Raw genomic sequence first — 144,179 nt, forward strand, 5'->3', positions numbered from 1 at the left:
ACTGCAGGTCAAAATTCATTAAAGTTATGGCATTCTTTTAAAGCTAATATTGATTTCTAGTATTACTATATTTTGTTTTCATAAAATAATATATCAGATGTGAAAAAAATAAGTAAATAAAAATAGCCCACTCATAGTATCATGTCATGTGTCATCACTAGAGAATTAAGTACCTGTAATTCCTAATGAAAAATAAATAATAAAATATTTATTAAATTATTTTTCATTAATGATAAATAAAAAAAAATAATATAGATATTCAGTGATGTAAGGTGTCAACATTTTGATTGAATTGCTTTACTTATCCAATGGTATTTTTTTAGATAATAATTTATTGTAGCTACCATTATTCTGGTACACTAAATATGCTACTAAAAAATCAGTTCTGAAAAAAAAATTACTTTTTTGTAATTGAGCAAATTGTTATATTACTAATTTAGCAGTCGTCACATTCTTGGATAGAAATTTTTGTTATTTTTGCATACAGTACAATTTAAATAATGTATAAAAAAATTGAAATTTATTATGTTTTAGTAATTATATGTATTAGTTGGTCTTGTTGTATTAGAACAAGCAATAAGAGAGTAAGTAGGTTTAAACCCAGAATGTAAACAACTGTAATGTCCCTTAACGTAACTGAAGTACAAGTAACCAAGTGTGCAGTCAATTGATAAGGGGCTGTTCCAACAAGGGTTACTAAAACACATTAGACCTGACTATATAATGTGAAGTCCACCTCACTATAGAATATAATGACCATACTAATGTTACATGTTCTGCAGTCAACATGTTAAATTTAATTAATAATTTTAGTTTAGTTAAATTTCAGTATTAAATAGTTAATATAACATTATGAATTTTATGCTTTTTGTGTTTAATACACCTTAAATCTATTGCACTGCAGTATTATAACACTTTGAATAGCAAATCAGAATCTTATTTTTAGTGATATATATATATATATATATAAACAGAATTGCATCCTTCTTAAATGAGTAATGGAAAATAATATTTATAATCATATCTCTTAAATTAGTTGCTTTTTTCTTTATTACAGAGTCATGATTTATTTGAGTGTTAATGAAAACTTTGTGACTATTACATTATCACACATTAATTTTCTTGCTGTGTAGTAATTGAAGTATAGGTTATGAACACTGAAAGCAAAATTTTTACAGTATACCTCAACTGTAAAAGTACAGTATGGTATATTTTGGCCAGTCCAAGAGCTGGAGATCAGTAACTCATGGTGGAAACAATGTCCCACATGAGTGAATGTAGGAACACAACCAGTTAAAATTGTATGTGTATTTAATAAACTATGCTAAACATAAAAATAAATAATATAAAAATATCTTCCAAATAAGTACATTATGATGTGTAAAACAAAAGATATTTTAAATAAAGGCAGTACGGTACAGTGGAGATTCACCAATCTCCGTGGAAAAGTATAACATCTCTGCTTTTCATCTAGAAATCTCCGCATTAAAATCCTTATTAAGCTTGCTATTTTTACACGAAAAAATTCAATTCTTAGCTTAAAAAAATAGTACATATAGCTGTAACTAGATACCATGTTTTGCACGCATGAAGTTACTGGAAAGAAAATTAGTAAAATAGAGGCAGAGCAGCTAAATTAAAATTTTCTCAAAATGAAATAAATATTTGCTAATGATAAAAACAATTTAATATTAATTTTTTTCTTGTAAAGCAATAATGTTGTTTTGTGGGAGCAAAATTTTGTATGTGTTATCAAGATGTTTTATAGCAGTTGATTATGCTGAAAGAACAAACAGTCTCAAAAAAAGATTATAGCTAAACATAATAAATATGGCCATCATTATTGGACTGACTGGTAACTTCACAACATGTCATTAAAAAAGTAAAACTTCTAATTACTAGCTACTGTGAGAAACTGTGAATAACAGTTATATTGTGTATTGAAAACTGGATATAAACTATCATACGAAATATAGAATTAGAACTTTTTAAATCAAAAATGTATGTTACTTTTTAAAAGTGTTCATCAAAAGGATATGTGGGTAGGAAGATATATGACAAGATAATAATGGTCATTGCTACACTTGTGATAATGATATTTCTGGCTTAAAACTCATCTGCTTTTATGTGTTATTGGGAATAGAGTCAGTAAAATGATAACTGATTACAAAATTGATAATAAAAAATCACAAAATTTTATGCTTATTTTACCCACAAATGTCAAATGGTGCCACACAGTATGATTTTGAGCAATAGTTTTGTTTAATCCAATAATTTTCAAACTGTTAATCTTTTAGCTTTCAAATTTATTATACTGTTGTACAGTAAACTCTTTTAGATGCTAAAATCTCTTCCACATGTTGGTGAACAATCAGATCTTAAACAATTTTGTCTTTCTGTTTTTATTGTACAATTTTGTAAATGGCATTAACCATTACAATCACAAGTCATTCCTGCTACATTTGTTGATCCTTTTTTTTAGTGTTTGTTGAAATTTTTGTTTTGTTTTTTTAACAAATAGTTTTAAATAAAGAACTTTGATAAATTGACTTTAACATTTAGAAGAAGATTGCAAAGATTTATTTTATAATTGTAGATTTTTATTCTTTAACAGGGAGTATTTGTAATAATAATGAGATATATGAATTATCTTATCATGGGTTGAACAAACTAAAATAAACTAAATTTTTCAAACATGGCACCATTGGTATTCAAAATTATTTATATAAAAAATGAATGCCTTATATAAAATTATTTGTCCTCTGTCATTTGAATCAATATGCTTATAATTTCTTCATTCACCTCTTTAATTTGATACTCTTCCATTGATAATAGCTGAAGTCCCATTTATAGTTGAACTTCCCAGACATCCTTGAGAGACTTCTTGAAATTCTGGAATACTTAGCTGTGTGCAAGATCATGATGAGTTTCCTTGGAAAGGTTACTGTGGTTGTTTTTGTTTGCCTTCCACGAGGATTCTCTGTCAGGGTCTACTCCCTTAGTCAAAAGGTCCAGTTTTAAGCCACTGGATACTCTCCTCCTCACTCCAAGACAATGTAGGCATTTATTCGCAATGTAATTCCATTTTATTCGCAGTTGCAAGTGAGGTGCCAGTGGTCTGCTGATCTTGATGTAGTCTATAGTTGTTGAATGGTATTTACTAAAATTCCCCGTTCAGTTTGAGTCACCCCACCGTCATATATCCACCAACTGAAGTAACAAGATAGTCAATAAAAGATAATAATGTTGGTATTTATAATACATTAAATAATTACAATATGATTTTCATCTGTTGTTTGTAAAGATATATTATCAATTACAACAGTATAATTTTTTGATGTGAGGATACTTGTGAAATGTTGAACATATTTATTATTTATTATTCTTCAAGAAATTTAAATGAATGGAAGCGTTATCTCTTATTTAAGTAAAGTCACTCAAATTATGTAGAACAGAACCAACAAAATTTAAATCCCTATCAGAATTGCCAGTTTCTACAATTCTTTGCCTTTTCCTTCAATCCATTACAATAGGTTTGGGTTCATAATTAGGGTCGTTATCAATGTCATAATTTATTTCAAAATCACTAGATCTTAAATCAATGTTTTCATCCATAACGCTATTCACAAATTCATCAAATCCATTCTTAATAATGCTAGTCACGTAAAAATTTTCAAACAATTTCCTTTTCTCTTCCTAGTAGGTTAAATAAAATTTGCATATTTTTTTATTCTGTCAAATATTTACCTTAGTTATATTTTAATATGATTGATTTTTCTTATAATCTGAACCTTAATAAAAGAGTGGTATGTTTCATACAGAAGGTCATTAGCATTGTTCATGCACTGAAGAATTTCCTCATAAATTTATTTCAAACTTTTTTATGCTGTGAATTAGTCATCTATAAAAAAAAGTATAGGATTTTTAATCTTAAATTAGTGAGATGTGATTAGAATTCACACATTTCAGTATGTGCCTTTGTTTTCATAGTATTGACTTTACAACAACATATATTTAATATATTAATTATACAAATTATAAATTATACATTATTATAAATGTATATATATATATTATATATATAATAAAATAAAGTGTTCTAGTAATGGATATCCATTATCATGGCTAAAAATAATTTATTTATTCTCTCCCATTTTTGTTATTTTTAAAGGTGACTTAACTACTTTAAGTTGATTTAACTACATTACAGATTCTGTTTAAACCATTTACAATATTTCTGTACTGTACAGACAAAAAATCAAAACAATAGATTTTTTGAACAATTATATAGAGTAAAAAGATTAATTTCTATGATTGTTAAATTTTATTCTTAGCTACTAATAAATTCCAACAGGATGCAGCCAAACTGTGATCAACATCATTTAACTTAGATAATTTAGAGAAATTGGTTTATTGAACCACTCTTCAGATAAAAGAAACTGGTCTTTTCACACCCTTCAATTTTCAGGAATTATTCCCTGAAATATTACAGGTAAGGCATACACAGCTGTTTTTGGTGAAGTTTACTATTTAATCCAGGACCTATAATTTTTTTATGGATCATGTTTAAATGTAGCAGTCTAGGTTCCATGGTAAAAGCAATTACTGAATAAAAATCAAATAAATTCGTCATCTGTTTTATGATTATTCAATCTAAAGTAACATTTTAGAAAAAAATATAATTTGAAGAAATTTAATTATATGTTTGATATTTTTATATAATTATTTTATTGCTGGCTTTTTTTTTAATGTTTGGATTTTCATGATCTGGAATCACTGAACGTTAGTTAACCGTACTGAAAAAATTCAGATCCAAGACTTTTGATTAAGCATTCAATAACACTATTGCCCGATTCACCAAAGTGATCATGTATAAAAATAATGTCAAGGAATTAACAATTTTATTTTGTTAGTCATATGATCATAAAAATACCTTGCAAACAAAATTTTTCATATTATATGTGCAACAACATGCTTTTTGCATGTACATGCAACCACACTTACTTAAATATATTTAAATTATTTTAAATATACTTGTGTTACAAATGTTTTATTGTTATCAGTACACATTATTTACAATTATAATTAAAATGTATTATTCCATAAAATAATAAAGATAGATATGTTTTCTATAATAATACATATACGTAGGTAAAATAAGCTCATATATAAACATACATGTATGCATTCATATAATATAATTATATTAGCTACATACTCATATTTATTATTTTTATAATTTATCATATAATATCTTATTTATTAATATTAGTTTGTAATAATTAGATTAAATTTACGATTATATATAATAAAGATTGCATTTTTTAATTTGTTTAATAAGTTTAGCATTTTGAGGTACTTAAAATATATACATACCATTGAGTGTACTGTTTGAAATGAAAATAATAAATTTAAATTAAATATTAAATTATTATTATTGTGTTACATTGTTGCTTTTGTAAATGTTTTGTAAAGATGTCTATTGATAAATTTATGATATTTATTAATTAGATTAATAGAAAATTATATTGTGTAAATATCATTACATTATCTTCCTATTATTATTATTATCTTTGATAATTTAATAACAATTTTTTAAATACCCAAAATATTTAATTATATTATTACTATTATGGTTATTATTAACATTATTATTACTACAACTACTATTAAGATAAATTTGGTAGGCTTATATTAGCTGTGACCAAAGATATATTAAATAAATTATTATACTATTATACATTTATGTTTTCTATTTATTTTCATCAGTTCTTTAATATCTGTTGAAAAAATATTTATAGCAGCAAATTAATTCACGATCTATCCATTAAATCCTTTATTGTACTGGGTTATAATACTGAAATCAGAATTGTAGGACTTGGGCACGTCATTAAAAGTTAAGAAATAAGTTTACACATCTCACACACACCGTCGCAGGAAAAACAAAAATTTATCCTTAAATTTAACATTAATGTTTTAAAAAATACCTATATAAGTTCCCTCCCATCTACAAAGATTATATTTGTGTTGACACAGCAGTTACACAGCCAAAATAAGTAATTCCTAGATTTTAATCCAAAAAACTTAATTCGTCATTTCTTTGCTAATTATTATCAGAATCTAATTATCTAAGTTGAGAAAACAGGTATTGAAATTGAAATAATTAAGCATAATTTATTTTATTGTTGCTAGATTTGATTGAAATATCGTGAATTATTTTTATTTGGAAGTCACTGTTTCTAGAGTTTATGGATTATATTTAAATAGAGCAACCTAGGCTTCATGAGAAAAGGGATTACTGAATAAAAATCAAATAAATTTTTCATCTTCTCTACTATGATTGTTCAATCTAAAGTTTTATTTTATAAAATAATATAATTTGAGGAAATTTAATTATATGTTAAAATAAAATTATTTTATTTATTTTTTACCTTTCTAAAAACCCTTATTGATCAGTGTTTTGTGAGTATTGATACATTCAATTTCACTAAGCAATATTTTTAATCTTTATTACTACAACCTGGAATATGGTTCTCGTTCCCATATTTTAATTGGGAAAACGTACTGTTTGTATATTGTCAGTGCATTAGCTGTATAACAATGTATAATTGAAATAAGTATATGCTCTTTAATATATCAGTTTAAAATATAATGGCGACTATCTTAACTGAGCTTCTATCACCTAAGTCTCTTCTTACTGAGTTGCTGATACCAATCTTTTAAGGTCTACTCTGGTCTAAAACCAGATGGAAGGGTACCAGTCAATAGAAGGAGGTACAAATTGAATCAATGCTTACAAAACATGTATTCTATTGAGCTGTAGTGTTGGGAAGGATAAGGAATGTGACCAGTTCCTGCTTGTGAGAAATATTTGTATGATGTAATATATGTTGTGCTTTTTAAAATGTCTAAATCTATATAGAGAATAAGAAGTATTCTTCAAGATATATCATCTTACTCTCCTGCATATTATGTGCAAATGTATTCGCAAAAAAGTAGCATCAGCAATCTTATACACTATTCCTCTCACTGAAATGCATTGTCTAGTCAATATTTCTCCTACTGCCACAGAGGTAGCAGGTTAGATATTGACAGGAGAGATATTATCAGGAGAGAGGCAAAGGTGAGAGAGATTCTGTAATCTTTCTCACTCCCTTTTTCTCCTTCCCTAGCACACATACACACATAAAGAAGCCTGTACTATGCTTCTAAGAGCACATCTTTTTCTAGAATTTCTGTTGTATCACTGTTATCACTTGATATGATGTTTTGTTGTTTACTAAAATTTATCTTCCTTTTGTACCTTTTCTTCATGTAGCCTCATGTCCTCTTCCTACAGCAATATTTTACAATGATGAAACTTCTCATGGAAAGTCAATCTTTTCCCTACCCATCCTCTAACAATTCTGACACAGTTGGAACTGTTTTTCTGATTGTAAAATTCAGTAGCAGTATTACAGAATAATCATAATACAACAGAATGACTAAAATGATTAGAGAGAAATATCAAACTGCCATATTTATGCAATTTTTCTTGGCACTGGCTGTTAATAAAGACCCCACTCCCTGTTTTTAATATCTTCTTCCTTTATATTGTTCTATCAGTTTATGAACCTTTGTTTTAGGATTGTTCAAATTTTCATTGATAACCTTCTTTATTACACATTATTCAGACTCGGTGCATCTTATAGAAAAAATTTATTTAAGAAGGACTTTAAAATTTAAAGGTCTTTCTACCAGTTCACACTCGGCTCCTGTCGGCTCCACTCAACTCCATACAGTTTACACAGCTTCTTTTGGTTGCACTTGGCTCCTGATGATTCAGCAGCTCCGTACACACTATGTAAGCCGGCTCCAAACTACAGTCAGGCAGTCTTCTTCCAGCCTTCTTCTATCAATCTTCTTGGACTCAACATACAAAATATATATTCTTTAACAAGGTATCACTTATTGAATCATTAAAAGCATTTATAAGCACTTATACATAATCTTGTATTATTCATTCAAATATTAAAGAATTATATCTAATTATGAAGTGATTTCCATATCTATGTATTTAATACGTCTATATTTATTTATTTTTTGAACCAACAGTAAATACATAGAGTAATTACCCTAACCACAGTACTACACCAAGGTGGATATTATCTCGACACACATAATGTTTTCTGTGCTACAATTTGCTAGGCTTCATTGTGAATTATCTTCTCTTGCATTCCAAACTCATTTTATAACTGGAGAAATGCAATGAATAACAAATACTCTCTAAAATACAAGAGTCTCCAATTTATATAGAATTCTTAAATGTGAACAGGTAAAATTATAAGTTGAAACACTTCAAGGTATAATTCACTAATTAAGTACCAATGGAAAAAATATAAAATTATGGTGTTTCTACACCACATATCTTTCTAGATGTTTAAATAAAGTAGCATCATTTAGTCTTTTTGTATTATAACTTAAGGACTTGATTCACTCCAGCAGACATTGTTATCATGATTTATTCAATTATTCAATTTGAAATTAGTTTTTCAGCCCAGAAAATGCATTTGGAAAATCTTGATCAGTCTCATCATGCATTACAAATCATTCTGAAAATTCTAAATATCTATCAAAGTTATCTTCTGTAAGACTCTGTACCATGTATATGAATCTTAAACTTTCATTTAAATCATCAATGAGATTTTTCGTTCAAGAAAGTTTTCTGTAGAAAGAAACAAGGATATGAAAGCATTGGCCTAAATAAAAAATTTTTGATGAAAAACGTTTTTTCAACTCCTTGATCAATTTAGTAGATATAAAATAATTTTCTACGTTCATTTTTTTTTACAATCTGTAATCTTTATGATATTTGAAACTGAATGTATTTAAAAGCATTAAAGAAATTTTTCTAACAAAAACTCAAACTTTATTCGTATTTTTATAATTTTTCTCCAAAAAGTGAAATTTAATCTCTAATGTTGATAACATTTTTTTACATTCCCATAGACTACAAAAATGTCAGTTTAATTAATTTGTAATTTGCTATTGGGTCAAAATATGTTTTTTACAGTTCAACAATAAATTTAAAAAACATAGGAAGCAGCAAGAGGTTCATTCATGTATATTATTATTAAGTATAAATTTAGTTTTATTAATGTTGGAACCTATGTAATAAGTTATAATAACAGATGATATACATTTAAATGAAACAGAATATTGTTATAAAAATTAACTTCTGGGCACATCTTTGATTACCAATTATTAAATGTAGATAGTAACTAAAACCACTTTTACTGCAAATTCAACTCTATAAAGTAACATCAACTCAGAAGAAACAAAGGACGCAAAGAGAATTCATGAAGTCAATAATCTGCTATTTTCTTTAACCAAAATTGATGACGCAAATAAAAATGATGACAAGAAAATAGAAGTGTGGTTCAAAAGTGTGCCAAAAGTATATCTAAGTGACAGTTAATAAACCACCAAAATATATGTTGTATATATTGTATAAAATGCAAACACTTTTCCATGGAACAAGCTTTACATAATGAAAATAATACAGTTATTAAAATTGTACTGTCTATAACTGGCTTCAGTAGAAGCAAATTTGCAGGTAAAGAGAAAATGGTATCAAAAGACTGAAACAAAAGTGATCTTTAGTCATCTTCACTTACATTAATTTTGAACAATAAATCATATCCGTGTGTAAATAATATAAATGATGTTAGTGTTATTAAAAAAGTGTAACATTAAAATTTTTTTGAAAATATTTCTGGTTTTCCTTTTTCACTAGTAAATTTTACAAAGAGCATTGCTTCATTAGATAAATATAATGCATTTATATGATTGATTAAAAACATGTTATAATGTGTATGAAGAATGGTACTCAATCTTTCTTCAATCAAAAATTAACTGTTTTATGACTGAAGAATGTCAGTCTTCTTCTATAGATAAAACATTTCTTTTAATCATTCAAATATAACATTCATCTGATGAAACAGTGCACACTGTAAAACCTATAAAATAAAACAAAAATCATTTTAAAAAACAATGTTATATAAATTGACAATTTGTTTAAATTCTGCTGCTATGGTGCATTTTAATAAATTGCATATTTAGAAGCAGCAAGTGCTGTTAATAAAAGTTATTTCGATTTTATTAGATATGCATTTGTCTGTATTATAATAGAGACTGCGATAGAGTTCCATCCTTTTCACATGTAATTTCATTTGAACAATGCTCACTAATTACAATTTTAATTATTTAAACATCATGATATCTAATCTCTAAATGATTTGTAAAATCTTATCTTATCTCTTACATCCATGCTCACACAATTAACCCAATTTTGTTTTAATAATGGCCAAAATTAATATTTTTCTATTATCATTGACAACCATTCACTCAAATAGTAACAGAATAATTAAAAAATAGGAATGACAGCTTTATTTAAGGGGTACATTGCATTGCCCCAAAAAACAAAACTTAAAACCAAAGCATTGTTTTTACATCCTGAATAATTCTTCAGTTTTACATTTGATCGTCTGGACTCCGTATTAAAGGAATACAGAATTTATTGTCCAAGCAAATTTCTCACACCATTCTTTGTATTTCAAATCAAATTTGTATTGTAAATTGCTCTATCACTGTTTCACAATAATGTTAAATGGGACTACTTTTTATGTACAATTAACAGTGACTACTATGCACCTTCTAAAAGCACTCAAATGACTTTGAAGAAAAAACAGTTTATGTCAAAAACTCATACACTAACAAGGTTTGGATCAGGTTAAGGTACTACTGCTCCAACCAAATACATTTTTAATTCCTTTTTTCCTTCTTTTTTTAATACACATGAGATAAAATATTTATAAGTAATTATGTAAGATTAAGCTTGAAATGTAATGTAAAACAAGAGATAAACATTAAAAATTAAAAAAACACAACTGCAAAAAAAACATTGGTCTTTAGTATAGGGTAATTAAAGTGTGTGCAGCTGACAATTGGTTCAGCCGTTGAGCTGCTATGGTGGAACAAACACAGATACACCCTAAGTAGATTACACTCCTTTTTGGGTAGTTATGTAAAATCATTAGTAAGACAACAGTTTCACGCATATGAGATACAAGATTTCTGAATCATTTTTTTTGTTTAAAAATCTGAATTGTTCAAAATGAAGTGTTGAGATACAAGTTATTAAAAAACGACTCATTCATCTGATAAATCATTTAAATTTATATGTGTAAATATATATATATATATATTTATATACATATTTATATAGCCTTTGACACTTCCAGTAATGTAAGGATTCCAATGTGGAATCATAGATGTAAATCGGTTTAGCCGTTGAGCTGCTACAGTGGAACAAACATATATATATATATATATATATATATATATATATACATTCACCCTAAATACATTACAGTACTTTCTGGAATGTCATGTAACAATAACTAACTTCAAGTCTTAGGAATGTTGACAGAAAGAATTAAATTCAGGTCGTCACAAATTTATCACAAATCTGACTGAGTAACCAAATAAAGATGATTACCATTTTTTGCATAACAAATTTTGAATATGTTAACAATTTTGCTCATAAAGAGAGAAGTCTGAATACTTTTTTCAGTTTGCCATCAAAAAATTATATTTTATATATTTGTTCACTTAAACATGAGTTTATATGTTTTTTTGTAAGTAGTGGCAGCCTGTAGCTATAATTAGTGGGAATGCTGCTCTACAAAATTTTTTTCTGGGTCTTTTCAAGGACCTGATTAAAGTTTTCTGTAAAATAAAAGAACCAAAAAAAAAAATGAATTAAATAGAAAGCTGGAAGCAGGATAATAATCTAATTCTACACTTTATCACTTCAAAAATATAGTACATGGTTTTAAGCACAAATCGGTTTAACTGAATAAATAATAAAATGTCAATACAGATAGTATTTTTTATTATTATTTGATAATATCTTAATAAAATATCCACTTAAAAACACTATAGTCCAGTAGTGCTTAATTTAAATTTCTATGTACACAGAAACAAATACATAATTAGTTTTTACTAATTACCTTCTCTTTCGCCCTTCAAGCATGTTTTTGGACAGATTTGGCAATCAAAGAGCCCTTGCTTTCAGGATTTACCATTCAGAGGTTGATATATACAAATGTAAATGAAGTGTACGAGGTGCGACAATAAAGTAATGAGACTGATTTTTCTTTGCAAGATGTGGCAACCCTGCAGCTTGTGTAGGAACACCATCTTTGACCTTGGTCTATAAGCTGCTTCTAGTCCAAGCATATCGCTCCGTGCGACTTTTTTCTCTTTCCAAGAGTCAAAATGGCGGTCAAAGGACACCATTTTAAAACAACACAAGATGTTCAAAAAGCTGTAACGAGAGACACAAACACGAGTTCAGTTATTACAGCACAACTTACGACTGAGCAGTTGCATCAATGTGCCGCTTGGACTAGAAGTAGCTTATAGACCAAGGTCAAAGATGGTGTGCCTATGCAAGCTGCAGGGTTGCCACATCTTGCAAAGAAAAATCAGTCTCATTACTTTATTATCGCACCTCGTAGTCTTGTATAGTCTCAGTTTGACCATTCCTGAGATGTGTGGTAAATTGAAATCCAACCACCGAAAAACACTGGTATCCACAATCTAGTATCGAGATCCGTATAAAAGTAACTGCCTTTACTAGGACTTGAACGCTAGAACTCTCAACTTCCAAATCAGCTGGTTTGGGAAGACGTGTTCACCACCAGACCAACCTGGTAGGTTTGCAAGTTACCTTAAATTGAACAGTGTTACAAGTAAATACCAAAGTATCATACATCTAAAAAAAAAATCAGTCATAAAATCACTGGGAATTTTAAGTATATGTGCTATGTAAAGGGTAAGTTGAAAATGAGATTATTAGAATTACCATCACAGGCACATGTAAAAATTCATGGGCTATGTTTGTGTATAGAGAGTTAAGTTTAATTCCATTCTGGAGTTGAGTTTCATTCATGAAACTGTGGTATATCTGAAAACTTTGTTTGTGTCAGTGTAAAAGACGATATATCCTAATCATGGATATCACTCTCTATCCTACAAAGTAAAAATAAATAATTGAGGGTATAAGTTGTTAAGCCACAAGATAAGTGGCTTAACCCTCTATACGCTCTTGTTTTGATAACTTAGCTCTTTGTACACTGTTTACATTTCTTAAATTTTATGAAATTGGGAATATTTGTTTTGTTACCTTGTTATCACAAAAACTCGTTAAATGGAGAGAATTCATAAATGATAAAATCTCAATTTATTAAATCACTATGCAAGGTTTTTTTTTTTTAATTTAGTATTTTCATGTTACTGATTTGACTATTTTAACTTATTTGATTTCTGAAGTAATTTTCATATTAGAGTTTATGTCCAAATCTGTTTATTCTATTAAGGGTCTTATCTTTATAAATAAACAAATAAATTAAGTACTGTTTTCTTTTTTTTTTGCGAATATTAACTATGGTTTCATTTAGACCAGAGCAAATTTTGGATACAGTAAAGAAGAAAAAATATGTTTTAGAATCTGATGATACTGCAAACTTAAATAAGTTTAAAATCTAACCAATAAGGTTTTGTGTATCCTTACAGTATTTATAGTAAAATAATCCTAATCATAAAAACATTGTACACAAAAAGAGTTCGTTACAGTCCTAATATCACAACCTAACTTTCTGAAGTGACCAAATTTGCTTTTGGTAGAAAATTAACTTAACCAACTATGGTTATCCATTATAAAGAATAAATGAGTTTAGTGCTTCTCCCTTCCATTTTTAACAATTCCTTCTAGTTTAAATATAAAGATTACAAAGAAAAAAATTGTTAAAATATCAACTTGGATACCAGTACCGGTCTCATAATAGCCATATACTAACAAAGTATCTAATTATAAAAAGATACTCTGCGTCTTCAAATACACTTGTAATAAATGTTTCAATGGTGTATTAAAATTAACAATAGGTTTGAAATTATTATTATATTCTTGTATTAAAACCATAGGAAAATACTGAAATATAATATATTTTTTATTTGACGTGCTGTTTTAAGTAATGAGTAATATAGGTTGAGAATAGTTTATTTAACTTAAGTTTTGTTTATAAACCCAAGTACTGGCTTTAGTCTAGCTGGTTAAACGAAACAATAGGTTATATATAATTACTAATAAATCACAATATTTCAAATTTAATAATATAAAAAATTTGTAAAAATGTCGAGTTATATTGTGACTGGGTTTTTATAGGTTCAACTCCACCACCATTTGTTCAACTAGATTTCATGGATATTCTGAATTCTGATGAATCTGACAAAGATGCTAATTATTGTTATGATGAAGATCTGCTAGTGAATTTGCTGTCATCAGAAAAAGATAACCTGCATCCAAAAAAGCAGAAAAAAGGTAAGAAAGATAAGAAAATAGTAGCTTATGAAAGAACCATATGTGAATTTACTGATCAAAATAAAATGTCTGAAGAAGGAAACCTAGACCTAACAGAGCAAATACATCCAGACCAAACAGTTCCTATAATTGAAGAAGAAACATAAATGAAGGCGTTGACCAACCAAATCATGATGAAATGAAAAACAAAGAAATTCTAACCAGAGGGGAACTATAAGAAAAAGAGGTTACAAGGAGAAATTAGGAAAGCTCAGAGAGAAAGAAAAAACTGAGAAACAAGGTACAAGAGTATAAAACAAAAAAGGGTACAATTGTAAGATCAAGGAAGTCTGAAGTTCTTGGACAATGTAGGTACAAGAGCTCAGAGAAAATACACAATGATATACTTGAAAAGCTATTTGAGAAATACTGGGCAATGGGTGATTATAGTATGATTGTTCATACATTGCAATTATTAAAATTAGATGACTCGAAAAGAGTCATCTAATTTAGTTGAAAATGTCACACTAAAAACAGAATCTACTTGTTTAATAATACAGTTGAATGAGAGGGATAAGTTTTCAAAAACTTGTATACCAGAAGAAGATGTATACAAAAGCAAGATGAAGATGATTTGTATACAAAAGCAAGGGAATACTAAAATTCCAGCATACAAAAGCCATTATTCGTGAAGGGATTGTGGAAAAATATTTGTTTCTCCTCATTTAACAATAACAGTGTTTTGTAGCATTACAATACTCACCACTTTTAGAAGAAATAAATCAAAGTTTTTGGTTCCTGGTCACATTCACATGGAGTGTGACCCTTTGCATGGACTGACTGAAAAGAATAAAAAGGTGGAAACATCCACCATGCATATGACTGGGCTCAACTGAATCAACACAGTGGCAAAAAAAGATCTTTTTATAGTCAAAAAAATAATCCAAGAAAATTTCTTTGACTTTGCAATGTTGCTGAAAGGTGAACTTCAGCAATGCAAAGAAGATATCATAGGAAATTCTTTCAGTTGGAGAGAAGTTTATTGGCTTCAGTTCAAAAAAGAAGAGCCTGGATTGATTTACTTCAAGACATTTCTTGATCCTTATCAGTCATTCCAATGTATAAATTTTAAAAGAAGAGGAATGGAAAATATTAGTAATAAGACACCAAAAGTTACATTACACAGAACCAAATCTTATGTCAGAAAAGAGGAAAGATGATTTACTTGATCTTCTCCCATTTATCTCGCCTGTTTTCCACTCGTTCTACAAAGACCTAAGGACTTCTTAATAAGCAATAGATATTTACCCAGGCAATTCAATCTTAATAGAGGATGAAGATTCAGACAAAATGAATGCAGAAAGGAAAAAGCAAAAAATTAAAAAGGGAAAGAAAGAATGAAAATTGGTAAAGAAGAAGCAGAGAGCAACAGCAAGCCAGAATCAAAAAGAAACAAAAAAGAAAGTCACTAATAAAAAATTGGAATAAATTGTTATAATATTTTTTTCATAAAAAATTTGAATTTTATGATTATTTTTAGCATTAATATTCCTAAATTTTTTTAATTAAAGAAATACCAATAAATTTTGGTTTAATTATTTCACCTTAAATACAAATTCATGCTTGTAAAAGGTGTGTTACATCCAATCAAATTTTTTCCAGTTATTTTTTATACTTAAAATTATTGAGTTTAAAAATGTTAAAAACTTTTTTCATGAACTTTGATCTGTAAGTAATAATATACAAATTATTTTGATGTAATAAAACATGTATGTAAAACATAAATAATTTTGATAACATTAAGAAACTGATATAGTCAATGCAAATCTACTTTTCTTTTTACTTTTTTTTAAATCTACTTTTCTCAAAAGTATTATTTTGGACTAAACGTCTTTTACACATCAAGCACAGATATATGATATAAATGTGCAAGAATACTGCTATGACGGAACCTTGAGAGAGCCAGCATTTATAAAACAGAAATCTGATTGATAACAGAGAAGATAAATTAGAAAATGAGGTAGTATATCAATTAGAGAAATCTAAGTTGAATGATTGGTATACACAAACATTATGTTGAATGGTTGGTATACATTTATACAGATCCATTAGCATATTATTTATCTGCATGGTTGTAATCAAAATATTAAAAAATCAACAGCACAATGAGTTAGTGCACTTATTGCTGAAATCTAAATCAAACTGAATGAATGTCTGGGAAAACTGTTTTCTCTAATATTGGAAGAAGCTTTTGTACTAACAGTTTTTAAAAAAATATTAGAACAGACTTAGCTAATTGGTCTATTCGAGAGTTCCAGCGTTCAAGTCCTAGTAAAGCCAGATATTTTTACACGGATTTGAATACTAGATCGTGGATACCGGTGTTCTTTGGTGGTTGGGTTTCAATTAACCACACATCTCAGGAATGGTCGAACTGAGAATGTACAAGACTACACTTCATTTACACTCATTACATATCATCCTCATTCATCCTCTGAAGAATTATCTTAACGTTAGTTACCGGAGGCTAAACAGGAAAAGAGAGAGAGAGAGAGAGAGAGAGAGAGCTAATTGGTCTATAGGAAGATAGGCTTTTAAGAAGTTTTCTTGGTTTAAAAATCATACAGATTTTCATTGAAAAGGATATTTCATACTCTCTTTGGAAACACATTTCAATAGATTTAAAATTCATCTCAAAGAAAATACATTGTTATGAATTTTTTGTGATCTTTAATTTGCATGGTATTTTGCTACTTCTACCACTTACGTGTATCTTCAAACTGTTTTGGGTACTATAGTACAATATATTTCACTCGCCAACATGCTTCTACCCACCGAATGCCTAGCCCTTTGATGGGCAAGTAATGGAGGCTATAAAATACTCAGACGGTGCAACAAACATTTTTTCCAAATTTGGTATGTTTTTCAGTATTTTCTATTTTATTACAATAAAGTACTACCACAAAACCAAAAATTGACAACTTTTTAAATTTACTTTTTTGTTGTTTATGATAAATATATAAAGGATTAAACATTTTAATTAGGAAACATATATATGAAAATAATAATAGAAACAGAAAGCTTATTAATAAAAATTAATCAGAAAATAAATAAAAATGACATTTTTGTAATTAGAACATATACGAGAAAACTATATTCAATTCAGAATATATTTTTCCATGTCTCTTCACTTACAATGAAAGTCATTGAAACATGTTTTTTTCATTCTAAGGCATGATGGCATTCTAATGCCATCATGGCATTTCCATTCTATCAGAAACATCACATTTCCATTGTGAATGAACAGGTTGTTTTTTCGTGCTGCAAACCGTACGTCGTCGTGGAAGATCTAAATGTTTTGTCTGATGGCTGCTGGATTCTAATCATAAATTGATGTCAACATGTGGCTTCCTTATAGCAAGAGATATTCCTGGTGTATTGTCAACAGAAGAACTTTACTTGTTTTTTTGCAGTCACTATACCAGGTGCAAGGAAATGAGAATAAATTTCACGCTTGAAATCTTTGTTTGAATACTGTTTCATATTAAGTTCTTTGTGAATAATGAAAGCATTCAAGAGGGCAGCAATTAATTAAATGAAAAAAAAGTCTCATCACTGTTTTTTAGTTTTTCTATTCACTTTATAATCATTTTTCAATCTATCAAATCTGTCCACAAAAGTCATACTAATATTGTAGTCGCCTACAGTTTGTGGAACAGAAAAGGTTTTCTTAGATCCATCTTTTAGTATTCATCAAGGTTCTTATCTATGTCCCCTTTGGGGAAGCCTCCCAGGCCTCTTGTCATTCTCAAAGAAGCAAATGTCTTGCTTCCTTCCGTCACATCCCTTCATAAATCCTCTTCCTATAAACTGCTTGTAGATAGATATATTTGGGGGATACCCGCAATAACTCCTGCAGCCTCAGATGAAGTGGATCAGTATCCTGCGATGATCTTCAGAGTAGATCGCCTATGGAGTGACTCCAACTTCTTCACATTCCTCCTTTGGCTGAAAACCAGGCGGGTACAGCGTACAATAGAACTGCTGTGGCTGCAGCCATCAGTAACTTGTGTTTGAAGGCCCGAGGACCTCGTGTCGTCTCCATCAGTCTTCCTAAGTTGTTTATCACATGATCCGCCTTCCCACATACCTCATCCAGATGCTTCGAGAATAGGCCCGATTGAGAAACCACACCTCCTAAATACTTCACATAAGGAAACTCCTCAACTCTCATGTCCTCCACAATCTCAGAAAGTTACCGAATCCACCGACGTCCTGCAATCGTCAGGACAGTTTTCCTAGGAAATTTCAGGAAGTTTTCCTAGGGGCTAAGTCTAGACCCCACTGCCGAAGCCAATCACCAATTCGTCAGACTGCCAAATTCGCCACTGTCTCTACTTTAGTATTCATATCCCCAGCCACTAATATAACCAAATCATCGGCGTAAGCCATCAAAGAAACATCTGTTGGAAAAACTAGCTGCAACACTCCAATGCAATTTCCCAGAGTAGCGGGCTTAAAACAGAGCCCTGTGATATGCCTTTCTTCATGTAACACAGCATGTCACCTTCTTCTGCGTGAGCCACCAGGGCCCGATTGCGTAGAAAGTCATACAATATTCCTCGAAGACAGCGCAAGAGGTCCCGATTACATAATTTTTCATCTACCACCTTCCAAAGGATGCTCCCGAAGATGTTCCATATATCAAAGAGAACCAGGTGGGGGATCTTCTTTGTCCTCCAGGTTCCAGATCGTCTTTCTGCTATCCAATTTGTCAATCTCTGGAGGGCATCTACAGTTGATTTCTGAGGAATAAAGCTGTATTGTAACATGAAGAGCCCCCCCCCCCCCTAACGTTACCTGCAATTCTCTCCACATGTGATCTGCCAGCATATGTTCAAATATCTTTGCCAACGATGGTAAGAGGCTTTAAATTTGACCTGGCCTCATCAACTGCTACTTGCTGATGAGGTTTGTAGCAATTCGCGAACGAATTTAAAAGAAGATTTATGACAGTTCATAACTTAAACAGTTTGTCATAATCAGGATGATTAGGACCTCACCACATTGAATTATTATTTGCATGTAGATGAATAAGCAGTAACCTGAAACATTTTACAGGCATTTGCTTAGATACATAATTATCATGTAAATCGTCATCTGTAGACCACTAACTAGGCTTTCTGGTTAGTGACGTACATAAGTTTAAATATATGAATTTTCTCATTTTGTCACTAGTTGTTTGTTTAAAAGACTGTCCTAACTTTTTTGTGTAGCATACAAGTTTGTTTGAAAAACAATATGATTTATAAAGTCTTCATCAACAAATTTGGAAAACAATTGGAAATGGAGTTGGACTTTCAATTCATTTTATATGATCAGTAATACTAAGCAGCAGTTCATTAAGTACCTTAATTTTAATAAATAAATTCAAGTGTCTTTTGCAGGGTAGTAAGGACATTTTTTCCAAACTCCTGAGACAGATAACATTTCAAGAGTAAAATGATCTAGTAAGGGAATACAATATCATAAATTATGCTCACTTCTACTTATTCAAAAATATTTTCACAAGATTTGAAAAATGTTGAATGAATAACCACATAGCCAACTTATCATCTTAATAGAATCACCTAGGCTCCATTTGGCTATCGTACATCATTAGTAGAAATATGATATTTTAATGCACATCTTGTTGATTCTGTAAAGAGACAACTGTGTATAGTACAGCTGCAAGGCATAATGATTGTACAAAATCAGATTTAATTGTCTTCTTTGGCCCTACAACTTATCATTAGATTTCTGAAAGATTGTTTTATTTCCCCATTGTCTCAACATTTGCAGAATTTTGCAAAGCCCTTCTTGGTCATTCACGATCCAAACACAAGATGGTATTAATGAGATAAATAATTTATGAAGAAATCTCACTAGATAATTTTAAAGTAGTAGATAAAAGGAGCAAATTAAATTGATATTTTGAATGTACAAATGAAACCTTAACTTCTACTGATCTTCTAATATTGTAAATATATTTTTTCATTTATATAATTTTATTGCTTATTTTTGAACATGTTGTTACTTTCCCATTTTTTTCTTTATCATTTCAAGGAGGTCTAGCTTTATATGAAACTATCAGGGGAAAGAAAGTTACATTTTGAAAATAGCGGTAGTCGTTTTGTTACAGCTGCTAACATATTTTAAACCTTGTTCGCTGGTTTTCCACTATGAATTTTCTAATAATTAAAAGTTACAATTATACTTAATTTATATTAAATAATTTTAGGTATTGCTTAACTTTTTGATTGTTACTAACTCATAATTTATATAAAATTGTATAACTTCTCTAAAGATATTCGAAAGTTATTCTACAAATGAAAGGAAATATATTTTCCGGATTTTGATATTCAAAAAGTTATTTACATGTAATTTTTTGGCGATCATTATTGTACTTTTACATCCAGCAGTTCTACATTTATATATGTGTGTACATCTTTTTGTGTTTATACTGTTACCATGTATATATACCCGCTAATTGTAAGGTTAGTCTAAAAGTGGTGTTTGTAGTTGTAATTTTTTAATTTGGTAAGTAATAATCATAGTGTCGTATTGCGTACAGTGATAATTCGGAATGGAATCTGTCAACAGAATGATATGTTTCAAATTATATTTACTTTTTAACATTTTTTAAATTGCGTTTGTATTTAATAACCTAAGATAAAAGGGGGGTAAATTACCTCTACTGGCTTCCATTTAGGTTATTGTTCGGAAAACCAGGTTGATTTAAAATTTTTGTGTTATTCCAGTAATAATATTGAAGATATCTTTAATTTAGTTGCTTTTTGTCATTTCCAAAGATCCTTTAATATAAATTAAATTCAAACTATTTTCTTATTGAAGTTCATGTTTGTTTGTATATGTACAGTTAAGAGGTCTTTATTTATTTTAGAAATTTATTTTCATACATTAAAATATTTACTTACTTTGCCATCTTTACAGTTTCTTGCGATATTTTCTGGTGAAGTTATGCGAACGAGTGTTTCTGTATCATTGTGTAATTTATCTTCTTTGATTGTGCTGTATTTATAGGGTCACAATATCAACCACAATATTGATATTCTAGTTTCAATATAAATATTTTAATTAATATTGATTAATTTATTTTATATTGTGTAGATTGTTTATTTTCTTGTGTTTATGCACTTTTTATTCGTTTAATTTTTGGTTTTTTTCAGGATGATATGACTTTTTGCTTAGTATATCCAAGATTGAAGAGTTAGCATTCATTACTCACTGGAATTTGAATTTATTAAGTTTGTGATATTGTCTAACAGAAGCAGTTCTTGTGACTTAAAGGCATACTAAATATTGATGATGTAAGTCAGTGGTCCCCAACCTTTAACTTGGCTTTAGCTAATTAAGAATTTGAAATTTTTTGGTGAGCCACATATATATTTTGCTTCTAATATTTCAATTTAAAACATATATAAAACATAAAAAAATTGCAATATGTTAAAGAAAATACGTTATTTATTAAGAATTCAAATACCAATTAGGTGTAAGAAAAACATAGTAATGTGAAACCTGAAACTGCATTTTTTCTGCCAGTTTCTTGTACTGTGGTACATATGATGTTACAGCTAAATTCATGCAATTATTAAGATATTCATTTCTTGTTATCCTGGATCTGAACTTTGATTTTAGCAAGTTATTGTTGAAAAACCACTTTTGCAAAGGTAAGTTGATCCAAAGCAGGAGTGTAGCCTTTGAAAAGTTTCATTTAAGAGTGGATATTTTTTCTCATCTAAAAGTATCCAAAAATCTGTTTGTGATATTCTTGTTTCTAATTGTAGTTGTAATGGAAATAATTAATTTTCAATTATTTCCATTTCTAAATTAGTAGCATTTTTATTCATCATATTTGTAATTTGTTGCAGTATTTCAGAAATATTAGTAGTATCAAAAAATGGATTTAAAATGAATGAAGCAATGGGCTGAATTTTACGGAAATCAGGAAATCTAATTTTAAAATCATTTTTAAGCTCAGTGAGAGATTCAGAACACTTATTTGTTTCAATTTTCTTATATTTCTTAAAGTAGTACTCCAAATTTGTAAAGTGACCAAAGTTACATTCTTTTGTATGGGCCATCTACAAATTTAATTTTGATTTAAATGCATTGATACTTTCTGTTAATTCAATAATAGTTCCTTCTTTTGTTTGAAGTTCAAGATTTAATATAATCATTTTATTTGTTATGTCTGTAAGAAAGTCCAAATCGGATAACCAGCTATGATCACTAAGTTCTACTTAATTTTCATTTCTAGATTCTACAAACTGTTTTATTTCTGGAAAAAGCTTTAAAAATTGTTGCAGGACTTTTCCCTTACTAAGCCGTCTAATTTTGGAATGTAACATTAAATTCCATACTCAGCATCAAGTTTGTCAGTCAAGTTTTTTGAATAATCTGCTCTGAAGTGGTCTGGCACAAATAAAATTGTCAATTTCTAGAACAGCTTTCATGACATGTTCATAATGTAGCACTTTTGCACATAATACCTGTTGTATGATGCAGTAGTAGTGAAAAAAATTGGAAACTTAGCATCATTCTTGCAAAATGTGATTATGCCAACAGTAGTACCAACCATGGTAGGTGCGCCATCTGCTGTTATGGATACATTTTTTGAAGCGGAAGATTAATTTCTGTAATATGGTCTTTAATAATCTATTATATGTCCTCCCCACATGTATTTCCTTTTAATGGCATAACTGACAGTATATCTTCTTTTACTAAGCAATTGTTAAAAACCATCCTTATAAAAATATTTATTTGAGTTATATTACAGATATCTATTGATTCACACTGTAAACTTATAAAAACACATTTTTGTAAATCAACTTTTAATTGTGCTCTGATATTCTTAGACATTGCATCTATTCTATGAGTGACTGAATTTCTGGATAATTGAACTTCCTGCATAATTAACATAATTTCATTCTTATTTTTAAATTCTTGAAATAATATCTCTGATGCAGCAAGCATTGATTCTTTAATTATGTTGCCATCCTCAAAAGGTTTTCTGTGCATTACAAGTATGTGTGTTTTAAATGACGCAATCATAGCAGCTTTTATTTTATTCATGGACTTGGTAAACAAAGATTGTTTGGCAAGTAATGCGGTTTTCATTTCTTTTAATTTAGATTTTCTTAAATTACTGTTAGGAGGATATTCAGTACTATATTTTTTATGAACTGTTAAGAAATGTCGTTTTCTATGTTGCATTTTTTAACAACAGTAACTGTTCACAAATCAGACAAATACATTTGTTCTTAAAAAAATAAATAAAAACATATTTCTCTTTCCATTCTTCGTGAAAATTATAACATTATTTCTTTTTCCCTAGTTCCTGTGCTGACATGATTAGGGTAGCTACAAAACAATTGCTTATATATAATAATGACTAATGCTGTGATAAATAGAAACAAATTTTTTTTGTACCTGGATAAAACCACTTGTTACTTCATGCATAACTTCTGATAAATAAACGTTCTGTATATACACATTACAAAATAACTCAACAAACTTATCTTGCTGCCCTCTTGGTAGCTACTGGCCAGCATCAGTGCACAGCCACTATAAACTGAGATAAACAGGCGCATCCTAGAGTGCTTCAGGTGATGCCGTTTCTGTATGAAAATATTCCTGGTCAGTGGTGTAATAATTTAATAAAACCGAAAAACTTTATTAATAATCAACCAAATTGATACCCATATTTAATGTCGTTTTTTCTTTCTATACATAAAATTAAAGAAATGTTTGGGTAACTATTAATGGCCATTAACCATGGTATTGTATTTTATAGAGCATTTGTAATTTTTAGACATTTCAAGTCTGAGTTGATAAAATGAGCCACATCAAAAGTTTCTGCGAGCCACACATAGTTCGCAAACTACGGGTTGGGCACCCGTGAGTAAGTGTATGATACTTTTTATATAGCTGTTATTTAGGTTAAGAAATACACTAGATATATCCATTTGGATATATTCAGGTTTATTACTGTGTAAATTTACTTATGTTATCTGTGTGAATTTCCTTTTATAATTAAAATAATAGGCTGAATTATACAAATTTAGAAGTTTTAAACTGTGGTCAGTAATGAATGTTAAGTCTTAAAGTGAATTGTTTCAGCGATTCATTTTAATACTTTTACTTTAATACTACATGGACTACACAAATACTCATAGGGGAATCAGTTTAAAAACCAAGTTGATTAAATAAATATAAATATAAAAGATGAAAACTGGGGAAAGTCTTGTAGCATACTTGAAATAAGCAGTTATGTAAATAAGTAGTTTTACACATACTGCACAAAAAAATTGCAAAAAATTAATAGTGATAGCTGCATAAGAATTCTTGTTTAAAGTTAGTATATATAATGTATTTCTATCTATTACAGATGAAATGGAATTAGTTAAAAAATAAAAAGAAAAGAAATCAACTGGTTGAACAGTATTACTGTTTAGTAATTATAAGTTATAAAAACGTTGGTGAGGGATTCCTTGATTGGGGCCACTTAAGGAATTATTCATTACCAATTGTTGTTTAAAGAGACTTTTAATTGGCAGTTAGAAACATTTTTTATATATTCTTATTAAAAAATAATCTCATGAAAAGATCTAAACGTAATAAAACTAATTTACTGAATGAAAAATCACACATTTATTAATTAAAATATGTTCATCACAGTTAATCAACTTATATGTTTATTATAATATTAGCCAAATCTCTAACCCAAATTATATAAAATCAATATTACTGTAGCCTTCTCATTTGACAGTAATGTTCAAAGAATGTTGTGTGCCAAAACAAATCAGCATTAATACAAAAAAAAACTAATTTTACAAGATCAAGTGGAATGACTAATAATTTTTACAAAAGCAGGTTGGGAGAAACTTCTTAAAATATCTATAAATTGGAATTCTCTTATAGTAATTAATATGTAATGCAAAATTAGATTATGTCAATTTCTTTAAAGTAAAGTTAATTATACTCATTTCATAGTTAAAATAAGTAAAATGTACTAAGCATCTTATCAAATAACCAGTTAAATTAAACTATTAATTACACTCTATGAAAGTCCTACGTATGCAGAACTTAAATTCTTAACTGAAAGAAAATTATGAACTATTTATTTCTTTAGGAAGAATAAGGAAGTTTATAATGATATGATATTTATTTCCTTTTTGTTTTTATAATTTTTGTTTGCTTACTAGTAACAATGGGTGAGACACCAAAAAGTACAAAAAGAAAAATTGAGGAAAGCCCAACTTTACTGTATGGTACTTCTAGTGAAAGTGAAACTATTGATGTCACTTATGATTTTTTACCAAAATCCAGGTTAAAAGGTATGGTATGATAAATTTGTAGATTTCAATCCCTCTTTAGCATATTTTTAGATTTTTTTTATAATATATGTTTTTAAATTTTACTTTACTGAGGTAGATTATTACAGTCTTTATTAAGAATTAAGTTACGCTAAAACAGTATTATAACTTTTTTCATGGGTTTGGAGAGAAATAATAGTAAAATAGATTATTAATATGAATATAAAAAATTAGGGTTTCATAAAAACAATTTTATTTCTGTCATAATTTTAAAACTCTTCTTTAAAATTAATTTTCATAAAATTATTTCTGTTCTAGAGTAAGGTTAGGTATTTTGACCCCCAATTAGGATGATTCTACTCTTTAAACATCTCGTGAGTTAGTTGCTCTCATTGAAGATATAAAACTTATAAATGAAAATTTGTCAATTATTTTAGAAGTTAACCAAATAATATATTTTTAAGGCAAACATGTTTACTTGCTTATAAATGTTGCAAATGATTATTTTATGTATAGCAGCTGCAGCATTTGGTTTCTTTTAAATTTACCTTGTGAAAATAAAAATTATCCTTTGTGCAAGTTTTGCTTTGAAATTATTGTTAATATCAGATGATATGTAATTAAATAATTTGCCATCGCAGTGACTCATTTTAGTTAGTATTTTATTCCATATAAAAACCTAATAACAGTATTATAAAAAAAAAAAAAAAAAATGTGTAAAAATCAATCTATTTTGATTTCTGAATGTTAATGTAATATTGTGATAAAGGTTGTCCCTTATTAATTATTTTTTTTTTAACTATGCAGAGGATGGAATCAAAATGCATACAGCACTAAGAAATTGCTCACCCAAACTAAATCTAATTTAGTAACCTGTTTGATGAATAAAATGTTGAACTGTTAAAACTACATTTTACTCTAAATAATGACTGATACTGACCAGTCTGAATTTGGAATGACTATTTGTTCTACTTATGCAGTATAATCAAATGGTGACCATTTGGAATAAGTATTTGATGTTTTTATGAACATTATTAGAATAAACATGTGTGTATTAGTGCTATTCAGTGTACAAATGTAAAAACAGCTATTTAGTGTGTGTAAATAAATAAAAACAAAAACATTACATCAGGAGAAGAACAAAAAAAATCACTTTTGAACAAGCCACCCAAAAAGAGCCCAATACACTTCTTCATTGGTGCTTACTTCATTGTTTTCCTGAAAAAATCTTGTTCTTGTTTATAGAGTTGTTACATATAATTTATAATGGTGTCTCCATTTTTCTTAATGTTGGAATTAATTGATGTCCCTATTATATTCGTCTTTTAACATTATATAACTTACTTCTATATTCACTATACATCATTTTTCAATTTTTCTAAGATTTCTACTTTTTTATTCATTTATAAAATAACTTACTTTGTTTTGATGCAAGTATGATGTTAACAAACCCTAATGATATTGACACTTTGTTAATGGTAGTAGAGTTAAATATTTGCATATGGGACTCTTTAAGATCCGTTAATTTATAAAACTTTAAGGTGTAAGATTTAATTATTTATTTTAAGATTTTATTTATTTAAGTTTAAGGTTTAGGATTAAAATATCCAGTGAGTAAAACTGAGATTTCATCTTGACATCATGAAAATTATGTAACCTACCCTGGGTAAAGTTATGACTTTGTTATGGCAAAGAATATAGTAATGATGTTATTTGTTTTGACCTCTTTTATGTGTACAGTAGAATAAAAATAAACATCACAGTTATTGCCTGAACAAATATTATGTCTCCATCAGCTGTTTCAGAAGTTAATTTTATAATTATTTTAACACAGGCCTAAATTTATGTATGTTGTTACTATATGAATTGCAAAAAGTCAGAGAAAAACCCAATTAAAAAATAAAAATTGGTAAAAATACTTCCCTATGGAAGGAAAGCTTAATGTGAATAATATTTTAATCTTTGAAATATTGTGTTAATTTTTTTAAATTGCCTGGCACGGATGTAAGCAGTCTAGTTAGACATCCAAAAAATTGGCATTCAATGTTAATCAGCTTTCCAACGTATCATTAAATTGGATGAAAATGTGATTTACAATTCATATTCATTTCACTTAGTGTGATATTTTTTTGTTTTGGTTTATATATAGTGTTTGAGTTTTGGCAGGGGTTAGTCACTAGTTTGTAAAGGTTACAACAAGGTGCAGCAAGGCATGAATTTGTTCATTGAGGTTTAATTTTGATTCAGTTTTAGGACTGTTTGGTTTGCGTTTGTAAAAGATCTTTGAGGGATATCTAAAGTAAAGACCACTGGGAAATTTCTCTCCTTAAGGTTGGCGAACCTGTGTTGTTTATGGCCACACTAGTAATGTACACACTTCATTGTTGTCTGTAAGTTGTCACATTGTAGTATCTTTGATTACATGTTATTTATTACGTTATAAAATGAATAGGAAAATTGATGTTGCTGCTGGTTGTGTGAAATACGTGGTTTTTAAACTCTCAAAACATTAAGCCAACAGAAATTCATAGGCAGTTGGTTGCTGTGTGTGCTGATACTGTAATGAATGAAAGAAACATCCAAAAATGGTTTAGAAATAGCAAAATTAATGTGCATGGTGAAGAATGTTTGGGGAGGCCCTCGATAATCACTGAGGACTTGTTGAAATGACACGTTTCATCATGATCGTTTTATCATCGTCGATTTCATCATTGCCATGATGATGAAATCAGAATAGATCGTTGCTCAGTGATTTCTTACCTAGCTCTTCTTTTTCTTGATGTTTCAAGAGCTGTTATTGGTTGCATTTTTCATGACCATTTAGGCTTCAAAAAGCTTTGTACAGTTGGGTGCCAAAAAATCCGAATGGTATCTGCTTTGGAATTTCTGTGGTATACACAAAAAGGTTATGAGTTCCTTAATTCAATTGTTACCGGCAATGAAACATGGATTTCATATTACACACCAGGGAGAAAACAACAGTCAATTGAATGGCATCATCCTCAATCACCAACCACACCAACAATGGTCAAACTACAGCTATTTGGATGCAACCTGATAGCCACAGTCTTTTGGGATACGTTGGCATAATGCTGATTGATTCATATCACATGGAACAACTAAAAATGCAGAAGCCTACTGTGAAACTCTATGTAAGCTTTGACATGGGCGGCTGACTGACGGCGTCATCCTGCTGCACAATGATGCACATCTACATGTTGCAGGTCTGACATGTTATTTACTGAGAACATTTGAATGGGAAATTTATGATTACCCACTAAATAGCCTAGACTTAGCTCCTTCTGATTACCATTTGTTTGGGAAACTGAAAGAATTTTTGAGTTGTAAGCAATTCACAAGTGACAATGAATTTAAAAATGCTGTTAATCAGTGGCTAAATGGACTGGCGACAGAAGAATATGACGAGGGTGTATTGAAGCTGGTGTGTCGCTATGATAAATGTCTTAATTCATGTAGCGATCATATAGAGAAGTAATATAAAATATGTAGTTTAAGAGTAATAAAAAATATTTATGAAGTTTTTTTTTTTACAATGAAATGGTCTTTACTTTAGAGATAACCTTTCCTACTTTAGTTGTAATTAGATTTACAATCTTTTGTAAAGTAATACAATCTTAAAGTTAAAATAAATGGTGATTTGAAGTAATATAATCTTGAAATTGAAATATAATGAATTAGGCTTGTAAATTTTTTTTTTGACTTTTGGCAGCTACATATTCATTTAGTTTGTTAGAAAGTTTTTTTCTTAAAAGGTAGTTCATTTTGATCACTTGAGTTCATTATTATATTAAAAATTATTTAAAAAAGTATTTAGTGGCTTTAATGTATACTATATAATTTATTTTTAATTTAAAGAACTTTGTTGTAGCTGGAGAAAACAAGTGTAAAATACCTCTTGGCTTGCGACCTCATAAATTAATCAAGTCTCCAACTATTCATTCTCGGACTTCTCGTAAATCGGCATTAAAGCCTTTAGTTGAATGTGAGGAGAAGGTTGAGGAACTATTTAAAGGCATTTTTAAAGGTATGTTGTCTGTTCTTCAAGCCTATGTATTTTTAATTGAGAAAAAAAATTACGGGTGTTTTTCCCATCTAGAGTTATGTGATGACTTAATGCTTGTTTTGTTACGTGTAGTCTGTGTTGAAAGTATATACAGAAAAATAAGAGACCACTACAGTCAGAACTTGTCATCAGATGTTTAAAAGATCTTATTATTATATTTTTTATATGTTCTATTATAGAACGTAAAGTATTCTTTATTGTATACTGAAACTGCAGTATCAAAATCAGTTGTTGAAAATAAATTTAATATTAGAGATGTAGTTCTAGCCAAAGAATAATTCTGAGGTAGTAGTGTTAACAATTGATCTGCAAAGTGTTATGACCTGTCCAGTTATTATGGCATCAATGATGTACTACAGCCAAAACATGCAAGTCCCCAACTTTACAAAATGTAGACTTATATGAATATGAAAATTGATGTATATTTGTGTAGCATCAAGGTAAGTAGTATATTGAGCATTGAATTCATCCGCATTATTGATTATTTCATGAAGTAATAATAATTTTGAAAGTATTCTTTTGCTATAAGATTGTTGCATCTATAAAATGAGGAACAAAACTTGCCTTAAATGATCTTTCTGTAAGTCATTCTATAATTGAAAATTTTTTTTCTATAGAAAGGATACACAATGATGGAAGCCGAGTACTTTCATGTTTGTAATACTTAAGAACATTTTTTCAGGCTACCAATCAATGGACCATCTGATTACATTGCATGAATGCATATGAGAAGAAGCAAACATGAGTATACATTAAATATAATACATACATTTTTCAAGAAGGGCAAATTCAAACTTTAGATGGATCAGACCTGGAAGAAAAGCAGGTGACGTAACTGTTCGTGACTTATGCGAACTAAAGTACACTCCAGGTGGTGAAGTATTTTTAAAAACCTAACCTTAATCACAAAATATTAAAAGGTTATACTTGAGTTTACCCAAGTAAAAGGACTTCATTAAGTAAGGAAAGGGTCGTCCTTCATTTTATGACAGTCTTAGTTGGGAGTCTAATATGAAACACACATAAAAAGAAAAAAGTTGTATAAGATTATTATTAATTTTAATAATGTTTAATTAATGCATTGGTAACAGTATCCATGCTGAAAGATAGCTCTGATTTTTATATTTTAATTACTTTTTTCTTAATTTTTATTTTTTTCAACATTTTTAACTTGTTTTTTTTTTTGTGTTTCTGCTTTATTTTACACACAAATCTAAAGTAGTTATATGTTTTTGATTTTAATCATAGTATCTTAATATGTACTCTGTGATACCTACTACATGACATTCAGGATTTGAGCAAAACTTCGTGTATGTCAAAAAATATTAATTTATGGATTTAAGAAGTTTATAACAATCAAAAACATACTTAAAAATGTTTCATAAAACCACATTTTAAAACATTTACATTGTATTATATTAGATTAACATTATTTAGTGTTTTTATGCATCTATAAAATTTTGTTTTTAACACAGAGGAGGTTTCCCTTACCAAGTGACAGTTGACCTTCCCTTACAAGTTGACATTCTGCTTAGAAGTATAAATTAATAAAAGAGAATAGGAAGTCAATTTTTACTTTTCCTGGCTATAGCTCTATTGTTGCACGGTAGTAGTTACAGTTACAAAAGGGAAGGTACAGTGTGGCACAAGGAAACAGAAAATTTTGAAGTAACTTACAAACGTAAAAAAAAATGAATTTACAGTTATTATTGTTGAAAACCAAAAGTAAATTACGTACCATTAAGTGTCCAAAGACAAAAATTTTTCTAAAAACAATGTCTTTAAAATGCTAACATTCAAATGTATGCATTCCTGGAAGCGAATACTAAGATTTTGCATGGCAGTTTGAAACACTTCCATGGGAATTGGGTGATTTCTTCTCAAATCCTCAGTTTCAACTCAGCAATTGTCATTGGGTGAGTGGTGTACACTTTTACTTTTGAGGGGCCCCACAAGAAAAAAATCACACATCAACAAATCTGGTGATCTTGGGGCCAATGAATGTCACCAAACCGTGAAATTGTGGTTATCAAAGAGCTGTCGAACAACTGCCATTGATGCTCTGGCAGTACTGGCCACGGCCCCATCTTGATGAAACCAAGGATTATGAAGATCAGGAAAGTTTTGATGTTGTTCTGCCACAAAAATTTTGAGCACATCAACATATCATTCAGACGTTACTCTCGTTGCATTCTCTTTCTTATCCTGAAAGAAATAAGCTATAATTGCACCTCAGTGGATACAGTACACCAAACTGCAACCTTTTGACTTTGTAATGATTGTTCGTGCGATTGACAAGGGTTTTCAGCTGCCCAGTATCTTTTCTTTTCTTTCTTTTTTTTTTTCCAGTTTAGCCTCCGGTAACTACCGTTTAGATAATACTTCAGAGGATGAATGAGGATGATATGTATGAGTGTGAATGAAGTGTAGTCTTGTACATTCTCAGTTCGACCATACCTGAGATGTGTGGTTAATTGAAACCCAACCACCAAAGAACACCGGTATCCACGATCTAGTATTCAAGTCGGTGTAAAAATAGCTGGCTTTACTAGGACTTGAACCCAGTATCTGCAATACCGCTTGTTTACATACTCGCTGATATGGAAATGAACGTCATCTGACATGAAAAGGTTGTCAACAAAATTGGGGTCAATCGTTTCACAGAAACGATCAATCATTTTATCACAGAATTTTTGTCGCACTACATAGTCTAATAGTTTCAGTTCCTTTAATACTTCAATTTTGTAAGGGTGAAACTTCAAATCACTGTGGAGTATTCGGCGGATAGTTGTTCAGTTTATGTTCAATACTGCTGTATGTTTTCTTGCCAGTCATTGTGGGCTTCTTCCAATTGAGGCCCAAACTACTTCAATGTTTTCTGGGGTTCATTGAATTGGTTGACCTCCTGGTGGTTTCTTTTTTAGAGCTGAACCCATCTCTTCAAAATTCTCAACCCATGTCTTGATGGCTTTGCAAGATGAAAGATGATCATGACATCAGAAATCCCATTGAACAGCAGTCACACTGTCACCATTCCTCTAAAATGCTGTCACGGCAAATGCATGTTGTGTACTGACCCAGTAGTCCATGATTACTAAATGGCAGGTAGTTGTGTGTAGAAGGATTCCACCACTTCTATCTACCAGCTCCTCAGGGTTGCCACTACTACTTTCAAAATTTTCTGTTTCCTTGTGCTATCCTGTATATAAATCTATTCAAAACTTTGATTTCAGGTTTTTACAAGTGCTAATGTTTCAAGACCCTTGAGTCCAAAATTTAAAAAAAGAAAACCTTAGAAACTTATAGAAGAAATGTGTGTTGACCTGTATTTGGATTAATATTTCCAGACTGGTTCGATTTGAATTCTTTGAAATTGGCTTAAAAACTTTTTATGTATGGCACATTGGTGGCATTAAATTTGAGAAAAATTAATAAAGGAAGAGAGGTCGTTTTTACCACTTTGACATTTTGTACAGTGTTTGTAGAAAATTGAGCTTTAGTTTGATAAAAGATATTTTAATTTTGAAAATTTTAATTGAGTTGGAATTAGGGTTTTTTTATAGAGGTGGAGGAATCTCATTTTCAGGCGCCTAGGCAGTATTGGGCTCGCTAACAGGTTCCGCAAGATATTATTAGGTGTATATATGTACCTGTGCACTACTGATTAAACCTCCACCCCTCCTGGAAACCGCTTATGCAGCATTACTTCATGAAGGAGGAAACGTCTGCTCACATAATCAGATACTGCAGTCAAGGAACACCAGTACAGTCACACACTCAACATAAAGATACAAAACACAAGTAATACTAAGACACAGCAAAGCACAATTACATCCACATACACAGTTGCCCCTAACAGGCAAACACCAAACGCACACAACAGTCAAACAAATTGTGGTACACATATATGCCACTTACATACAAGCGCGCACACACACACAGCCAACATCATGCACACTCTCAGGTACTTACCACATACTTACACAGAACTTACCAGGATGTTCACAGTCTAAGCTTCAGAAACGGGGAACTTACCTATGGGCCCGTGACAGCATAGTGACCATGACTTTATTGCATCCAGTCAAATTCCACAAGGTGGGAGGGGGCTAGATTATTGATGCCATAAAATCCATTAGACATCTTCCAATTTTTTATATTCACGTTGGCTACTTTATTTTCACATAGCCTTTGAACATCTTTGATTTTAAAAGTTACATTATAACTTGCTACATATCCTTTAAGTTCTGACCAAACCATCTTGATAGGATTTAAATCTGGGAGACTTGAGGTAGTCAGAGAACGTCATGCTTTTTTTTTTTAAAGTTTGTGGAACATGTAGCAGCAAACATTTCCCATTTGCTTTTACCAATTTGTACAACTGTGATTTCAGCATCGAGGAAGAATGAGGAACAGAATGATTTTGCAACTACGTATCATATCTTCTTTTCTTGGAATGGAAATTGGTAATTTTTCTAAAATGGCATCTTGATGGGATGCGTTGTCAGAAATTACGACATAATTATAAGGAAGGTTTGGAATTAATATCTCCTCTGCCCATTTAAAGTAATTTTCTGCTTTATTTTACCTCTGTAATTGTACATTTTAAAGTTGCTTGCCAAGTTAGTAAGGTGTTTGATGTAAAACCCAATTCTCCTCTGGAGTACGCTATAATAAGTCTGCTGCCTTTGAAATAGGAATTTTCAGCCCATCACTTGAATCACCACAACACGACTCATTGTGATATACTATTGGCCTATTTTTGGTTCTAAATTTTTTTACAGGAGTCGGATACTGAATACGGTTAATCCTTAAATAATATTGCTCAGTGAGAACCTTTCTTTTGTTTTTGGTTTTTCTCCAGCTAAAGTCTAATTCTTTTATTATTTTTCTGAAACTTGTCTTTTCTTAAATTTCAATGGCATCTTTAAGCACTAACTTTTTCTTTTTCACTGTCAGTAATAGTTTATAAATTTTGTGAAGTTCATTTATAATCTGTCTCGCCACTACTTATAAAATTCTTCTAATCTTAATGTAGATTTTTCACAGGGTTTGTATTTTATTGACATAGAGAAAGAAGTCTCAGCTGAATTTTTGGCTAATTTTTCTAGCAACCGCTCTTTCTCTTTTCTCACTCTTTGGATTTTGGATCACAATACCCCACAGTAGTTGCTGTTCTTTCTTCACATTTTTTAATGTCAATCAGGTTTTCTAATGTGAATTTTTCTTTTTTGACTTTAGAGATTGACTATCGCCTTATTTCTTAAACTTAAACAGTCTCTATTCTAGAGCTGACGAAACTGAACAAAAAGTCATTAGTTGCAGTTAGTGAATCCATCTGAAAGTCTGTGTCCCCACAGTTTTACCTGTTGGGCAGGAATAATCAGCTTGTAAGCCATCTACTAAGCTTCCTGTTAAGGGAGCCCCCACAACCACCTTCTCTGGGATGTCATCTACAACTTCCCATTCTTCAAAATCTCCCTCTCCATCACCTTGTATACTGAAGGATATGGTTGAGGAACCGCCTAACCCCAGGGTGTCAGAGTTCCTCACCATCAAAAATGCGATAAAGATAAACCAGGGTACATACAACTAATTTTTATATATTTTCCTGAAATTCTGTATCTATAACTATCTTTACTTATGAACATTATTCAGTGGAATGTTAGAGGTCTTTGGTCCCGCATTGAGGATATTAGAGTATTGGCACGTGCACATGAACCACTAATCATGTGCTTCCGAGAAACACATCTTTTACAACAAGATGCAATAACACTCAGAGGCTATTTCTGTGAGAGCTACAACTGCCTAATAGACAGCAGTGGAGTTACTGTTTTCATGCGGAATGAGGTGGCAGCTACAAGAATACCACTAGCTACCCTTATTCCTGCTGTTGCTGTGAAGGTTTCTATCCCCTTCAAATTGGATATCTGTTATTTGTCTCTCACCAAACTCTGACTCCAGTGTCCTAGAAATCTCAATTCTCCTCACACAAATCCCATCGCCATCGTTAATAGTAGACTTCAGTGCCCACAATATTTCCTGGGGCTCATCTTTCTGCTCCTCTTGAGGAAATAGCGAAACAAGACTTGGACATTTGTCTAATGAGTGATAGGTCACACACATTCATGTCCTCATCATCTGGTACATTGTCCAACATCAACCTCCATATGCTCGTTGAGTTTACTCCCTCATCTTAATTGGTCTGTTTGTGATGACTTTTACAGCAGTAGTGATGACAGGCCAACTATTATTGCATTTGATGTTCACCATGAATGGATTGTTGAAAAGGCGGATTGGAATGGTTACTGTAAAGCCTTTCCATCACAGTATGACAGTGGCGTCCTTGATCAGTTTTCCTATTTTACATTCATGATACTTGAGAATGCTAATAGATATATCCCACAAATATCAGAAAATCCTAGATGTCCTTCTGTTCCTTGGTGGAATGATGATTGTCAAAACGCTATTGGCAAATGACGACAAGCAGTGCATAAATTTAACCACAGGCCTACAGTTGAACATCTAAATTTATATTGTAAGGCTAGAGCGGTATGTTGTCGAGTATTCTTAGATGCTAGGAGGAAGTCATGGAGGAAATACATGGACACCGTCTCAGACACTACTCCCACATCTGCTGTGTGGAAAAAAATCTGTGTAATTTGTGGGTCGCCAAAATATTCTATTCTTGGGCGTATTCATTAAGGACAATTCCTTTTATCATCTTCTGCAGTGGCAACTACCTTAGCAAATTCTTTCTGCTTGGTGTCTCTCACTTCATCATATAGTAACAAATTTCAGAGGTACAAAATACAGATGTAAGCGTTATTGTTGAACATTGGTGATTCAGTCAGTGAATTAAATGCTCCATTTGCATTTAGTGAATTGCCATACAGACTTAAAAACTCACATGACACGTCCCCTGGACCTGACAACATTCATCTTGGTATGCTGTCACACCTTCCTCATTCGGCGTTACAACATCTATTGAACGTATATAATGATTTATTCTCTGCACAAGTCTTCCCACCCATCTGGTCAGAAGTTGTTGTACCAGTACTTAAACCTGGTAATGATAATGCAAGCCCCTCAAGCTACTGTGATATCTCCTTGGTAAGCATGTTATGCAAAGTAATGGAGAGAATGGTGAACTGCAGACTTACGTGCTACTTGGAGAGATATGACCTTTTATCTCCAGAACAGTATGGTTTCCGACAAGGACCACTATTGACCACTTAGTGTCATTGAAATAGCTATTCAGAATACTTTCCTACTATGCCAGCACCTTGTTGCTATCTTCTTTGATGTCTGTAAGACGTTTGACATGGTGACGAGGTATCCTAAACACCCTCCAAGAATGGAGAGTCAAGGACAATGTACTTGCTTTTATTAGGGGTTTCTTAAATGGCCGAATTCTCTGTGTTTGTGTTGGGTAGAATCAACTTGGAGATTTGGGTACCTCAAGGAAGTGTATTAAGCTCCATCTTATTTTCTATAATCATTAACAGTATTACTAAATATGTGGAGACACCTGTTTTGTGTTTATTTGTTGATGATTTTGCTATAAATATTGTGTCCTGTTCAACAGCCACAGTGGAAATACTGCTACAGAACATTGTATCTCACCTTGACTCTTGGCCCAAGGTTACTGGCTTTACATTTTCACCTGAGAAAACAAAATGTGTAGTCTTTTCTCGCTTGCGGAACCCCTTTATTCTGCAAGTCTTTCTCGGTGAAGAGCTAATTGGTATCTCTCCTGATGTCAGATTTTTAGGTTAATTCTTTGATAGCTACCTTATGTGGGTCAAACACATAAAGAATTAAAAACAAGATGTTCCAAACTTTCAGATATGCTGCAAGTCCTTAGCAATACCAATTGGGGTATCGATTAGTCATGTATGTTGTGTTTTTACTATTCCATGGTAAGTTTCCATTTGGATTACGGTTGTGTCACCTACTCTTCAGTGTGTAATACTATGCTTAAAATGCTGGATGCTGTACATCATGCTTTCCTTCGGCTTGCTACAGGTGCCTTTAGATCAAGCCCTGTCGTAAACATCTTTATTGACTGAGATGAGCTGTCACTTTGGGATAGGAACCAGGTTTTAACATCGTATTTTACCTGTGTTAAGGGACAGCCAAATCACCCAGCTTTTGATGCAGTCTTTGTAAATCCTTATTTTCAAGATATGATGGATGTCCACATTACACTGCACCTGCAGGTATTCGTTTCAGACATTTACTGCACCTTCTATTTTTCCAATATACGAGGTGTGATCAAGAAATACGGTGAATGAATTTTTATAGCGGCAACTGCCAACGCTACATCCATATGCTGTAATTTGTCCAATAGCGTGATCAACTGAGACAGGCAGGGACAAGTTGTAACACGTTCGAGATTGGCAGTCAGCTGCCAGAGCCGCTAGAGTGAGTTTGTGTTTATTGTGTCTGTCGCGCAACATGGATTTTGAAGATCATGTGTCAATTTGCACAGAGTTGAAGGGTCGTTTTCATGCATATCCGGACTTCATGGCCAAAATTGTAACTAGAGATGAAAGTTGGGTCTATGGCTATGACCCTGAGACCAAAATGCAGAGTTCCCATTGGAAAACCAGTTCATCTACTCGCCGTAAAAAGGCACGTCAGTCAAAATCCAACATCAAGGTCATGCTCATTGTTTTTTTTGATAGTGAGGGCATAGTGCGATCAGAGTTCGTTCCAAGGGGAACAACTGTAAACTCTGAATTTTATAAGGGTGTACTGCAACGTTTGCGAAACGACGTACGAAGAAAGCGATCAGAAAAATGGACCAATGGCTTCCTTCACCACGACAATGCGCCGTGTCACACCTCACTTCTCATTCGCGAGTTTTTGGCCGAAAAAAGTGTTCCTATCTGTCCACATCCGCCATACTCACCGGATTTAGCACCATGCGACTTTTGGCTCTGCCCAAAAATTAAAACTGTGGTTAAAGGAAAACGTTTTGGCACCATTGAGGATAGTACTTTGAAGGAGATTAAATCGAATTCTATGTAACCTTATTACTTTTTTTAATAAAAAATTATTCACCGTACTTTTTGATCACACCTCGTACCTATGTTCATTGTTCATATCCTCCATGTAGAATCAACCTTATAAATTTTATGTGTGACCTATATGTTTGGTCTACCTGGTATTACAAGTGTCTTTACTGCTCAATTGTATGTTATAAATAAGGCTTTGAGGATACTCAAAGCCTTATTTATAGCATATTAACCCTAAGTACCATCATATCCTTACTTGTAGCGACTCTTGTAGTGCTCTCCAAGCTTTACAAGATTTCTATTCCAGACATCCTACACCACCGAAATTTACAATGCAATCGCCAAGTTGAACAATCACAATGCACAAGTGAGTTTCTGTTAGATTCCTAGCCATATGGGGATTCTAGATAATGAATGTGCAGATTCTGCTGCTAAAGATGCATGTAGTCAACCATCCTTCACTACCCATGTTACTGCGTCTGACTTTCTATGTAAAACTCACTCTTCGCACAAAGTGGCAGATGGCAAAATGACTGGATGGCTACATTAGATAACAAACTTCGGTACATTAAAGGTTCTGTGTTGTCATGGGATTTCTTGTACAGAAAAATTTGTCGTGAGGAAGTAGTCTTCTGCCGATTACAGATAGGGCATTGAGAGCTACTCAATCTGATATCAGCAGTAGACACACAGTATGCATATGATGTGACTGCCATGCTTGACTGTATGTCACATCCTTGTGGATTGCATGCGTTAATGGCCTTACATTGCAAATTTGAATTTGCCCAGGAACATTCGTCAAATACTTGGCAATGACAAAGAAGTTTTGGGCTGGGTGTTTTTATTGCTTTGAAGTGTTGGTATCTTAGGTACTTTTTAGTAGTGTTGTTTTATTTTTTTATTTCCTTTTTAATACTGTTATGAATTACATTTAAAACTTATTTTTTCTGTTATCCGTGTTTAATGTTTTAGTTAAGTTTTTTATTTTTTTTTTGCATTTCATATTTTAATTTTTCTTTTAAATTTCTAGTGTATGTTTTGTATTTTGTTTTTATATTTTTGTTTTCTGGGCGATGATAACATAAAAATAGTTTTCACCCCCTCCAAAAAAAAAAATAAACTCGTACATACTATTTATTATTTCCCCAGCCTGTCGTTTTAGTTTTTTGTTTGTTACGGCGGACTTAAGTTTCCTCATAATTATAAAAGACTAAAAATACAGTATAAAATGTGACTACCTTTTCTCAATCAAAAGTCGAATAAAAAGAAATTGAATTTGCACAATTCTTTTACAGGACAACTGGTTGATTGGATTATACTCGACCATTCAATAACGTAGGCTTATTGGTAATTATTTATTTTTACATTGGCCTGGGTGTATTTGAAAATTATGAGCACATAGAGAACAATTACCAATAATGCTTCTTGATATGATTCTAAGAAAGATGATTTCATTTCCTGAGTTATAATACTTGGGTTACTTGTGTTTATTTTTACAATATATAAAATCACGATAGATAATAAACTGTCGTATAATTGTAATGTTAGTTAATTTATCATTTAGTTTTTGTCTGCTGACATAATTATAAATCTTGTTGAGAGTAGGAGCCTACATTTTTATAATATTTAAAAATATACCATAACATTTCTTTTATGTCAAAATACTTAATCATAAAGTATAAATGATACTTTAGCACAATTAACGGAAATGAATTAGCAGAAACTAATAGCAGAATTAGAAAATATTTAGTAGTAATTCACAATACCATCCAGTAACATAAAATTATAAGTTGAATTTACATGAAGGCAATTTGTTTCTGTGCATGAAAACTGATTTAAGTTTGGATAACCAGCACTGTATTAGTCATTGTAGTCCAAGCTCTTCAAGATTCACATTTGAAAACTGAAAACTTCAAATAGAGGTTAAAAGAATTATTAAGAATTGTTCTATTTTCAGGGAGAGAGATGATTTCAGTGAATCTGCAACTACCTAAACTATACTCTAATTAAATTACATAAAGAAAATTGCCGATCTTTGTGGTGAATTGGTAGCGTGTCAGCCTTTCATCCCAGGTTCCCAGGTTTGAATCCTGGTCAGGCATGGTATTTTTCACACTCTACCAAATTCCATTTCCATATCCCATACAAGCTTTAAGCTTATGTGGTGACATTATCAAGCCAAAAAAATCATCCAGTTAGACCAGTAGTTTCATATGTTAACCCTCCTGCTGTTAATTCCTCCTAGACAATTTTGTCTAGGAGGATGATTATTATTATACAATCTCATTGAAAATTTTAACTAAAATTTAGTATTTAAAACTCAGCTGTATTGTTGAAAATATTAAGGATTTATTTTAAGATAGTGCAACCTTACTTTCTTTTGATGTAAAAAATTGTTTTCTTAGAATTCCATCACAAGATGTTATCAGCATTATTAAATAAAAATCTTCAAAATTGATATCAATATTTAAATATTGTTATCGGATTGTAATATTGTTACTGTTGACCCAAAAAACTCATGAAATTACAAGAATTAATCGATCAGCTTAGTCTGATAGCTGCTGAAATTTTTATGAATGATTAGAAAACAAAATTTGTGCTCATTCTTTCTTAAAATATTTCAAATTTTGGCATAGATTTTTGGTTGTTTTACAGGTAGCTTGAGAGAGCTAGGAATATTCTTGACTTTTAGTTGCAAATTAAACAAAAATATCACTTTTACTTTGCAAGTGGAACAAAACAATTCCATTGTATTTTTAGATTTAAATATTTGTAAAATCAATAACAAACTAGATTTTAGTATACATCATAAACACTTTCACTGATACTGTCATTCATAGTATATCATTACATCCATAAGTACATAAATTAACGGCTTTCAACAGTTATATTCATAGATAGAATAAAGAACTTAATGTTGTAAGACAAATAGTTGTAAGTAATGGTTATCAAATAAGTCTAATTGATCAATAATAAATTATACAAAATCAGAATAAAAAATCAAAATCATACATACTTATATAAGTAAACATAACGAGAAAGTTAATAAATATTTCAGTAACAGAAATTTTGATATTGCTTTTGAATCTGATAATTCACTACGTAAATTCATTAATATCAAGTAAAACTCATAAGCATAAAAAATTAGGAGTTTACAATTTTGGGTATGGTTCTTGTGATAAAATTTATATTTGACAGACTGGTAGATCTGAAAAACATGTAATGGACCACATATATTTTTTTTCCAATAAAAAAAGTGATTCTAATCATACTTGTCATTTAATTGATGAAAATCGTGTTTTTCATTATAATTTCAAAGTACTTCATGTTCAGAACAAACATTGGAAAGGCAAAGTCGTTGGAAATAAAAAAAATTAAAAATTGCAATTTACTTTTAAATGATCACTTAGACTTGAATAGTACACCGTTATTAAAATTAAGCATGAAATAAGCTTTGTATCTAAATGTAAATACACAGCCCATTTTCTTAAATAGACCAGTAGTAATTATTAGCTGTTAAATTTGTATATTACTGATGTATGTGGATATTGCCTGTTGCTGCACATTATGTACTTTATCTCTACCAATTTTATGTATTTACTTTGTTTCTTGTTCTAACTTTTAAGCTTTAGTATTCTGTACGTACCATCTGAGGAAGGTACTATGTATTATAACAGTTGTCATTTTTTAAATAAATTAGTAAAAATCAAAAAACATTTTTTTTTTTTAATTTTGTCAGAAAAATATTTCTTTCTTTGCTGAAATATAAAAAATTCTAAACAATATATGAATAAAAACTGAAATAAAGTGTACTGTACGATAAACTTGCGTATTGTGTGAAAGATAGATCACCACAGCTTTCCAAGTGTTCTGGATTAATCATATTTCATAGAAACTGATATAGGATTGTTGTGCAGCTGTTACCTATACTTTGTGTGGCTGTAGATGTTGTCATATTTTAAGAAAATTTTGAACTTCAATGTATTCTGGTGCATATTTGTAGTAAACATTTTTCTGCCTTTTCTTTTACAGAGTCTTCAAAAGAAAACATTGAAATTGAGGATTTGAAAGAAAATAATAAAAATAACAATGAAGTTTGTCTAGAATCATCAGTATTTGATGACTCGTCAAATGATCTCATGTTTGAATTAAGTCAAAGGATTGAAGAAGCTCAAGAAAGTAGTCCTTTAAGTGCTAATAGAGATAAAAGAGAAAGTTTATATAAAAATCAGTTGACTAAAAAATCTATTAGTACTACTAGAGATAAAAACTGTAATAGATTTTTAGCTTCAGCTTCTTCAAATGTTGATCAATCTCCAGGTATTTACATTTAATGTATCGCTTAGATATTAAAAGCTTAGAACTAATTTGGTAAATGCCTAATTATGTTTTTTTTTTCAAGTTATCCTGATCACTTTCTTCAACTTACTGAAATTAGAATTAATTTATCTTGAAAGTTTATATTAGCAAATTTTTAAGTAAAGGTACTCGTTTGAAGTTACTTCTAAAACTTGTATTATTTTTGGCCTGAAAAAATTATGGTAGTAGTTAATGGTTTTCATTTTACGGTATTCTAATAAAAGATTAATTGATGATAAACTTGGAAATATGAGTAATATTTATATAAGGTACAATATACTTTACCAACATAACCTAATGCAACTTAAAATTTTAGGAATTTATTAATTGTTCTAAACGTGTCTCAGCTTGATTTAATAAATATGTTTCATATTTTAGGGAAAATTCAGATGTAATTCTAAAAGTGTATTATTGGAATAATATACTAATAAATAATATTGTTATATTATTGGATTGATAGTTTATTATTGGAATGAAAGTAATACATTTAGTTGCGTTAATGTTACACTATTATTGTTTTTATATTATCAGGTACTTTATTGTTAGGTATTTATAATGTTTAATCTGTTGTAGAATAGATTTTAGAGTGTGTGTATTGCTTTTATTAATTTTTTGTACATGTACAAAAATATTAGTCATCTTCATTCTGGTTTAAATTATTATATGCTAACATTGCTTATATGCAAAGCTTAGATGATGTAGAGCAGTTATGAATTAAATTATTAATCAAGAGTTATATAATTTATTATCCTTATGGTTTGAGTTTAACTATATGTTAGGTATTGAAACTAGAAAAACCTTTCTCTGGAATCTGTATGCTTTAGTTAAAAGTTAATGTGTTTATCAGATGTTTTTAGATTAAGTTAAATACTAACTGATTATCATTTTAACAGAATTAGAGGAAGAAATTAGAAGTTTTGCATGTATTTTGTGTGTGCTTTATTTTCTTGCAAAACAACAGCTTGATATACGAGCTGTGATCAAAAAATACGGTGAATGAATTTTTATAGCGGCAACTGCCGACACTACATCCATATGCTGTAATTTGTCCAATAGCATGATCAACTGAGACAGGCAGGGACAAGTTGTAACACGTTCGAGCTTGCCAGTCAGCTGCCAGAGCCGCTAGAGTGAGGTTTTGTTTATCGTGTCTTGTCGCGCAAGGAAAATTGTGTGTCAATTTGCACGGATTTGAAGGGGGGTCGTCTTCATGCAGATCCGGACTTCATGGCCAAAATTGTAACTGGAGATGAAAGTTGGGTCTATGGCTATGACCTTGAGACCAAAATGCAGAGTTCCCAATGGAAAACCAGTTCATCTCCTTGCCCTAAAAAGGCACGTCAGTCAAAATCCAACATCAAGGTCATGCTCATTGTTTTTTTTGATAGTGAGGGCATAGTGCGATCAGAGTATGTTCCAAGGGGAACAACTGTAAACTCTGAATTTTATAAGGGTGTACTGCAATGTTTGCGAAACGACGTACGAAGAAAGCGACCAGAAAAATGGACCAATGGCTTCCTTCTTCACCACGACAATGCGCCGTCTCACACCTCGCTTCTCATTCGCGAGTTTTTGGCCGAAAAAAGTGTTCCTGTCTGCCCACATCCGCCATACTCACCGGATTTAGCCCCATGAGACTTTTGGCTCTTCCCAAAAATTAAAACTGTGCTTAAAGGAAAACGTTTTGACACCATTGCTGACATTGAGAGAGCCACGACTGAGCAGCTGAAAGCCCTTCCGAAAGACGCCTTCCAGAAATGCCTCCAGTCATGGAGTCAACGTTGGGATAAGAGCATTGCTAGCCAAGGACAGTACTTTGAAGGAGATTAAATCAAATTTTATGTAACATTATTATTTTTTTTTATAAAAAATTATTCACCGTATTTTTTGATCACACCTCGTAGCATGGTTCAAATCTTTGTATATATATTTTTTTATATAGCTTTGTTGATTGGTGAATTTCTGCAATATCTTTAAAACAGTTGGGTCATTCAAACTAAAGCTAATACTTTATCTAGAATTGTTCTGGGGTAGTTTTAGATATTATGTTTTTTTTTTTGTAAATAATTATGTTTATATTGGGTATGATTTTTTTCATCCTTTATTAACAATGTTGATCACTGTTCTAGGGATCAAGGCATAGGGTGGCTAATTTTACCATTTATACTGTTATAATCACCAATGATGTTGAGTTTCTGAATAGCCATATAACTATAAGAATTCTCTTTATACACTGCTGGACGGTGCTTCATAATAATATATTTATTATACCCATATAATATTTTTTTTATATTAAAAATTAACTTATTTGAAAGTCATACAGAAGTTATAGATATTTCTTAAGGGATTTTTTATTTGATTGGTTTCATTTTTATTTTACAAAATGACAATTGTAATTTTAAAATGCACAAAAAGTCGCTAATTCTCTTAAAAACAAATAATAATGTATTATGCCCATTTATGTATTGTTATTAATGTTATTTTCATTACTTTATGACTATAAATAATTTAATTTTTCTTAATAACTTTTAAAGCTACCAAAAAAAAACAAAATTGTAATATTTGTAGAGTAAAAATTATTATTAGGATGTAGTAAAATACACTTATTTTTCCAGATCAAACCAAGCCAGACTAATGTAAAGAAATTATGTAGAAAGTAGCTGCAATTATTTATTTTCAAAAAATCTTAGTTATTGTTAATTTGCAAAGTAAAAATATTTTGACCCAGAGGAAAAAAAATTGTTCACAGCATTTAACATATTAATTATATCCTGGAATTATACCAGTATAAAATTTTTACATTGAACCTAACCATTGCTTATTTAATTAAAAATTTTGTTAAGCTGTTAAATTATAAATATCTTTGGAGTTTTGGAAAATCAAAGTAGTTGTAGTTTGATTTGGGAAACTTAGGTTGAGAGAAATAAATTTCAGAAAAAGACTATTAGTAGTAATAAGAGATATGAAGAATTTTTTTGTTTTTCAGTTTTATACTTATGTTAATTTGGTTTGTCAGTTTTATACTTTTCGAAGGATTGATTTTGTCTACAAGTTTCCTATGTAGTGTTCAAAGTTAATAAGCAATCGTTTTTGTTGGATATTTTTAGAATTTATCGTTGGAAACTTGACTAATTAAGTTTTTTAATGTTACAATTTTTAAAATATTTGTGTTAGCTGCAGAAACAAATCTTATTATATTGTAAAGGATTGATATTATTTAAGACATCACACCATACTGTTACTTTTGAGCTGAGGAGAGGTTTTTGGTGTAGTTCACGAGCGTTCTCCAAAGCCCAGTACCGACAGTTCTGTACATTAACATAGCCATCCAGAGGAAATGGATTACTCATCATTATTCGGGCGTTTACATCTTTTGTAAGAATGGTGTTCATTATGCCACAAAATCCTTTGTGTTGCACAAAATACCTTTCAGTTAGCTGCTGGACGATCATTATATTGTAGAGATGAAATTTGAATCACCACATAAGATGTGATGAAGCGAATGACGTGACATACCCAGCACTACAGCTTGTTGCCTAACGGATTGTTTTGGACTAACAAGAACTTCTCTTCTCACTCTGTCTACGCTTTCCAGAGTTTGGACTGAAAGAGGAAGGCCAGGTGGTTTTTTCTTCATCACAGATCCAGTACTTCTAAACGCCTCTACTCATCGGAGTATGGTGTTTCGATCTGAAACTGCATCTTGACATTTGACATTAAAATTTTGACAGAAAAGATGTTGAACCATGACCACAGAATCATTGTTTCTAAAAACACTGCTCAATAGCAAACACATGATGTTCTACACTCCAACACTCCATAGTGACTGAAACCGTTTATTCTGAGCTGTCAGCCAATGGTCAATACCCCCACTCACCACTGAGTACTAGCAATTTAAAAAACATGCGTTTCCTCTGCTCCAGCCTGTATTTAAGAACACCCTTATTTATGTGTTTTTACAAATATAATTTTTTTATTAACATTTATTCTCTTTTACTCTCAGTATGAATTTACACTAATAGCAGTAACATTTAAACATAATAGCATTATAGCAATAACATTTAAATATTGGATGTGTTAAATGTATTGGCTATTATAAGAAATGAGTGGGTGGCTGTTATTTATTAACATTCCTCAGTCACGGTCACATGTATAAAATATTTTTTAAATATGCCTGTTCAGTAGTGTGCAGTGCACATGGTTCCCTCAGGCAGGAAATGTCAGGAAACAAATTTAATCAGGAATTTTTGGAAAAAGTAAGAAAAAGTTTGGAAAAATTGCAAAAAATTTAAGAGATTGCATTTTTGTTACCTAATTAAGATTATTCTAGTTATTAATAAAGTATTTTTTAAGTAATGCCAAAATATATTTGATATACTTTCCCAGCATCGGGAAGTGGCAAACCCATTACCTAGCAAATTGCAACTAGTTGCTTCAAGCAGCCATTAACTTGACCTTTTCTTACTTACATTCCCCAATTATTATTTTATATTAAAGGAGGAATACAAATCACAGTTAATTTTTTCAGTGGTGAAATTGCAACAAAAATTTACCATTAAACAATTTAAAGGTTGTTAACTTGTTTTCTGGGAATTTCTCTCAAACCATGATGAATTATTTTTTTACATTTTAAGTAATTAATTGCTTTTAAATGGCATCTAAAAAGATTGACCAGTTAGATATAAACTTACCGGTTAGATATAAACTTACACCCAGAATTCAGTTGGTTGAGAAGAGATAAATGTGTATCATGCTTTTTGTGATGTCTGTAAAAGCATTTTGAACTGAGCAATATGGGCCAAGAGACAGTGACTTTGCACAATAAAGGAAAGCAGCATAATGAAATAATTAAGATAAGGAATTCTCAGTCTTCACTGAAAATCTTTTTATTCCCCAATGGTACTTCATTCAGCATACTAAAACTTTGATTAACAATTGTGAGAACTATGGTTGTGATACATCTGTGTGTTCTGAACCTGGATCTTCTGTTCAGAGTAATAGCATTTCAGCAGCAAATGATACATTTGAATTCTCAACTTCATTTATGCAAAATGACAACACAATTACTTCTTTTTGCTATAAAGATGTTGTTTCTAAGGTGAAGATTATGTGGGTTCTCAGTGTTGTACAAAATAAGTTAGCCTTAAGTTCATGTGAAGATATTGGTGCAACTTTTAAAATTATGTTTTCTGATAGTTGTATAGCATCAAAATTCCAGCTTGGAGCTACTAAATCTTATGTCATTAATCGTGCGTGGCCTTTCACCACACTTTGATGACATTCTGCAAATACTAATGAATATTAATGACAAAATATTTTTCAAGTAAATGTTAATAATGTTTGTTTTCTGTACAAAATAAAGTGCTCTGATCTAGTTTTCTTATCTGCATTACGTTTAGTCAGAGTGATTTTATTTTTCCTTTAAGTTGTGATCATACATATATATTCTTTGTTAAATTGAAATCTGTGTTTCTTAGCATATTTTTCAAACCAAGTTATTAAATACTTTTTTTGTTCACTTTGCAAAATAATGTAAGCTAGCTTTTCGGAAAAACATTTAGCAATCTTAGGTGCGAGCCAATTATTTAAAAAAATTTCTTTAGTTCGTTTTTATTTCATTTGTGTTAGTTTTAGTTACCATGATGTTCATTCTTATGCAAGAAACGTATTAAATAGTGTGTTTTTTCTACTTTGCAACATAATTTACTAAAACAGTTTATCACAAAAAATAGCCTAATTTTAAATGTATATTGTAAAAAAAATCATTAAAAAATAAAGTTTAAAAATGAATGTAATAATAAATAATAAAAAAAGGTGTAAGTTGGGCAGCTATGGAAATGGTGGAGGCTGCAAAAAAATAAAATATCTATATATACTTTGTGAGCAAACAGCAGTTGCATAACAATATGAGAGTCAGGAAACGTTTTATTAAATTGGTCACTAAAAGTCAGAAAAAATTAATCTTAAAATTCGATGGGAACCCTCAATGCATTTATTTATTTGTATAAATTATATTAAATTGATATTAATTAGTTATTTCAGAATTTTTAATTTCAAGAAAACATATAAATCTTGAGCATATTTTTAAGGATATTATCTTTCTTTGTAGTGCAGTTAGGATCTGAAATAATATTTTTTAGATGCTCTATTATTTTTCTGTTCTAGAATTTTTGTTTCACTTTGTAAACTTTTTCATTATAACTCAGTTATTTAAAATTGTATGTAAACAAATTGTCATACTAATTGCAATAAAATTTTTATGGTTTGTATAGCAGCAAATTAAGATATGAAAAATAAACAATATATGATTAAAAAATTAATGTGGTTGCTATTTTGAAATTTGAAGATGAAAAATCTAGGTTGATTTTTTATAGAGAATATTAGTTTGTACGTTCATTGGCCTTTCTTAAATCTGCTTTAGAGATATAAATTTCAATTGAAAAAAAGGCAGTTAGACTGAAAATGAACTATATGTAAATGCATTTTTGTATCACATTTTATGTTTATTTGTGTGTATAAGGAATCTATTCTCAATGTTTTTTTTTTATTTTAAGGATACTGGATTTTTATATTTGATTAGTATTTATTATTATTATTATTTAAATTAATTAATATATTGATATTTTTTTTTAAATTGCAGGTACAGATGAAAATTTATCTATTAGCCAAGAATTTAGAATGTTTTGTAATAAAGCAAAACGTACAGTTGATATTGTAGAATTTGTATGTTCCTGACTCATGCAAATAATACATGAAACTGTTCTATTAACTATTTTGGTTTTTGTTGTACTTTGAATTTTCATTTCTTCCTAAAACTTTAAAGTATTAATGATTTGTAAGATGCAGTTTAATCTTCAAACTAATTAGTGAAAACTTTGTATGTGGTTATAATAAAAAAAATATGTATGAAAGTTGCAAGTGAAAAGTCTTTATTTTTAGATACTTTAATTTTTAATTAAGATTATTTACGTATTTTTATCCTATAAAAGTTTGGCAAATTTTTGTTTCAGTACATACACTACTTGTATTTGTAATTTATATACATATAACTCCTAAAATGCCCAAATGCATTAGTTCAAGTATTTGATATATTCCGTATTCATTAAAAATCAAGATTTTTTTGTAAACATTAGAGTAAGTGTGATAGTAAAAATTTGTTGTTCAGGTTGATGTCAGTTTTTATAATTGAAAAAACTTACAAAATGAATAACACTTGTAAATGATATTTGTAAATAACCTTCTATTATGATTTTTTATCACCCAGCATAGTTTTTGTTGTGATATTGTACTTTGATGAAGAAAACTAGTATATTTTTGGGGTAAAATTTTATTCCTGTATTGTGAAATAAATAAAATTAATTTGGATTAAGTGAACTGTGAAGTTCGAACAATTAATCTGTATCATCTGTCATGAATGTAAAGACTATTAAAATATAGAGTGAATTTTTAAATTCATTCTGATCATTATATAATAGTCATTCACTTTTATATGTAGTTTACTTCTCTACTCAATTATTTAAGTATTTGAAAAAAAAGAAGTAAACATGGTGAGTGCAGAAAAAACTTACAGATCATAAAAACTGTGCTAAGGGTAGTCATATTTTTATTTTGTGATACATTTTGCAGTTTTCAGTAGCTTGTTTGTATAAAATTGTAAATGAAGCCTTCTTGTTAGGTGAATTATAATATTAGCTTAAACCTTTAATTATTTAGTGAATAACATTTTTCATGTATATTTGTATTTACATTTCATAGATGCACGTAATTATATTCATCTAGTGTAGATTTTAAATCAATTTCTGTAACTGCTATTTGTTTGCATGAATGTTTTTATGCTTATCTGGATCTTATCATTTTAATTTAGTGTATAATTTTAGAATTACAAGATAGAAATATTCATACAGATTATATCTTGCAATCCTTTGTAAAGGACTACAAACATCCATTTCCAAAATTGTTGAATGCAATTTTATAGATATTTTCTCTTCTTAATTATTCTGTTGCAGAAGTATTATTTATTTATTTGATTTGTATCAGTTTTAAAAAATTTTTTTATTCATAATATTATATTTAGTTTTTAGCTTATTTTCTGCATTCAATATTACTGTGTGGTGTATTAGCTCATATGCAATGTTGTTACCTATTTTAAATATTTTTAGTTGTAAATTATAATAAGCTTCAAAATTTAACTTCTTTTCTTATACGCAATAATTTTATTTTATTTTTAACCCAGCACCTTTCTGCAACAAGTTTTGTTGTAACTGTAGCTTTGCTATTGTTCTTAATATTTATCTGTGCATATTTACACACAATATTTAATGCTAAACATCACTTGTTAAAGTTGATGTAGGATTTAATATGTGTATTTTTTTTGTATTGATGAATTTTTTTGCTGCATATGCTAGAATAGCATTTTGTATTAATTTTAATCAGCATCTTTTACTGAATGGTGTATCTATATATATATATATATATATAAAAGAAAGATGTGTGGGTTTGTTTGTTTGATTGATGTATGTGCTCATATTTTTATTTTAGCTGCTACTGGCACAGAGCGGGAACCATGTGGTGTGCCGGGCAGCTGCTCACAGCACATGAACGATTCATTTGCCTTACACTTCTTTATATGAATGATTTATCTAAAATTATATTTGTATTTTGGGGATAAAAAACGAAAACATTGGGGTTAGAGCTGTGTTAAAAACCACAACTCAAGAAACAGCTAAAAATGTTGTTTTTTTTTTTGTCTTCAGTCATTTGACTGGTTTGATGCAGCTTTCCAAGATTCCCTATCTAGTGCTAGTCGTTTCATTTCAGTATACCCTCTCCATCCTACATCCCTAACAATTTGTTTTACATATTCCAAACGTGGCCTGCCTACACAATTTTTTCCTTCTACCTGTCCTTCCAATATTAAAGCGACTATTCCAGGATGCCTTAGTATGTGGCCTATAAGTCTGTCTCTTCTTTTAACTATATTTTTCCAAATGCTTCTTTCTTCATCTATTTACCGCAATACCTCTTCGTCACTTTATCCACCCATCTGATTTTTAACATTCTCCTATAGCACCACATTTCAAAAGCTTCTAATCTTTTCTTCTCAGATACTCCGATTGTCCAAGTTTCACTTCCATATAAAGCGACACTTCAAACATATACTTTCAAAAATCTTTTTCTGACATTTAAATTAATTTTTGATGTAAACAAATTATATTTCTTACTGAAGGCTCTTTCGCCTGTGCTATTCGGCATTTTATATCGCTCCTGCTTCGTCTATCTTTAGTAATTCTACTTCCCAAATAACAAAATTCTTCTACCTCCATAATCTTTTCCTCCTATTTTCACATTCAGTGGTCCATCTTTGTTATTTCTACTACATTTCATTACTTTTGTTTTGTTCTTGTTTATTTTCATGTGATAGTTCTTGCGTAGGACTTCATCTATGCCGTTATTGTTTCTTCTAAATCCTTTTTACTCTCGGCTAGAATTACTATATCATCAGAAAATCGTAGCATCTTTATCTTTTCACCTTGTACTGTTACTCCGAATCTAAATTGTTCTTTAACATCATTAACTGCTAGTTCCATGTAAAGATTAAAAAGTAACGGAGATAGGGAACATCCTTGTCGGACTCCCTTTCTTATTACGGCTTCTTTCTTATGTTCTTCAATTGTTACTGTTGCTGTTTGGTTCCTGTACATGTTAGCAATTGTTCTTCTATCTCTGTATTTGAACCCTAATTTTTTTAAAATGCTGAACATTTTATTCCAGTCTTTTTCCAGTCTATTCCAGTCCGTTATCGAATGCCTTTTCTAGATCTATAAACGCCAAGTATGTTGGTTTGTTTTTCTTTAATCTTCCTTCTACTATTAATCTGAGGCCTAAAATTGCTTCCCTTGTCCCTATACTTTTCCTGAAACCAAATTGGTCTTCTCCTAACACTTCTTCCACTCTCCTCTCAATTCTTCTGTATAGAATTCTAGTTAAGATTTTTGATGCATGACTAGTTAAACTAATTGTTCTGTATTCTTCACATTTATCTGCCCCTGCTTTCTTTGGTATCATAACTATAACACTTTTTTTGAAGTCTGACGGAAATTCCCCTTTTTCATAAATATTACACACCAGTTTGTATAATCTATCAATCGCTTCCTCACCTGCACTGCGCAGTAATTCTACAGGTATTCCGTCTATTCCAGGAGCCTTTCTGCCATTTAAATCTTTTAATGTTCTCTTAAATTCAGATCTCAGTATTGTTTCTCCCATTTCAACCTCCTCTTCTTCCTCTATAACACCATTTTCTAATTCATTTCCTCCGTATAACTCTTCAATATATTCCACCCATCTATCGACTTTACCTTTCGTATTATATATTGGTGTACCATCTTTGTTTAACACATTATTAGATTTTAATTTATGTACCCCAAAATTTTCCTTAACTTTCCTGTATGCTTCGTCTATTTTACCAATGTTCATTTCTCTTTCCACTTCTGAACACTTTTCTTTAATCTACTCTTCTTTCGCCAGTTTGCACTTCCAACAAAAATGTTGTTAGTATGCTAAATTCATGACAATTATTTAGTTGGAAAAATAATTTAACAAAATCATATGCAATGAAACATAAACCATGTAACATTTTCATGGTGGGCCATAGGTTTATCTTTTTTTTTTAGTATGTATTTTTGTTTACTAAAAACATTTATAATTTTAATTATTCTCTTACTGTATATAAATGCAAAATAACAATATGGAGTAAAAATACTAATTGAAAACTGAAGAATTGCTTCCCTTTTGCTGATGAATTAAATAGAGTATGACAGCAGCATGTGTTGTAGTTGTACCTATTGTTGTCATGTCTTTCAATGAGATCCTCAAATCTAGTGTCAAGAACTTGAAAAAATTCAAATTTCAGTTTACATCAATTGTTCAAAACACAGTAATTCTTATCACATGAAGTGTCTAAATAATTATTTTTGTAAATGTGAAATTTACCTAATTATTATTATTTTTTTAAAAAATAAAATAAAAAAACTAACTAGAACACCATAAAGCATTAGAACCCTAATGCTTTAGAGGTCTGTTTTTTCCTGCACCCATTGAGAAAAAAGTACTTATTACAAGAGTCACCACTCTGTATTAAACTGTGTACTGCATATACTCCTAACAAATTATATCAGAATTGTAATAAACAAAAAATAATTAAATTGGTTGTATAATCCATTTCTAGAAACTGACTTTCGTGACATAAAAAAGATTGATTGAAGTTTGTACTTCTTAGCAAATTTGAAAATTTTTTACAGTATACAGTAGTTTAATGTACCTTATTCTCATTCTTTTAATTTTGATAAAACTTTTTTGCCTTTACAGAAATGTCATATATTTTCCTACATTTTTTTATGAACTTGAACATTACTGATTTGTTGTTGTAAATATAATTACAATTTAATTCTTAGACTTCATTTGTAAAAAAACATGCATTCATAACTGTACTGAATGCATTGTAGCAACTACCAGGTGTGTAAATATGAAATCGGAATTTGCCCATAGGTGGCCGTAGCTGTCAATGTAGTTACCTTCAAACTGCATCATTGGTGCCATTTTCTCTCTTTGACAGCTGACAAAGATTTTCAACTCACAACAATACAAATTTCATACAACAGCATAGTTTTACATAGCGTTGAACAAGTCGAGTTTTGTACCTACAAACTATGATTTGCAGACAGCATTGATTTTCTGTTACCATTTAAAGAAAACTGCTGCAAAATTGTGTCGAATGCTTGTTGAAGGTTATGGTGAGCATGTTCTTGGTAAATCACAGTGCGTTGAGTGGTTTAAAAAAAAATTCACAAGTGGCGATTTTGACGCGAGGAACGAAGAACATGGAAGACCACTAAAAATTTTTGAAGACAGTGAATTGCAAGCATTGTTAGATGAGGATGACATTTAAACGCAACAACAACTCACAGATCAATTAAATGTAACACAAGAAGCCATCTCCATACATTTGAAAGCCATGGGAAAGATCCAAAAGATGGGAAAATGGGTTCCACATGAACTGAATGAAAGACACCAAAAATCCGAATAACCACTGGTAAAATGCTACTCACCAGGTATAAAAGAAAGTCATTTCTCCATGGTATTGTGACAGGTGATGAAAAGTGGATATATTACGAGAATCCTAAGCGTAAAACATCATGGGTAACTCCAGGTGAACCATTGACATAGATTTCAAGGCCAAATTGCTATGGAAAGAAGACAATGCTCTGTGTTTGCTGGGATCAGAAGGGTGTCATCTACTATGAGCTGCTAAAACCTGGCGAAACTGTTAATACTGAAGGCTTCCAACAGCAAATGATTGATTTGAATCAAGCATTGCGTGAAACACGACCAGAATTTAAAAAAAGGGACATCCACTTACTGAGCAGTGCTTCACTTCTTATGAAGATGTACGAAAATGTCTCGATGACTGGTTTGTCTCAAAAGAGTAACAGTTTTTTTGGCATGGCAATCATAAATTGTCAGAGAGATGGGAAAAATATATAGCTAATGATGGACAATATTTCAAATAAAATATTTTTCATCATTTTCATACAATAAATGTATATTTTCTATACAAAAATTCCGGTTTCATTTTACACACCTGGTACTGTTGCTTTTGAAGTTCACAATGTATGCATCTACATTATATTAAGACAGTGATCCTGTTTTTGGAAACAGGCTTGAAACTGTTTTTCTTGAATACATTTAACCTTCTTTATCACAGTATGTTGGATAACATTAATTGCAGAAGATCTTCATTCTTTTAGCGCAATCTCTAATTTTGGGAATACCCAGAAATTATGGGAGTTAAGTTTAGTGATAAGCAGGATGACCTAATTTCGATAATTAATTTATGACCAGAAACTTACAATTAGAATTTCTCTTATGCCACTCAAACACCCTTGGCATTTAGAGCATCTATACTGTGTGTGTCACTCACAACAATATGTCTGGTTGGCAGTTTTAACGATTTTCACACAATTTTATGTTTCAACAAGTTAACAAGTTGCTCTAAATTTCATTACTAATTTTACACCAAAGTTTACGAGTAGATCTTAGTATATTTACAATAGCCAACAATAGTTTATACATCTATTAGTTTAAACATATACAAAGCTTAACTAACATGATTCCAATCATGTCACCAGACTTCTGATATTAAACGGCTGTTCTGAGAATTAAATTGTTATACCTCATATAACAAGTGAGAGTTAGTAATGTATATAAATGTGGATTATAAACTCTAGTATAACGATTGGATTTAATTTTAGTTTTTCCATAGCACAACTCTGTTTTCTGTGTACCTGGACTTATACATTCTTAGAAAAATAGTTTTTTGTGGTTGTCATATTTTTCCAGATGTTTAGTAATCACTTTCACATATACTTTATTCTTTCATTGGTATATAGTCAACGTTTTACAGATCTGAAAAAACCACATTGCAATTTTTCCTGATGATACAATTCAACTCTGTTCTTAAAATTCAAGGTTTGAATGTTATTCTTTTTATTTAACTATTTATTATATCTAATTATAACTCTATCTATTTTATTTTTAACCATTTTGGTGCTAAATAAACTACCTGCTCATTCTAGCTGAATATGCAACTGTGATAACAATTTTTTCATATTCTAAATCTTGGTTCTGATTCATTGTTAGGTATAAAAATCCTACTTAAAATTAAGCAGTGCTATTTCATAAACTTAAGTTTTACTATGATCTGTTAATGTTTTAAGGGTGGAAACTAGTTTGAATTTAAAGATATTAGAAACATCATATTTACCTACAATATGTAATATAGCATTTATTTTATTTCAGAAATAAGCTTTTAAATTTCACAAAAATTCCTAAAATATAGTTTATCGTAATTGTAATTGCGTATTTCTAAAACTTTTTATTAATTGTTGTAGTTGCGTGCATGCATATATATTGCATATGTGTGATTATACAGTTGAGCAGATGATTTTTATGCTTTGTGTCTTATCTGCATGCATGTTTTAGTTTTTGTACTTCTGATTAAACAGCAGAAGAAGTGTGTTACTTAGTATATATAAATTTTTATCTCTGTTGTATAATATTTCCATTCCCTGAAATTTATATTATACATTATGAATTTACTACATAATTTATGCTTTATTAGGAATAAAATGATCACATAATTTTTCTGTTTAAATTGCAGTTATGTTAAAAAAAATTGTAAAATTTTGTTACAGTTCTGTATTGATTAAATCAGTTGATGTACATTTGATTAAGTAAAAGTATTCTTTTTGTACTTATTCAGCAAAAACATATCTTCTGAGTACAGTGTAGAGCCAATTTTATAGTCACCAGCTTCAATAAAAAGCTTCATTTATATAATTAGTTTTGTTGTAAAGTTTATCATTTACATTTTTTTTTTTTTTTTTTTGTAACTGACAGCACTTCAATTTTTAAGTATAAAATAAATATTTTACAGAAAAATAATATTTTTATATTTGTTGATACAATTCTGCACCCCTATAACTGATAAATTAATTTGATAGAACATCAGAATTGTTGCTGTAATTTGTTCAGCTATTTTGAAACTGTTTTACTGTTACAAAAGTTATGTTTATAAACAGTCCTCATCTAGAGTTTTCATTGCTTGTTGTTCATGTTCATCAGTTAGTTTGATGTACCTTTCTATTCATTTTTTAGCCTCAACATATCTCGCAGCTCATGTTTTAAAAAATCTGTTTCATACATTCCAATCTTTTATCTTTAATGTTTTATACCACATTTTAAAAGTCTTAAACAATTTCATTATACTTTTTATATTTTTATTCTTGTAGGGCTTAGAGGACTGATTTTATCCAATATGCTCCTCTGCTACTAGTTTTGCTGTTTCTGACATCATCAAATAGGAATTATATCTAGGCAATCACACCAAGTAGAATCCTCTGCTTGAGTTCTACTAACAAATGGTTATGTCACTGATTGCTATTTTCACATTGTACACCAAACACTCATGAAAGAAACCGTAAAATATAAGGAAAGTTACATTACAAGGAGTGAACAATTAGCAGTTAAATGAACTGTGAAAATTTAGCATTATGATATATTATTATGATGTAGTTGAATGTATCATTGCCAGTAGGTGTGGGTGAAAATGAAAATTACAAAATACTGAGTGTGTATTATGTAATTGATTTACAGTTCTACTACAAAAATTATTCATTTGGTAAATTGTGAACTTCACAGCAAGTATACATGAAATTATGTCCTGAAAACACCTTCCAGAGACAAACAGGTGAAGAAAGTTGAAGGAAGAAAGAATATAAGGCATTAAAAGTATTTTAAAAATGAATTAATATAGAAAAAAGTGAATTTTGTGTATTCAGTGATTATTGAATTTATACTTCTATAATATCTGTAGTAGATGTTAACGTGCACCAAGAACTGGAGAATTATGAAGATGATTCATATATGATTCATGATGCACCTTCAGAAAACAATGCAGATGAGTCAATAAAACTTATAAAAGCATTGCTATATCTAGGAATTGACATGATTATGCTGCATTTGATGACATTCAAATTTTAATAAAAATAAAAAATAGTTCCAAATATTGTTTTTTTAAAAAGAAATATATATGTATATAGCTAGTTTTTAGATTTCAATTAGCTTGTTTTTAGAATATGTGTATGTTTTTGTCTTGTACCTCACTTGTTTATTTGTTTGGTTGGCTAGTTAAATCACTAAATTCCTATTTCATCTTTCTCTTAACTGTATATTTTCAGTTATGTTTTCTAAATCTTTTTTTCATACATCTTCTGATTCATCCATATATGTGGTTATACTGTTTGCATATCTTCCCTTTATATGTTAATCCAAAACTCTTATTGTTCCTTCACTCATTCTCTTATCATGAAGACAATCTGTTTTTCCCAGTCTCTTCTATCATACCTTGTACTTGTTATACAGTACCTTGTACTATTTGTACAGTATATTTTGATTTTGCTTAACTTACTAATCATTTTTCAGAACCTATTGCTAACTTGTTACTGGAAGATGGGAATGATGCTGGATTTTTCCAATTAGATGAAACTGTGTTTAACAAATCACATTTATGTGAGTATCATATTTTTTCCTGTAATTAAAAAATAATTATTGTAGAAGTGTGTTTTATATCACATCTGTTAATGCTTTATATTTTATTATAGCTCTCTTTTCCACTTGTGCATGTTTTTTTCATATGGTGTGTGTAATTATTATATATTAGAAAAAGACTTACAGTGATCCTTTATAGTTATGTGGTCTTAATTTGAACTTATTCAGAGATATACTTTCAAACAAGTGTAGTGTCATCCCTCTTCAGATACATGTGACAGATGTCTGGTCTGAGTTACCCAGTTTTTTCTTCAGTTTGCAGTAGTCCCTCATACCAACTTGCCTAATAAGTATACCATTACTATAGTTTCCTCATACTAGCCTACCCTATAAGTATATTCCATTATTATAGTTTTGCATACCTGTGATAAATGTGGTTGACTCCTTTCCAATAATTTGAGCAAAAATTAATTTTTGTAAATTTTCTGCCATAGTTTGTAAATTAGTTTAAATTACTGTAAGGATCTTTTTATTGTTCTTCTGAGTGAAATGCATTGTTACATGAAAAGTGCTGGTCAATTACTTTGCATTTAAGAACTTCATAAAAATGATGAAAACAAAGGAGTTAACAAATTTGTTTTCCTGTATTTATAAATCCCTTTTAAACATTGGTTCAGTTTAACTTTGTAGGTGACCCTACAACAGAAAGCGTTCTGTGTTTGCAGTTTGCAGAACGTTAATCTCTAATTACCATTCAGAATGTGTTCTTTTTGGTGATCCCAAGTGACAGTAACATAGATGTGAGTGACAGTAAGTAGATGGTATAAACAATTTGAAACCACTGGCTGTATTTGCAAAGAGAAGAGTACAGGATGACTGGGTATGTCCAAAGACAATGTTGATCTTGTGAGTCTTTTGGGCCTAGTCGTAGGAAATCTGTTAGGACTAGCCATGAATTAGCAATTCCAGTGGTGTTTGTGTTGAGGGTTTTAAGGAGACACTTACAACTGTGTCCATATCATTTACAGCTATTACAACCTCTAAAGCCTGCAGATTATCGTTTACGTGCTAGCTTCGCAAATGAAATAATGCACTGTTGCATTATTTCAATGCATGAAGACTTTCTTTATCATGTTGTATTTAGTGACTAATCAACATTTCATGTTAATGGAAAAGTAAACACTCTTATCTGGGGGTCAGAAAAATATTGCATTGTGAACGAGACTCCCCAAAATTGAATGCTTTTTGTGCCATATCCCAATGGCAAGTTTACAATCCGTAAACGTTTTTGCGGGTACAAGTTTGTCTGGAACGAACTATCTTAATATGCTGCAACTGTGGCTCTTACCTCAGTTGCAGTAAGAACCACAGAACTTTATTTGGTAAAAAGATGGTGGGCCTCCTCACTGGCATAATGCTGTATGTGATTGATCGAATGAAATTCTTCCCAACCAGTGGTAACTTAAACTTAGTTATTTGTTCTCCTCACTATTGGTCGCCGGGGACCAGATAACAGGGCTTGTTTGCCATAGCTTCCACATTTGCCTGATCTGACCCTGTGCAATTTTTTTTTCTCTGTATGTTTATAAAGGATCAAGCATATGTGCCACTGTTACCAGCTGATCTACCTGACTTGAGACTCAGGATTGAAGCAGCTATCGCATCAGTTACTCCAGACTTGCTGATTAACACATTGTAAATAATGGATGAGTATAACTTGTCTGACCATATTTACTCAGTTGAACAATGGATGAGTATACATTGTCTTTGTGTAAAGTTCTGTATCTTTCGATAGGATGGCTCCAGATCATCTTTCATTGATCTCAGATGTTCAGTGTTTCAAAGTTTGTTTTTATTCGTGCTGTTGATTTATTTTCCATTTTTATTCTATTGACACAATTATTTTTATTATTATTGTATAAAAGTTAGCAAAATGAGTGATATTTATGACCCTAAATCAGTCAAATTGGTGTATGATATCTTGGATGACAGCAATGGAGAAAATTCTGATTTTGACAAAGAAATTAAGGTTGCGTCTATTATACATGAACAAATTAGTGAATTATGTTTTAATTGTGGTTCTGAAGGGAAACTAGATGATGAGAATAGGGACCCGACGTATGAAGATCTGGTTATTTGTGATTGTGATTTGTATTTATCAAATGATGATTATTACGATCACCGGCATTTGAAAATAAAAAAAGTTGTTTCTGTAATCGAATCTTCGTTAAGTGATATTATTTCTAATGATTTTACTTCTAGGCCTACAAGTGCTGCTATTATACTCCTCTTAGTTTTTCTTCTGAAATTCCTTACATTTCTGCTGACAGTTCTATTTGTACTGAATTAGGTTTTGGCTTACCTTTATCTACATCAGCTATTGTTATTGGCAATGTTACACTCTCAAAACATTGTACAAATTCTTGTAATTATTTTTTTTTATTGTTATAAAATAGTTTCTAAGAATAATAATGTTTCTAACTACACTTAGTTCTCAAATGAAAATAATCAGAAGTGTGTGAAACAGTAGTATTCATTGAAAGTAAAACATCAGATAGACTGGTTTTATGCTGTATTTTACTAAAAAAAAGTTTTTTTCAAGTGACATAACTTTTTACTCTAACATGATATCTGAATGGATTTATATTATAATGAAAGAGTGCGTTTCTGTGTTTCAAAAAATATGTTGTGTGCAATATAAATAACTTAAAATATAAATAATAATTACAAAATTAAGTGCTTGCATTACAGCTGTTTTTTTTTTCTGCGTTTAAAAGTGAAATTTCAACATGACACACAAACTCTGGGAAGTCACATTTGTCTTTTTTTTTACATAGAACAAATCTGCATGTCTTATTTTTTCAGGTTATAAAATTCTTGTAAGGAAATTTTAGAATTATAAGTAGTTTTTTTTTTAAATTGGTCTAAATTGCTCAGTTATCATGGACCACCATGTACCGAGAAGCCCAGGGTTCAAAGTGTTAAAGTATGGGATGAACTTTCCTATTTGCTGGATGTGTGCCATGTGATGAAGGTGCTCACATTGAATACATACAGGAAAAATGTTTGAGTTGCTCTTTCATTTCATGTATAATTTATCAGTGTAAGTAAAACTTAATAAATATTATGTAGCTTTAAAATCCCAGTATTCATTTTCAAACACTCTACAGTGGTTCTGATGTATCTACTAGCATTACAAAGTCTGTAAATTTAAAAAAAAATTATTTACTTACACAAATGTAAAATGAAATTAGTAATATAATAATTAAATATTAATTAATCAATTCTGTCATATACAAAGTTATTCATAACTTTAACAAGCACATTGATACAGAGTATTTTAATTTTTTTATTTTCTAATCAATACAAGGGTTAATCAAATATAAATGGTAATTTTTTTAAATCAAATTATTGATTAATAATATACACAATTCATACCTTCATCATTTCTCTATAGTATCCTGCACAATCTACTCACTTTTGCCAGTGATTTAGAAACTTAAATATTTCTTGTTCATATAAAGTTTGAAGATTAGTCATCAACCAATTGCGCACACACTCCTTGACGTCTTTATTTTTTCAAATTGTTCCCCTCCATGCGATTTTTTCAAGGGTGTAAATAAAAAATAGTCACAGGGGAACAAATCTGGTCTGTAGGGAGGGTGATCGAGGGTTTCCAATTGCATTTTTTCCAATTTATCCCTTGGCAAAATCACAGTGTGCAGCCTGGTGTTATCTTGGAGAAGGATGACGTCTGTGATGGGCATACCCCATATTTTGTTTCGGTAGGCGGCTTTTGTTGACTGCAGAAGCTGGCAATAGTAAGCCGTACTCACTGTTCGTTGATTGTGGAGAAAATCAAAGTGTAAAACTCCCCTTGAGTCAAAAAAGTCATTGCAAGAACTTTTCCGGCTGACAGACGAGTTTTGGCTTTCACTGCGCACCCCTCATCCTTTCTTTGCCATTCCTTACTCGCTATTTTTAACTCTAGAGTGTAACAATGGATCCCTATCTCATCATATGTGACGATGCACCTAAAAAATCATCCCATTGTAGCCAAAATCGAGTCTCAGATCTCCAACCTGACCTGTTTTTTATTTTCAGTTAACAACCTCCGAACCCAACGAGTATTAATTTTTTCTAAAGCCAAGATGGTCAGTGATAATGGATTGAGGACTCTCACAGCTGATACCCACTTCTGATATGATTTCTTCAATAGTGAACTGGCGATCACCTTTGATAAGCTCTCGAACAGCACGGATGTTTTCAGCTGTGACTTGACCTTGGGCGTCGTACATGACTCATTTTCTATACTTTTTCACCTTCCGTTAAATTGTCTGGCCCATGTATAAGGTCTGTCTGGAAAGTAATGTTATACATTTTATTGTAAAGCGACTGCACATTGCAGTGCTTTATTAATCGCTGGGATCGATGGTAGTGTAAGTTAACTACCGAGTGAGTGCTTGCTCAGTCGTCTTTGAGCTCTTGGATGTGAAGGACAGGCGATTTCGTAAACCTCTGTTCATCTTGTACAGGTCACAATGCAGCGCTCACTGAAACAAATATGCGCTCAAGTTCTTGTGAAACTCAGCAAATCTGCAGCGGAAACTTTTCCAATGGTTCAACGGGCCTTTGGGAATGACTGTTTATCACAAAGGCAAATCTACAGATGGCACAAGGCATTTTTGAAAGGCTATGAAGAGGTTGACGTGGAAGCCTGCGCTGGACGTCCCCGTCAGCCTTCTGAAACGACAAAAATGTGACTCGTGTGAAAGAACTTTTGGAAACAGACCATCGAATGACTGTTAGTTTAATGGCTAAGATGTTAAATATTCCAAAAACTATCGTCCATGAGATTGTGACCAAGGATTTGCTTATGAGAAAAGCATGCGTAAAGCTTGTCCCAAGAATTTTGGCTGACAACCAAAAATCTCGCCTAGTGGAAATTTGTCAAGATGTTTTGGAAATGTGTGAATATGATCCTCATCTTTTGGAAAATGTTATCACGGGTGATGAAATGTGGATATTCCATTATGACCCTGAAATGAAGAGGCAAAGTGCCGAGTGATACACCTCGGCGTCCCCTCATCCCAAGAAGGCTTGAATGAGCAAATTAAAGACCAATACCATGCTTATTGCGTTTTTTGACTAAGGGGAATTGTCCATCGTGAGTTTGTACCCTCTGGGACAATCGTAACTCTAAATTTTTTAAATCCTTTTTTTTTATACTTGTAGACTTGGTGACATTACTTTCCAGACAGACCTTCTATAATCTCGGTTCTGGGACAGTGTAGCATCCCCCCTCTCTAACATACTGAAGTTTAACCCTCCCACTCTGCCATCTAGCTCAGAACTGCTTGCTGCATAGAATAGCAAAATTGCCATTTAAATTTGATTAGTTCTCATATAAAAATCTTATTATTTTGTAAACAAGGTAACTAATAAATTTATAATGTTTCTGAAAAGAATCTCCATATTTAACATTATAATGACTTTCTACTCAGTAGATCCAGGAAGATTATAATTGTTTGGTTGTTTTGAGATTATCAAGTTAACGTTGGCAATGTTACCCTTGCAGCATTTCGACTAGCTTTGTGATAGTTGATGGTAATATGGTATCTGTTCAAGAAAAAGCGTAGCAGGTTGTGTGCTTCATAAAATTTTGAGTCTGTGTTATTGTTCAATGTAAATTTAGGGAAATGTAAAGTAGATTAGCTTTTACGTACTGGTCACTAACTGTACAGTTTTAAAAGTTTGAAATAACAGATAATGTAGAAAAGTCTAAATCATACTGGAAGACATGCAATAGTAAAGAAAATGTTAATGTTATGTATGCGACAGTTTTAGATTAGGAACCTGAAGAAATTATTTTCTTCCTGTAGTTTGAAGCTTGTTTGTTATTCATTAATCAGTAATACATGATATATGGAAGATATTACAATTATACTCGTACAAGCTTCAACTAAGACATGAAAGCAGACCAGATGATCATTTGAAATCATGTTAGATAAGATAGATGTAAGTTTCTTAAAATGCATTATTTTCACAGATAGAAACATTTTTTATGTTAATGGTTGTATAATTAACATGAAATTTATCACCTTATCTGAAATATTAGGAAAGTACTAGTTTGGTCATTTACATAAACATCTTGGGCTATTTTTCATTGTAGAAAAAAAATCAACATACCTACCAGATATTTAAACTCACTTTAGGGTTTGTTTTACTGTAAATTATGGAGACTTGATGTAGAATATGCTTAGGTTGATTACCAACAAAGGAAGCACTACTCCAATTAAGCTTACAGATGTGCTCAACACAAGGTTTCTTAATTGAAGATTGGTAGACCTGGTCACCATGTTGATCTGATGCTGTTAAATTTTTTCCAAGGCCATATGAAGAACATATGGCCTGAAAGTTTGCAATTTAGACCTCTTGCTGGAAAAGAAACTTAGTTTTGGTGTATTTTTAAAATGTTATTCCTATAGGAATGTATTTAATACTGGTAACAAAAATAAAGGGTGGTTAGTATTTGTGAAGAAAATAATTTACCTAGTTTCCTAGAATATGAAGTTTTGAAGTATCAGATATTGTGATATTTTCCAGTTTACTTTTGTAATAATTTTTTCACCCAAAAAGTGCAAATTTTAATAAATTCCCATACAATTAATGTTTCACTTAGTGCTCATATTTGCAGGAACTAAGTGTGAATAGCTAGTGAAGGTACCTGTAGAATAAAGTTTTTAACCAGGTTTACAAAATAGAATATCAAAAATCTTAATTTGTTGTAATTTCTCTTGGATGAGATGTACAGTTTTAATTTAAGGCTAGACTCAAAGAGCTAAAAGGACAGTTTTAGAACGTACATCGCCATAAATTGATTCCTTATCTTTCCACATGAGAGAGCTACTAACAAAGATGGCAACACTTGAATAGAAAGCCTTCTGTATTTTGTAGTTTTGTTAAATATGAATCTGTTGTAGTTCAACATGCATCCCATAGAAAATTTAATTGTGATCTTCTGAGTGACAATAATGTTTGTTTATAGCATAATCAGTTTAAAGTGATTGGATGTCTGTAAAGGAAAGAGTTGGGTGGAATGACCAAGGGTGTCTGAAAAAATGTTGAACAATTTTTCCTTTGTAGTCCTAAATATCTGTTAGGAAGGCCAGCCTCAAACTAGCAATACTGGTAATGACGGTGGAATTTTAAGAAAACTTTACTGGTACGTCTGTACCATTTATACTGTTACAGGCTCTGAAGCGTACCAACTATACTGTGCAAGCGTTCTGACTTCATGATTGAAATCGAAGTGTTACAGTATGGGATGACAGCTTTCTTGATCATATTGTGTTACGTGATGAGTCAGCATTTTGTCTTACTAGAAAAGTTAATACACATTCCTTATCTGGAGGGGGGTTCAGAAAATCCCCTTGAAATCTTACTATGTAAAAAAGACTCCCTAAAATTATTGTTTTCTGTATGATATCCTGACGGCAAGTTTATGGGTTATTCTTTTCACTGAAGCAAGCATAACAGGAGTTTTTTATTTGGATATGCAGCACAAATGGCTCTTTCCTCAACTGTAAGATGGACCAGAGAAGATTATTTTGCAACAGGACGGTGCCCATCTCATGGCATAACTCTGTATGGGACCAGTTGAATGAGATTTTCCCTGATTATTGGATCAGTCAGCATAGAGCTGATAAACAGAATTTGCATGCGGTGGCCTCCAAGGTCACATGATCTGATTTCATAATTTTTTCTATTGAGGTTTTTTTTTATAAAGGATCTTGTTTGTGTCCCTCCACTACCTATTAATCTACTTGGTTTGAAGCACTGTCACTTCTACTATTAGAGATATGCTGGTTAAGTAGGGGGAACTCCTATCAGTTGGATATATCTGACAAAAGATCCTCACATTGAATATGTGTAGGAAAAAACTGTAAGAGTTACTCTGTCATTCTATGTGTAATTGATTACTAGTCAAAGTTAAAAGATTAAATAGCTTTAAAACCTGATATTCATTTTTTGTGCACGCATGTGTGTTCAGTGTTGGCCCCTAAATCACCTTATATCCCCAGAGAACTACTGAACCGATTTTGACCAAACTTGGTCTAATTTTATATATGGGGCATTGATTCCATTAAATTTCCAAGTTTAAAGGTCATGTGGGTGAGGCTGTAAGCAAGATCATCCTTAGTATCTCAAGATTTTGCCTAATTAAGTCCATATTTTTCTTAGGCAGATTTTTTAACAATTAAAAATAACAATATTTGCAAAAAAAGGTTTTTGTAAAATTGTACCGCCACCTGAAAAAATGCTGTTGTAGTCATTTGCTATGTTGTGGCATCACAGGTGAGCTGTAGAGTTAAATAAATTAATAATATTTTAAAGTTTAAAAAAGTAACTCGGTTTGGCTGGGTCTTGAACTTGATCGCCTGGTTGACTTGGTACCTGTTGTTAGGCTACACCAGTCTGCCAACTGTACAGGCGAAATTTGTTCTATATAAGTTGTGAAATTACATTAGTTAGTGCCGATTCGCTGCTAGTACTGCCACACCCGCGGAAATTAAATTCGGTATGTATGTGCACTTTAGTTAGAACCGTTGAATTAAATAAATGAAAAAATATTATAAACATTATATTTAAATAAAATGATAAATATTTTAAATTAAGCTGTGTGTGTGAGCTGTTCCAACAGAAACAACCCACAGTTATAGGAACGGACTGTTCCTATAACTGTATCATGTAGCTGCATGACGGGAAAGTCCTACAACTGTTGTCAGTCTTTAATTGGGTGGGATTGCTTTCAAATGATTATGAGACAAAGCCATTAAAAAACTAGTTACACCTGTCATGGAGTAGTTAATATAAGTTTATCTTTAGCTGTATTTGAACTGGAGTTCAGACAGCATTGTTATACAGCTGATTAATGGTAATGCTTTCTCATCACTTATCATTCATCCTTACTGGTGATTCCACAATATATGAAATATATTGGTATAACTTGTTATAAATTTATGGGTTGAAGTAAGGTAAATAGCCAAACCATATTTAATAAATGTTAAACAATGTTAGATACAGTTAAACTAAATTCTGTTAAAACATTTTGTTAGCAAATAAAAAAAATGTTGCCCCTTGCTTAGCATAGCATTTAACACAGCAAAGCAAATATGTCATTATTTGACTATAAAACAATACTGTACTTGCTTACTTCAATATGTGTGTGTGTGTGTGTATATATATATATATATATATATATATATATATATATATATATTAATATAATTTAATTTATGTTGTTAAAAATCTGTTACTGTAATAAAACTAATAAAAATATAATTAACAATTTAATAGAACTGAATTCTGAGCTTGAAAACTTATATTATTAATTATTTCAGGTTCAAAAATTTCATTATCACAGACGTGTACTCCTCAAGAAATAGAGGCTAAAAGAAGAGAAGCTTTAAAAAAATTACAAGAAAAAAGGTTGAAGACAAAACAGTATTGTTTTAAGCAAAAAGCTAATTTTAAATAAAAGTGGTACTAAAATACTAAAAAAAATAATGGTGAAAATAAAAATAAATGCATGTAAGATGATTAGTAAATATATGTATATATTCTTTCTGTTTTGATTCATTTATGTGTTTTGTTATTGCAATGTAAAGAAAATGTTAAGTTTGATTGTTTATATATGTATCATAAAATTAGTGATGTCACAAAATTGTATCGCGTAATGGAATAATTTAGTTTTCTTGTTATATTATCATTGAAACACTTGATGTTTTATTAGATTGATTTGATATAATAATAAAGACTGATGTTCATCAATTTCAAGGTGATGATTTTGTATGTTTGTGAAGAATTGTGACCTTTATATTCCAAATTAATTTTATTATCTCAGAGATGTAGAATTTGTAGTGTTAATCTAGAGTAAAATTTTCAAAACTGTTTTTCTCAGAAATTTTTATTGTACATAAACATACTTAATTTTTTAAATTGCTCATTATAGCATTTGCCACTTCTCAGTGACAGAATTTTAAGTAATCCTGTTAAAATTAATTTTATTTTTATTATTCACCATAATAATTACCTAAAAAAATTATTACCTAATTAAAGATGTACTTCATTAAACAGTTATTTTTAATTTTTAAATTTTATCATCTGTACAAGTACAGATATAATCAACTTATTTTGCGAAATGTTGAACCAGATGATTTATAAGTATAAATACAGTAATGTAATTTAGAAAAAAAATCATACCTTGACAAGTTTTGTGATTATTTAGTAAATAATATTTCCCCTTTATTTTTAATCACTTATGTACACGATTTGTTATCGATTCAACAATTGTACTACACATTTTTTGATTTCTTCAACATGAAACCACACTAATATTATAGTTTTAATAAGTACAATTCATTTATGAGTGTTGTTTTTTTACTATTGCCCAAAGATTATCAATTGGTTTTACATCTGGAGAACTGCCTGACCACAGGAGCACTTGTAATGTTTTGTTCTTTAAACAATTTTCCACTTTTTCAGCAGTATGGCTTGCCACCAAATTTTGTTGAAACACTCCATTGCCTTTGGGAATTTGTTTTGAGGTTGTATCACAACCCTATCCTTCAGAGTATTTATTGATGTATCCATCACTCTTCAATATACCATCTATTAGAAGTATTGAAATATGTGAAAAAACTCAAAACATTTTTTACTGAGGTTGTTTAACTGATTCTTGGATATGAGCCGGTGATGCATTTTCATCTGATGCTTTTCTAACATATTGAACTCTTTGCCCCTAAACATAAAAATGACTCACCGGTAAACATAACATCTTTCCAATCTTCTTTGGTCCAGTTAGCATGTGATTTGGCACTCAAGAGCCTTTTTTCACATTGCTGTTGTTAAAAGCTGCTTTTTAGCTAGCCAATGAGCTTTCTGTCCAGCTGTAAGAAGTTGGCATCTAACAGTTTTCATGTGTAAATCTGTTCCACTGGCTGCTAATTCACGATTTAATTCACAGCAGATAATTTTGGATTAAGTTTATTTTTTTCTCATTAATAATTGATTAGTCTGGAAGTATTTTTTTTTTTTTTTACAGCCACATTTGCCTTTACTTTGAGGTGGAAAGGAACCAGTTTCTTTTGTTTTAAAATAGTATTAACTGTTCCTAATCCATACCACACTCATAAGCTGTTTGTTGTGTCATACTGGTATGCTCCGAAAGAGCAACAGTTTTCGAACACTTAATGTGCATTACATATTCAGACACAGAGAGTAAAAATAGTATTTATAATGTGAAAGTTGCTAAATAACCAAAGAACAATAATCTCACATTACACAGACAACTTAACAAATGGGTGTGGTCAAGCAATTTAGCCAACATAGGAATAAAAAAAAATTCCCTGTGTTCGGATTAGTTTCCACACTACTGTAAATATTCATAACTGATAAGAATGTCATGATATTTTCATGGACAAATCTGTGTATTATTACTATTCTGCGCTTTATTGTTTTGTTATATTAAAGTTGGTATTCCTGTCGCAAGTCACAGTCTTCCCAAATATTAACCTCTCACTGATTGCGGTTATTATCTTTTACACAATATTCTATTGGAGAATAGCTATTCTAACTCCTTGTCTTACCAAACCTCTCACCTTCAGTTTCCTGTCCTCACTGTAACTGTTTGGCACAACTATTAGTAAATTTGCAGGAGCAGTAGATCCAACTGTGGAGAGGTTTGTTAATGAAAACAAAGAATAAATCAAATATTAGATTTTTTTAATAAAGTGGCAATGTTCTGGGGCATTACTAAATAATATGCAGGAACATTTAATTATGTGTTGATTTTAATGAATTTTAGGTGCGTAAGATCAGTACTTGCTGTATTTTTACTATTGGTAGTTTGTAAGGGTTTTGATACACCTGTTTCAATTTGTTTTCTTTTGTGAATGTTTATTTATGACAAAAATTGTGAATTGTATGAATTTTTATATCTTAATTAAAAAAAATTGATATACGATTCTTAGAAGATTTTATTACTTGGTATTAAGTTAAAAAAAATCATCAAATAAGAATTTAAGTAAAGTTAAAAGTATCCTTTATGCTTTATTAATTTTCTTATTTAATTATTTTATAAACTTCTAAAGAATTGTTCATTGTTGCCAAAGAATGGAATTCCACTGAAATGAAGGATTGAGAAATATTTATTCTCTTTAAAATACTAAAACTTTATTATCTATATTTTTTTTTTTTAAGAGAACATGTCCTTGACTGACTGATTCATCAATGCCCAGCAAAAACTACTGAAAATAAATCGATGAACTGTATACATATTCTTATGATGTAAGTGTATATTAAGAAAGGATTCTTTGAAATTTCGAGTTTAAAGGCTTAAAATGGAGTAGTAATGAAATTTACTACTATTTTTTTTTAATTTCTCAGTAATAAATTAATTAATAAATCAACTTGATTTTTGGTGTTTAATCTTTTTGTGAACATCTAAAAACTAATTTCTAGATTTTTGAAATTCCAAGTTTAAAGCATTTGGATTTTGAAATATTTTAAAACCAGCTATTTTTTTTCAATTTCTTGATAAGAAATGAAGGACTCAACTTCATGTGTGGTGTATGTAATCTTCTGTGAATATCTAAAAATTAATTTTTAAAACTAAAAATTCCAAGTTGAAATTCAAAGTTTAAAGGGTTACATTTTTTTTGAAACCTGGCAATTTGTTTTTACTTTCCTGTAAGAAATGAAGATATCAACTTGATTTTTGGTGCATGTAATTTTCATGTAAGTATCTAAAACCCAATTAATAGATTTTTTGAAATTCAAAAAGTGAAGAAATGTAAAAAAATTTGAACAATGCATGTAAATTTTCCCGATTTCTGACTATACTACAAGATATTTGCCAGATTGAGGATTGCCCATACTTTTCAGTAAATATTTAAAAGGAATTTTTGGGTTTTTTGAATTCAATTTTTTGAAAAAAGGGGTGCTGCAGCAGTGTATGATGTGGCAGCTCAATCAACACAGCCACTGTTGTTGTATGTACGACACGACTGGCTGCATCTGCTTCCAGTTGCTTGAATAAAAAACAAAACAATATAAAAAAAAAAGTTACAAAGAATGTTCACTTCATGTTGGTGTTTGTCTGGTAACAATAAGAACCGGGCAAAATACATTTTTATCCAGGTAACCAGTTATCTATACTATTTTACAGGGTGTTTCTAAAATGGTGGCCTATATATGATATGAGATTTACTGGTTAAACACAAATTTAATGAATTGCGAACTGTGTGAGCTGGGTTTGAATTGAATGATTATGAATATCTAAAAACCAATTTCTAGATTTTTTAAAATTCCGAGTTTCAAGGGTTAAAAGGGATTATTGATTTTTTTTTTGAAACCTTGTTCTTTATTTAATTTCTCTGTAACAAATGAAGAAATCAACCGATTTTTTGTGAGTATAATCTTCATTTTTTGTGAGTATAAACCAATTTATAGATATTTGAAACTCAACCATGAAATGGGATATAAAAAGGTAAAAAAAAATTTGAACAATGATTGTAAATTTTCTCAGTCCTGACTAGTAAATGAGATATTCAGTAGATTTGGGGTTGCAAATACTCTTCAGATGAATATTTAAAAACAATTTTCGGATTTTTTTAATTTCACGCACTGTGTCTTCACAGTGCGTGAAGACACGCACTGTGGCTCAAATAACACAGCCTCTTCCACCATTACTGTATGTGTGACTGGCTGCACCTGCCTCTAGTTAGTTGACTAATAAACTTAAAATAAAAAGATTGATTGCTATGGAAAATGCAAGTAACCATATAGTGTGGATGAAGTTGTGATGGGGAGCTAGTAGTAACTAATATTTTTACATAATATTTATTATAATATAAAAAAATTAATAACTGATTACCCATATGAAATACAGGTAACCAGTTATAACTAATGTTTTTAAGATAGAGGGGGACTGCTTTGAAATCTACATTCTTAAGTCACTCAAACTTAAGGCCTCTACTAACCAAAATTTTGCTATGAAGAAATTACATACAATACACTGTTAGTTTTTATTAATTGAACAGGCTTTAATTTTTATTTTGTTATTGTTATTCTCACAAGCATAAGTTTAATGAAGACAGGAGGTCCAGAGAGCAGAGCTGCCTGGCTAGATGGAAAGGGTGACTGAAAGCCTGTCTGGCTAAACATAGTCTAACCGCAATGAGAAACCATATTGAACGGATGAAGCTGCGACGGGTGCTATATGCTAGTTATGGTGTATATGTAAAAATTTGTCGCTTGTAAAGTACTTGCTGAAATCCAAAAGAATCCTCTTGCAAATATGTAACGATTAGCACAAAAAATAATTGATAAGTTATAAAAATTGATATTCTATCATATTTTTTATAATTTATTGGGTTAGAAATTTTTTCTTCTATATCATATTCAGAGTATATATTTATCTTAATTTTTTTTGTTGTGTTTGTCTATTGATAAACTGTAAATTTCTATTGTCATTCACTGCAAGTGATGCACTTCTCAAGGGTAACTTGTTTTGTGGCATATATTTAGAATTCATTATGAAAAAGTGTATTGTTGGTTTTTGTAAAATTGTATAATTACACTGGGAAACAAAAAGAATTGTTTTTTTGTCTCAGGAAGAAAAATATGTGATTTTGATAATATTCTTTCTCCTGAATTGAAATGTGATATTGGTTTTTCCCCATCACGCAAGGTTTTCGAGAGACCCATTTATAATTTCAACTATTTTATTACTTTCTGCATTCTTAACTAAACAATATTCAAACATTTGACTCGCCTAGAAAGTAAGAAATGACGATTTTCTGCTATATTTCGCCTGTGAAACATCCCTCAACAATAATTGGCAAGCATATTAGGATTCCATTTGCTTTGATACCTCTTTTCCATAACTGAAATTTCCTGATGAAAGTGTTCCCCGTGCTCATTGCTTACTGTGTCAAGATTTTCTAGGAAGAAATCTAGGTGTGAGTGCAGGAAGTGTACTTATAAGGACATATTACAACCCAAATTTTTATAAGATGTTATAAGATCGTTGACAGTATCACGGTAATTTTCCAAAAAACTCTAAGTAACATTTTTGAATGCTTGCCAAGTTACTTTCTCCAGTGGATTCAATAGTTCCTCAAACTGTTCACTATGCATTAGTAATTGTATTTGTGGACTCACAAATATTCCTTCTTTAATTTTTATATTACTAAATTAGGAAACTTCTGTTTTAAGTACATGAAACCATAAGTATTGTACATGGCCTTGACAAAATTCTTCATTAATCCTAGCTTGATATGTAACGGAGGTAGATACACATTTTTAGAATTACACAATGGCAGATTTGTTGTGTCTCTTCCTCATAAGGAAAATTGTACTTTAGGAGCTTCTTATGCAAATGCCAAACATAGTTTCAATTTATTACAGCATAGATTTAGGAAAAATCTGAAACTCAAGGAAGACTACTTCCATTTCATGAAGAAATATCAAGAATTGGATCACATGGAACCTGCAGATTCATTTCAGTCCAAGGTTCCATCTGAAACCTTTTATTTGCCTCATCAGCAGGATTTTGTGAATCTTCCACCACTACCAAAACAAGAGTAGTATTTGATGGTAGTGCAAAAACTTCAAATCGCCAATCACTCAATTAAATTCTTGCTACAGGTCCAGTGGTACAACAAGATTTATTTTCAATTATAATTTGTTACATTATAATTTATTACAGCATAGATTTAGGAAAAATCTGAAACTCAAGGAAGACTACTTCCATTTCATGAAGAAATATCAAGAATTGGATCACATGGAACCTGCAGATTCATTTCAGTCCAAGGTTCCATCTGAAACCTTTTATTTGCCTCATCAGCAGGATTTTGTGAATCTTCCACCACTACCAAAACAAGAGTAGTATTTGATGGTAGTGCAAAAACTTCAAATCGCCAATCACTCAATTAAATTCTTGCTACAGGTCCAGTGGTACAACAAGATTTATTTTCAATTATAATTTGTTTTAAAACTCACAGCTACATGCTATCAGGAGACATTCCTAAAATGTACAGACAAATTTGCATTAATCCTCAAGATTTTTCATTACAAAGAATTCTCTGGTATGATGATACCAACTCTTCAATCATTCCATATAACTTACAGACAGTTCGTTACTTATGGTTTAGCATCTTCAAGTTTTCTAGCAACAAGATGTTTGATTGAAATTTCCATTCAAACTGAAGCCTCTTTTCCTCAAGCTAGCCAAGCAATTAAGCAAGACTTTTATATCGATGATTGCTCACTGGTTGTGACATCGGTCAGTTGAAACAATTATACAATGATGTTTCATTATTGCCTAGCAAATATGGATTTTCACTACATAAATGCCATTCCAACGTTCCAGGTATGTTTGACAGTTCTGATTTTTTTAATCAAATTAGATAAGAATGAAAATATCAAGACTTCCGATTATTTTTGAATCCTCAAGGCGATGATTTCATTTATCAGTTCAAACCAAAGGATAAGAATACTTCTTACAGCAAGCGTTCCGTTTTGTCAATCATTTCTTCATTGTTCGATCTTTAGGACTACTTGCTCCTATAATCGTTCCGTTTAAAGTGCTCGTACAAGAATTATGGTGCGCCAACCTTCACTGGAATGAAGTTCTTCCCACTCTGTTAAAAGAAAAATGGAATTTTCTGTACTCTCAACTCAAATCTTCATGTAATTTTAAGATTCTTAGATTAGTTAAAATTAGTTTTAGTAAGAGTCATAAATTACACAGATTTTGTGATGCAAATAGCAGCACATATGGTGCATGTCTTTTCATCAGATCTGTTGATAACAATGAACACATTGAAACCCACTTATTGTGTTCAAAATCTAGAGTTGCTCCCATCAGGCAAATCTCTATTCCTAGGTTAGAGCTGAATGCGGCTCTTCTATTATCTCATCTATTCAGTAAAACTAAGTGTATTTTAGGTATAAGGTTTCATTCAATCCACCTTTGGTCGGATTCTCAAGCCATACTTTACTGATTGTTATCGCTTTCTAATCGATGGAAGGTATTCGTCACAAATAGAATTTGCGAAATTCAAGAGCTATCTAAGGAGTGCTTATGGAAGCACATTCCTTCAAGGGATAACCCCGCAGACACCCCGTCACATGGTTGCATGCCAGATGCATTAACCTCATCAGAACTCTGGTGGAATGGTTTGTTTTTTCTGAAGGAAGAGGAGAATGTCTGGCCATCCAATCACTCTGTTATTTCTATGATTCCGCCAGATTTGCTCAAGGAAGATAAGTCTAGCAAAACTAACAAGTTTTCAGCTGCTCTTCAAGCTACAGAAGCAGTAGAACTTTCAAAACCATTTTCTTCACTCAAACGAACACTAAACATATTTTCATATTGTCGTCAATTCATCCACAATTTGAAAAATAAAAAGTCGTATGTTGTCAGATCTTTCTCCACAAGAAACCAGTTCCACGTTAGAAATTCTTGTTCGCCAAACCCAAGAATTGTATTTTGCAAAGGAATTAAACGATTTAAGAAAAAATTTTGTTCAGGAAAAGCAAATTAATTTCTCTCAACCCATTTTTGGATCAAAATGGTATTATTCACGTTGGACGTCGTTTAAGTTTTTTTTAAATTCTCTCTAAATGCTAAGCATCCTATGATTTTAAATCCTCGTAGTCATCTAACTTGATTGATTATTTATCAAGAGCATTTAAGATTATCCCATGGAGAGGACAATTAATTCATTTGTCACTCAGACAGAAATATTGGATTGTCAATTCCAAAATCATAATTCGCTCCGTCATACATAAATATTTAACTTGTTTTCGCTTTAGAGCTTAACTTCAGAGTCAGTTACTTGGTCAACTACCAAAAAAAAGAGTCACAATATCCAAACCATTCCAGTCAGCTGGTGTTGATTATGTTGGCCCAATACTTATCTGTTATGGTGGGTGGCATACTCTATCTACCAATCCTTTGACTATTAAAACTTACATCGCATTGTTCGTATGTCTCAGCACAAAGGCAGTATACTCGCGACTGAACTTGACTGATTTATCAACAGAAAGCTTTATCGCTGCCCTACAAAGATTTGTAAGACACCGAGGATTGCCCTCTCATATTTTTTCTGACAATGGAAAAAACGTTTGCGGTGCAAATCGCTATCTTCAAGAAATGTATGATCTTAAAACTGATACCGCTAATTTCAAAATTAAATCTTTCTGCACCTCTAACAACAAAAAATGGTCCTTCATTCCTCCATACTCACCATACTCATACTCCACCCTAGTTGGGGTGGTTTATGGGAAGCCACTGTGAACAGTATGAAGTTTCACCTGCGAAGAGTCAGTCATGGGAAATTGTGTTCTCAACTATGAAGAATTATCTACTCTGTTAATCCAAATAGAGGCATGTTTAAATTCAAGTATATTTACCTTCATATGACACCTCTGATTCCGCTCCACCCACTCATGGACATTTTTTAATTTTTGCTCCTTTAACTTCCTTACCTGACCCTGATAAGCTCACTTGGTGGCAGCTTACACAAAAATAACTAAGAGATTTTTGAAGGCATGGTCTAATGACTACTTACATTTTCTAAAATAGAGAAGTAAGTGCAAGGTTTCAAATACTAACATTTGCGTTGGTAATCTGGTTATAATTAAAGAAAATAATCTTCCTGCACTCATTTGGAGGTTAGGAGTAATAGTTCAAGTGCATCCAGGCAAGGATGGACTCACTAGACTAGTAGACGTAAAAAAACAAATAACATCACCATAAAAAGAGCCATTAATAAATTGATTATTATTTCAAATTTAGATGATTGGGAGGATATGAATCATTCTAAATCCAATCAATGATTTTTTTTTTCTTTTAACATTATTTCATCGTAATTTTTATAAAAATTATAATTATAATTTGGTGGGCGGTGTGTTATGTTTTCACCCCCTCTTGTCGTCGGGTGCTGAAACCTAGTGGTGGCTAGGGTGCCCAAGGCAAACTATGGTCGCCAGACCATTACACCACTCCACGTCACAAGCTGCCCCCTCGAGCACTGTATCTAACCAGTCTGTCGGTCTTCTAACCAGTCTGCACTCATACCTGACCCAAGGTGGTCGCATCCGGATGGACTCTCTCAATTCTTGTTTGGATGAACATTACTTTTAAGTTTTATTTAATTTATTTTTGCTATCTTTAACGTTAAGTTATAAGTTACAAGTGTTATCTTACAAAATTATTTTAAACCGCCAAGACGACATACTATTAAACAATCCTTCAGTAATCAACAAGGTGTTGTTTTCATTCATCACCTATGAACACATACAGTCCACCCTTGCTCTAAAATCTATCGCAACCCTGTTAATTAAGGGCGTCCCGTTTACATCGCAACAGCTTGTTAAGTAGAAGTAACAGTCAGAAGAGTGATCATTGGGTTCCCTCCAAATCATAGGGATAGCAAATGGCATGTGCCATTTTTCCATGCAGTGGGAAGCCTAGAACACGATAAACAATAGATATGTGGGGCCCAGCCATTGTTTGGTCTTCAACTTTACACCCAAAATAAAGTTCATAACACTTTTTTACTAATGTAGTAAGGTTTTGCCTTTGGGACTTGAGCATCACTTCACCATATACATAACATAAATTGTTAGGATTATTTAAATAAACTCTAGGCATTTTGTTCCTAACAACTAATTAAATAAAGTTGTAAATATGTAATACACAATAATTAAGACACACAAAACACTCACAATGATGTGTTTACTGGTTCACTCACTTACTCACGTACACGTAACTTTAGTGTGGAAATCTTTTTTATCCCCTATTTAGCACTGGTGAAATCTACCTCCACCTTCCAGCGTGCCAAAAGTGATTTTTTTTTTAAAGTGACTAGCTTGTTTTCAGGAGAAACTAGTGTCTCATGTCAAGTCACCTACAACCATTACAGTTTTATCACCTAACAGATTGTACTTTACATTTTGAAACTTTTTTTTACGTTTACATTCTACTTATTTATAAGCAAAAATTGAATTGATTTTAATGAAGAAGTGTGTAGATATTAAAGTTAAAACAAAAAATGATTACAGAGATGGAATTCAGACTGGAGTAAAAAGAATGATGTCATATTCAAATTTTTACTTTATTATAGGTACAAGGTCTAAAAGTTAATACTAGATCAGATTATACTGAAAATGAATGGATGAAGTTTGAAAAATAAATACCAGGAAAGGAGACTAAGAGGAAAATCATGGATTACAGATTTTTAGAACAAATGAATGAATGCAGAAATATAGAAAATTTCTTTAACAAATAAGAAAATAAATTGCAAAAGGAAGAAGACTGATTAAAATAGAGAAAATATGATTACTATAAAAGTAGGTGTAGAACATAGAAAATTAGAGAAAACAAAAAAAAGATGTGATGAGGTTAACAAAAATTGAGGCAAAGATGCAAACCATTGTTAAGGAGAGAAGAAAAAACCAGTAGCTTCTTCTTGGGAGGAATACAAGGTCTGTTATGCAGGAGAAAAATTACCCAATTGCTAAAGAGAAAGAAAATTCATTGGAGACCACTTTAATCTAAACAAAAAAAAAATTGAAAAATTCACAATATATCATGTAACTTACTTTGCTATTTAAGAGAAGTAGGTAGGATAAAGGATTTGAACTCTTAATGTGTAAATTTATTAGACTGGAGAAATAATTATTACATACCAAAGAAAGGATTTACAAATGAATGTGAAAACTATTGCAGTAAGATTTAATGTTTTGTGCGCTGAAAATATCCACTAGGGTAGTTTACCAGCGAATAGAACCTGTGGAAGAGAATATATTTTATGAAGACCAGTTCAGTTTCAGATAGTGCATAGGCACAAAGGAGGCCATTCTGTATGAAGAATAATATAGAAGGAAGATTTAAGAAGATTAATTAAGGCTACCAGCATGGTATTTTGTAAATTTGGAGTTTGCCCTTTATTGTAAAAAATAGTGTGAGGTATTTTTACTTCCTTGTACAAAGTAAAGGAACTATTGTGATTGTGAAAAATTTCAGATTTCAACGGAATTATCCATTTTGACCATCCCTGAATCCATTTTGACAAGTTTTGGCGATGTTTGTACATACTTATGTATATATGTATCTCACATAAATCAAAAACGATTAGCCGTAGGATGCTGACATTTTGGATTTAGAACTGTTGTAACATCTAGTTGTGCACCTCACCTTTTGATTGCAATCAACTGGACTAAAAGTGTCCAAAAAAGCCAAAATCCAAAAAAAAATTGAGTTTTTGACTTTTTCTAACTGCAGTAATAAGCCCTCATTGAGAGCTTTTCAGCAATATATCATAAGTGGTATTTATTTTCATTGGTTCCAGAGCCAAATAAAATTTTAATTAATGAAATAGTTGGTCTTACAAGGGGAAGACACATCGGATCGAATCAGATTTAATCTCCTTTTTTTTAACTTTTTCTTTTTTTAATTTAAATATATGATTTATTAATAATTATTAACCTATTTGTAAAAAAAATTACAATAAATAATTCAATTAAAAAAAATATATATATGAAAAAAATATTAGAAGTTATTAATGAAATAACATTTTATATACTTTTTATTTTAAAGAAATGTGTACATGTAATTTAAAAGATGTACAAGAAAGTCATGTGGTGTACACATCAGATTTTTTGGACTTAACAGACATGAGGAAAAAAATCTTGCCTATTGAGTTAAATGAGAATTCCATCCATCCCTTTTTTCTTCCTATGATCTTTTTCTAATCTGAAAGTTGGAATAATCATGACTGTTTTCTGTCTGGTGGGTGCACCAGCTTAAGTGTCTTTCAAATAAAATCTCCTGATCCAAAATTCAGTTAGAAAATTAATCATAGTAGATCAAAATATAAGTGAAAGCAGGATAATGATGAATTAAATATTAAGATATGGGGAACACATAGACCAAAGTTCCAGAATTTCATGTTGGGAAAGCATGGGTTGACATGGAGAGTTTTCATGGAATAAAGAAACTCACTGGGAAATATTCTTCAACTGAAATTTAGAATGAAACTTGAGAATATTTGTGTGATTATGAGTGTTAAGGGTAAATTTAATATGAAGAGAAAAGTGAAACAGCTTGTGGTAGAATTTTATATAAACAAGCTAGTTTGTAGGGTCTTTATTAAGACATTCTGGTTTAAATAAATTTAATAATAGAAGCATGACTAGGGCATAAAAACTTTAGAGTAGGCTTAAGGTATAAGTATATTGTACAAGCAAAAAGAAAGAACGTTATCGATAATATCAAGTGAAAACAGGTGGTTCTGCAATTCACAGTGCCTATACGCGAGCCGCCATTGATTAAAGTATTAGCTATAGTGAGTAAATAAAAATAAATGAATTTTAATTGTTACAATGAAAAACAGAAGTGTATTCATAATGTTTTGTTCAGCCGCCGAATATTAAAGCATTTAAATTTTAAAAACCATTACCAACTAGCTGTCCAACACTTTTCCCTACTAACACAAGGGATCTACATACAATATGGCAGTAGATATACGGCTAAACGTATTAAAACGCCTTTAGTGAGCTTAAGTGATAGAAGATAGAACTAGTTTCTGGCTCGATTTGAATACATTACGGCGTGTAAAAAATTTGTCAAACGACATAGTTTATTGTTGGATTGGTTAATTAATGGCCACTTTGTGTTTCAGATCGTATGACTTATTTAAATTTTAATATTATAATATATTTATAAAAAAATAAATTTGGATAATTTATAATATCATTAGTTTGAAGAGATAATAAAATGACGTTTATTTTGTAACCATAGTTAAGAATCTTTTTCGGACTACTGTGGTGAGAATAACACTGGTACGTTTCCAGTATCCCAACACACTTTAACTCGTCAGAGTTTGTAAACGATGGTAGCTCTATCTAACAGATTTGGCTATGTAACAGGTTGTTGGTCAAAGGATTATGGCTGTTTTAAATAACTCGTGTGCGCGTTCGGCTGTGAAGTTTATGGTTGTTGTAAGTATTCATTTTGTGTAAAAATACTTAGTTAAGTCATTTACTGTTCGTTCAGTATTATATGATTGTACTGAATGTTAATCGTTACGTGATAAACTTTCCTGCTGTAAGTTCTTTGAAGATGTAGTCTCTATTAAATGCTATAAACAAGCATAAAGATATGTTGTTACTTTCTGATTCGTGCTGATTACTGTTAGCGGAGATTTTATTAAAATGTTAGTATGTTGTAGATTGAAATCTTCGCCGGTAAATAATAAATTAATGTTATGATGCCTTGGTTTGCTAATTCACTTATCAAGCAAAGCCAACTTGCTACCTGGCTGTTTTAATTTTGTATATTTCTGATACTATTTGTACTTTTTCGTAATAAATATATAACTATCGAATATTTTGCCCGTGATGTTTTTAAATACTATAACATAGTTTACAATACAATAATGTAATTGCAATTTTTATTTTCAGGAACTATTTATTAATTATATTACATACAACTTGATTTTCCATTTTTTATTCCATTTTATTTCATGGAAAACGAAGTATAAGGCTTATTAATTAATTAGTTTGGACCCGCTGGGTAGCGCTAGTGGTCGAGATATTTCAAAAAATTGTGTTTATGGAACAATTTGGCTCATATTCAGAATACGTATTAGTTACGTGAAAAGAAATGTTTTTACAAAAAAGGGAAAGGAGGAAGTTGGTGAAGAGGGAAAAAGGAAAGGTTAAATTTGGTAATGTTGCATAATGTTTAGTTTTTTAATGTTTTATCAAACTTTTATTTGTGTTCGTTTATATATATATATATATATATATATATATATATATATATATATATATATATATATAAATATATATATCAATAGCGAAGCATTGCTGGCTCAGCTAGTATATATATAAATTGATTTTCCATTACAAAGAAAGGCTTTATTTATTCTAATAAAATTACTCATTTGGTTTGTATATCTTTGCTAAAAAGAATAACCAAATAAAAACCAACAATGTCTTCCAACTAGACAGTAGAACTGTATAACTCAAAGTTTATTTAAAATACAATTAAAAAATTTTGTTTTACAGAAGTAGTATTACTCTGTTGATGAATTTTTGGATAATACAAGTGCAACATCTGATATCTAAAAGAACAATTTTCTCCATCAATTACCAGAGCCCCTACAAAAATTATAAGCAGCATTGTACTGATAGGCCAGATCTACTCAACCAGTAAATTCATTATACTTACTTATTTCTACTGGTTTTGCAATTTGTTTTTTGTAACACCGCCTTTCATTTTCCTTTCAAAAGTGATTACCATTGTCATAGTGAGTACTGATCATGGCAACATTATTGTCTTTAGACACTAACATCATAGTATTTATGTCTTCATTTACATATCTTTTAATTCCCGCTTTTTCAATTTTATTTTTTTAAGGTCTTTTGAGAGTCCTTTTCTATTTAACATTATGGTTCCTATGTGTGAAGTTAGATTTAATAGTTAAATTAATTTAAAGTTAAACTAAGGTTATAACTTGAACAACAGAACACAAGTTTAGGTTAAGAAGCGAACATACATAGCCTAAGAAATAATAATTTTGTTGGCATATTAACATGGAACAAGGTTTGTAAATTAGGTCAAAAGGTAGCTAAAAGAGAGTAGCACAAATTGATGTTTTAATGAAAGTCAGGGCTATCTCCATAATCGAGTTATTATAGATCAAATGTGCATGCGGGTGTCACCTGACATTCGAGTAAAACTGGACAGCGGCAGTGCGAGGCTCATGCAACAGTCTAGGACTAAGGGTTAATGGCATAACAAACAATATGTTTTAAATATACTATTTAATCATATTGTGCTATCAAGTTAAATATTATATGGAATTGAAACAGTGAATAAAAACATGGAAATGGACTATTAAATCTTTGTAAAATGGTATTGAAATTTAGCCTGTTGTTCTTTTTATTAGCATCCTTTTAAATGTTTTTCAGCCCTGTATTTTAGATATTTTAAAATAAAATCAGAAAAAAATGCCAGTTTTTAGAATTAGATTATGGTCCGGTCCCCTTGCTTGATATGATTGATTATAACTTGTGAAATCTATTATCAGATTGCTTAATTGTAAAGAATATTATTAATCATAGCATTTTAAGTGGATTTACTGAATCTCAAATTATTAACTGTATTTATTTTGTCTCAAATTATTATTCTAAATTATTAATTTTTTATAAAACTTTTGATCCGCAGTTTATAGCTCATAGAGATAAAGACTAAGATGTTAGCTTCATTAAAAATTGTTATAAATTAAATATTAAAGTGAAATTATTTTGAGTAGATATTTTATTGAAATTTTTGAATTTGTTTTCACAAGCTGGTTGGACATGGTGGTGAAGGGGCTCTAAAACTGCCACATTTATTTTGGGCAACCAACTTTTATAGTTGTCAGAGAGTAGTAATAGTAACATTGAAGTGTTACTTTTTTACGTGGTATTGATTGCTATGATCATTAGCCACGATCAAATTTAAGACTTACCTTAAGTTCCCACACTCACCTTAAGTGAGTGTGGGAACTGGTTTGTTGCTTCATAATGTTTATGCATGTGTAGTATTTGTTTGTATTAATATATGGGTGTACCATATGTAATATATCATGTTTACTATAAAATAATAATTAAACTTTGTTTCAACCATTGGTATTTCAGCTTTAGCTTATATTTAATTTTCAGGATGTATTTCTCGAGTTATTCTTAGTGTTCAGGTTGTAAGGGGTGTTGTTTACTTTCTTAATCGATATTAAATACCAGTTGTAATTACTATTGGGTAAACCATAATCGTAATGCATCATTAAGAATCTTGTATTTTTTTTTAGCTTTAGTACACTAGGAGAGAGTATTTTCTCAGACAGTACAAAGTTCTTTTGTTGAATTTTTTTTAAATTTTTACTGCTAGTCATTTACTGTAAATTTTCTGATACTTAATTTGTCATATATAAGTTTTGCTGATGTCCCATTATTTATGAGCTCTTAATTTTTTTTACATTTTTATGAAACAAATGTAAAATTTTTATACTTGACTATGTCAGGTACAATTTTAGTACATGTTCAGATGTAAAAAAATGTATAAGATGAAATGAAGTAGTAAAATATAAAACAATTTAATAAAGAGATACGACTCCTATTATATTAGTCAGTTAAACTCTGTACCTTTAAATTGAGTTCACTGTAAACATACACAACATTTTGTTACTAAGAATGCATGAAGGATTTTTAAAATCAAAATAATATGCATACCGTAGTGGAAAAATTCAATTTGTAATATATTAAACTCCTTTTGGATTAGGTAAACTTTTTATTTAATTGTTTGGAAGATATGTTACTTATTACTTAATTGTTTGGAAGAAATGTTACTCAGTACTTGTTTTTTTCTTTTTTCTAATTTGTTTTTAATATTTTTTTTATTTGTGTTTATTTGTAATTAAAAATTTATTGCATTTTATCTTGCTGTATGTGGAACCAAGAAGTATAATCTACTGTATTCTGCCATACTCAGTATGTATTTTGACATGGTGTTTCATATCACTTTCTTATGGTCGTACTTTGAACTAAAATAACCTGGGAAAAAAATAGCATAATAATTAGTAATAAGTACTATCTATTACTAAATAAGTAAATGCAGTATAAAGGAATATAAATAATACTTATTTATACCGCTATTTAGTAAGTAAATTAGAAGGAATTCTTTAAAAAAAAGAAGTTTGAGAACTACTTAGTGACCTCCATTTGAAAGAATCAGCTCTTGCTTTTTGTTTTTTGCTTGTATTTTGGTTAAGTATTGGCCTTTCTGTGATTACTTTTATAAAGGCACTGTTGAGTTACAAGAAGGAATTCTTAGTAATCTGACACAGAATATTATTAGACATCAGAATGGATGGTGTTTTGTTTTGGGAGTATTCATGTTGGGTCACCTAAACGTGATAAAGTTGTGGGACTTAACATACACTAAATTTTAAATTAAAACTATTTCATTAAGTCCACCATTATTATCATTATAACCCCAGGCAGATGTGTTACTACCTGAGTTCAGTATTTTATAAATAAAACTCAAAAATAAGGTTTAAAAGTGTGTGAAATATAATTGAATTTTTACTCTTACTGAGCTGGCTACAAGAACAGAAGATTCTGCAAATCTTAGTGCTATCAAATATCTAATTTCTGTCTAATAACTGATATATTTCTGTCTAATAATTTCAAATATCTAATAACTGTCCAATGATAGCTTGATAACTGTATTAGATAGATATGATATTGGAGTTCAGTGCAACAGAATGGCTGTGAATGTAGGTATACAAGAAATTTGACACCATGTTATTTTTGCACAATTCAGAAATCACTGGTATGATTGGCACAGTAGTATATTTATTTTAATGCTTAAATAAAAATTTTCCATTTTAAGTTGCTTAATTTTAATGATTGCATATAGATACCATTTATGATAATCCATCAATGTGGCTTTCATAAGGAAATTTAAATAACATTGATTTAGACAACAAAATACAATTCCTAAGAGATAACATTGTACTAACATACAAATTAAATACTTCAGTATTAATGAAATATGATTGTTATCTATGATATTGTGTCATACTGAAGAGTATAGGGAACTTGTACAAAATTAGTTTTCTTTTCTTGGGAGTATTGCATTATTGTTGAACCCTTTATGATGAAAGGATTGACATAAGAATTTATATTCTTTCCGAGGCCAGTGAAATGTTGGTGTTGGACTGTAAGAGGATATAAACTTCATTTTTACTTCATATTTTTCATATCCTGAGAGGATTAGTCTGAAATTCCCATGAGCATTATAAACATATGTTATGTACAAGATTGTTCAGATTGCTAACTTCTTGAGTGCAGGTATTTTACCCTCCTGAAAAAAGGAAAGTAGTGCTGAAGTTTTCACAGAACTTAACTCTTTGTATTCTGTGAAATTTTTACTTACTCAGGAACTGTTTCTGTTCAAGTGAAAGAAGCTTTTAACTGTTGATTTGTTTCTTTTTTATAATCCAAAATTCTACGGTTTCAACTCTTGTTACTGATATATGATTTTTTCAGATGTGTTAATTATAATTGCCAAGAACCATCTGAAGGCTTGGTCTGGTAATTAAACTCTTTAGTGTTCCACCAATGCATTCATAAGGAGATTTATCATGAGTGGTAAAAAATACTCATGAATGTTGTTAAGGTAAAAGTTTTTTGAGGTAAAATAATTTAAGAAAGTTTTTACAGTTCTTGTATGTTACAGCACATAATCAAAATATATGACATAATCATAATATAACACTGAAATTAATGCGGTTTCAAAATTGGAATTTTTTCCTTTAAATAAATACTATTTTTCTGTGTTCATATGCAAAGACTGCATCTTACTCCATATTATTGGATAATATAAACATTCTTTAAATAATTAATTCTTTAGATGGTTTTGGATGTGATTATATTACTTCTGGGTGTAATAAATTTTCAAATCTAATGCTATAACATGTGCATATTTCTCATTAAAGTCTAGAACAATAGTAAATTTTCACATTGTAGATTTGCTTTGGTTTCCTTTGATGGTTTATTGAGGATTTACTTACAAATGACAATAAAATAGTTAAATATTCATCAAATGTTACTGTAATTTAACCTGTTATGTCTGTTGACACTCATTTTCTGCTTGAAAAGACATCTTCAGAGTCAACTTTTTTTAAGTAGAAAGTTTTTCAAACATTCACTGGATATGCGATGAACACGCATGCAGTTTTTGCTATCTTTAGAATAAAGAACACTATGAAATCAATCAGCTCTTTGTGAATCTCTTCTGTAGAGCAAGCATGAAACAAATGTTTGATGAGTAGTGCAAACAGAATGTGTTCCAATAGATTTTGCTAGTACACAGCATAAATAATTTGGAGAGGTCAGTTTTAATGTTGGGATATTCAGATTTAAAACCAGAAAACACTTCAGTCAAATGAGCTCATTTTTAAGATGTATACATACATTTGTTTATGTACACTTAGAAATATTGATTATCATTTTGAAATGGTATAACATAAGAATCATCTGTAAAAAATTGTTCACCAATTTAATAGCATTTTCTCTCTGTGTTCCCCTTTTTGGCAAAGCCATTCTCTTTGTCTTTACAGAGGTGTATGCCTTTGACAGCATCTCACTAAAATGGAACTCTTCATCAGTCTTTCTTTGTCATTAATTATATTTTTTGTCATATGTTTGATGTCTCAAGGGAAGAATGATCAAAATAAAAAATCTATAAAAACATAATACTGCACCTAATTTAAATAATTGGAATAGTTATTCAGATCTAATTCGTTATTATGGATTGAATGAATGACATCTATCTTGTAATAATCTTTTTTTTTATTGAGAAAATTTATGTCGTCCTGTTGGTATATGTGAACCTTTTTGATTCATTTTTATTGCTTTATAATGCAATTACAGTTCAGTTATTCTTGTTCATGGGTTAGATAATCCTGAAACAGTGTTAACCGAATAATACCAAGAGCTAAAAAACTGTGATAACTTGATTGTTCAAATCATGTTAAAAGTATAAGTATCTTTTAGTAGGCATGTGTCTCTAATAATTATGAAAAGTTTGAATGACGGTAGCACCAAGTAGTATAAGACAAATATGATCATGTTATTTCAGATTTTCATAAAAGATGAAACAATTTTAAAAAAAATAATGTTTTCTCTATATTTATTCAATGCTGCTGATTGAGTACTTGCTGATCATGCCAATGTAAATAAAATGCAAATGAGTTGAATAATAAAATAGTTAATTATATTGAGAAAAAAAGGAACATTTACATAGTTTTTGTTTACTAAATATTTAGTAAGTAAAAGACAACTATAGAAAATCTTAATATTACATATTAAAATTAAGATTGTACATAATTTTGCACAACAAAATAAAGAAAAAAAAATCTTTCGCTTATTATTTTTGACTGTAAAATGAGCTTAACACTGCTATTGACCACCAATAACAAGTCAAATCTACTCAACTGTATATCTTCACCAAGTCTTTGGTGACTGATTAATTCAATCAATTGGATGATTAATATGGTAGGCACAAAATTATCCATATATACAAGTTGAACATCTGTTTTTTTTTGTTTTTTTTTTTATGAATATCTTTGAAAAAGAGTGAAAAAATATCCTGTTGTGATGCCGCAGTTGTAAGAGAGTGTTTATTCAAGTGCAGTTAAAAGTGTTTTTTTTTTTTTTTTTTTTTAACAAAGTTGGAATACTTGTGTTATTTGTATGTTTGGCTATTGGGGTTCAGTTAATGATACTTTCTCATGAATGTTTTGACCTGGGATAATCAATTAAATACAATCAATCTAGCCTTGATGTTATTTTTGTATTTTGTGAGGAGTACTTTTAATTTGGAAATGAAATTACATAAAATAATTGATTTACTTTAATCATCAATTTATGTTATGATTTTTTATTTTTATTTTTATAGATGTGTTTATTTATTTGATCAGAATTTTACATTTGGTTTTCATTTGCATTGGTGGATTTCTTTATTTTTTGAGTAACATTGACTGTTATAATACTTAGCTAGCTTTATTTATATAGCTGTTTACATGTTATTAGCTATGTGAAATAAATTCCAGCAGGATGCAGGAAAATTATACCCAGCATTGTTTAACATCAGTCATCTGTTGGAATTGGTTCATAGATGTGAATCTGGCTGTTGTAAAACATTTACTTTTAAGTTATTCATTTTCCAAGGTATTACTTACTAGAAATTCTAGACATACTCCTTACAGTGCAAATTACATCTTTCAATCCAGATTTTTTTTAAAACCCTCTTTATAAGTGATGCAATTGACTTGCATCGACAGAGTCGATGCAAGTCGACATGTGATGATGCAAGTCGATGCAGATGACAGAGTCGTAACAGTGATTTTGGCACCCTTGGCAAATACCAAATGTGGTGCCTCTTTATGTATTTTTTTTAAATAGCTAAGCTGAATGGTAAAAATATAATTAAAGAAATAATTTTATTATGAAAATTATTTATTACAATAAAATTAAATTGTACAAAATTAAGCTTTTTTTTAAGACAATAAAAATGTAAAACATAAATTTACTATAAAACATAACATTTATTCGTGGTACTAATTTAACGATTCATGCTAAAAATTAAAATAAAAAATTGAATCTATAGTTTTATTTTTCTTGCTTTTGAATTAGCGAAATCATTAATGATATCATCGATTTTTAAATCGCTCACTAATTTATATTCTATTGACAAAAGGCTTAAATCTGAAGTACGATCTTGACTACTTGTAGATCTCAAATAATTTATGATTATTCTTAATTTGGTAAAACTTCTTTCGGCCGTGGCTATTGTTGCTGGCATTGTCAGAAATATGTGTATAGCTTTTAATACTTGAGTATGATTCTTCTAAATCCCATTCATTCAGTATGTTCAAAATATCCATACGATAAATAGTGCTTGGATATTTACTTTCCAGTAAATTTTTTATTTGGTATTGAAAATATTTCACTTCATTTATGAACATATTTTTATCTATTTCTGGGAATGCTTATTGAATAAACTGCACAAATCAAAAGATTATCGTTGCGGTATGTTAATCTCCAGATTTAGATTAAATGAAATCACAAAGAAACTTGAATTCTTATGTTGTACAGTTGTGTATTTTGTAAATACCCATTCAATCAATTTATTTCATTACTTTATTTTATGTATATACTCATATAATAGGTCTCAGTTTACTGCTTTAATTTATTAATATTTTCACGATATGACAACATAGCAGTACTATAGCAGTAGATATAACAACATATGCACACATTTGTAAATGAAATGATTAATTTAAACTACTACCAAGAATTTATTAAAAAAATAGTAGGACTTACCTCATATGAGAATTGTAATCGTGAAAATTGACTATTACACCGCAAAACCACCGATATTAATTTTGTAATGCACATCATGTCCGAAAATGTAGTATTTTTCTAATTAGTCCGCTAAGTCACACTACTAAACCAACTTTAATTAATTAGTAAAATTACATTGTTTTATGAGTATTTTTTTTATTTCCAGAAGAGTTACAAGGTTCTATGTACAGGTGTGCATAATATAATGTTAAAGTTATTTGATTTTTAAGTATAAATATAAATATTTAAATAATATATAAATATTACATGATTAGATGTTTTAATTTATATTATTGATTTTATTGTTAAACTTAGTTTAAAACAATAATGTTGGTTAAAAAAAGAAAATGATCTGCGTGAATGGGTGCCCACTATGGTCATTTTATGTCTAAGCTTTGAACAAAATCTTTAATAAATGCTTATTGTTTGTATTGCATTTTTTCATCATAAGAAAGGTTTGCTTCATGTTCTGAACGCCCTTCAGATTTTTGTGCCCTTGGCAAATGGCCCATGCCAATGCCTTGGTACTGTCTTGCTTACTGATTAACCCTGGAGACATTTAATTTTTTTTCTTTTATTTTTTTTTCTCTTTTTTTAACAGATTATAGAACTAGATTAATAGTAAATATGTAATAATATTATTTGCAGTTGAATTAGATGTTGTTAGATTATTGTTATCAAGTAATCTATATTATACGATCATGTACATTTTCAAACCTAATTAAGTCAGTATTGATTTAGTGTAATACTCCTGTGCCTGTTATTACATTGTTAAACAAGTAAACAACAGTAGCATCTACTTTACTGTATTACTGGTGTATAAACATGAATCACTTTGCAGACAATGGTGCTTGCAAGATATTATTGTCTGCAAACAATTTAAGTAAAAAGGATTTTTATTAAATTATAAGAAATCATTAAATACAATTCTCTTGATTGGTTGTAAAGTGAAATTATCCTTTTTATAGGTTCCTTTTTCATCTAAGCTCTTACAAAGAGGTCATTTAGTTTTATAAAGAATGACCATTTTATCTACATGATATGTTTTTAGTGTATGTTGTTTTGTCACTGTAATTTCTTACCACAATATACATCTTCATTTAGCTCTTCTTATCAAACTATTTTTTTACTGCAATATATTTCTCTAATCCGTTTTTTTCTTTTTTAACAAATTGATCATTATTTTTATAAAGTAGGTTTTATGCTTACAAGCCTCAGCTGATATTATTTCTGGATAAATAAAATAAAATGTAATTGTACATGGATTTAATTATTTTAATTTTGAATTTAATCGATAGTAATGAACAGAAAATTTTTGTTTTTAATTAAAGAAGTTACTTCTATATCTGTAAAAAAATCCATTTTTCCTGTTGTAAGCAGTACAGTGTGTTTAATTTAGATTCAACAAAAATTAAATAGAAACTTTAAGATCATGTTAGATTTTCTTTTGGTGGTTGTCACGTTATGGGAGCTATAGCCATAAAGAAGCTTTTTACAGCTAATAGAACATGTGGTTTTTATTAGGGATCTGTCATTTTTCATTAAGATATTATTGTGGAAAAAAGTATTGTAATAATTTGACTCTTAAATATTTTGGGTAAAATAAACAATTACATAATTATAAAATAAATTCAGTTGGTTCTTTCAGTTTTGTATTGTTTTTTCATTTTTTGTATATAAAAATTTTTCTAAGAAAGAAATTTCATGAGATGAAGTTTTTTAAATTTATTATTTTACTTGTATAAATATTTGCCATATTCACTACTTAAAGGTACATTTTTATTTGTTATTTTAATGGATCAAAACAGATTGCAAACTGTGTTACTTGTGCAGTTGTTCCTATTCAGTCTCATGTCAACTTTTATGCAGTGCCATCAGTTATATACCAACAGTGAAAATTCAAACTTATTATTATAGTATCTTTAATTTCTGATCAATAATGACGCTAAAGTCTTGCCGATGAGTTACTGTTTGATTGAAATCTTGGGTTCACTTTTAGTTGTAGAGTTTAAATTAATATTATTAAACTTATTTTCTATGAATTGTTTACGGTTTTTTAGTGTTGCAGTGAGTGAGTGTTTTAATAAATTTTTGATTAAACTTAAAATAGCTTTTAGCATATTTTATGAATGCATCTAATTAATATTTTGCTTTTACTTAATAATTACAAATTTTATTTATTTATTTTTTTAAAGAGTTAAGCAAGTACTAATATAATCTGGTGTTCATTTGTAAAATTGAAAGCGCTGAGCTTATTAGTCCTCTGTTGTATGTAAATAGCATTGAATATGCATTCATATTTAACGTATTCTGATTGTTTTAAATTGCATTTTTAAATTAAATCAGATTATTTTTTATTAATTTTTTAACACTTATATTATTAATGTTGCTTGTGAAATATGAGAGCTTTTTTCTGTGTGTGTGACCATGAAGACTACATTGTTTAATGTTAGTTTTTTTTTTTATAAACTGATCCTCTGTTGTTGTTTATGTATTGATTTTGTATGATATTTCTTTTTTTTTATACGTTTACATACATTTAATCTTTATAAGTGCTTCATATAATGAAATGAATAGCTTTAGCTTTTTGTTTACATTTTACAAGTTGTGAATGATAAACTGTTAAAATTGATATTTGTTAGTTCATTAAAACTGTTTCAAAAAAATAAATAAGTCTGTACAATAAAAAAACTTAATTTTTTATATTCATATTCATTAGATTGATGTTATTCAAATGCATTTATCTATTAAAAGAATGGATTTTGATCCATATTTCTTTTAAATCTTTATAATTTGTTAATTTTGTTTTTTATTAATAACTAACTTGTAATTTGTTTTAACTTGTCGCCAAGCTTTTTATAATTAGTTGTTCATTCATATCTTTAGCTATTAGAGAACTATGTAACATGGTTGACACGGTTTTTCTTAGAAAAGTACAACATTTTTGTGTTCTGTAGATCAGTGAATACAAAACACTTGTCAACATTGTTGTTATCTAGTAATTATCTTATTGTGATAACAGGTTTGGAAGATCCTCTTCAAACAGCTCTTCTAACAAGGTTCTAAGCCAGATATTAATCTTTAAATTAGTTAAATGAAAGGGTACGTGGTCCTTTAGCTTGTCAAAATAGGAGAAAGATTATTATATAACATATCTTCTTAGGTATGTAGACATACCAAAACTTTATTATGATCACTTCTTAGGTATTTAGACATACAAAAACTTTATTATGATCATCAGCATGTGGGAGGCCTTTTTTTATGGAGGGAAGGAATATCATTTACATAGAAGGTGCTGGGCTTGCTATCAGGTTCTGCAAGATGCTATTTAGTGCATATGTGTACCTGCGTCCTACTGACTAAACCTCCATCTCTGATAATCCTCCTCCTTTCTGGAAACTGCTGTGAGGCATTACTTCAGAAAGGAGGAGCTTACCTTCCTGCACTGGGCATCAGAGTGACCATGGGTTCACCGCATCCAGATGATGATCCCCATAGGTTCGGGAGGTCCCCTGGACACACCTGCAGCCCTGTCCTCTGCACCAGAGCTCTCAGGCACCCGTCTGCTCTCTTGCTTCTTCCTCCATCCGAAGCTTCTCCATAACTATCCTGAAATACCTAACCACAGCAAGCCAGTGTTCTTCTTTGGTTAGCCTGAAATCCATAAGTCCCTCAGGCGGGAACATAACTTTGTACCAGGAGTACTCAAAGTTTTTTTCCACTTAGCTCCAGAAAGCGGAGCTTACCTTCCTGCTCCGGGCATCGAAGTAACCGCAGGTTCACTGCATCCAGGCAACCTGCACTTGGTTGGGAGATCCCCTAGATACTTGCCTGTGGCCCTGTCCTCCGCACCAGAGCTCTCAGGCATCTCTGTCCTCCTTGCTTCTTCCGCCATCCTAAGCTTTTCCATGACTGCTCTCTGGAATAACTGGCCACAGCAAGCCAGTGAGTGCTCTTCTCCCCAAGGTATCAGCCTCCACAACCAAAGCAAAGTCGTCCGCGTAGCCCACAATTTTTGAAAAATTTCAAGGGTTTGCTTTTATGATACGAATGTTTAGTTTGCAAGTGTTGAATTAATTTTGTTTGCATCATGCTTTCATCACAGAAGCCAAGCAAAATACGCATTGTGGCTTTCCATCCAATGAGGTAAAACTGTAATTTAAATAACTGTCATTGTACAATCTTGTCTTTTTACCAATCGATTTACTAGATGTAGATGGTTCACTTCATTTTTCACAAATTTATCCATTTTGCATAAGAATCTGAAAAAAAAAACAGTTACACCCTTTGACTGCACACTAAAAAACCGAAATCTTAATTATTATTTTCAATGAAACTATGCTTTTAAAAACTTAAATAAAGGTAACAGATGCATGTTTGCATTCAAAATTAAATTGACATTCTGCAATCCCTTACGCCTCATACTGCTGAGAGCACAATGTGTTCAAACGTATGCATGTTCAAACATGACAGTGAATATTATACAAGCAGACCAAATTACAAGGAGCATGAACACATTAAGTTGGAACCTGTAAATCACTCATGTTTATACATTTCATACATTCATATTAATACCCATTACTATCAAATCAATGCAGCAAAATAATCTTAACTGGGTTTCATTGGGTTTGTGGTTGGGGTTCGTGAAATATTTATTATATATTTTTTTTACTTTTTGAGGGTTGTGGAGCTAAAAAGGTTGAGAATCACTGTTCTGGATTAAATAAGTTAAATTTTTAAGAATTTTAATGTCTGCTATTTCTCAGCATTTTCTTCAAACCAATAGTACGTCACAGTATTAAGCACTTGAACGCAGCACAAATTTTTTGAAATATTTTTTATTGGCTGGTCAGTGAATGACTGTGTATTTGTTATTTTTATGATGAAATAAAAAACTTTAGAGGATGAAATTTAATTATTAAAGGTTAGTTAAAATCGAATCTATACAACTTTGTGTGAAATTAAGCTGATGTATGTTAGAATGATATTTTTTGTTATAAAATGCATGTGTAATTTTTAATTTTATATTCTGTGTAACGTGCCAATTAAATTAGATCCACAGCCATTTTTGGATAGAAAGGATTAACGTGTTATTGTAACAATAAACAAACCTCGTAAGATCACAGACCATACTAGCAAAGTTCAGACTGACAAAAACATCAACTTGGGAGTTATAAATTAAATTATAGCAACTATTTAATTTCCCTATAGGTGCAAATTGGATACTCATTCATTCATGGATACTAGAAACACAGAGACTACACACAATGAAGAAAGATTTTGAAAATTACCTAATAGAAAGTGAAACTTTACACTTACACTGTTATGAAGATATTAATCACAGAATCTAGATTTTATGTTCATTATTTATATCAGTCGTAAACTCAGCATTTTAACATATTAAATGAGCACACAGTACTTGTCATAATACTGTGTGATCAAATAATAAACTGGATTTGTAAGGACTTAATAACGTTTCCATGAAACTACATTATAGTTTTGAATATATTTCCATGTATTTAGAAAGTAAGTTGTATTAAATTCATTATTTTATTATAAAATTACATTGAATTTTTTGTGAGTCAGCAGTCAATTAACTAGTTTGATGCTATTTTCCACAACTATTTGATCTGTGCTAAAATTTTAATGAATACTGATATTTTAACTTATTTAATATGCCCGACATCCTCAACTATCTGTTTCATATTTTCAATCTTTGCCTTGTTCTACCATTTTTATCTTCTACACATCTCTCCATCGCCAAGTTAATTTAACCTGGACATCTTAATAACAGCCCACCGACCTAGTGTATTTCTTTTACAAAATTAATTTCTCTTAAAAGATTTTTATTTGAAATGTTATTGATCCATTTAATTTTCAACATTCTCCTATAACACTTCATTTCAAAGGCTTCTATACTTTTTCTTTCTGTTTTTTCTGCTGCCCATGTTTAAATGTTCTGTTCATGTTTTGTGTTTAAGCATTACAAACCAAACATCAAGAATTTCTTTTTAATTCTTTAATTTTTGTTTGACACTAGCAGATTTTTTTTATATTAAAGCTCTTCTTGATTTACCACCTACCTGCATTTGATATCTGGATTACTCTTGCCCATTTTTGTGATTTTATTTCCTAAATAACAAACTTTTCCCTTATCTTATTATTTAATCTCCCATTTTCTAGTATAATTTTCTGCTCCCCTTTTTTTTGTATTTATGTTACTTATTTTCCGATTACATTCTCAAATTTTTCATTCAATTCCTGTTTTGGTTGTTCCTTATATAGATTAAAAAGCTATGAGAACAGACCACAGCCTTGTCCATGTCCTTGAATAAGAGCCTTTCTTATATCTTTTATCTTCTGCTATTATCAGTGCTTCCAGATGCTTGTACAGATTATGAATAACTTCTCTCCCTATGTTTAACTTAGATTTTTTTTCTGTTATCCCAAATATTATTCTTGACTAAGAAAAAAGAATGAGAAAAATGAAGAAAACAAAAGGATAAAAAGAAATCATTTTCTTGCTGACAATCTATTTTCTCGTATATGAAGCCATCTTCATTTAATGACACAATAAATCAGTTTAAATTATAGGATGGGTCAAATTTTATTTTGAGATTATTGAAGAATTTTAAAACATGTTGAGCAGTTCTAATTATGTAATTTGCAATAACTGATCAAACCATGGTATAACAAATACAGCATAGACATTAACATATTGATTATTCAATATTTTCTTACATTCTCTCAATATTCACTCTCAATATTCTCTTTGTTACATCTGTTCTCCTAATTTAGAGGGAATATTTGTACATTTGAAAAAAAATTCCTTAATTTACTCATAGTAATCTAGCATGTATCACAAACTTTATTAAGCATATTTAAGTTATCTATTATCGTCTGCAAATATGATGACAGTTCAGTTCTTCTTTTTGTTAATATTTTCTGCAGTTTTTTTCTTAAGTTCACTCTACAAAGTTAATTAGCAATTTTTATTTGTTTAAATAACTTCAATGGTGTAAGAAATATTCTTTATAGTTTTTGATTTTGAGTTTTAAGTGAATGAAGTTATAAAATTAACAAAAAATTTTACATTATAATTTTGTTTTGTTATTGAGTTTTCTACATTTTTCATTTCTTTAACTCTTAAATGTGTTTTTCTGTATAAAAGAGATTTACTATAACAAAAATGATTGATTTACATGACGAAATGTTTTTAAATTTTTAATAAAAGAAATCTTAATAATATTAATAATTAACTACAGTTAAAAAAAAATTATACAGTAACATCCTCAAGTAAAGAGTAGATACATCATGTTTAATTTCTCATGGTTCCCACAGGTAGGAAATGTCAGGAATATAAACTTAAGTGAGGAATTTTTTGAAAAAAATCAGAAAAAGTTAGGAAAATATGCAAAAACATTTCAAAGAACTGCATTTTCAGAGGTAGCTTTTCCATTAATAAATTCCATTAAATAAATTAAATGTTTTCATTACCAAAAATATGCTCACTGGAGTGAGAAGTTCTATTAGTCAATATGAAGAATATCTTGTAGAAAAAATAAAAAACTTCTCTCAAGAAGAACAGAATAGAGCCCTGAAAAGAAAAATGCAAGCAGAAATTAAAAAAAAAACTGGAGGAAGAAAGGTGAAAGTTGAGAGCTACATTGTTGGCAGAAGAACAGATACAGTGGCGGCTTGTAGCTAAAATTAGTGGGGGTGCTGCTCCAGAAAATCTTTTTCTGGGCCTTTTCAAGACCACGGTTAAAATTTTTTGTGAAACAAAAAACCGAAAAAAAATGAATCAAACAGAATAGCTGGAAGCAGGATAATAATCTAATTCTACACTTTACCATATTCGAAGAATATGGTACACGGTCTTTCACATTGTGCTTAAAAACCGCAGAATAAATAATAAAATGTCAATACACATAATATTTATTATTATTATTAGATAAGAACTTAATAAAATGTCCGCTTATAAACACTACAGTTCAATGGTGCTTAATTTAAATTTGTATGTACACAGAAACAAATATATAATTAGTTTTTACTAATTACCTTCTCTTTCGCTCTTCCAGCATGTTTTTGGACAGATTTAGCAATGAAAGAGTCCTTGCTTTCCGCCATCTTCTGATCACTACTGAAAAAACAACTAAACCACTTTCATATTCCTTCCACCGACTTTACTAGAAAAGACAACGAACAAGGAATTCCATGCACACACGGAGTAAAAGAAAACTACCTTCCACCAGCACACCAGGGTCGGTACTGCAAGAGCAACAGTGCTCTCTCTCCCTCGCAGTATCGCGTGCAGCTTCCTATGTGTGCATGCGCACAACAGCGAAACACCACGACGCTGGAACTGTAAAGTGCACAGTTCCGTACAAAGATTTTTGTATCTTTTTCATAAACGGGGGATGGCTACTGACATTAAGCTTAAGGATTATATATTGTATTATATATATTATTATATATATTATATTATATATTGTACAAGTATAAAGAAAGAATTAAAGAAAAAAGGAATCATTATATTAAATGTTATCGATAATATAGAGTGGAAATAGGAGGTGCTGCAGTTGTACAGTGCCTATACGCGTGTCGCCACTGAACAGATAGCTGCCAGAATTAAACTTTTATAAAAGGGCAAACCATTAGGGAACCTAAAGATATTGAAGAAAAGTTGCCCTGTGTTTTTATATGTAAATAATAATACGTGTGTTGTGAGATCTAATTATTATTTTAATTTTTTGGTAAATGACGAAATATTTTTCAAGTGAATGTTAATAACTTTTGTTTTCTGTACAAAATAAGATTGTTGTGTTTTAATTATCTTATCTGTGTTACTTTTAGTCACAGTAGTTTTATTTTATTTTTTCTTTAAGTTGTGATCAAAGAATATATATGTATATATATTCTTTTTTAAATTGAAATCTGTGTTTCTAGCATTTTTATGGAAACCAAGTTATTAAATATTGTTTTTTTGTTTACTTTGAAAAATAATAGGCTAGTTTTAGTGAAAAATATTTTAATCAAGCTTAGATGCGAGCCAATTACTTTAAAAATTTGCTTTAGTTAGTTTTTGTTTCTTAACTGTGTTACTTTTAGTTACCATTATGCTCATTTTTATGCAAGAAGCTTATTAACTATTATTTTTTTTTGTACTTTACCTTTTACCTTTTATTCCTTTACCTCAGTCATGGCGGAGGCAACCCGAAGGTCACTTCCGCCGGGACTCGGTCTTTCAATCTCCTGCCTCTAACAAGCACGACCCATAGGTCGCACCTGCCGGGACTCGGTCTTATCAGCTCCGGGGCACTAAAGTCCCCGTGTTTCATCATCGAAGACCACCCATCCACCCAAGCGAGAACAGACGCCGACTCCACAAGGGGCTGTCCAGCACCCCATTGCTAGCCCACCATTCACTGTACTGAAATAAACCGGAACACCCTCACGTAAGAGAAACTGAAAAAGCCAGACACAGGGCAACAGCCACCTTCCACAAAGCTTGTAATATCAGGATAGCAACTCGCTCGCGAGCAGCGCACTCATCTGTCCGGTGATCCGTTTTCCCACAAACAACGCGTTCCCGCGGTTTCCCACAAGTGGCCTGATATCTATATTGACCTAGATCAATATCACGGTTAACTTACGATCAAATTTTGTTACTTTATTTACTCTAAGACAGTGATTCTCAACCTTTTTAGCTTCACGAACCCCAAAAAGTAAAAAAAAAGGCATATAATGAATATTTCGCGACCCTCCCATCCCAATCCAATAAAACGTAGTTAAAAATATTTTGCTACGGTATGAACACGCATCTATGAAGTGTACAAACATGAGCAATTTGTAGGTTCCAACTTATGTGTACGTGTTCCTTGTAATTTGATCTGTTTGCATAATATTTGCTGTGAGAATGTCATGTTGGAATATGCATATGATACGTTTGAACACGTCGTGCTTTCAGCAGTATAAGGGTACGGAATTGCAGAACGTCAGTTTAGTTTCGAAAGCGAATCGTACGTCTGGTGCCTTTATTTAAGTTTGTAAAAACGTAGTTTCGTTGAAAATAATTAATTTTTCGGTTTTTTTTGTATGCGGTCAAACGGCGTAACTGTATTTTTTTTTCAATTACATTCTTATGCAGAACGGATAAATTTGTGAAAAAACGAAGTGAGCCATCTACATCCGATGAATACGATTGGTAAAAAAAACAAGATTTTACATTGACAGTTATTTCAATTAGTTTTACATCATTGGATGGTAAACCACAGGTGCATTCGATGTTTGCTTTGAAGTCCTCTGTGATGAAAACCTGAAGCTATCAAAATTAATTGGACACATGGAAACTAAACATCCGCATCTGAAAGCAAACCCTTGGAATTTTTCGAAAGAAAATACAAATAATAGAAATAATCTTCTGTGGCAAATCAAGCCATACTGATAAAGGTACACTTGAATCCTCTTATGTCTTAGCATTAAGAGTAACTAAGATGTCCAAACCCCATGCAGTTGCCGAAAACCTCATATTTCCTGCCGCAATTGATATGGTTAGTGTTGTAATAGGCATGGAAGAAGCACAAAAAAAAAGCGCTTTCTAACGACATAGTATGAAGTCGAATCAACCAAGCGTACCATATATCGGTAGCCAAGACATGGCTACCGATGTATGCGATCATGTTATTCAGAAAGTGAGTTCAAGTGAATTTTTAGTATTCAATTTGATGAATCGACAGAGTGGCAAGCATTTCTCAATTCTTATGTTTTGTGAGGTGTGAATGCCATAGGAACAGATCATTCAAAGAAAATATGTTGTTTTGCAAATCAGTACCTAGCCATTAACCAAAAACATATAACATATATTAGACGAAATGTATTGCAGTATGTAGTGATGGTGTAAAGGCGATAACAGGGAAGAACAGTGGTCTTCTGAAAAATTAAAAGATCGTCTTAATCTAGGGGCGGAATGGACATACTGCTTCCTTCACAGACACGCTCTTGCCGCAAAAAATATGTCGGAAAGTCTGAAACAAATTCTTTGTGAAGCTGTAAAAATGGTTAATTTTATTAAAAGTCGACTATTTAGCTGTTTGCTAAACTATGCGATGAAATGGACGAAAAGAAAATTTCTCTTCTTTTCCACACAGGAATCAAATGCTTATCGCGGGGGGAAAGTGTTAGCCCGGTTATTAGAATTGTGAGATGAATTAATAATAGTTTTACAGGATAAACAAAAGCCATTCTCGATGTTTTTACAGAATAATGAGTACATGTTGCTGTTGTTGGCTTACGTAGCTGATGTATTTTTGCATTTAAACGAACCGAGTGTGAATTTGCAAGGACGTGATAAAAACATTTTATTAATGACAGACAGAGTTCATCCTTTCATTAAGAAACTAGATATCTAGATTATTCGCCCTCAAAGCAAAAATTTTGATATGTTTCCACTCATTACCGATTATACTGTCCATTTAGTGAAAACGTTGCTGCAGCTGCTAAGTTACCGGTTGAGATTCATGACTAACTCATCGAAGTGTCTGCTGATAAAACATCACAACTACAATTCACATCTGAAGATTTAGATTTGTTTTGGCTTTTTCGTTGAAGTGGATATGGAAATTTAATCACAGAAGCATTGAAAATACTAATAATCCCTTTCACAACGCCTTATTTCTGTAAAAACGGGTTTTCGTCTATGGTTGCGCTAAAAACTAAGTATAGGAATCGTCTGTTATCTCTTGAAAACAATTTACTTTAGTGTTTTTCTAACATAGGTCCACGTATGGAGAAACTTTTAAATGAAAAACAAACGCAGCTATCTCGTAAATTTATTTTCTTTACATGTGCACTTACTTATAAATGGAAGTAAAAATGCTTATATTAAATGATTTTTTCCTCATAAAATGATTTCATTATTCTTTACGTGTAAAGTTGTAAGCTAATTTCGCGACCTCCCTTTCATATCACCGCGAATCCTCCCTCCTAGATTGAGAAACGCTGCTCTAAGTCATGTGGAATGATTTGATAATTATTTTCTATTAAGAATTTTAGAAAGGTCAGTAAATTGTAATTGATATTGACTCCTACTTCTTTCAAGGTTAAAGAATTTATTTGAACATTGATGAAATTTTAATTGACGGTGTGGTGTAGCAGATAAAGTATCACAGTGTATATAGTATTAATATTATTCCTCTTAATATCATATACATTTTTATGCAGAAAACTATGTTACTAGAAAGCATCATGGAAAAAATTTGGCTATTGTTAAAGAAAACGTGTCATTAATTTATTATTACATCGTTCCAAGTCGAAAGGCATGGCACTACAAAGAAAAACCTTCTTTTTGTTTTACTCTCTTTTTTTGTTTCAAAATGGTTAAAATCTTGAACATGCCCTTTATATTACGCATACTTCCATTTTACTACCAAGTAGGTTTTTTTTAATGAGAAAGAAATGCCAAAAACGTTTCTTAAACCTACTAATCTTCTTCTTTAATAAATTATTTTTTAATTTTGATTTATTATGTTAATTGTGAATTGTGAATTATAATGTTATTAATATTTACAAATATTTATTTGCTATGATTATTTTATTAACATAAGATATGATCGTATAATGTTATGATTAGTATACTACATCATGTTTGAAGTGGAATTAGTTATGTTAATTAAGTTTTTTCTTTTAATTGACTTTAGTTACTAACTTATACAGTAACATTATCATCCTTGGAATGGACACATATTTATTTTGAAATAAACTGTAATATTAGGTAAATTCCCCAAAGTAGAAATTATTTTACTCTCTTTTCATTATAATATAAGTCTAATTAGATATTAAAATATTATCAGTTTTTTATGCGTTAATTATACAAAAATTTAGAAATATTTTGTAATGTTAAATAAATTAAGATTAAAAAGGTACTCAACACAAAATGTTTTCAGTTTTCTTAAAATCAGAATATTTCCCTAGATTTTTATTCATGAATAATATTGTTTTTAAAGAATACAATAAAAATTAATGTAAATCATTAATAGTAGTAAAATAAAATTTTTACACCTCCGTAAACAATAGGGTATATGAGCCTTTACTAATTTACACACAGACGAGGTAGGGATATCACATCCACTACAGGAATATAGGTTTAGATGAAAATTAACTAAAACAGAAAAGGGAATAGAGTAAGAGAACTTACATTGAAGTAGGGAAGAAAACAAATTCCCTGGGTATTAAGTGCCCCAACTTCGTTCCCAATTTGTTATTTTTATTTGCTTAGCAGCAAACTATTGCAATATCTTTTGTTCATGACGTGTTATAAACTTTAAAAAAATAATTAAATCAACTTTAAAAAAGGGGCTGAAAATTTAAAAAAAATTAAAAGAAATTAAATTAAAAAAAAAATTAAATCAAAATTTATTAAAAAACGTCAGCGTTTTAAATTCCTGAGTTTTGAAAAAAATTCAATATAACACTTAATTTTTCGCCGACTTAAAAGTCGAAGTATAAAGAATTAAGTTGTGTAATATTTTAGTATGTAGTTTGTTGAAATAGGTTTTATTTTTTGTAAGTTTGTTTTAATTTATTATGAGTATGCTTAGAATAAAAACTCCATCTGTAGGAGAAATTTTTACCTGATACCTGCGTCTTAAAAAAAAATAGAGTGCAGAGATGGACTTAAGTAAATATTATCGATCGTGAACTACGGTTGTCTAGAATGCGGACATGTATTAATTTTTTACCTTGGGTTTTTCAACTAATTTTCTTGCTATTTCATGTGAAATTACTTCAAATATCAGGGTGATTTCAAGCTACATATATTATTACGCTTGTACAATCCAGTAATAAGTAATGATAACGACAATTAAGTAAAAAAGTATTTTAAAATTTTCTTCGTGACCTTGTAACTTTTTTGTTTAAAATGTTTTCCGTTGATTTTATCTGTAACAAACTTATTACAGAACCACGAGAAGAATTTCCTCACAATATATTTATAGAATAGCTGAAATCTATGCATTTGTTCGTTAATAAACAATATATGTATTCATAAAAAAATATAGGAGTCGAATTAAAAAAAAATTAATTTTTAAATCTGTTAAAAAATAAGATTGATTACATATAATTAATATTACGTAATCGTAGATCAAATTAACTTTCACCAATTTATCTCGACAGTATTTGGATTTGGTTTTTAAAATTTTACAGGAAAATCGTTAGGAAATAAAGTGGAATTCCTATAACTCGAATATTCAAAGGCATAAAAAAAAAAATTCAACTTACGAAAAATTCGAGTTACAGAAACATATTTGTTATGAAATTATTATCCACTTTAAATGCACTCACGTAAAATGTACAGCACTAGTTAAGAAAATATTGGATTTTTTCCGTATATAGTCTTATTATATAACAGCAATATTATTACATGACATCATTCAGCATTATAAATACACTATACAGTACGTACTATTGGTTAGTACGTATATATATATATATATATATATATATATATATAATATGTATGTAGTTAATAAGTGAAACTTAATGTACCTGAAGAGTGTTCTATTACCGCGGAAGACACTAAAGAAAATGTAGGCTAATGTACAGTATTTTCGTGTGTATTTACACACGAAAATACTGTACATTAATCACATTTTTTCTCATTGATAATCAATTTATTGCACAAAAGTCGTTAATGAATGAAAAATACAAAAGACTATAATTATAATAGTCTTATAATATAATAATAATAATAATAATAATAATAATAATATAGGACTATTATTATAATAATAATATAAGACTATTATAATAATAATAATAATATTATATTAGAATAGTAAAAAATATCGTTGTTGTATATAAAACACGGTTCAGTTTGAAATTCAAGGATTATGTTTTTAAACGTTTTCAGGTAAAATGAAAACAATATAAAAATTATAAAAAATAAAATAAAAAGTAAAGAATAATAGGCTTTTTTAAAAAAAAACTGAATTTAATTAAAATGATTAAAAATTTTCTTATGATGCAGTGGTCAACAACTTTTTCTGCCACCTTGGAAAAAACCGATTCTTGTACATGAAGTCGTTTGACACGACGTTATCTGTAATTTCCATTAAAGTTTGGGGCGGTACGCAGGGTTGTTCATCACTGTTGTTATCCGACTCAGTCTCTATAGTATCATTCTCATTTGCCTTTGTGTTAATCGTATTGATTACAATATCTTCGTCAGTAGGGTATTCGGTTACTACCAAATCTTCGTCTTTAGAAAAATAATCCCGAAAAGTTACGTCGCTGGGTGCTTGCAAGACATCGGTAACTGATTGCCATTCATTATCATCACCATTGTTGTTGGTAGAACAAAGGTTTTTACTGCTAGTTTGTTCACATTCCGACAAAATAACGGGTTATTCTGGGTTTTTAAATTCAGCCTTTTTTAAAACAGTTAAAAATTGTTAGCTCAGTCACATCATTCCAAGATTTTTTTAACTTCCCATAGACAATGAAGAATATTAACTTCTGTTCTTTATTTCTTTTCAACTATCTCTGACGTTTTCATTATGATCCATCGGTTGGAGTTTAGAGTTAACATTTTATGGAAAGAAAACGCATTTTATCGATAACAATTCCTAAGGAAACGATTTTGGATGTGCCAGGCAATTATCAATAAATAGAACAATCTTTCTATTTTTCCACTGATAATAATGATCCAATTTGAATAACCATTTTTTGAGGATTTCACTAGGCGTAAACCACGCCTTTTGGCTTCGTACTGAATAGGCAAAATTTTAACGTTAGCGAAACAACGTGGTTTTTTCGATTTACCAATTAAGAGAGGTTTCAAATTTTATGTTCCCGTACTTCTTTTCCCACCATGGCATTTATTACCTTTAAACGTTCATGTTTTGTCAGGTAAACGTCTGTAAAACAGTCCAATTTCGTCAGTGTTAAAAATGTCCGATTCGTTGTTATCATGATTTCTTTTAGCGCTGTTTATCCATTTATTACAAACTTCTTCATTTACACTGGCATTTTCATCACAAACATATTTAAAAATTATTCCATGCCTATCTCTAAATTTATTAAGCCAGCAGCCCATACTAGCTTTGAAATCCGTACAGTTGAACTGTCTCGCAAAATACTCGGCTTTTTCACGTAAAATTGGCCCACTGATAGGTAAATTTTGATCAACCCGCCGGGTTGGTCTAGTGGTGAACGCGTCTTCCCAAATCAGCTGATTTGGAAGTCGAGAGGTCCAGCGTTCAAGTCCTAGTAAAGTCAGTTAATTTTGCACGGATTTGAATACTAGATCGTGGATACCGGTGTTCTTTGGTGGTTGGGTTTCAATTAACCACATATCTAAGGAATGATCGAACTGAGACTGTACAAGACTACACTTCATTTACACTCATACATATCATCCTCAGAAATATTATTTGAAAGGTAATTATTACTGGAGACTAAACAGGAAAAAGAAAGAAAGGTAAATTTTGATCGCGACTGTTTTTAAACCATTCTAAAACGCTTTTTTTAACATCGGGATACTTGACAGACTTTACTCTTTTGATAACGCCTGAGTTACGAAGGCTACGATCTTTCAAGATTTTTTCACGTCGTTGATTTTTTAAGTCGTTGTAAGCGTCTTGGGTGGTATATCGAATTCCGATGCGATCATGTTTTTTTCTTTTTTCCTCATCTACTTCCATTATGAGTCCTATTTTATCATGTAATAACGATGTTTTTAAATTTATCTTCGACATTTTAAAAGAAAGAACAGAAAGAGTTTAAAAACAACTAACCAAAGTGAATATAAACTAAACCTAATTGTATAAAAACTAAACACAAAAAAATCATTGTAAGGGAAAATAAGGACATCCTTGTTTACAGTTGAAAACAGTCGTACGAAAACTATGCATACGAGCTGAGAAGGCTAGAAAGACACATTGACCGACACTTACAACAGAGTTCTGTGAATACTGACGCGTGATGTATAAAATTTCGCTTCCCTCTTTACTGTGTGTTGATTCATCCTTTTTTGTTACCGCATAGTACAGGAAGTGAATCGTGCTTGTTTCATATTTCTGAACTGAAAATAAGATCGGTATTATAGGCCTAATGTTAAACTTGGGTTTTTTATTTATTTTTTTAATAATAAACTACTAAACTTTTTTATTTCGACTCAGAAATATTTTTGTTCAAATTAAATAATTATATTTCCTATAACATAATACAATACGGCAGGGAATTTCAAGTTGTAGAAATTTTCGGGTTATAGGTATTCGAGTTGCAGGAATATACTACTGTATATATACTACAATTTTAGAATTTACTTTTTCACCCTTTGATAACAACTCCATTTATGGAATTTCACTTGTAGAATTTATTTATTCAGTTCTTAACTGAAATTTTATTATTATTTTTAATCGACCAACAAAAAAAAATTGCTGGTTAAACTTCGTAGATGTAATTTAAACAAAATATCACGAAAGAATCTTATAATTCTAAAAGTAAACGCTTAATAAATAACATTTAATTATTACATAGCATTATATAATACATTTACTTGTTAATTGTAATATTGTAAAATTTGTTTGAAAGGTTAAGGAACAGTTAGTTGTTTTGGTATCATTTATATATTTCGTACCGATTTTTTCCCTGTTTGAACAGAAAAGTGGTATACACGCCTCTTCAATAAGACGCGAAGGTAAATGCAGTTTCTATGGCATCCACTTTTATAAGTGTACTTGAATTGCTCTGTGCGTGTCTGGAGATGACGAAATATCCAATTTCTCTCAAGAGTTACCGTATTTCTGCCCTTGTTACTTGAACTCGGTTTTGTGATTTCTTGATTTTGTTGTAAAAATAGAATGTATCCAGGTACAGGGTTTTTTCTAATGAAATGTGTGAACTTTCTTACTGGTAATATAATTATAAGATCAAGTTTCTGTTTGATTGTTGTGCATAATATTTTGCTATGTATTCTTTTATATTTTATAAATCTTTTATTTTCGTCAGTACAGTAAAGTAGGTACTGTTTAATATTATTTTTTTTCCTAAACAGTTTTGTTGTATGTAATACCACAGTATTTTAAGAGTATTCATTTTATTTTTAGATACTTAAACATTTTTGATTGTAATTTCTCATTAGGAAAATTTTGAGTACAACAAAATCAAATTCATTAATTCACAAATCAAGAAACACTCTGTACAATTTTTTTTTTTAAAATTAGCGGGTAACTTACATGGTAATAACTTCGAGGGGTCCTCAACGTTGAACAGCTGGAAAAAACAGACGAATTTATAGTAGGGAACCACGTATGAAAGAAGGGGAAGGAATAATGAATGAGCGAATGAAGCGGACATCGGGGATCTATACGTGATTACTCCATGGACAATCCCAAATATGGTTAAAAAAGGTAACTGTGGAATTCCTAATTCGTATAGATATTTTTGATGAGTTGAACAGAAAATGAAAATTTGGTTAAGGTCCAATTACGAAATGCTATAAAATGTTTTGCGGAATTTCCTTTTAAATCGTGTTTAGGAGGATGAATTGAAAGAAGTGGTTTATATCTCGAAAGTGTTTGAAATATTAAATAATAGCATATTATGAAGGTTGAATTAATTACCTTGCATTCTGTTCGTAGATCGAATCTTATTTGACTGGAATATATGAATTTCATATTGATTTGTAGTTACAAAATGTTTTCTTGTAAATAACTTCGAAACGGCAAAGCAGACTTAAAAATCTAATATTTTCTTTTAGTGAAGAATGTGTAATTCATTTTGGAAGACTTTCTGTAAGACTTGAACAGGAATATTTAGATGATTTCGTATACAGTTTCATTTTAGAAAAAAAATAGTTAATGTTGAGGTAAATATTTTGCAAAAACGAAGTCTGTCGGTATTAAAGTACAGTTATGATACATGTTTGGAATTTACAATGAACTTCAAAAGTGGACTGTCTGCCGACAAACCCTCGCTTACATTATGTAGTACATCTCAGTTATAGTATAATATTTTCTTTCCTCAATAACTTCTAACGTAAAATAACGTATCTATTTTTTAATTCACCTCTCCTTCGTTTTGTCTTCATTCAGATGTCTATTAAGCTGTTTAGGGCTTTTAGTAGTGTATCCTCTGAGCAGAAGTTTTTTGTGCTAAAATTTCCATCCAAAAAGATAATAATATTGCTTAACTGAAATTTTTACGGCCGGCGCCCATGTTGACACTGTAATGGGTTTTACCGAACTGGCAATTGAATTACGAGTTCTGTAAAAGAATTCTTCAAGAGTTCATATAATATTACAAGAAAGGGAAAAAGAGAACCACAGTCAAAATTTGCAAAACACATAATTTTTTTATTTTCGTTTAATAGAAGTGGAACCTAAGCGATTAACTCTTATCTCTATTTGACCCGAGGGTGGTTGGAGATCGGAGAAAAATTTAAGAATTTAGTAGCATATATAATTTGTACTAAATTTATTATACATTTTTTGATCTAATTAATTTTTTGAAGAAAAAATTATTTCTGTTCATCTTAGAACTTTCATCTTATAAGGGTAATAGTGAACAACATTTTTTCTAGTAGTGGTTTATCGCCTTCTTCAATATAATTTAAGAAATCAAATATTACCTTTCAACAAAATTTGTTGCACATTTCGTATACGTCGATGTTTAACTGTATTATTAATTCTTTTTGTGTTAATAAATGATGACTATTTTTCGTCAAATTAAACAACCTGATTAATCAATTAAAAAAAAAAAACATTTGTTGTAAGTCAATGGAAATGGTTTACACGCACGCGCGAACACACACACACACACACACACACACACCAGCCGGTCGAGGCTTGCCCGACTGTCTAGCCAGGGAACTCCTCCCTATGAATTCCCTCAGTGTTCGTTACCCTCATGGTGTGAGAATAATATCGATAAATTACTATTAAAGTATTCAGAAAAATTTAAAGGTATTTAATTACAAAATATAGAATAGTAGTAACTGAAGTACACACATACCTTTGACGACGAAAAACTCAACTTATTTCTGTCGCCATGGTGACAGAAATATAATAATGAAGTAAAAGGATTAATTTTTTTTTTCTGTAATGAATATCTTTAATTAATCTGCCTCTTTAATTAGGACCTCGGTCTTTCTAAACCATCCGTGGGATAACACGAATGTATCCTAAAAATTTGAATTAAAGCGGTCGGTTGGTTCTCGCATGATGCGAAAACAAATAGGCTAAGTTTCGGCTTTATATGTAAGATATATAGATAACACGTAATTATATAAGATAATTAGCCACGCAATTATATATATAATTATTTATTAATTTTATATATATATATATATATATATATATATAATTGAAATTATGGTGATGTGTATTTAAAACTATTTTAGTTACTTCTAGATGTCTGAAATAGAAGTATTTCATTAATTTCATATTAAATTGCTTAGCTTGTTTTAAACGGCTAGCAATAAAAGTGACTTGACAGATCAATAAAATGTGAGTAATTTTAACCTACCGCTAAGCAGGGTTGAAGGGTCGTCTTAATCAAGAAAGACAGTGCTTTCGCTTGTATCATAGTCTGAAGTATAGTGAATATGGTGCAGACCACAAATCCCAGCCAAGTGCCTCTCGAGTTACAAGCGCAAGCTTATCCCTCAACCGAGGCGCGATTTGAAACGTCTCTTAAGTGGCCTCATCAATCTCTACTAACGCAGCTGTACTACGCGATCTCTCGGCACCCTGTAGCGAGGTTAGACTCGACCCTTCACACGAGCTCCATTTCAATCTGCAACCTATTTCTCAACCTGAGTCTTATTTCTCTTTTTCCTTTTTCTCTTTGATATTTTTATTTTTTTCGATCACATTTTTTTACATTTAATTTTTATTTGTTTTAACTTCTTTCTTAAACGAACAAATTTTAATTATAATTATATTCACTTACCTTCAGTATAAAGTAATCGCGTATAAGGCAGGTAGAATTTTTTACGGAGCAAAAAATAAAAAAATAACCAAGACATGTATGATGTTATGTACAAAAGCCACGTTTGGCTCGAGCTTTATTAAAACATTTCAAAACGAAGCAAATAAAGAAAATTGTGTAGCAAATATTTTCTACTATACCTCCAATCTTTTCGGTTCGTCATATGATTACTTTAAAATTTTTTCTAGTATGTTTGGAACTTCGGTAATATCTGTTTTCTTGATTTTTATAATAACCCCCGCTGTTTGTTTTGAGATTATTAGATGTGTGTAGAGGATAAAAAACTGGTCTTCGATATAATGACTGAGAATTAAATAACGCTTTAGTTTTACAATATTGTATGTTGTTAGTTTTCAATTAATAAAACACGTTTTAAGAAAACGCTTATAATTCAAACAACTAACAAAAAGGGGAAATATTATGATAGTGTTTTTATAAAAGCTTAAAATAAACATTTTTATCTTTGATAAAAGTGTAACTTTTTATAACTAATTTTTGAAATAATTTACACAACTAATAATACAACTAGATTTATTTCAATAAAACTATTTGTATTACTGATTGAACTAAAGAAATAAAACTATTAAAATGAAACACAATTTAGCACTCTTAAGATTTATATTCCTTTAGATAATTTAAATTTTTGGTTGCAGTTTTGATGAGTTAGGAACTTTAGCGGTTTTATTCGATTAAAAGGGAATATGCATGTAGTTTGTTATATCTGTGGATTACCAAAGCAGGATGTATTATGGAATGAAATGCAATGTGTTACGCCAGTGAGTCCCAAGTTGTGCGCCGCGGCCTCTTCACTGGGGCGACGCGAAATATTGTAAAAGCTTCATAATTAATCGAACCAAAACATTTACATTTGGTCTAACTCTAACTAGACAAAAAAACAAAGTGAAAAGCTAAAAATATCTAGATTTTTGCGTAGTTTGTTTTTACATGATTCTGCATAAAAGTAAAGTCGCCAGCGCAGAATATTCTAGCGAACGCGAGGCGACAACACTGCGCCTTCTCGATCGCGCCATATGATCGTGCTAGACACATCGAGGTGCGTAGACCCTTCGCGACAGATTTTGACTGTTCTGGAAGATGGTCGACTTATTTGGGTGTAGGTCTGAATTTCTATGTTGCGTAAAACACGATTTTGTTTGGTATGAGTGTAGCACTGATTTAACTTTAAAAACGCTTTTTCTGAGGCATTCACAGTCACGAACGGTGTTGTCAAATCAGGCGCGGGGTCCACGGTTTCGGTTAGTTAGTTTGAGGGAATCATGTTAGGTTGGATGTGAAGATGTCCGTTTGAGGCCTACGTGAAGGCGAAATTTGATGTATGTTTACTGATGCAAATGTCTGCCGAGGCATTTACATCGGTGGCATTCCGACCGAGGCCTGGCCGATGATTGTGAGATGTAATAAGTTAGAGGGTCTAAAGAAGACCTCCGCTAAAGCTCCTCAGAGCTTGGAACGGTGGGGGGGTGGTATGAAGACCGGTAACGTCACAAGATGGGTGTCTTCACCCTACGGGGTTGGGATGTTCTGGAAGATCTTGCGGAAAGCATATAAGCAAGAGTTGCCGGTTCGATTCAGTCAGTCGGTTTATATTCTAAGTCTAGTGAAATTAAACTCAGCGCTTCATATAAATAAACTGCGATATAAATTAGTTCATGTAGTATAGTTAGTGTTATATTACTTCTTGTTTGTTGTCTTTGATAAATAGTTTTGTGATTTTTTGCTCTTGCATGTTTAATGATGGACCGATTTTTTAACAATAATAAACGTAATAGTGCAGATAAAGAAAGTGTCTTCAACCAGCGGTACTAGTGTGAAGAAACGAAAATGTCGTCAATATGATGACGGTTATTTAGAGTTTGGTTGTACGTTAACAGAAATTAATGGTGAAAAGAGACCATAATATGTAATGTGTATGAAAGTTTTGGCAGCGGAGTGTATGCTTCCAAGTCAATTGAAGCGCCATTTAGAAGCTAATCACTAGGTATGGTTGGCAAACCTCGTGATTTTTTTTTGCAAGTTAAAAAAACTGAAACAAGAAAAATACATTTTTAAGACTGTATCAATATCAAACAACGCTTTCCTAGCATCTGTCAAGGTGGCTTACAGAATCGCGGAATGCAAGAAGCCTCATACCATCGCAGAAGAACTTATTCTACCGGCTGCTGTAGATATGGTGAACATCATGGTTGGTGAGTCTGCTGAAAAGCTGCTTTTAAAAGTGTCTTTGTCCAATAACACAATTAGTCGGAGAATGCAACCTACGGCAGAAGATATCAAGGATCAATTAATTGAAAAAAATTAAAGGACTGGAATTTGGATTGCAGATAGGTGAGGCTACGGATAATAATAAGGATGTTCATTTGATATGATACGTACGGTTTATAGATAGAAGATCTTCTGTTTTGTAAAAATATCATTGCAGGAGCGAAGGCTCAGGACCTGTTCGAGATTCTTGATACATTCATATCTGAAAATTATTTGAATCGGTCTAAGTGCGTTGGTGTCTGTACTGATGGAGCTCGTTTCATGTCTGGCTGCTATGGAGGATTTCAGGTACTTATTTGAAGCAAATTACCAAATGCGCTGTGGACCCGTTGCATTATTCATAGAGAAGCGCTTGCGTCAAAGCATCTGAGTTCTGGACTGAATCAGGTGTTAGAATGTGTGATGAATGTGGTAAATTTTATAAAATCTCGTCCATTGAAAACAAGGTTTTTTTAAAATCTGTGTGAAGATATGGGAGCCGAACACTCGTATATGTTGTACTATACGCACGTACTATACGCACTATATGCACGTTGGCTGTCGTGGTAATGTTTTATCACGTACCTTTAAATTGGGGCAAGAAATTTTTATTTTCCTTAAGAGGAAGGACACAAAGATGCAGAAGATTTTGCTGGTGCCGATTTTTTAATAAACTGGCATATTTATCCGACATTTTTGAAAAGCTGAATTCCCCTAATCTCTCTCTGCAGGGATAAAAGATTTACCTTTTAACGGGAAAAATATCAGCTTTTATAAAAAAAATCAAACTTTGGAGAAGAAAATTGAATGAAGATGCAGGCAAAGATTGTTTTTTAATATTTCAGCAATCAAATGAACTTGATCTTTCTCAAGATACAAAAACTATGTTTGAAGGGCACTTATCGCAGCTAATTATCTAGTTTGAGGAATATTTTCAAAAATTTCGATAGGTTTGCATGGATTCAAGATCCATTTAACACTAGTGTTCCATCTGAATTTACTTCTGTGGAAGAAGAGAATCTTATAGAGTTATTTTGCGACGACAGTTTGAAAGCAAAATTTGGCGGCATGGAATCGACAGAATTTTGAATTTCAATGAAAGATGAATATCCCCTTCTAAGTGATGAGGCTCAGCGGATTTTAATTCCATTTTCGACGTCGTATTTGTGCAAAGCTGGGTTTTCGGCGGTCGCTGTAATAAAAAGCAAGTACAGAGCAAAAATCAACGTGGAAAAGGAAATGAGGTGGCCGTGTCCAGTTTAATTCCACAATTTGAGAAAATGAGCAGTGATTTGCAGAGTCTCATCCATCACATTAATTAATTATTTAATGTTAATAAAGTAAAAAAAAAGAAAAAAGTTAAATAATGAAGATACGCTAGTTTTATTTATCTTTATCTCTTACTTACGAGTAGTCAGTTATACTTTTACTTAGGGTAGGGCGCTATGGAAAAGTTTTAATTGAAAAAGTGCGCCGCTACTCGGAAAAGTTTGGGAACCACTGTGTTACGCAATGAAATAAGTGGCCAAAAACAAAATGGTGCAGGAAGACAGTATCCGTAGAATTAAAATAACTGGCCCGCTTGAGTTGAACTATCAATCTTTCAGATTAGAAGACAAGCAAGCGCTGACCCTTGCGCCTCACTCAATAACAGTTTTATCTATATAAAAGAATGTTTATTTCACGTAGAAAGTTCGTGCTCTTAAATTACCAGATTATTATTTTATGTGGTTTTCATACTGATACACTTTTTAGTCTGAAAATAACAATATTATTGTTACTAGGTATATTACTGTTATTAGATTACAAAGCTTTTCGAAAATATATTATCATAGATCTCTCCATACTAAGAAAAAAAGGATGAAAAAGAAGAGTTTTTAACAAGGAAAGTGTTCAAAGTTTCCTTAATTAGGTTTGTTCAGTATACCGTAAAACTTCATAGGTCAGATTGGTCGATATTTCGTATTTTTATGATTTATCTCGTGTAGTTTTATTATTCCACGAATTGGATTTTGAAACTTTAAGAAAGTTATTACTTCATGTGCGTGTTTTGGTTAATAAATACACACGTATTATAGAATGTTAGTTTTAAAAACACATTATGTTTTAAAAGTTAAAAATAAAGATTTAATTTACACAAGGCTGCTGTTACTTTGTTTATTTTAATTTAAAACGACAGTTTTTATTTTGAAAATCTCGTTCCTGACATTTTAAATTTAGCATCCGGTTAAATTTTCAACATGTGTTTCAATTTTTTTGGTCTTTAAAATTTTACCCCTGCAATTTTATTCGTTACTTGTTTCTTGAGCGAGTAAATACTAAAAAAAGTATTGTTTGAGAAGTAAAAAAGAATAAAACAACATGATCTAGTATTTCAATTAAGTTTAAATAAGTTAATACAGATAGTTTCTGAGCCTGTCTAACAACATTATTAATGTTGTCGGCCGTCAGCCTGACGCCCATGTATTTTCGCATATTATTTAACGCTTTACTTATTAAAAAAAAATGGTACAATATATTACAAGCTGTAATAATAACTATTGATGCACGAGTGCGAAGTTCGAACAATAGTGCTCTAATGACAATTTTAGAGAGTTGCATGCCGTATTTTTTTACGGCTGTAAAAATATTGGAATTATTGATTTATAACAATGATAAAGTACATTGTTTACGGAATATTTTTTAAAAATTTTTTAAGAAAATACATTAACCAATACATTTATTGGTCATAAGTTCTAAATTTTTTAATATCGATCGGTGTTATGTTCCCAGAATCTTTTGTAATTAACAAAAGATTAAACAGTGTAATACAGAAACTTAGTTACCTATTTGTGTATTTTCAAATTAGTCTTTGTTTGCTAACTACTAAATCGAATTAAAATCAAAGTTAAAAAATCTGATGTGGACACTATCTGAATTCCTTGTACGCCTATTAAATTACACGTAGACATTTTTTTAAAATGAAAAGTACATAAAATTTTATTTCATTAATAACTTCTGATATTTTTTCATTTTTTTGTTATTAATAGAATTATTATTCATCGTACAAATTTATTTACAATCATAGATTAATAATTATTATTAAATTTAAAAAAAAAGTTAAAAAAGGAAATGAAGTCTGATTCCTACCGATGTGCCTTCCCCGTGTAACATTCAAATATTCCGTTAATTAAAATTTCATTTGGCCATAAATCTGGAACCGATGAAAATAAGTACCGCTTATGATATACTGTTGCAAAGCTTTCAATGAGGGCTTATTACTGCAGTTAAAAAAAGTCCAAAATCCAAATTTGTTTGGATTTTGGGTTTTTTTGGACGCTTTTGGTTCAGTCGATTGCAATCAAAAGGGCATAACTAGATGTTACAATTGTCCTAAATCCAAAATTCAACATCCTACGGCTAATCGTTTTTGAGTTATGTGAGATACATACGCATATAGGTAGGTACAAAAAGTCACGCCGAAACTAGTCAAAATGGACTCAGGGATGGCCAAAGTGGTTATTTCCGTACTTCCGTGGTTATTTCCTTGTACTTTGTAAAAGGAAGTAAAAAATAGTTGATACAATAAACAATACCCGCTTCTGATTAGTCAGTGGTTGAATAGTGTAGGCTTTTGATTGGTTTAATAGCTGTATCGTAATGAAAATCTGTTCGTAGTGATCCTCATTATGATGCATGTTCTGACATGCATCATGACATGTTCTGGCCGGTTGTGGATACATTTACCCATGTAATTCAAACTTTATAACACAGCCGTAGGAAAAAAATTGATAGCTAAAACCTAATAAGATGTGAGTTTAATGCTTATTGTAGATACTTTAATCTGGCTGTTTAGAATTCTAAGAGCAGTCGGGCAGTCTTTAAATGTCTATCTGATTATACTGGCTGCTTATAACCCACATTTTTACTTTTACTTTCTCAGTATTTCTTTTATCTTCCTCGCTCACTTTCTCTATTTCTAGTTTTTTAAAGATATTATTATTGCATGGCTTATTGGAAAAGTTGTTTTAAGTTTATTCAAAAGAAAACGTAAACGATTTTATGGTTATTGGTAATAGAATGATGTGTAGTTAATTAGGTAACAATAGAACAGACAAAGAAATTTTAAAATACAAAGTTGTATTTTAATGTAGTTAACATTACGTTAGTATAAATTAAAATAAATTAATACATTTTATTTATGTCAATCATTTACGAGATTACATAATTCAAGTTTACGTAATTTGATATTAATCTTTCAATTTCTGACAGTGTCATTTTCATCATCATCATCAGTGAGCTCGGTGTTGTGGTTATCGGGTTCTGTTCAATCAGCCTTTCCTACATGATGTTCAGACTATTAGACAAACGCAAAAATGGAAATAATTAAATAATATGTTAAATTATGTTTATGAAACGTAAAGATATCACAAGTATTGTAGACAATGTATCACAGTACGTCAAAGTTATCTTTCAGTTGTAACCATTTAGACGAGAGGGGAAAAATTCCACTGGCGCCAGTTGGTGACACCATATACGAATGTGTAGGGGGGGGGATACGCTTAGAATCAAAGTTGTTGGGGATACAAAATAAATCTCTATTCGTTATTCCTCCACTACAATTATATCACACCTATCTTTCTAGCATAATCTCCAGCAAATTGACTACTATTAATTGATTGGTTGTGAAATATTTTTACATTCTATTGTGTCGAAAATTCAATTTTTACTTTCCTGGCCAAAAAGGAGAAAGTATGGTGATCATGTCAAAAATGGGAGTATCGCAGTATTTGCAGATCTACGTTTTAGAGTCATCTAATAAAAAATGAACTATCAAAAGTTAATGAAATAAAATTTTATGTACGTTTCATTTTAAAAAAGTTTGTATATGTAATTTAATAGGCGTACAAGGAAGTCATTTGGTGTCCAGATCAGATTTTTTGATTTTGTTTGCTTATGGGAGAAAGCCTTGGCCACTCTAAATCAAAACACTTTGTTTAAAACACCTTGCCAGTGATGAACGCTCCAAAGTTTTTAAAAATATATAATTCAGTGTTATTTACTTTAGTATAATATTTAAACATTTTCATTTTTGGCTGAATCCCGGAAAAATGGTAAAATATTTTAATTTTATTTAAATTAAAAAGAAATGTTTCCTAATTTGCAGTAAAAAAATACATTTTTTGACAGTAATTATGTAATAGAAACCTTTTTGTTTGTAAAAATACTAATTAAATTAGATGTTTTTTGTTATATTTTACGAGCATAATAAAAACGTGTGACATCCATAGGGAATTTTTTTTTACTTGAGAGAAGTTTCTTTTACGTGTTGAAAAATTCAACAAAGGAATGAAAAATCATCACAGAGACTCTCTTTGTTATTTTCATAACAGGTAACAAAGAGGATTACTGTATTATTAACAACAGCAGAACAAGTGCGAAGTACATCTTTATTTTCTCATTATCACCCGCATGCTTATATTTTATCCAAAGGTTAATAACCTTTTTATAGTTTCTGTAAAATCAATACTAATAATTGAAAATAGTGGGGTTAAAATTCCATTCATTTTATTTTTCATGATTATGTCCATACAGCGTATTTAGCTCGTTTTTTAAAACATCTATTTGCCGGTATGTGTTTTTTTAGAGGATTTTTCTTCTGAGATTTGTTGATTAATAATCCTGCGTCAGCGTATATTTAAGATTAAATCTATTCAAATGGTCTTGTTAGTTTTGTATTATGGTCTTAAATTTTAATTAATCTGAGTTAGAAGGTAATAAATATTGAAATAAAACTGTGCTTGCCGATTATTTTGAGGCTTTGTAATCTATACAGATACTGTATAAAAACTTACTTAATTGCCTAGCAACTTTTTGTCATTTTTTGTGGTAGTTTAACAGAGTAACATAATGGGGGTCTAGGTACAACAGCATTAACCACCGGGTTGGTCTAGTGGTTAACGCGTCTTCCCAAATCAGCTGATTTGGAAGTCGAGAGTTACAGCGTTCAAGTCCTAGTAAAGTCAATTATTTTTACATGGATTTTAATACCAAATCGTGGATTCCGGTCTTCTTTGGTGGTTGGGTTTCAATTCAATTAACCACACATCTCAGGAATGGTCGAACCGAGAATGTACAAGACTACACTTCATCTACATTCATACATATCATCCTCATTCATCCTCTGAAGAATTATCTAAGCGGTAGTTACCGGAGGCTAAACAGGAAAAAGAAAGGTACAACAGCATTAACCCACCGGGTTGGTCTAGTGGTGAACCTTCCCAAATCAGCTGATTTGGAAGTCGAGAGTTCCAGCGTTCAAGTCCTAGAAAAGTCAGTTATTTTTACATGGATTTGAATACTATCTCATGGATACCGGTGTTCTTTGGTGGTTGGGTTTCTATTAACCACATATTTCAGGAATGGTCGAACTGAGACTGTACAAGACTACATTTACACTCATACATATCATCCTCATTCATCCTCTGAAGTAATATCTGAACGGTATTTACCGGAGGCTAAAAAGAAAAAGGTACAACAGCATTAAAAACTTTAGGTCGTCTTCTTCTATTGCCGATTTTGACCACCTTTGGATTTCGTGAAATGACTGGGAATTCTTCTCTTCTGTGCTCTTCCTTCAGAATTTTTTTTACTCTTTCACTGAACGACTTCTCTCTTTTTTCTAACCAGGTATTCTTGATCTTTTTACTTCCTTGTACGAAGTAAAGGAAGTATTGAGATCGCGAAAAATTTCGGTTTTCAGATTTCAACGGAAATATCCATTTTGACCGTCGCTGAATCCATTTTGACTAGTTTCGGCGTGACGTCTGTACGTACGTAAGTATCTCGCATAACTTAAAAACGATTAGCCATAGATATTGAAATTTTGGGCTTAGGACTGTTATATCATCTAGTTGTGCACCTCCATTTTTTGATTGCAATCCACTGGACTAAGAGTGTCCAAAAAAGCCCAAAATCCAAAAAAGTTTCCATGTTGGACTTTTTCTTAACTGCAGTAATGAGTCCTCTTTGAGAGCTTTTCAACGATAAGTGGTACTTACTTTCATTGGTTCCAGAGTTATAGTTAAATAAAATTTTAATTAATGATATATTTGGGTCTTACAAGGGGAAGGCACATTGATTCAAATCAGAGTTCATCTCCTTTTTTTTAACTTTTTCTTTTTTTATTTAAATATATTAATTTATTAATAATTATTAACCTCCGATTGTAAAAAAAATTACAATAAATAATAATTCAGTAATAACAATAAAAAAAAAGAATTGAAAAAATATCAGAACCTATTAATGAAATGAAATTTTATGAACTTTTTATTTAAAAAAAAAATGTGTATATGTAATTTAATAGACGTATAAGGATGTGGTATCCACATCAGAATTTTCTTTTGTATCTCCTAGAAACCCTTAAATTTCTGAATCTTTCCTCAAAACCTTTTTCTTTCCATAATATCCTTTTAATACCCATTTATCTACGTCTTTTTATTAACTTTTTTTATCCATTTGTTAACTGTTTTGGGATTAGAAATGAAATGTTTAATATTTTCTTAGTCTATTCGCCCTCATGTATCCGGAATAAATGTCCATAAAACATTAGTTGTGTCCGACAGCTTTTCATTTTCAAAATAAATTTCTTTTTAGGTCTTAAAATATTTGTCACAATTTTCCTCTCTCTTTTCCAGTTCCTCTAATTTTCCTTTCCTCGTTCAGAATTAACATTCCTCTACATTTACTTTCAGGTTTAATAACTATATTCTTAATATGTGTACTGTACTGTAACAACTGTATCAACTGTATTTGTTTTTGTAGATTGCTTCTTTTTTTTTTACTTTTTTTTTTATAAAAAAGTAAAAAAAACTTTGTTACTTTTTTGTTCAGTATATTTTTCTGGATTACTTCCCCTAAATATTTCAATTTTTTTACTCTGTTTGATCATTCCATATTTTGTGTTTAAAACTTTTGGTGAGGTCTTTTGAACTTGAGATATGTCGTTATTATAAGTTACTTCTAATTAATATAACAGTTTGAAATTACTTAATATTACTTTTAAAAATAATTATTTTCAGTAAATTTGGTGTTATAAAATAGTATTCAACTTATTCTGAGTAGCCAGTTTCTCTGTCATAACTACAGATATGATGCGTCTGTACAGTATTATTATATTTTTAAATTTATTTTTCAGAGGGGTAGGGGAATATTTAAAAAAAATGTTTTACTAAACCGTTTATTCTAATAGGTCATAAAATCGTCATTTGTGTTTGTAATTTTTACTGCATGATTATTTATGATAGAATACCTTTTTTTATGTGAATTTTGATAAAATTGTATGATTTAACTAATTAATCTAGATTTAAATTATTTTATTTAAAAAAAAAATCACTTTAATAAATTATTTAAAGTCTATTAAGTCTAGAGTAAAGATTATTTCCATCGATGTGTCTAAGGAAGGAATTTAAATCTGAACTCTGCACAAATGCCGGGGAAAGTTCTTTAATATCATTTCCTATCTTTTTTTTTTGTTAAGAACGATTACTGTTGTATTCATTCACAACTGAACAGATTAATCCATTATTTCTATTGTGTAATTTTTTTATTTGTTCAGGAATCAATTAAGAACAACTTACCGACTTTATCGAAATTCTTTGGATGAATTAATTCTTAACTGAAATCTTAGATATACCTTAAACGACGAGATAAGCCAGATCCTGGTTTATCTCGACTTTTTGGCATTTCGGCTCTGTGTGAAGCAGTTATGGTCAAACGTTTTTCGATATTTTTATGAAATTTTGTAGCAAGGTTCCTTACTGTCAGGCGTAACGACGATGTGTATGTAACGATTTTTCGTTAAAAATTTCCGTATCAAAATGGCAGCTGCTACTTTTCTGAAAGAAGGTGATAAAAATTCCTTCGCCAAGGCAAAATCCTGTAATCATACCTCTACTAGATGCTATCCTTGAGGTTATCCATTTGCAATCGGTCTCTCAGCGGCTTTGCAGCTACACTGACTTTAAACCTAAAATTTGTCTCTGAGATAGATCTTTTACTTTAACGGAAGCACCTTTCTTAGTACACCATTAAATACTTAATTTTACAATAATATTATTTTATGGCATCCTCTCGGAGAATTTATCTTATTAATATTGTTGAATAATTTGTCGCCTTGGTTGGGTTTAAATTATTATAAATATTTAATTAGTCGCTGGTTCATTTAAGGTAAATAAAAGGCTTTACGTTATAATATAAATTATATTTATTATGATCTTGATTTTGTAATTCACATATATATCGGTATTAAATTTGTAACAAACACAATTTGAGTCTTCGAACGATGGAAAGAGACTGATTTATTCTAGAACGGAGCCAGCTTTTATAGCGTGGATGGAGCCGAGTGAGGCCATCAGGAGCCGTACGGAGCCGAGTGAACATTGATTTTTTTTTTCTTTTAGTTTAACAATGTAATTGAAATAATTACAGACAATAACATAATTAGAAATTTCAAATAAGTTATATACATGAACATAATGTATAATATAAATGTGAAATCATAATAAATTAATACAAATATGTAAATTAGATTATAAATGTTAATACAATGTTTATGAGCATGTTAATAATTATATTATAAGAATATAAATCTAATGAAATTACAATAACATATTATGAAAGTGATTACATCAATAAAAAATATTGATATATTTAAAAATATTTAATATATTTAATTTGAAATGGTAATAGGTATAAAATGCCTATTACCAATCCAAAATATATTATATATATCTCAAATAATTGGTAATAGGCATAAATGAAGAATCATAATTGGACAGATAGATAAAGAATTTATTTGTGGTAGTGGCAGTACATCACTATAACCGATGTAGCTTTTTGCTCTTCGTTTGAATGTTTTGATTGTGGCCTTAAATCTTGATAAGGATTACGTTTGTTATAACTATCAATATTATTATCATTTGTATTTTTGATACTATTTTGATAACCAGGTTTCTGTTGCCGTTGTGAATAAGGTAACGCATTGGGAAATCTATATTAATGTTAAGATTCTTTTTTTGCAAAATCAAATAGTTATATTTTAGGGGTTATAAAAGAGTTTTCTCCTTTCAGATACCGTATATGTTTATGCTTCGATTGAGGAATCTTCTCTTGAGATAAGTTCCACGATCTATTTTCATAAATACTGTCACCTCGTTGATACGATTAGTTATGATTATCATTGATATTTGAACGATCTAGTTTATTCTTAGAACACTGTGAATATTGTTTATTATTATTGTAAAAATGTTTGATCCATGATATCGATACTCTAGGTTGTGGTTTCTCAATAACAAAATATCTTTCGACGTTCGACCTTTGTTGTCGCATCTGGATTTGGTGATGCCCAAAGTAGCGTGAATCATGTTCTTTTAACTTTCCTTCAATTATTTTTTTCTTCATTACATTGCCAACACGTGATGTGTTTGATTGAGCTCTATCAATTTTTCTCTGTGACTCATTCTTAGTTAAACAACAGGTATTAATTTCAGATTTCTTACCTTTTAATTTAGAATCATTAATTTTGTCCATACGGATGAGTGTATTGTGTTTCTTAGCACAAATCTTACCTCGATTTTTTGAATATCATTGATTAATAGTGTGGCCTTTACACAAACAATTAGAACAACAATTATTATCTCCCAAAAAGCCTTTACGATCATCAATGAGCAAATTAAAAAGTTCTTTACAGTGGTATAAATAATGACTTGAGTTACAGAACAAACATTGATTGAAGTTAAATTTTGAATTTTGAATTTTTGTGTTGTTTGTTATGATTTAAAGTAAAGCGTTTGTTAAAAGATTTGGTTGGGTTGTTATAACGCTGTCCTTTGGTTTCGTTTTCTGTTTTCACTTGTTTGTTTGAAGCGACTACGTTAATGTTTTCGAGAAGTTATCGTCTCGTGTTGAGAAATTCTATAGTCTTTAAAGGTGGGAAACCTTTGATTTGACAGTTTCTCATTCCGTAGTCTTAAAGTGTTATAATCCTGTTTTGATGTTAGAAATTGGACTACTACAAATTCATATGTATTAACAGGAAGTTGCATCGCTTCAACCGAATTTACATGTGAGGATATTTCGTTAATAAAATTAGACAAAGTATCTAAAGATTTTCTTTTTATGGAATCTTACCTTACGATGCAATCAGCATTATGAGATGCGATTAAATATTTGTTGTCAAATCGTGATTTTAACAATTCTAGAGCTATAATATAATTTTCATTTTTAATGGTAGCTAAGACTTCATCTCTCAAAGAAGAATGTAAGTAGTGTAATTTTTGAATATTAGTTAAGTCACTTCTATTATGAACTAAATCATTATATATATTTGATTAGGAGTGCTGCCACCCTTAACACATTATCTCTAAATAAAGATATATTAATGGGTTGTAGTTGTGTTTGAATGTTGTATTTGAACTAACTTCTTGATTAGATGATTTTTGACTGTTATTTATTAAATTTTGCAATTTGGATTCTATAATACACGTCTTCTTCGACGTGTATACGATCCGAAGCTAAATTCATCAAAATGTTCCAATCCAATTTCTGGTTGAATGGTGTCATATTTGCCTTGCAATTCAAGAAGATTCCTTATTTTAATTTATAAGGTGGGAATACCATCTTGAGAAGGATCATAGTTGTGAGTAAATGTGCCAGTCCTGGTTATAGCGACCTTTACTAACCCTCTTTGTCGAATTAATTGTTCTTTTTCCATAATAATAAGAGTATTAACTTAAATTAATAATGTGAATTATTGATAAAGTAAATTAAATATGAAATGTTTCAAATGTTATTACATAAATGATGAGACAATGGAAATTAAATGTAATAATAGATTAAGAAAGATATTACGTAAATGATAGATCTAATCGCTGGGAATCCTTTTATTGTAGTAATTTGTTGAATATTAAGATTTTTGAAAACTCATTATATTCGTCGTTCTGGAAGACTAAAATGATGAACCTTTAAAGTCGTAGATTATATCCGGCCTGGAGGACCAAACGTGTTGAATAATCTGCCGCCTTGGTGTAAAATCTTGGTTGGATTTAAATTATTCTAAATATTAAATTAATCGCCGGTTTATTTAAAGTAAATAAAAGGCTTTACTTTATAATACAATTTATATTTATTATAATCTTGATTTTGTAATTCACATATATATCATTATTAAATTTGTAACAAACAATTTGAGTGTTCGAACGATGGGAAAAGACTGATTTATTCTAGTGCGGAGCCAGCTTTTTGTAGCGTGGATGGAGCCGAGTGAACCGCGTCTGAATAAGCATATATATATATATATATATATTATATATATAAAACTTATAGTAACTTAATATCGTTAAGTTAACAGATCCTATTTAAAAAACCAATGCAGTTTATAATAAAAAGAATCACATTTTATTGACAGGTTAAAAATCAGCTTATTTTGATATTAGTTAAATCTTGATTAATGTATTATAACTTGAGTTAAAAGGAACCCGCTTAATCTTAAGGTTAGCGGTCTTTAGATTTATTTAAAAAAGTAAACTTGCGATGATAAATAAATCACACCGTTCGTTTGTATTTAAAAAAACCACAAATTGTGTGTAAATTGGATTGCAGTAATAGTATTTTTACTCGAGGTATTGTAGGGGGTACCTGCTACCCTGACAAGTTATTAGCGGACGTTAAATTTGTTTTAAAATAAAATGACTGTGATAAAACAAATTGCTTGTTTATTTACGGTTAAAAAGCAGTAATTCACGCTCAACCTTAGATTTCGATTACTGTACTGTGTTTTAATTGTTTTAAGTTGTACCGCCTGTTTGATGTAAAGTTTAATTAAAAAATCCAAAATATTTAACTACGAATTAGTAATTTTTAAATTCCTTTTACTATTATTGAATTTTTACTGGAGAATCCAATCGTGGAAGTTTGTATTATTTGGTATATCTGTATTACAAGGGAACCAGTTAAAAAAGTAGGTTGGTATTAAGAAGGTTCTCCGATTCTAAAAATTCCACAAAATCATTCCCAATGAAAATCAGGAAAATGTAGAAAGAATAATTAAAAAACGCTGTGAAGAAAGTATTTTTTTTTTTAATCGAATTCAAAATAATGAAAAGATGTTCTCAGTTTGACTCGTATGATTTTTTTTGTTTACTTGTTCATTGTTTATTTTTTATCTTTCAATGTCTGTTTTTACTGACTTTTCTTCGAAAAGTACGGCGTTTCTTTCGGTCGCATGATGGGAGTGGAGGTTGAAAATGAATTTTCTTTACGTTTTGAGTTATAAGGAGTACGAAAATACCATCCACTTAAAATGGGGTTTCTTAATATGTATATGTGTAGGCCTGTAACATCTGGTGGCTCGAAAATCTCCAAAACTACTGGATCAATTTCATTGAAATTTATATATGCTGCAGTAGTAAATCTGAAGTTGTACATCTGAAAATTTGATAAAGATTGGTTGAACCCTTCTTGAGTTACGCTCAATTCAAGGTCCAAAATATTTGAGCGGGGCAAGTTAGAAGCGTAGTTCGTTATGGTGCTGCAAATTGGAACGTTGACGTTTCTTTATCTGCGGTATCTATTGTTTGCAATGCTAAACCAAATTAAAAAAAATATATAATAAAACAAAATTAAATTAACGAATGTCGGCCTTCTTGCGCAGAACTACGCAAGGTTTTTTTTTTGATTTGTCGAGGTAGTTTCTCTTATGGTCTCGTCATTAGTTTTTTCAGCTAAATGAAATTTTTTGAAAGAAGATTTATAGGACTTCATAATAGATTGAAGCTATTTTTCAGTCTACATCGTTCCTTATTATTGGGTTATTTTAAAGTAATAATATATAGGTCTTCTGACATTAATATGTTTTCACATAAAACTTAACCACATTAGGTGGAGAATCTTTATTGAAAAATTGATGTAGCCTAACTTTCCACATACCGTAGAACTTTTAGTTTATTCCAGGTATGTAGTTTCTCTGTATTTCTTTTCTTATTTCTAGTAAAAGATCTTCACGATTCTTTATTAGACGCAGTTTTTCGTTTGTTGTTAAGAAACGGCTCTTTTCTAAGAAAAAAGAACAAAAAACAAATCACGAAAGCCTTAAAACTTATTCTGATCAAGGGCTTTATTCAAAAGTTGTTTGTAAAAATTAGCTCAAACATTTAAATTTTTCCAAAGGGTAGATAAACTTTGTCGATTTTAGTCATGTAAAGTTGCTTCAAAACTTGTTTAGTTGGGAATTAATCTAGTTTTCACAAAATAATTATGTGGGTTACCTAGGTTTTATAGTTTTGAATTTATTAACAAAAAAATATATTTTTTGACCCTTTAATCCTTGATAAAAAATATTCCAATCTAGCGCTTAATACTTCAGTTTCTTAAATTACACGTCAAAATAAAAGTTTTGGTAAAACCTGATTAGTTCCTCATTAAAATATATATTTACTGTACTTGAACTGTACTTACAATCTTAACCGGCCACTTCAGTTGTTAAATAATCAATATCATTAGATACTAGGAAAAATTATGTATAAAAATAAAGTAAATAGGTAAAATAAAAATGATAATACAAAAATTGTCAATCTCTGTGGCAAAGTGGTAGCGTCTCGGCCTTTCATCCGAAGGTCCCGAGTTTATCCCGGTCTGGCATTACATTTCTCATACGCAACAAAAATTCCATTCTCAAGTAGAAGCTTCAGAGGTTCTGAGGTGAATTAATTCATCAAGCATGAAAAAGTGTCAGTTGAATATTACATACTAGTATTTAATTTTTTGGTAAAGAATAAATCGACCTACTTTTAGTAGGTTAAAAATAAAAAAAAATACTTTTTAGATTAAAAGTAAAAATTTTATTAACTACAATTTACTTTTTACTACAGTTACTTTTTAAAATAACTGTTTGTATTTATATCAGATTGTCCACTGTGATTTAATGCACGCCTCTTATATAGAATTAGAGGCGAACATGGAGTTTTAAATTGTTAGATGTTTTAAGCTTGCCACCGGGCTGATCTAGTGGTTAATTCGTCATCGAAAATCGAGCTGATTTCAAATTTGAGAGTTCTGAGGTTTAAACCTGGTAAGGGCAAGTTCTAGTAAAGGCAGTTACTTCTATATGGATTTGAATTCTAGATTGTGGATACCGGTGTTCTTTGGTGGTTGGGTTTCAATTAACCACACATATTAGGAACAATCGAATGAGACTCTACAAGTCTACATTCACATTCATACATATCATCCTCATTCATTCTCTGAAGTAATACCTTGCGGTGGTTCCGGAGGCTAAACAGGAAAAAAGAGAGATGTTTTAGGCTAACCTTACGCTTTCTTTTAGGATTGCCTAAAATGATAATTTTTTTCCTCACGTTAACCTTTTTATTTTCTAACAACCCTGTCAAAGTACTTCTTTTGTTATGTTTTGTAATAAACATTTATTTATTAATCAATATTTACTATTATTATAGGGTTTTTAAATTTATTTATTTTTTTTATGTGTAATTTCTGCTCTACATCTATTGATGATGATTGCTTAACAACTGAAATGAGAATATAGGAAAAAAATAAGTAAAACTTGTGTAAAAGGATTTCCAACGTATTATTTTTTCTTCCCATTTTATTAGTTATTTTTAAATAACCGCTGACTTCAAAATGCCGAAATTTTTAATTAATTTAAATAATATAATTATTTTATCTTTATTTTAAAAGTTGGTTTTGATATTTTTCTATTTATTTTTCAAATTGTTCATTTTTCGGAAAAAAATAGGTATTAGTTATTCATTAAATCCTTTCATTATTTTATATTTTAACATTTTAAAATACAGACTAACAGACAGCGCGCGCGCGTACACAAACAAAAGTTAATGATGTAGCGTTGAGCTTTTCTAGAGGGTATATACAGTATCAATAGAGAGTATCAGTTTAACAATAGTTATTTAACATCTCATCTGTTGTTATATCTCTCTACATTACAGTTATATGCACTAATTTGAAAATTAATTAAACACGTTGTTTAATTATTATTTTTTATTAGTATTCTTTTATTATTTTTCTTTTATCTCGTGATATATATTGGATTCTTACTCTATTTTGTTATGTACATTTATACATTCAGAGAACAACACGACTGATTAGAAATAACTTATAAGAAACGAAATTTTAATATTGATATCTGATTATATGTTTTATTCCGTTGTCGTTAGAATAGTATTACAATTTTTTTTTTATTCCAATTCCTTGAATAATTTTATTATATTTAGGATTTCTTAACTATATTGAAAATAGAAGAAAAGATTGTAATTTGATTTTTTGTTTGTATTCCTGTTAATAAAATTTCGATATAATAGTAGCCTAATTTATTTTTTCTTAAACAACTTCAAAAATAAAGCTAATTCTCTGTTCGAATTTATTAACAATATTACATTATTAATTCATGAAATAGTAAGACAGCTCGAGGGAAAACTATAAACATATCTTTAAATTAAATGAAGTTCTCATTTACATACTGTTTACCAATTCTTCCATTTTCTGAATAACTGGAGAGTAGAAATGTGGTATAGTTAATAGTGAGGAAAAAAATAAGTTAAGAAAACGTTACTTTTGGAAAAAAATTCTAAATATTATGATTAATAAGCCGGAAGGAGTTTAAAAACAAATTTCTAAAGTGATGAACTTCAGATGAACTAAATGTATCTATTTTTTATGAATGGGAAGGCCCTCATCGATTCGTGTATGACTAATTCTCATTTCTCAAACGATTAAAAAGCTGAAGAATAATTTATTTTTAGTTAGAATAATTATGCTTTGACCGAGTATTGTTTTTTTAGATAGTTTCTAAACAATTTTTTTAGATATCTTTATCTTAATGAATTTCACAATCCGCGGGCTTGACACATTCGTATACGTTTTGATTAAAAATTGAAAATAATTATAATTGATCAACAATATGGAATTAAGAAGTAACGGAAACACAAAACGTGGGAGATAGATGTATGTGCGTACGCATCAAAATCTAATACAGAAATTCTATCGATTAAAATGATGAGCATGTTCTTTGAGATTTAATTTTTGTCACAGAACCATGTGGGAACGACCTACAAAAAAGAAAAAAAAATATTTAGACTGGTCTAAATAAGGTAATATTAGATAGTGATGACAGTGCGCTTACATTTCTAAAGAGGTCTTTAAGAAAATTAATGAAAATTTAATTTTATTATGATTAACAATCCTTCAGTCGTTAAAAAGTAGACTGCTTAATATAACGATTTTGTAAACTGGATTACAAGAAAGCGCTCTTATAAAAAAGGTTCTTGTTCTAAATCTAAATTAAATATCATAAAATCACGACTGAAAATGTAAAGTTAATATAAACGCAGTCTAAAAGACCAAAATTTTAAATTCAAAATTGGATTATTTAAAACGATAGATGCAATTTTTGCGCTAAGACAAGTAAGTGAGAAGAAGTGGGATTATAATGAGAAATGTTTGCATTTCTGGACATAATAAGGCATATAATAGCGTATATTTTGCCCTGAGGTAGATAATCCCCACGTCCGGAACACAACATCTACGTTCCACGTCCAGGGCGGCAACAGCTGTACTTAAGTACATTACATATAGCTGGCTAACGGGGTTCCGAGTGTTGTTTCTCGGATATGCTTTTTTCGGCCGATTTTCATCTATAGGCCGAATTACAGGACTGGACATTGCGGCCACCTGCAGATACGAAATTCTTAACGATTATGGAAATGGATTAATACCGCCTTTAGAGCTGGCGATGTGGCGGCCACGGTCAAAGTTATTTGCAGGTGTAACGGAGACCTTTCGTCGTCCACATGCCCCCCGCGATGGCAAGCATGTAGTTAAGGTGCCCATGTTCGGAGCATGGGAGCCCTGAAAGCTTCGGTGTGTAAGGGCCTGGAGTCAGTGCAGAGACTGCGCATCCGCTCTCTGCCAGGACATATGCCGGTTCCACCGGAGTACCGGAACGGACCTCCAGGGTTGGTAGCCCTGGAGTGGGGTTGTACCCCGGCGGCTAGCCTTACTACAGAAGGGATTATTTGTTCATGGAAACTGAACAACTAAACGTGGCAGAGGGTTCACGTAAACACTCTCGTTTAGAACCAGCCGTTTCGCCTGAGGCAAAACGGAGAAAGAGCGCGGAATCTCGTAAAATTGAAGTTGAGGCTAGGAAAAGCTTGCAAAAAGCGTTCTTCAAAAGCAACGTTCCAAAGCCAAAATACTTAGTTGTTACAAAAGAAGACGGTAATTTCTCGAAGGTGAGTCCATTCCTCATCGCTCGTGAAATAACAAAATGTGCTGGAAGCCCTGTTAAGGAAATTAGGAAAACTTTCACAGGACTTCATGTAGAGACTGTAAATGATATACAGTCACAGAAGATCCTAGGTCTTAAAAAAATTGGAGAACTAGCTGTACGTGTTGATCCCCACGGCACGCTCAACACCTCAAGGGGTGTTGTGGTCGGGATCTTCTTAACTGTACGGAGCAGGAAATTGTAGAAGAATTGGCGCCGCAAGGAGTATTAGAATGTCGGAGGTTGAACATGAGAAGGAATGGCGAAGTCCTACCTTCAGCATCCCATGTTCTTACATTTAATTTCATGGTCTTTTGAGAACCTTATCTCAAATTTTAATATCGGGGCCCTTTACACCCCGTAGATGTTTTTGATTGTCCATGTCTTTTATGTCTTAAATGTTTTGTGTAGTTTGTGCTCTTAAATAAAATGAAGGGCCCTTTACACCCTTACATATGACGATCCAGATGGTGATAGTAATTTCTTTTAGAGATTGTGACGAGGGCTAATGACCTTAGCAGTCGATGCCCGTAAAATTCCAGATTAAAAAAAAAAAAAAATAGCGTGGATAGGGAACTTGTACGGCTAGTGCTAGAAGAAAGAAATGTGGATAAAGCGGACATACAGATGATTAAAGTTGTGTGAGGGTAGCCAGAGTTCTGTCAGGATATGTCTTCTTTCTTTTTCTGTTTAGCCTTCGGAACCACCATAAGGTATTTCTTCAGAGGATGATATGTATGAATGTGAATGAAATGTCTTGCACAGGCTCAGGTCCACCACTCCTGAGATGTGTGGTTAACTGAAACCCAACCACCAAAGAACACCGGTATCCACGATCTAGTATTCGAATCCGTGTAAAAGTAACTGCATTTACTAGGATTTGAAGCTTCGACTTCAAAGTCAGCTGATTTGCGATGACGAGTTAACCACTAGGCCAGCCCGGTGGGCTGTCAGAACAAGGCTGGGGATATCAAATTAGTTTGAGATAGAGATTGGGTCGAAGCGTGATATCTCCACTTTTGTTTATAACTATGGATGGAATCTTCAAGAAAATTAAAAAAGAAATAGCAGAAGGAACGAACAATTTTTATTAGCGACGATCTAGTTATATGAGGGTGGTCTGAAAAGATGTAGAGTGTTGAATAAATGTGTGGAGTGAAGAAGTTCAGAAACGTGGAATGCAGTTTAGTAATTTTGTTAAGCATAGCCCGTTGGTATAATTATATAATTATAGTTAATATATAAAAAACCCGCTAACCAACAAATGAATTTGACGCGTTCAAGCGCTTTCGGAAAGTACATCGGCATAACCAGTCGTTCATTTTCAATAAGAATAAAAAAGCATCTAAATTATAGTTAAATCAAATTTTGCTAAGCATATTATAAATAATAACCATAATTATGACCCAGACAACTTTATTGATGTACTCGGTTACACTAATAATGTATATAATACTAATATTTTAGAAAAATACAATATATATTTTAAATAATAATAAATTAATAAACGAACAGACAAAATTTGATAACGTTTTATACAGGCAGGTATTAAATAGTAACTATAGATTAGGTTGGCCAAACTGATCTTCCCTTTAACTATAACAGTTGAGACCACCAAATTGACAGGATGTTTACGTTGACATAATTTTAAAATACGACGACCAACTGTTATAATAACGCAAATACAACTTCAATTAGCATGTTAAGTTTTAATTATTGTTAAAATATGACGAATTATGTGAGTTCCTGAAGATAGAAATTAATTCTGAAAGCGCTTGAACGCGTCAGCTTCATTTGTTAGTAAGCGGTTTTCTATATATATATATTAACTATAATTATGAAGTTTAATGTTGAGAAGAGTAAAGTGATTGTTCAACACAGATAAAAGGGACATTCAGTAGACATAACTTTGAATGGTAGACGAATAGAAAGGGTAAAAGAGTTTACTTATCTACAGTTTTTTTTTGAGGATGGGGAAAATGGTTAAAGGAATAAGTACAAGAGTACCGAAGGCAAGTGGATCTTATTAGAGGGTAAGAAGCCTAGTCTGTAACAAGGAGGTACCTTTACAATGCGAGAGAGTTATGTATAAACCATACTTTGTACCAATTCTTATCTACGCGGCAGAAACCTAAACAAGTAGCAGAAAGGTGGAGGGTCGAGTACGGACAGCAGAAATGAAATTCATGAGAAGCATTCTAGGGAAGACAACAAGGGATAGGGTAAGGATAAATATAATTAGAGAGGACTGAAATTGGGAAGCCTTCTGGTTGTGGAGTCAATTGGAAGATCAAAACTCAGATGGTTTGGGCATATTGAAAGGATGGATAGGGAACAGGATGATACTTGCAGAGAAAAAAGGTAGAAGACCAAGGCGTAGACCGAGAATGAAATGGATAAATACAGTGACGGAAGAAGTGTGCAAGAGAGGGGATGTGGTGAGAGTAACGGTAAAGAGAGACGGTTTATGGATCGAGGCAAGCGGAAACATTTTGTAGAAGGCCCAACCTGAGGAAATTTACGTTAAAGGGAACTGAAGATGATGACTTGTTTTTAATTTTATTTTACACGCTCCTAGAAATGTTTGTCTTTAGTTTTCCTAAGTATTGTTGTTAATTATTAATTATCGTGTCATTTATTTTATTTTCTTATTTATTAATTACTCATATGTATTGATGTTACTTATTTAACAAGCGAAATAGCTGTATAATTTTATATTTTAAATTCTGTTTTGTTTTCCAAATTTAATTCTTACTTTTTATAAAAACTCAGTATTTGTAGTGCAAAAAAACGCATTTCATTTTGGCGTATATTCGTTAAACAGATGATTTAAAAAAAAATAAATATATTTGTTTCTCAATTAATTTAACAAAGTATATGAATACATGTTTGTCTATTTCTCTTTGCATTATTGCGTTATTTAACATATGAACAAACAGCATATCTAATTTTTAACATAGTGTTAAAAGAAGCTATTGTTTATTGTATAAAAGACGCCTTTGTTTAAACTTCAGCTAGTTTTCTTTAGAAACATTTTATAGAATGCTTATCAGTTTTTGGACGATTACGTAGACGAATCTTTGTACAACATTGTAACTATATTTGTTTAATTTTTATCAGGTGCTCTTTCTCCCTTTATCATCGTATCTTTTTGTTGTCTCATTTTGATTTTGATTAAATTTTGTGTAGGATGATTTAGATTAAAAAAAAATTAATTTAATTTTACCATTCTATTCTTTTCTGTACAAAGATTTTTTCTTCGGATCAAAATTTACTTTGCCTGAATGCAGATATGGGTAAATAACTTCAGCCGATTGATATCAGAGCCTAAGTTCAATTACCTGTCGGGTTTGGAATTTAATTTTCATTTTTTATTAACAACTAGACATAATTAAATTATTGATATTCACTATTACCTTGGATTCTATTATTAAAATATTGAAGTAAATCGCGTTATTTGTGAAAAAAGAGGAGTTGTTTGATCTAAATTATTTTTCATTCATAACAGCCTTATTAGAATTAAGTAAATTTTATTAGAAAAATTTATTCATGGAATAATTCTACAAAAAAATGAATAATGAGTTAAATGTAACTGTGTTTACATTACGGAAAATTTTTCTGTAAGGCAGCTTAAGTTTAACCATCATTAATTCTTACTAGAGACGTGATGCGAAAGTGATCAGCTATAATTTGTGTACATTCATCTACTACAACAGAATGTCCTTGTATACTTAAAAGATAAAGTGTCTGATGGTGATGAGGAAAAAAAATATTTAGAGCAGGTAAACAATAAATTTCAGAGGGAAGATGTTGAACGTACTGAAACGTGTACAAACTGAATTCAATTTTGTCTGTGAGTGAAAACACTCCGGGTGTTTTTATTCTCTTGAATGAGAATGTGCGTTCAAATAACTTCGTACTTCTCTGCTAATGTATAATAATACACTTACAGTCTTACATCGGTGTATTTAACTGTTGTATAAATATTTGAATGGTAAGCCCAATTATTTAATGAAAATAAAAATTGATTCTAAAAAAAAAACGTAATCAGGTTTTCAAAAATGTTTACTTCAAATGAAATTAAAATGAATAAATGCAAAATGTTTGACGGTATATCGTAAAACAAAAACTATTTCAATAAATAAATAAACATTAAAAGAAAAAAAAAATGGAATAAGGTTTATCACAATTCTTCCACCTAGATATTTGGCATTTATATGTTTTTCTTGTAATATTTTCGTATGTTTTACGGAGCTCATCGAACCTTTTACGGAGTCGTTCTTCAATTATTAGATTTACTGCTATTTGTGGGGCTTGTTTTAAAAACTGAGAAATCATGAAAACATATCATAAACATCAAAAATTTTATTAGTATCTTCTTTCTCAATTATTTTATCAATGTAATATAAAAATGAATAGTGTCTTCATAATTCTTAAAAAACTACATGTGCTCCCTTAGTAGTTTTTAGGCCCTGCTATCAATTTGTAAGAATATTACATTATCTTTGTTTCAGCAAGTGTGTGTTTGTTTTATATATATATATATATATATATATATATATATATAAGATATACATATGTAAAGCTGGGTAGCTTTAAAGGAACTTCCCTCGACCGGTATTAATTTTTTTAAACTGTTGTTTTACTTGATTGTTGAAGTAAAAGATTGGAAGTCAAATTTTGGAACTTAAAAATCTCAAGTTAAAATTTTCTAACGGTTGCCAAAAATTTGGAGCATTTAAAACTGATATAACCGATTATCGGTATTTAAATAGTATAATTTTATGTAAATACTGCTGAGGTACAAATAAAACAAAATACCGTTTTACAAGCTTATAAAATTATTTAAATTTTCGCCCTGATTCTTCGATTTCCGCAAAAAGAATATGCGGTAATAAAAATTAAGTTCTTTTATTGTTACGTCATAAAAAAATTATTTATGTAAATTTGTTACGTAAAATAAAACGATTTTGAAAAATATTAAAAAAAAATAATTATAAAAAAATTACATTTTAATTGTGGCGTATAACTAATGTATCCCAGTTAGAAGCCGTAAAAGGACGAATGAGTTACAACGAACGATGTAATTTCTCACTATTAATTTGTTAAAATCTCCCATTCTGCTCAAAATGTAAGAAGTGTGCTTACTGCACACTTGAAAGTTCAAGACTTATTCACGACAAAATTTTTTCGATAATTATTAATTTTTATTTTGTAGATATTCTAGAGTTCCTGAACTAATTTTCTTCCAGATAACATCAATGGACGATTTAAAAAAATAAACAAAATTATTTATTGAATTGGACGTTTAGAAAATGATTTTTATTTATTATCAACGTTACTTATTATTGGATTTTTAAAACGCGGTGATTAATAGCTTAATTAATTTTGATATCGATTATATTTGAAGCTTAACTTCAAGATTAGTTGAAAAACTTGAGATAAAAAAATAAAATGTTCCCGTATTCCAGATAATTTTTTGTTCGTACACAGTTATGTCGATCTCTGCATTAATTTTCATATTTTTATCAAACGCATATTTTTGTCTATATTTTGTGTGTGTTTTGTATGCGTTTCATTTCTGCGTTTTTCGATTCGATTTAGTTGCACCAGTTTTGCTGCACGAAAGATAATTTTTTTTATCTTGATACGTCTCTCTTTTGTTGACCTTTCACTAGAAATCTTGAAATATTGTGAATACTGATTTTGCCTATTCTGAAATGGTTGTATTTTTTCTGGCTTAAACTAGACCGGTTAAAATATTAAAATAGAGTGGTTTTATTATTTCAAGAAAAAAGTAATTAAATTATTACAGCAGTAATTAAACTTCTGAATTATAACAGAAATAGTTTATTTTTAAAAAAATACTAATTCAGAGCCCGGAATAAACTACAGATCTACTATATGTAAGTCGATAGACCTATGTACGAGTTACAAAAGTAGGGTAGTACATTACATCTTTTTATTAATTTATTGCATCTATCTTAAGCTGAACTGCTTGCTGATTTTAATTCAGACATTTTTTTTTACATAATTCATAATTATTCCAAATAAATAATGTACTTTTTTTTTAGAAACTTTTCTTTAGTATACCTTTAAATAATTGTGTGGATTTTTCCTCTAATGGAAAAGGAGTAGGAGAATAGGAGAAGATGAATTGTTACGGTTTCTTACGCAAACAGTTTAGAATTGCGTCAGTAATTACGTAAAATGAATTTGATTAAATAGCTTGAATAAATTTATAGACAATATTTATTTGTGTTTTCGAATATTTTTAAATTTAACGAATCTAAATGACGTAAACCATTTTTTTTTTAATTGTTTATACCCGGTCTTAATTAATAATTTGTTTTCAATGTCGGGATTTTTTTTGTTTTATTTCAGTGCCAGTTTGGAACTTAACAATTTCACAAAATAATATCCAGTTCATTATTGACTGGAATTATACCCGGATCATAAAACAAGACTCATTTTATTATAAGTTTTTTCATGCTTGACCGAGATTTAAACCTAGAAGAGTGCATTTCTATACAAAAAAGTTTCAAAATATTTTTTTATTCTCGGATATGCCATTCATACTTGTATATTCTTAATTTCATCCTATACATATTGTTAAGATCTGCATTATTTGTATACCAAAGTCGCATCTCGATTGATTAATAACTATGTGTTTATCCAGTACAATGAAAAGGAAGAGAGGTTATAGGAGGAAAAGGGAAACCCACCGGGTTGGGTCTAGTGATGAACGCGTCTTCTCAAATTAGCTGATTTGGAAGTCGAGAATTCCAGCGTTCAAGTCCTAGTAAAGGCAGTTAGTTACTTTTATACGGATTTGAATACTAGATCGTGGATACCGGTGTTCTTTGGTAGTTGGGTTTCTGAGACTGTACAAGACTACACTTCATTTACACTCCTACATATCGTCCTCTGAAGTAATACCTGAACGGTAGTTTCTGGAGGCTAAACAGGAAAAAGAAAGAAAAGGAAGAATAACGGAAACCAATTTTAAACATCTTTCATGGACGGCAGATTTATATAGATAAAGTAGAAGTTTAATGTATGTTCTTTAATTAATTTTTATACACCATTTTTTTAAAACACCGTAAAAAAACAGATAATCACTGTTAAAGAAAATTTGGGTTATCTACTATGTAAATATTGTAAAAGAATGGACCCAGAACCGAATCTTATGGGACACCTGCCTTTATAGGAAAGAAAACAAATCGAATATAAGCAATTTAATTGAATAGTATAATTTAATTCGATGAGCGTAGATTGTAATCTTGGATTATTTCGTATTAAGAGAAAAAAAATTAACATTTTAATCGTTTACAGAGCAATCCTACGACCAATCTAGACTTGTGGTTTGGAGTTGTGTGGCAAAAGTAATAGTAACGTAGATATCTTCCAACGCTTCCCAAATAAGGTAACGAGAACAGTTGCACAGGCGTCATGGTTCATACGGAATGATGAAATGCACAAATACCTGAGGCTTCTGACGGTTCGTGAGATTGTGAGACAGCATTGTATTAAATACAAACAACATCTAGAAAATCACGTCAATCACTTAGCGATCAATCTGCTTGGTAACAGCCAGGAAGTCCAAATGGTGAAACGTTTCGATATGCTTGACTTACGGGCTACTGAATGCCAGTTTGCAGTTACTATCGCCAAATCTAGTGATGATATCTTTGTCTACTTTTTTATTTATAGCTACAAGCTGTTTTGTTCTTGTCAATTTCTACATTGTTATGTGTCTTTTGACTCGCTATCGCTTGATTGTTTGTTTCTAATAACTATTTATTTGTTTTTATGGACTATGAAGTGAAGGCAGATATATTCTTTTATTAATGAACTTTAAGATCATCGCTTAGTGATAATTTTTGTTATGGATTGATTTATTGTGGGAGTTCCTTAAGAACCCCCTAACATGTGCTTATTATCAAACGATTTACTAATGGTTCCACTTAAGGAGTCAGTTGTAAATATAATTGTAGAACAAAAAAAAAATTTTTAATTCTAATTGTTTATAACTATTTAAAAATGTTAAACATAATTTGAAATGTTGAAGTTTCTTTGTAAATTACATAATAAAATAGATTTTTCATCCTGCAAACAAATTTAATGAAATTGTGGTACAGTTTTATACTATTTTAATTGAGAAAATAGTTTTTTAAAAGTGTTATGCGTACAATTATTGTTTCTGTAAACTACGGTATATCCTAGATAATAAATATCTACTATTTAAATAAACATTATATTAATTTTAAAGAATTATAAAGTACACTTCTTTATAACATTGATTACAAAAAAAGTCCTTTAATTCTCATGAATGAGAAAAAGGATTTAGTTTTCTTTTCATATTTCAAAATGTCTTTGTGATTTATTCATCAAGATATAATTCCAGCTTAATTAATTTAAAAAAAATTAAATTGCTGTTTTCAAGAGTGAAGCAGAGGAGCTGCTTTTTTCAGAAGCTCTTTTTATTTATATTAAAAGGAAAAAAATTCTCTGGAGCAATAATAATTAACTAAAATAAATTTAATAATTCAACAGAATTTTTTTATTTAATCTTACTTGGCAAGTAAATATTATGAAAACAACGGTGTTTAAAAGTAAATTAAAATTCCTTTGTTTATAACTTATGGATTAATTTAAATTTATATTTTCTTTTATAATAATTATTGCTTTGTTCTATTTAGTTTTTAATGAGGTACAAGTTATTCAGACATAAACTCTAATAAAAATTAAATTTATAAAAAGTGCGTACGAGGCGTACCGCTCTTTCTTTCACAGCTTCAACGGTCTGAAATCTTGTCCTTTTAATGCAGATTCAACCTTCGGGAACAGACAAAAGTCACATGGTGTCAGGTCAGGCGAATAAGGCGGATGGTCTAACACTGGGATGTTATACTTGGCTAGAAACGTCTTGACAGACAATGCTGTGTGAACCTGTGCGTTATCCTGATGAAGTCGTGACTTGTTCCACAATTCGGGTTGTTTTTTCCTATTTTTTCACGGAGTTGAGCAAGGACCTCACGGTAGTAATGTTGAGTAATAGTTTGACCTTCAGGAATCCAGTGAAGATACACAATCCCATGAATATCGTAAAAAACAATCATCATCTGTTTGAATTTTGATCATCATCAACGTCTTTTCGGCTATCTTGGAAACGAAGTTTCATATAAAATTTCACGACAATTCTCTGCTCTAACAAAATACTTAACATTTTTTCGGCAAAACAAAAAAAAACAGATGTTATCCAAACGAAGGCCACGGCCAGACTAATTTGTATACAGAAACTGGAATGGCAACAATCGAAGGCTTCACGATACACAGCTGTCGTACGAATTTGGCGCATGCCGCTGTTCTTCTGTAGCTGCATTAGTCTCGTTATTTAATACACCTCTTATATAAAGTACATAAATTTTATAAGTGCTTTTGAAAATAAATATACAAGTTAAAAAAGTAATACTTTCTGATGTAGTAAACGTGGCAGAATACCTATTTTGGTTAATCCGAATTTACGGGAAAAAACCTGAATTTTATCAAGTGGAAGTCAAAAATTGAGGTTAAGACTTTCTGAATTCCAGAAGGTTCAAATTTACCTAAAATGTAAATCTTTCTCCTAAAATTGATTTTAATTAATATTTCTTTTTCTTTGTATTTTATCTTTATTTTTTTTACAGACTCGTTAAAGGAAAAGGTTCTCAATTTTACCCGTATTTTATGCTTTTAATATTAGTTCAAGAGTTACATTTTATTAAATGGATCTATTTCGATGATCCTTTTTGTGTTTTGTAAAGGAAAATATTCTCTTCTGGTCTCGTCATAAGTTTTTCAAATAATAAGAAAAACGTTTTAACGAAAAATTATGTCTTTGTAAACGGCTTGAAAATATTTTTCAGATGTATTTTTAACGTCATCAGTCCTTAATATCGTATTTTTATATTTTGAATTGCCGGCATTCATCCGAAATTATGTTTGTATCTGGTAAATTCATTTTATTTTGGAACTATATAAGTTGTTTACCTTATTACTGGAATTGAACTTTCGGCGTGAAACACTAAGGGAAGTGATGTCGAGCTGATATACAAATGATTAATAGTTAATTACTACGGCTGTTAAAATATCAGACAACATCCAAAATTTGTTTTATATACCACATGTTAAGAAACAAAAATTTCGTTTATCAATGCAATAATTTGAATAAATAATATTGGAAAGATATTGTTTTTAAATTTTTTGTGAATTTTATTTTTGTGTAAAAGTTTATTTTTTATCGGATTAGTATTGGTGGTGATCGTTTCATATATATTAAGTGACAGTTATAAAATAATTTTTAAAACTTACAATTACAAAGTCTACATACGATTTTTTATTTATTTCTAATGTGTACGTTGCAATTTGTTCAGCGCTAGTGAACAATAAACAATCCCTCCATCCACGCCCAGTGAGATGAGAGTGATACACATATGTGTATCGTGTAATGACGATACAGTCTTGTACAGTATTAGGCCTACCATTCCTGAATAGTGTAGTTAATTGACCTAAGTACACCGGTAACCACAGTCTAGTATTCAAATTCGTGTAAAACTAACTAGTGATTCGAATTTTTCGATGATTAGACGATTTGTGATTACAGACGATATGAAAAGTTGTTGAACTGTTTGTATTCATCTTTACATGAAATTGAATTATTATTACGTAATGATTTATACTCTCATGTTATTCTGGTATTTTAAGTACTGCCACATGATTCTTCAAGTAAATTTGTGTTTGTCCTAAATGTAAAAATAAATTAAATAATGATTTGAAAAAAAAAATGTTGGCTTATATTTTATCTTGACGTTTGCGAATGCCTAAAAAGATAAATCAATTTTTATTCTCGATTTCATACAAGATTTTGGTTTCCTTATATTGGTTACATTTTCTTATATTTATCAAGAAGGGAAGGTTCCTTCCTTCTACGGTTGATTTTAGTGATCCAATTTCTTCATACAGGCGAGTCGTATTTTAGATATAAATAAAACAGAATTATTTCGAATAAAATAAACAAAATAGAATCTCTAATTCAAAATAATTATTATAAAAAAAAAGATACTTATAAAATTTAATTTGATGTAAATTTTGTAATATTTGAGTGCGATTTTTGATGTAGTTTTTATTAATTTATTTTTTATAAATAATATTTCCTACA

General features: G+C 30.5%; 1 protein-coding gene across 5 annotated transcripts; it reads left to right on the top strand.

Annotated features, from left to right (window-relative positions):
• The first annotated feature begins 20,870 nt into the window (after positions 1 to 20,870).
• LOC142325203 (uncharacterized) lies at positions 20,871 to 71,380 on the top strand. Of its 5 annotated transcripts, none has more exons than XM_075366645.1 (8): positions 20,914 to 20,983; positions 21,634 to 21,836; positions 24,279 to 24,368; positions 25,672 to 25,803; positions 29,672 to 29,827; positions 42,919 to 43,206; positions 59,287 to 59,373; positions 68,757 to 71,380. In XM_075366645.1, the coding sequence occupies exons 4-8, from the start codon at positions 25,677 to 25,679 to the stop codon at positions 68,891 to 68,893; spliced, it is 795 nt and encodes a 264-aa protein (XP_075222760.1). In that variant the 5' UTR covers positions 20,914 to 20,983; positions 21,634 to 21,836; positions 24,279 to 24,368; positions 25,672 to 25,676; the 3' UTR covers positions 68,894 to 71,380. The 5 variants fall into 5 exon arrangements, with proteins under 5 accessions (XP_075222757.1, XP_075222760.1, XP_075222756.1 ...); XM_075366641.1 differs by having other exon boundaries at positions 21,634 to 21,774; XM_075366642.1 differs by lacking the exon at positions 24,279 to 24,368 and having other exon boundaries at positions 20,871 to 20,940; positions 21,634 to 21,774.
• The last annotated feature ends 72,799 nt before the right edge of the window (positions 71,381 to 144,179 follow it).

This window comes from Lycorma delicatula, chromosome 5, assembly GCF_047948215.1.
Source record: "Lycorma delicatula isolate Av1 chromosome 5, ASM4794821v1, whole genome shotgun sequence".
NCBI classification, from domain to species: Eukaryota; Metazoa; Arthropoda; class Insecta; order Hemiptera; family Fulgoridae; genus Lycorma; species Lycorma delicatula.

Bases quoted from the DNA above. Each gene is read 5' to 3' on its own strand.
- LOC142325203 (XM_075366642.1), top strand. From the start codon at position 25,677: ATGGGTGAGACACCAAAAAGTACAAAAAGAAAAATTGAGGAAAGCCCA. The intron at 43,207-59,286 runs GTATTTACATTT...ATCATTTTTCAG, and splicing joins AAATGTTGATCAATCTCCAG to AACCTATTGCTAACTTGTTA. The intron at 59,374-68,756 runs GTGAGTATCATA...TAATTATTTCAG, and splicing joins GTTTAACAAATCACATTTAT to GTTCAAAAATTTCATTATCA.